Source organism: Chaetodon trifascialis, chromosome 22 (genome assembly GCF_039877785.1).
Source record: "Chaetodon trifascialis isolate fChaTrf1 chromosome 22, fChaTrf1.hap1, whole genome shotgun sequence".
NCBI classification, from domain to species: Eukaryota; Metazoa; Chordata; class Actinopteri; order Chaetodontiformes; family Chaetodontidae; genus Chaetodon; species Chaetodon trifascialis.
In genome coordinates, this window is record NC_092077.1 from 7,962,434 (window position 1) to 8,105,452 (window position 143,019).

At 43.1% G+C, this 143,019-nt stretch overlaps 7 protein-coding genes across 15 annotated transcripts in view; 5 read left to right on the forward strand and 2 right to left on the reverse strand.

Annotated features, from left to right (window-relative positions):
• Positions 1 to 2,521: 2,521 nt before the first annotated feature.
• LOC139350444 (kinesin-like protein KIF21A) lies at positions 2,522 to 32,912 on the forward strand. 6 transcript variants are annotated; one of them, XM_070991861.1, is made up of 37 exons: positions 2,522 to 2,960; positions 15,382 to 15,604; positions 17,067 to 17,249; positions 17,692 to 17,841; positions 18,336 to 18,470; positions 18,598 to 18,762; positions 19,167 to 19,282; positions 19,510 to 19,705; positions 19,807 to 19,996; positions 20,391 to 20,454; positions 20,711 to 20,914; positions 21,518 to 21,568; positions 22,236 to 22,296; positions 22,384 to 22,495; positions 22,591 to 22,779; positions 22,874 to 23,073; positions 23,172 to 23,279; positions 23,891 to 23,959; positions 24,094 to 24,239; positions 24,323 to 24,461; positions 24,704 to 24,898; positions 25,388 to 25,483; positions 27,154 to 27,319; positions 27,577 to 27,597; positions 28,412 to 28,469; positions 29,021 to 29,075; positions 29,296 to 29,510; positions 29,718 to 29,891; positions 30,076 to 30,108; positions 30,231 to 30,367; positions 30,447 to 30,531; positions 30,634 to 30,723; positions 30,810 to 30,968; positions 31,058 to 31,175; positions 31,257 to 31,427; positions 31,573 to 31,772; positions 31,889 to 32,538. In XM_070991861.1, the coding sequence occupies exons 1-37, from the start codon at positions 2,917 to 2,919 to the stop codon at positions 31,944 to 31,946; spliced, it is 4,776 nt and encodes a 1,591-aa protein (XP_070847962.1). In that variant the 5' UTR covers positions 2,522 to 2,916; the 3' UTR covers positions 31,947 to 32,538. The 6 variants fall into 6 exon arrangements, with proteins under 6 accessions (XP_070847962.1, XP_070847963.1, XP_070847964.1 ...); XM_070991862.1 differs by lacking the exon at positions 27,577 to 27,597; XM_070991863.1 differs by lacking the exon at positions 21,518 to 21,568.
• Positions 32,913 to 41,943: 9,031 nt separating this feature from the next.
• Positions 41,944 to 105,707, forward strand: LOC139350625 (copine-8). Its single transcript, XM_070992120.1, has 20 exons — positions 41,944 to 42,305; positions 59,576 to 59,616; positions 61,408 to 61,454; positions 62,964 to 63,067; positions 66,526 to 66,565; positions 71,686 to 71,762; positions 82,594 to 82,657; positions 83,055 to 83,158; positions 84,291 to 84,395; positions 86,549 to 86,590; positions 87,875 to 87,950; positions 90,048 to 90,101; positions 90,306 to 90,367; positions 97,733 to 97,779; positions 98,553 to 98,734; positions 99,554 to 99,681; positions 101,271 to 101,373; positions 102,480 to 102,537; positions 102,730 to 102,803; positions 105,190 to 105,707. The coding sequence occupies exons 1-20, from the start codon at positions 42,208 to 42,210 to the stop codon at positions 105,376 to 105,378; spliced, it is 1,695 nt and encodes a 564-aa protein (XP_070848221.1). The 5' UTR covers positions 41,944 to 42,207; the 3' UTR covers positions 105,379 to 105,707.
• Positions 105,708 to 121,104: 15,397 nt separating this feature from the next.
• alg10 (ALG10 alpha-1,2-mannosyltransferase) lies at positions 121,105 to 124,639 on the reverse strand. The gene is made up of 3 exons (XM_070992588.1): positions 124,294 to 124,639; positions 123,429 to 123,626; positions 121,105 to 123,344 (listed from the first exon to the last, which is right to left on the reverse strand). Exons 1-3 carry the CDS (start codon positions 124,456 to 124,458, stop codon positions 122,283 to 122,285), a joined length of 1,425 nt encoding a protein of 474 aa, XP_070848689.1. The 5' UTR covers positions 124,459 to 124,639; the 3' UTR covers positions 121,105 to 122,282.
• Positions 124,640 to 124,850: 211 nt separating this feature from the next.
• tprkb (Tp53rk binding protein) lies at positions 124,851 to 127,539 on the forward strand. The gene is made up of 4 exons (XM_070992105.1): positions 124,851 to 125,082; positions 125,231 to 125,353; positions 125,496 to 125,672; positions 125,902 to 127,539. The coding sequence occupies exons 1-4, from the start codon at positions 124,942 to 124,944 to the stop codon at positions 125,986 to 125,988; spliced, it is 528 nt and encodes a 175-aa protein (XP_070848206.1). The 5' UTR covers positions 124,851 to 124,941; the 3' UTR covers positions 125,989 to 127,539.
• Positions 126,244 to 128,709, reverse strand: srr (serine racemase). Its single transcript, XM_070992104.1, has 7 exons — positions 128,624 to 128,709; positions 128,074 to 128,251; positions 127,807 to 127,988; positions 127,596 to 127,726; positions 127,299 to 127,447; positions 127,130 to 127,219; positions 126,244 to 126,965 (listed from the first exon to the last, which is right to left on the reverse strand). The coding sequence occupies exons 2-7, from the start codon at positions 128,249 to 128,251 to the stop codon at positions 126,700 to 126,702; spliced, it is 996 nt and encodes a 331-aa protein (XP_070848205.1). The 5' UTR covers positions 128,624 to 128,709; the 3' UTR covers positions 126,244 to 126,699.
• A 46-nt stretch (positions 128,710 to 128,755) lies between these two features.
• On the forward strand, positions 128,756 to 133,324 carry trmu (tRNA 5-methylaminomethyl-2-thiouridylate methyltransferase). The gene is made up of 11 exons (XM_070992101.1): positions 128,756 to 128,960; positions 129,142 to 129,307; positions 129,605 to 129,711; positions 129,852 to 129,974; positions 130,072 to 130,244; positions 130,361 to 130,414; positions 130,527 to 130,593; positions 130,736 to 130,836; positions 131,008 to 131,152; positions 131,239 to 131,321; positions 131,431 to 133,324. The coding sequence occupies exons 1-11, from the start codon at positions 128,879 to 128,881 to the stop codon at positions 131,578 to 131,580; spliced, it is 1,251 nt and encodes a 416-aa protein (XP_070848202.1). The 5' UTR covers positions 128,756 to 128,878; the 3' UTR covers positions 131,581 to 133,324.
• A 1,113-nt stretch (positions 133,325 to 134,437) lies between these two features.
• The window catches only part of celsr1a (cadherin EGF LAG seven-pass G-type receptor 1a), an 83,998-nt gene continuing 75,416 nt past the window's right edge, over positions 134,438 to 143,019 (forward strand). For all 4 annotated transcript variants that reach the window (XM_070992275.1, XM_070992274.1, XM_070992277.1 and 1 more), the window contains exon 1: positions 134,438 to 138,081. In XM_070992275.1, coding sequence (XP_070848376.1) covers positions 134,526 to 138,081 — 3,556 coding nt within the window. In that variant the 5' untranslated portion in view covers positions 134,438 to 134,525. The remainder of the gene's footprint in view (positions 138,082 to 143,019) is intronic.

Sequence of the window (143,019 nt, forward strand, 5' to 3'; positions counted from 1 at the left end):
AACTTCTCACAGCACTGAGACAAACAACAGACAAAGTGTATAAAACTGGATCAAAACTCATTTGGATCTGAGAATTTCTGAATAAAAATCACCACTTGAGGTATTTCTGAGTATATAATGACGTTTAAAATGAGATCAAATGCTGAAAACGCCTCTCATGAGGCCGTGAGCCGTGAGTTCAAATGATGTAATAAACAAGGTGAGGCTGTGCACATCCAGAGTTCTACAGATCTGCTGAAAACAACACGAAACGTAACAATAATCGCTACGCGCCGCGCGCTTTTACGCACGGCTCTTTCCACTTTGCTTTGGACCGAATGCAAACAACAGCAAAACTGGACAACAGAGAACAAAATAGGTAGACGAGATTAAGCCAAACTTCAGCAATCAAAACAAACGAATTGAAAACCTCACACAGAACAACGTGCCCAGGTTTAGTTACACCTGTGCGTCATGACGCCCTGACGCAGCTGAGAGTTCCATCGTCTCCACGCTGCAGGAAAACATCTTTTTAGCATTTTTTGTAATTTGGCCCAATCGACATTTTGTTGCAAATTTTGGAAATTTTGATTCCCTCAAACCAAAATAACAATGTTTTCAAACTACAGCACCAACTTTTGTCCCGGAATATTTAAGACATTCTGTCGAATAATTAATCCATGTTTCACTTTTTAGTTCAAAGTCTGTACTGACGAAGTTTTTAAGGCTTTTAAATAAACAAGTCAAATGATCAAATAAATGGAATAGTTATCCTACCGGGACGGATGTCCAGCTCGGGGTCCCAGCACCCCTGCAGCAGGTGTCCCTCGACGATCCGTGGTCTCCTCCAGGCCATGTCCAAGCTCTTCGGTTTTCCACAATAATCCAACGGTTTTCTTCAGTCTCTTCTTTTCAGCTTCAATTCTCCAGCGAAAGTCTCTTTTCACAGCTTGAGTTTGCAACAAGTCTCCTCGTGTCAAAAGTCAAGTGAAAAGGGGGCAGATTGGTCTGCGGCACCGCTGAAGTAACCTCGGTTTGGGTCAACATTCTGTTTCCATGCCGTTAAATGATGCGCGTTCGAGCGAGACATTTAAATGTTTCTCAGTGATTTATTTGCTATTTGTTTGTATGTCACGATAGTAGAGCTGCTTTGTAAAAAGTAATGGAGTATTTCGTCCATTAGCTCAGCTCTCAGTGATTTTCCTGTGGACAGACTGAACCCACAGACGTCCATTTCTCAGGTTCCAATGTTTTTCAGGTGCAGCCATGTCCTCCGTTTCCACATGTCACCCTCCAATCAGGACTCACATTCTCACAGCTTGAACTCAGTATCTGGACTTAAAATGAACCTGTTCCATGCGTCCTCAAATGCATTCAGCTGCATTTGTTATTAAAGAGGTGTGACAGATGAACGTCTTCACCCACATGCTTATTGATTGTTTTGCCATCCAATCACCCACCCAAATAAAACACTGAACTATATACCTGAGCAGCGACCCCCCCTACCTGCTTCTGGTGGTCAACACCAACGGGCCACATTACTTCTCACTCCATATCTGCAATAATACGAGCTGACCACAAGATGGCAGCACGACCGAGGAGCCCTGTTCATGTTTAATGCAGTACTAGAAATATCAGAAGTCCATTAAAAATTGCACTCAAATACAACACAGCTGGGTTCTTGGTGAAGCTCATGATTTTTGAAATGATTGCTGCAAACATCCAAAGACATGACAGACTTCATATGTTGTCCATCAACCCTCTGATGTTGACGAATGGAGTCTGACTGAGCCTTTCACAAGACATTTTACAAATAACTTTATTGAACAATGCAAAACAAAAGGGAGTGTCAGACAAAAACCCACATACACACAATATAATAAGATAAGATATGATAAGATAAGATATGATGCGCTTTTATTAATCTCCAGAGGGAACATTCATTTGTGGCAGCAGCACAAGGACAGAAATAAGTACAGATAAATAGACACAGTAAAAAATGAATAATAAGAAGTGTGGAAACTAAATATAAATAGAAGTAAAATACAAACTAGCGTTCGTCTGCATCCATATAGAAATATAGCCAATAACATATTAACATAATATAATGAAATAAAGTTTAATCTGGTGTGGGATAGAAGATTTACTATCAGGTGAGATGTACTAATACAGTTTAATATAATATACAGAACAATACAGATAAATGAAATAGAGTTTCAAATATAGTTTCAGCCCATCAGCACACAATGAGAGATGCTATAACAAATAAACCAAAGTGATATGTTCACAGGCAAAAAAACAACAGAAAAAAATATGAAATTAAAAACATTATTTGTTGATTTATGATTATGATCCTTAATTATAATTTGTCAGGACATAGTGGAGAGGATTATTTTGTTGTTGTTATTATTATTATTATTATTATTATTATTATTATTATTATTATTATTATTATTATTATTGGCCATTTTTTCTCTGCGTGTGTTCTCGTGAGTTGTGGCTCGAGCTGTCCCTTGTCTGGATTGGTCCAGCTCAGGAGGCGGAGTTTGGTTACGTCCTCAGTCTTGAGGATCCACTGAGTGGATCATCGCTCGTCCACACACACACACACACACACACACACCTCGCTCTTCCTGGGACGGAGGCTGAGACGATGCCTCTGGAGAGGTGACCACCGCCGGATCCCGAAGCGCGTTTCCCCCACGATGGACAGCAAACGACTCAGCTCACCAGCCGCTGCTCCTTCTCATTCAACATGGCTCCATTGAGGAGGAGGAGGAGGAGGTGAAAGCGGCGGCGGTGGGAGCTCAAGATAGAAGCGCTTCTCTGGTAGGGTGGGGGCCAGGCGGCTCTCCCTTGTCTTGTAAGAGGATCAAGAAAAAGGGAAATTAAGCTATTTTTAAGCGGACGCTCTGGACTGAAGCCTTCGGTGACACCATGAGCAGCGCGCCGGATGAGAGCTCGGTGCGCGTCGCCCTGAGGTAAGGATGCTGCCGGGGACCCTCCTCTCCAAAGATGCGCCTGTGTCACACCTGCCACAAGCATGCGCATGTTATTCCTGCTTTTATTCTTGCTTTACAACCACTCCAATCTGCCAGCGCGTCTCTCGTGCATTCATCCTTCTTCTTGTATCCCCAAATCCCTTCAAAACAATACCCCTCCTTCTCTAGAGGCTTTTATTTTGAAGCCATTCTGCAACATGCATGCTCTTATGTCCATCCTCATGCCAGCGGCTGCAGCGGCCCATGATTACATGAGCTTCTTTTGTTAATACCTGCTGTACTGCATGGACATGCTGTGCAGTGGATTTATGAATGGAGATCTCAGCTCTGAGGGATTAGGCCAAGGAAAAGCCTGGAACTCGTCCCTTTAGTGTGTCTCCTGATAGCTTTTGTACAGGGGATGCAATGCACAAGTGTTGACTTCACTGCACGTGTGTGTGTGTTCATTTCACATTTTGCAGTTGTTGTGTGTTGAGTTTAAGGCAGTTCACTGTCGCTGTGCTTTGATCTGACCCTTGTCCCCTGTCCATGCTTACAGGCAGGCTGAGACAGTCACCATGTAGTCACCGGTTATATCAGTTTATCTGAAGTGTTTCCTCTGTGTGTGTGTGTGTGTGTGTGTGTGTGTGTGTGTGTGTGTGTGTGGAGCAATAAGACGGGACAAAGCAGATGCCCAGACAGCAAGACACAAAGCAAATCAATAAAGGTATCAATGGAGTGAGATGACGGTGGCAGTTAAAGTCAGGGACAGGTGCTTTCTGTGTGTGTGTGTGTGTGTGTGTGTGTGTGTGTGTGTGTGTGTGTGTGTGTGTGTGTGTGTGTCTGTAAGACAATCTGAAGCGTCATGTGAACTGGATCAGTGGAGGACAAAAGCTCGTTCCTCTCATGTTTCTCTCTCTGCCTCGCTTGTTATTGTGCGTTCAGACTTTGACCCAGAACTGTGTTTACTGAGCCAACTCAGTTTACTAGCCCGTCTCCCTCCTTCACAGATAATAAATAATCCGTCAGTATATCCCATCATGCACTTCCTCTGTCTCGCGCTGTGCGGCGTCATTAAAGAGATGTCATTCATATTGCGAGTTTACATTTGGCTGCCTGAATAATGCAGTGAGGGCAGAGAGTTGCTGTCTTGCTTCACTTTAGTCAGGTTTTTAATGTGTTTTAAGCTTTGCAACAGTCAAAAGAACTCACACACAAACACACAAGCTGTTGATAACAGAACAAATCAGGCCTCAGAAAGGTGTGTGTGTCGCTTTAAGTGGAAACTAACTGCTATTGTATCTTCCTGAAAGAAGGCCGCATTAATTATTTGGAGGGTGCTGTTTGCTTGTTGGGTTTCAATCTTCAGTCTTAGTGATGGTCGTTTGACAACTGGTTCTTTCTTTCTTTCTTTCTTTCTTTCTTTCTTTCTTTCTTTCTTTCTTTCTTTCTTTCTAGTCCCTCATTCATTTAATATGAGCTTTTGAACTGTTGTTGTGCATGAACCAATATGCTATGGCCACAAAAACCATCCTCCTCCACCATGAGAGGATTTTATGTCGCATAAATTAGGGAATGATTTGCTTTTCAGCTGTTAATCTAAGTTAAAGGTAAAATGACTTTGGTCCACGTGATGCTACAAAACTAGAATACATGGATAAATAATGAACCAGGAGTCAGTGTCTGTAGAAGAGCCAGCAGCCTCCTCTGAGTCATCGTTGGCTGTGGTACTTGAAAATGCTTTGTCACTGATCTGGAAGCAGATCAATTTCTGACCTTAACTGCCAACTCACAGAGCTCCTTAATGTTCCTCTGTCACACATCAGGCAACCTCTCTGTCTCAAATACTAGTGTGCATGAATTCAAATGAATTTTCCACCAGACATTTGGACTTTTGCACATTTGTGAAATAAGAAAAGCCCAGGTGGAGCCAGTAACATTAACGATGGCTCATTTCCATTCTAGTGTCTCATGTGGGCCAGCGTGCGTATGCAATACCAGCACCCTGGAAATGGCAAAACCATGACAAGCAAAATATCTGCTGTGAAAAAGGCCGAACAGCTTCTGTAAAAACATGAAGATGGGGTAGAAAACTCACTGGAACACATTCACCAGCTTTGAGTTTCCAGAAACAACAAAGTTAAAAGAAATCCAATGTGTATGAGCAAACGTCTATATCGTGGTCTTCAGCTGTGAACATCTCCTTAACATGGCGGTGGACACATCCTCCCACACTAATTAACACTTTTTATAAAACACGTCCCAGTAAATCACATGAAGATGATGAAGATGTATCCTTCAGGACAGTAAATTTCCATTAAGTTTAATTGATTTTCACTGTGAGTCAAACCTTTTCACCTGCTCTTAAATCACTGACTTCATCCCTTTGAACCTCAAACCGCTGCGTCATGTTGATGTTTTTCGGCTCCATTAATCACCGTGGTAACATTCTAATTAGTTCGCCGCATTAACGTCACGGTGAACCTGAACTTTGCGACATCTGAAAGGCTTTGACTGACAGACTCTCTCCACTCTGTAATAGTTTAGGTGGCTGTCTGTGTGTGTCTGCAGTAATCAGCTAGAGGGTTGCCAGCCGGTACCTGCCTCTGCCTGCCAGGCTAATGCTGTCTGTTAGCAAGTTCCTAATCCCCCATCCCAACAGGTCCAGAGTGATGAAACGCTGCTTTATCATCTCTTTTTCTGAGGAAACATGCAGAAAGAAAGAAAGGGAGTCTGGAGCCTGAACAGAGGGAAGCTGTTTCAGGGAGGGTTTTTTTTGTCATTTTGATTTATTATTGGAAAGATGACGTAACTTAAATGTTTGCTCTTCACAAGTGTACTTTCCCCTTAATGGATCTTCGCTAAGATACAGTCAACATTAGATGTGTGCACTCTGCTGCCATCTCTGGTTTTGAGGCATTTTTCCACTCCTGACAGCACACAGATGGGTCCCTTCAGCAGCACATTGTTGGACGATTCAGCAAACACACACACGCTTAGTGTTTGCGGGGTTATCCCCTGTGTGAATGTGCTTGTGTGCTTCAGATCTCTTTCCTTATGTAACAACCCATCTGTGTGTGTATGTGTGGCGTCCCATATTCCATGAAAAAACAATATGAGAAGTTAACGATTTATCCAGGAAGGAAGTGATGGTACAGACGCTGCATGAAGGAGCCTCTCAAATGACTTATTTGTATGCCAATAACCTTGAAGTGGCTTTAATAATTCAGTGCGTGCAGCCAAAATTAGCCAGGAGTGACGAATCAGGTTCCACACTCTTGAATTCAGAGCAGATAGCACTTCCTCCTTTGATTACATGAATTTGAGTGCATGCTTGTGCAAATGGAAAGCTCAGTGGTCATTTTTAATCCTCATTTTAGTGCTTAAACTGGTTGAAAATGAGTTGAGAAACTGTTTGTGGATAAAAAGACCCTCACCAACCTCACTCCCTCACAGAAAATCAGATTGTCTCACTCCCATTGGCTCCTCTCAAGTGCCTGTCAGGCACATGTCCCGCCCTGTTGACCTTTGTGGATTATGTTTGAGGGCAAAGGCTGTGCACCTGCTGCCAAATGCTACAAAAGCATGTGTGTGTGTGTGTGTGTGTGTGTGTGTGTGTGTGTGTGTGTGTGTGTATGTGTGTGTGTCTGTGTATGAACCCATTGTCCATCCAGCCATATTCATGAATAATATTCATGAACCAACTCAAGTGAACTGAGACACAAAGCAAAGCATGCTGCAAGCCATCTGCCAGCTGCTGTCATGTGATATCGCGGCCACTGACACATTCAGTAACTTTTGTCTAACTGGCGCAGGCGAAGCTTCATTTAGTATTGATGCTTTGCATTAATGAAAGCGAATCATCAGTGCAGCTGTAGTTTAAAACAATGCTTTTTCCACTTCCGTCCATAGATTTGGACAAAACATGTTTTTTTGCGGTGCTGTGCTTGTTTTTCCCTCGTTTCTCACTGCTTTCATCTCATGTCCCATGTGTGCCATGATTGGACCAAACAGTCCTTGTCCAAATGGAACATTTCCATTAGGCTGATGCCAGTGTTAGAGGCCAGTGATGTGTGTGTGTGTGTGTGTGTGTGTGTGTGTGTGTGTGTGTGTGTGTGTGTGTGTGTGTGTGTGTGTGTGTGTGTGTGTGTGTGTGTGTGTGTGTGTGTGTGTCATCCTTAAACGCCCTGGCTCTGGCTGCCAGTCAGGGTGACAGCCAGCATCCTGTGCCACTGTCAAACTCTCCCTCCTTCCTGCTCGGCCACCTTTGACCCAGGAAGCAGTCAGAGCTGTGATCAGTGACCCAGTCAGAATATCCCCATGGCAGCTTGTTTTAGCTGTCACCACGGTTACTGGTTTCCTTTCAAGGCTCGTGGGGTGAGCGGCGATGGCCCTGTGAAAGGACGCGGGTCAGTCAGCCATCTAAACAACAACAGAGAAAGAGAGGAGGGGGAAGCTGAAACACTGAGTCATCAGGACACTCAGCCTTTTTCCTCTTTCCCGCTCCGTCTCTGCCTCCCTCTCCCTCTCGACCCTTTTCTATTTTATCTGGCGACATTCCCCAATGCCCCCTGTGACATCACTGCCTCGCTGCTTTCACACCAGACACTGAGAGAAAAGACAGATTCAAGGTCTTTGTCATATGCATGTGAAATGAAAAGAATCAACTTTAAGTGCAGTTAATTCAAAGCAGGCTAATTCTGAAGAGGATGATTTGTACATTTTGCAATCTCAAATGATATTTAACAGAAGAGCAAGAAAGTCCTCAAATGTAAGATGCCAAATGTTTGGGCTTATAACTCGAGAAACGATTAAATGATGAATTCAGTACCAGAACAACTGATGATACGTCCTTCATAGTGATTCTAAACCCTGCACATCAGTGCTTCTGTGCCCAAGTACTGCAGAGCGTGGCTCCACCTGTTCGAGCTTGCTGCTCACAGAAGTACATTTAAGAGAGTGATGCTATGAATTGGCTCTTGATGTCAAGAGCAGCTGCGAGACAATGGAAAGACTGTCAGTGAAAACACAGTCCTGCTGGGTGCATTGAGTTAAAACAGTAGCCACTCAACATGGCGGGGTCATTTTTCTCTGTCTTATTTATGTCCTTCCGCCATTTCTGTGTCTCCTTGTTCATCCCCTTGCTTTGGGCGGCCATTAGACCGTGGTCACATACAAACTGGGACACACACACACACACACACGCACACACACACACAAATATAAAGTGCACCTGCAGCATCTCTTTTGTGGATTATGAAAGAACGTGTGCATATTGTCTTATAATAAGTCATGACGGTGTGCATGAAGGCGTTCTTGAAGCACACACACACACGCACGCACACACACTTAAAAGGATGTGAATGAATGCAGTGGTACGATCATGTTTCCTACAGTTCTGAAGAATAGAGTGAAGGTTTTTAGTATTTACATGTCAACAAAGGCCTTTGACTAGAAGAAGGATTAGGACTGTAATGGCTGTCTGTGTGTGTGTGTGTGCGTATGTTTGCTTGCATGTGTGTGTGGTGGTGATGGTGGGGAGTGGGGGGGCGGGTCGCTGAAATCCAATTGTTTGCACTTCTCTTGTCTCAGTAACATGAGTAACACAGGCTCTGTAGAACATTTGTTTGTTGGTTCTCACAAGGGACCCAAAAAATGGTGACACCTGCATGTGCGCGCATACGTGCATTCATGCATGTATGCGTGTGCGTGGTGCAGCGCGGCCCCTCATTAACCTCTGCTGGATCGCGTCACTGTCATCAGTAACAGCATTTCGGCTGCTCAGAGGACTACAGTCCACTCATATCTCCATCAAAACACTCAGAGACATTCTTCAGCTGCTTAGCCTCACTTGCTATCGAAGCTGCGCGTTATGAGCACAGGGAGCGCTGCCTGCTGTCCTCTCACTTTTGTCATCTCACAAACAGGACGCGGATCAACGGGTGTGTTGGAGATTCAGTTTTGGGACAAACGCTGATTGTGTAAAGGTGTGCTCAGATAGAAAATAAAGCAGATTTTTGCATTAGCTGTAAAGCAGCTAGCAGCATACGGTGTGTATAGAAGTGTGCCTGCGTGTGCGTTCGTGTTCAGCTCAGCCTCTGACTCATGATTTTCCCCCAGTTTCGCTCCTTTTCCTCTTGTCTGTCTAGAGTAACATCATACTAGAAATGACACTGACAATTATGTCATATTTGTGCAGTTATGCAGAGCTGAAAGTTAATTTTAAAAGTAGAAAATCTCAGCTTCAGATGCTTGTTTAGTCTCAGTCAGCAACCTGTCAGACATATTACAGTCATTTGCTGCTGCAGACCTAATGCCTCTAAGTATCGCAAGATCCAAAAATGTGAGTGTACATGATGAGGTCAGGTGATGATTCAGTGTGCTGGTAGCAGTGTGAGACGTGAAGAAAAGAGTCTTGTTGTCTCTTGCCTTGTGGGCTTGGATGTTCCTTTATGTTTGTGCTGAATCACTCTGGGCTGCCTGTGCCAGCTGTGCGGCGTTTGAAGTAAACACTAAATCAAAAATTAGGTTACTGAGGATTAGATTAGGAGGATATTATTGTTGTTGCTATCGTCAGTGATGATGCAGCGTGATCGACTTCATCTCTGAGGGGTGATTTGATTGGCTGATTGAAGGAGTGATGTCAGCATGTGATTTGATTCAGGAAGGATGAGATCAGCAGGATGGTGCCGATGGACTGACTCATCTGCTTGTTTTTACCAGCATCTCATTATTTCTTGTCTCCTGTCGTCCTCTTTCATTGATTGTGAGGTCAGCAGAGGGGTGAGGTTTCCAAATGTGACTGAAACTGTCAAAGTCAAGGTGAAGGTGTGGGATGTCTGGGTGTCCTCTGGGCCTGCACGTGTGCCGGCATGAGGAGCCCGCTGTTTCTCAGGCCGTCGCTGTAATCGCAGTAATGAGACTGAGAGCAGGAGCCTAACAGGACTTGTCACATGGGGAGAGGCTGACAAAGCCCCTCTGTGTGTGTACGTAATATAATGTGTGTGAGTGTGTGTATCTGAATAGGTATATGTGTATGGACTATACTTTATGTGTGTGTGTGTTTGCGTCCCTTTCATCTCTCAGAGGACTTCAGTGATCTGTATTTCATCACTCTAAACTGCTCACATCAGTCCATGCCAGAGGCTTCTCTCACTGAGAGTTTGTTTCTGTGCTCATTCATACTAAAGCCAAATGTCTGAAGTGTCTTTCAGCCAAACGCTGAACCCCCACATGCTCAGACATTGACACTTTGGATAAAAAAGTCAGCCAAAGCAGCTAAAACATATCTTAAGTTAGTCTCCTCATAAGGCACTACTTCTTTAACAAGAGAGGATTACATGTCCTCAAATTGCTTTTTTACATTTTGAATATTAGCCAAGTTTCCAGTGCTTTAGCAAAAACAGCAAGCTAGCGCAGTTAGCATTTTAGTTAGCACTAGTGCCTCTGGCCATAAGCTAACAAGCTATCTGAGCACCACAGCTAACTTTTCAACATGACATTGAATAGAGTTTATGGCAGCTTTTATCAGTACTAGTTTAAGACTTTTATTTCCCCTTGTTTCCTGTGATAATGCTAAGCTCGGCTAACTGGCTGCCGGCCCCAACCGTCAGCCATGACATTATCAGTCCTGTCATGTAACTCTTGGTAAGCCAGTGAATAGATGTTTTTTCCAAGACGTCAAATTCAAATGAGTGAACTGCCAAACTACCCTCATGTGTTCTTAATTATCATGTAGATTTATTTTACTGATAAACCAGCACAGAGCTGTGCTAAAAACTCCAAAACTCACTATGTAAATGTGTCCCTCTAATCCTCTCCTCTATGGAACCTCTTAGTATTTTTCTTCTTCGTGTTCTCTCAACAGGCTGAAGCTGTCATAGCAGATTAATGTGTGGAGCAGTTACTCTGCAAAGGTTTTCACTTGGCCTTGGGGGCCCCCTGTGTGTGTGTGTGTGTGTGTGTGTGTGTGTGTGTGTGTGTGTGTGTGTGTGTGTGTGTGTGTGTGTGTGTGTGTGTGTAAATTTTGAATTTACCTGACAAATCATGCTGCTGCACAATGGGCCTTGAGTAAGAGCTCCCCAGAACTCCCCAGAACAGTGATGTTATATGCACAAGAGTCTGAAAGTGTTAACTCATGCTTCACTGTGCACGTGTGTGTAAATGAGTGTGTCATAGTGCACTTTTGGAAAATGGTGGAGTTTAATTTCCTGGGGAAAGAGCCTGTGAGGAGCCTGTGTGTGTCACTCTAGAAGGTGGATTAGCTCTGTAAGTCTGCACAGCGCTGAAGGGCAGCCCTTATTCATCCAGGAGAAGAGAGTGTTTTGGGTTGAACCATAGAGTGAAGGCTGCCAGATCATAAACACAGCTAAAGCCAGTCACGCTAATAACACAGCAGCAGGACGCGCTTCACAACCTATCCCTCACCTGTTTACAGTTACCCGAGATGTGCGACGCAAGACCTTCATTAGTTGTGAATACATACAGTACACATCCATAAAATGGTCAAAATAGAAGTCAGTTGGCGGTTGTTTTTAAGGTTTTACCCCATTAAATACAAATCACATGTTTATCATTTTACAATGTGGACAATGTGTTTTTAGAATGACTTTCTATCTTGAAGGCAGCCATTGGCTTTTATTCATTTTAGTGCACTACAAAAATCAATCTGGATTACAGTTCTGCAGTGCAAAATCTGTGTCTTGTGCCAATGTAGTGTAAAATGAGCATGTGCTTTATGCATCAAAGCAAATAGGAGGCAGTAAAAGAAAAGAGTGGAGGTGAAGGTCGAGAGCAGCCATAGCAGGTCTGAGTTTCTTGACTGTTTTTGTTCTATAACCAACGATTAATCAGCATTTTGTAACCGTGACTGCACACTTTTTATCACCTAGAGTGTGTGTATTAGTTGTCTAAACTTGGGAAATACTCTCAATACTCAATATAAAATACAACACCCATAAGTGGTCTTAACCTGTGAGGCGTTTTCAGCATGTTAGCATTTAGCTCAGAACATTGTACAGCTGCAGGAATAACTAATGGAAATTGAATTATCAAGACTTCTAAGTTGATTGGCAAGAGGTAGAAGATTTAAATATTCTTCAAGGTCTCATTTCTTTGGAGTAACAGAGTTGAATTCAGATTCAGAATTCAGATTTGAGTTCAGATCGATGGTCTTGTCACGTGAAAAAGGATCCTCACACAGACAGATAATAGGTCTGTTTGACTGGATGGACTGTGGCGGCCTCCAAATGCTCATTGTCATCAGTGTTTTGTCTGGTCTGTAACCATTACGACCAGTCTCTTTCTCTTTTGATCCTTTCTGTCTCATTATCTCTCTCCACTTTTTCTCAGATTTTCATTTAACCCACCCTTCCCCAGGGGCTTCTATGTATGGCGGACCCGGGATGTCGTAGATCTACACAGAACAGACATGGCATTGCACTGTGGAGATGAACAGTTAGAGGAGTGGGCATTTATTCTAAATGGGACTGCAGAAAATGAGGCTCTTCTTCTATAGACTGAGCAAACATTGACTTATTTCATTTTCTATCAATGAATATGACGTTTTTCTAAATCTGACATCTCACATTGAAGTTCAGGTTTTGTTACACTTATAAGTTGCTGAAGTGAACAATAACCCAGTGACTTAATGCCGTTGCTGTAAGCAGCAGTGAGTGCCTCTATTGTTACACTGGATTACAGTAATGGCTCTCTGTCAAGTTTTGGGAAGGTGGCCAAAGGGATTAATGCAGATTCAGTCTTGTAATGCTCTCAACTATCCTACCATTAAATCACAGTTTCCTCAGATGACCTAAACACTGTGACTGTGACAGTTACGTCACATTCACCTAGAACAACATCTATTATGTGGTTTAATAAGCACCGTTATAAAACTTAAAGCCACACTAAATATTTTTCTCTCTCGTGATGATGAACCCACAATAAGTTATCATGAGCCCTCTGAGCTTTTCAGCGACTTTCAGCTCATTGTTTTGGTTATATGTCCCATAGCTTTACTGTTTGGCTCATCAGCATTGTTTCCAGGTGCAGCTGTTTTAGCAAACAAAAAGGTGTAATAAGTTCACTTAATGGCATCTATCGAGCGCCAAACAACAGAAAAAACTAAATTAGGAACTAGCCCGAGAACTCGTGCAGCATTTAGCAGCTGAAGAGCTAGATATTTTCTTCATGAGTGGGGTGAAAAAGATCAAATATTTTATCGGATGCGCCTTTGGTTTAGACGGCAACAGCGTTTTTGGGGCTTAAAAACGCAAACAAGTGAAACCCCCCTCCAGAGTGGTAATCTTAAAAACACTCCACTGTCGCGTTCCCGTCTAAAGGGTAAAAACGCAAAAGTGTGCTTCGATCTGCCAGCGCCCGTCCCTTACATTCTCTGATTCCACACACTTTTGCGTCACCGCATGCGTGCAGATTTCCCCCCCAAAAAACACTCATCTAAACGCCACTTTTGCGTTTTCTGTTCAGATCGTTTCCATGTAGCCTAAATACTGGTGGTCATAAACTCAACTTCAATTGAACGCTAAGGCTAACTCTGCTGTGTCTGCTGGGAATATTTAGCCAGATGTTGGTGGAGACCTAAACATGCTGCAGGTGTCTGTGGACAGGTGAATGCTAGCATGTTTATGACAGAAGTTATGCTGTACTTTAGCATGACTTACAAGAATTACAAAATCCTGATGTCGAAGTAGACGTTTTCATCACAAAGCTAGATGATCTCACTCACCAACGTAGCATCATTGTATTAATCGGGCAATTGTGCTGTTGAGAGCACAAAGCTGACAGTAGTTATGCTGTACAGGTGTACAGTTACTGCAGGTAAGACTGGGTTTCTCCTCAGGCCTGGATCCAGTGGTCCCTCCCTGGCTCTGTCCTCCTTTCTCATCAGGGCTGTGATTCCAGATAGTGTCTACGAAATAGCTGGGATCTGATGTCACACACACACACACACACACACACACACACACACACACACACACACACACACACACACACACACACACACACACACTGTCCTTTCAGGCCATTCAGAAGCTCTTTAGACTCTTTCTGTGATGGATGTGAGGGTCTTTTCTTAATGCAGACACACACACACAAAGTGTACACACAAGTGTTACACAGAATACAAACTGCGTGCAAAGTGCTACATCCTTACACAAACACACTCTCTCACGCACACATACACACTCATTTAATGCCTGCCAGCAGAGAGCAGCAATAGCAGCTATTACTGCTCTGTGTACTACTGCTCAGGTGTCTTGGTTGTTATTTCTTCTGTGTATTTCTCATTTGTCTGGGTTCATTTTGGCTGTAGACTTGGAGGAATGCATTTAAAACCTGTGAAAGGTATCCCAGCAGGAAATTTCCTTTTTTTTATCAAATGTTATTTCTGAGTATTTCAGTATTATTTTTTGCTGTGTATCATTTTCAATATTTTTCTATTAAAGCTGCAAGTATTAATGCTATTCTAACGCTCCCAGTATGTCCAAGTATTTCCTTGGGCTGGCACCAATATATCCACTTCCTCTTCAGGTGGACAGAGTGTTCAGTGATGAGAGGCAGAGGTGCATCATGGCAGGAAATGGTGTAATAACAGTCTGTTTATTTGCGCTAAAGCAAACAGAGCAATTCCTTAATGAAATCCAGGGTTGTGTTTACCCAGAGCTCTCTCTCTCTGCCGTGAACAGTGAGGGCACTGTACTGTGTGTGATGCCTGCTAGAGAGTGCGCTGGCACCGCGTGGCCCTTTGCACACACACACACACACACACACACACACACACACACACACACACACACACAGTAGCAGCACTCATCTGCTTGCAGCTCAGTGAAACTATAACCCGCCTTCAGCTCAGCTACAAATCAAATCAATCATGGCTTTCAAACAACACCGAACTAATTCTTGATCGGGCTGTGGATGCATGCACAGACAGCTCCACTCTGCATCCTCCTGAGACACACATGGACAAACCTCCACAGACCAGCTTTGCCAAGGGCCTTCAAAACTCTGGAGTGTGTGAATTTAACCGAGACTGTAACTGAGGCTTTAAAAGTTTTTGGAATTGATCTTTGAAATGTCCTAAACAGCCAGGTTTTTTTTTTTTTTTGCCATTTTTAGTAGTCATCAAGCAGACATTGATGTCCCCCTCAGGATGAACTACTGTTATAACTTTAGTGACCCCTTAACCTTTCATCTAGCATGATTATCACTTTGGTTAAATGCCTACAAAACTAATGCAATTTAGTCCAGCTAACATTAGCATGCTAACAGACTAAACTAAGGGTTTCTAAGGCAGGATCTTTTGCTTTAGGGTTTTGAATGCCCTTATTTTATTTTAAATGAGACATTTAAATCAAGGTGGGCAGTTAAAAATCTTACTGTCTTTGACTCTTCCCACCAGGATCCGTCCTCAGCTGGCCAAAGAGAAGATCGAGGGCTGTCACATCTGTACATTTGTGATGCCCGGGGAGCCACAGGTGGTGCTGGGCAAGGACAAGGCCTTCACCTACGACCACGTCTTCGACATGGACACCCAGCAGGAAACCATCTACAACCAATGCACCGAGAGACTTATCGAAGGCTGCTTTGAGGGCTACAATGCCACTATCTTTGCATACGGGCAGGTTGGTCAGCAGGCTTCTCTCTGGCACGTCAGCAGATCTGCACAGTGGCATGGTGCAAACACAACATTTGCTTATGTTTCAACTTTGCATCGCTCGAGGGGATGGAGCTGCTTTCAGCATCCCAAGATTTATAGCATCATGTCATTTGAAGCTGATTTTATTTTATATCATCAAGTAATAAGGGAGTGAACAGGCTTAGCAGCTGCACCAGCTCAGTCAATACACTATCAGCTGACAGGTTCCAACCTGCTCTCACCACCACAGCTTTATATTGGCTCGGATAGATTAGCCTAGAGAGGGAGAGACAGAAAGAGAGTTTATTACCCAAACAAAGCAGAGTGTGAAGTGGTTGCTTCACCTCATAGCAGAACTAAACTGCAAAGATAAGAACCTTGATTGAGAGACATTAAACAGATGGAACACTAAGCTGCCCATCAACAGCTTTGCACTTTAAGGGAATAGTTAGACATTTTGGGAAATATGACTTCATTAGTAAGGTATGTTAGTAAGGAGTGTGTTACCACTGGACATAACCAGTCTAGCTGTTTCCCCCTGTCTCCAGTCTTTATGCTAAGCTAAGCTAACCAGCTGTTGGCTGCAGCTTCATATTGAATAGACATCAATCAGAGGCATCAATCTCTTCATCTAACTCTCAGCAAGAATGCAAATTAGAATGTTTCCCAAAACATTGAATATTTCTTTCATAATCTGTTATTAATATAGTTCAACAAATTTCACATTAAATTGCATTCTGGTCAGACTAGATGTGATTCAGGATATGTCAGTTTTTCTGTTGCCTTAGTTTCAAAAAGTTCTTTTTATTTCTTTTTTAAAGTCTTGGTCTTCCCACTGAGGGTTTTTTGGCTTCTTGTTTCTCCGGCTGCAGCTGACGCTCTTGCTGAACAACAACTTTTCCCTCTTTTTAATCTTTCCTTTCTCACATTGTCCCTGCAGCCCTTGTATTCCTGTCAAAGAGCCTTTCACAGGGCGCAGTGGAAGCCACACACACACACACACACACACACACACACACACACAAAACCACACACACATTGTATGTGAATGTGCACATCGGAACCACAGGTGTGGTCTTATAGAATAAAGCAGACAAACACACACATCTATCCTTTCTCATGTAAGCACATTTGCTCATCTATCACCACACACACACAGATGCACACACTCCTGTCAAGGTCTCTTTCAGGGGCTTCAACGGGGAAGAGAAGGGCAACGCGTGAATTTGGGCTCTATGTTGCATTCCTCTTTTTGTCACCATGGTGACCATCCCGTCCCCTCTGACCCCCCCCACCCCCCACGTTAGAGAAACCTCTCAGAGCTGCACCCCTACCCCTGAGGCCCACAGACTGTTGAATTGTTGGATGACTCAGTTAGAAAACCTCACATATATGATCAAATACACAGAAAATGTTTCTGATGGCTCTGTGTTCTCTCCCATGTCCAGACGGGTTCAGGGAAGACCTACACCATGGGAACCGGCTTTGACGTGCACATCGGAGAGGAAGAGCTGGGTATCATTCCCCGGGCCGTCAACCACCTGTTCAGAGGGATCGAGGAGCGCCGACAGGCTGCCACCGAGCAGGGCAAGCCTGTTCCTGAGTTCAAGATCAACGCACAGTTCCTTGAGGTGCAGAAACACACACACACACATGCTCGCACACACACACGCAGTATATGTGTGTATATATATATACCCAGAAATGAGTGTTTGTGTCTCAAATTAAGGTGCATTTATCAACTCTTGGTGTAAACTCAAAGCATCCAGTCCACTTAAGGTCCATTAGTTGGATGTAGCATGCAGACAGCAAAGGGTCAAAGGTCAGTGGAGGGTGCAGTGATTTTAAGATGTGAAAGCGTCCGTATGACCCCGCAGCCATTAAACTGTCATTTGTCTGTCTCTGCTGTCAGCTCCTTGATCTATTTTTAATCGCCAAAAAGTGGCTGCTAACAGCTGGTGAGGAAGCAGCTGAGAGGGAAGAGACGAGGCTGGGAAGTCATAATTACGTCGACCGCTCAGGTGCTGATATGTGTCTCTTCTGTCACCTTGATTTATCCAACACACTGTCCAGTTGTACAACGAGGAGGTGTTGGACTTGTTCGACTCGACGCGAGACATCGAGGCCAGGAAGCAGCGATCCAACATCAAAATCCACGAGGACGCCAATGGAGGCATCTACACCGTCGGGGTCACCACGCGCACCGTCACCTCTGCAGCTGAGGTCAGCTTTAACTGAACAAACACATCCTGGAAGCAGATTTCTTACGCACCAGCACCATCTTTGTCCAGCCTTTAGCTGTATTTACTTAATAGTGGTACCTGTTACATGAAAGCATCAATGCTGCTTTGGAAAAAGAAAACAATTTTCTCTCCAATTTCTGATGGTTTCTGTTGATGTAAATACACATTTTTTCACGTTTTGAGACATCCACCAGTGGGATTTATGCCTCCATCCCACTACTGTGGAAGTGAATTCAAAATTTATTTTCAGCACTGAAAAGCTACATTTCTAAGTTTCATCAGCGACGTGTCAATTCCAAAAACAGTATCCCTGTTACTCTAAAGAATCAAGTACTGCAGTACTTTGTACTGAATAAGTAGTCCCTGTGAAAGCTGGTTGTAGCAAGGTTGTGTCCTTAGAGAGATGTCGAGAAGCTGGCAAGTTCTGAAGTTCTTCTCTCCTGCCATCCTTCCCCTTCCTCTCTCCTCGACCAGATGATACAGTGTCTGAAGCTGGGCGCCCTGTCTCGCACCACCGCCAGCACCCAGATGAACGTCCAGAGTTCGCGCTCCCACGCCATCTTCACCATCCACCTGTGCCAAGTTCGAGTCTGCTCTCCAGATAACGACGTACGTGCTCTAACACACAGCGCTGCGCCTCTGCTGCCATTTAACGCATTACAATGAAATGTTTCAACTGTAGCACTCGGTGAAAAGTGTCTCCCCCTGTGTTTATTTTGCCTTCTGTCTCTGCCAGGATAATGCGACAGACAACCGTCTCGCCAACGACTCGGAGATTAATGAGTTTGAGACGCTGACGGCCAAGTTCCACTTTGTTGATCTGGCTGGTTCTGAGAGACTGAAGAGAACTGGAGCTACAGGAGACAGAGCTAAAGAGGGCATCTCCATCAACTGTGGGCTGGTGAGGACGTTGACAGCATGTCTCATTCTGCAGTGGACATTTCATATGACATAATTCTGTCACAGGTCATAGTCATGGATAGTATTTATGCATTTGATCCATCATGTTTTAGTGTTGTTTTGCTGCATAAACTACTTGGAAAATTTGTTTTTCTTTGTTAGAGTGTGGATGGAAAGCACTGAATCTGTCATTTTTCATTAGCATTCGCCAGTGTCTGGTGATTTTGTGGAGGAAGAGAGCCCCCAGGTGGCCAAAACATTAATTGATCATTTACGTTCTTTCACTTACACAAGGGCCATTATCTAGACCTCCATTTATAGTTTTTTTTGTTGTTGTTGTTGAGTGTTATTTAGTCCCAATTTCAGCAAGTCCTGGGCTTGTTTTCACCCTCAAATATCCCTCAGCTCGCTTTGGGAAACGTCATCAGTGCTCTGGGAGACCGGAGTAAGCGCTCGACTCATGTGCCTTACAGGGATTCCAAACTGACCCGGCTGCTGCAGGACTCACTGGGTGGCAACAGGTTTGTGGGCTGAGTCTTGTTAAAATATATTAAACAAATTTGATAATGAATCACCAAAAACCCGACAGCTTTTTTGGTGCAGCGAAAGGAGGATGAAAGCATTAGTCGTGGTTCAAATGTTGAATGTCAGCCATTGCTAAGCCCAGTTATGGTTTCAGTACATTTGTATATAGACTAGCACAAAGTTTAAAATGTTTTAAGAAGCCTAGAAAATTATCTCCCTCCAGTCAAACGATGATGATCGCCTGTATCAGCCCGTCAGACCGGGACTTCATGGAGACCCTGAACACACTGAAGTATGCCAACAGAGCCCGGAACATTAAGAACAAGGTGGTGGTGAACCAGGACAGAGCCAGCCAGCAGATCAGCGCTCTCAGGACGGAAATAGCTCGACTGCAGATGGAGCTGATGGAGTACAAGACGGTAAGAAGGCAGAAGGAGAGGCTGGTGGGTGAAATGAGAGAAAAGAAAATCTGCGCAGATGAAAATAGTTCCTGATGTTAACTGGCCTGCCTGATGCTCAGGGGAAGCGGATGGTGGGTGAAGACGGCATGGAGGGTATCAACGACTTGGTGCATGAGAACTCCATGCTGCAGACGGAGAACAACAACTTGAGGGTGAGGGTGAAGGCCATGCAGGAGACCATCGACGCCCAGAGAGCCAGACTCACACAGGTTCTCAGTGACCAGGCCAACCAGGCCCTGGCTAGAGCAGGTGGGCACTGTGACGAGACTGCCCCGTTAAAAACACCAAAATCACAGCAGTTTACTCACATACGCCTTTTTTTTATTGTTGTTGTTGCAGCTACAGCAACGTCCAAGCTGCTCAGATCACATGTTTTGGCACAGACACACTGTTTTAGCTATTTTAGTTTAGCGTGTTAGCATGCTAACATTTGCTAATAAGCACTAAGGTCAAAGTACAACTGAGCCTGATGGGAATATCATTTGTTCCGCAGGTTTTTAGTCTTAAATGTATTGGATGCATTAAAATTTTGACGTAATGAAGCACTGCAAGACTAAAGAGTTGTTTTGTTTGTAGTAGTTTTACAGTGTGTCACATATTGTATATATTGTACTGTATGTTAAAACTGTGCCTCTGCTTACAGGTGAGGGTAATGAAGAGATCGGGAATATGATTCAGAATTACATCAAAGAAATCGAGGAGCTTAGGTACGTAGTGAACACATTGTTCATTTGATTTTATATTATTCTAGTCGGCCTATTATTATTTAATCAGCAGCCATTCCTGCTCTGCACAAGCATTGCCTAAAGTAATTATACCCAGAAAACAAGTAAAGACAGCAGGAATAATTAACTCATTATATTACAAAGTCTCATTCAGATCAAGTTATGTTGAAAGTGTCATAGCAATTAAAAACACTTATTCATGTGTTCATGTGCTCTGACGCTTCTCCTCCTCTCTCAGAGCTAAACTTCTTGAAAGCGAGGCTGTGAGCGAGAACCTCAGGAAGACGTTGTCTCGCGCCTCCACGCGCTCCTCGCTGTACGGCGGGCCCGGCTCCTTCTCCACCGCCCCCTTCCTTCCTGAGAAGGAGACCAGCGACGTCATCCAGATGGCCAAGAAAGACCTAGAGAAGCTGAAGAAGAAGGAGAAGAAGAAGAAGAAGAGGTATAGTGCGGGATTCGCGTTGTGCATTTCATGCTGTCAGTTGTTATCTGAGCCTTCCTCAGAGGCGTAGTCCAATGATACAAGCGTTGTGAAGACGCTGAAAATAGAGAGTCTTTGTGTTTGTCTGTTGCCATGGCGAGGTTGTGTTTCCTGGTGTGTTGTGGGTAATTATTTCCTGGTTCCCTGCATCAGCAGTTTACACCCTGATGTTTCTCTAATGGAATGGCGGCTGGATTGAGACAAGATGATAGTGAAAGCCATTAATGATGATGGGCACTCTGGCACGCTGAAGCACAATGATCATTTATCCTTAAGTTTGGAGTGTTTTTATAACGTGTCTGTGCACTTTCTACACTTGCAAGGGCCAGCTCGAGCTCATTTCACATGTGATCCGGTCTCCATGATCATTGTTCATCGCTGTTTGAGCACACTGTGTTTGTGAGTGTCTCTGCACTCACCTGGTCTTTCTTGCTGCTCTCTCACTTTCTGTCTTTCTCCCGTCTCGTAACATTCCCTCACTTGCCCCAACCTCTGCGGCTCCTCTACCTCCTCCTCACCTCCACGCCTCACCCCCCATCCTCCCACCCCGCTCTCTCTCCAAAGACTTAGGCAATATGAAGAGAATCACCACCACACACCGGTCGAACATGCCAGGTTTGCCACACCCCATCCAGATCTTTCAGATCTGAAACTGGTTCAATTACCAGCCGTGCAAATCATATCGCTTTGTGCTTGGATTGAAATGCACAAAGTAATTGACGGGATTTCAGTTGATTGTTGACCCAGGTCAAACCCAAAATATCCCCTTTTAAGTGACTAATCTCTAACTTCTTCTGCACCTACAGGTGGTTTACACTCCTGGAGGGAAATCTTTTAACCACCTCTTCCTCTTAACCCTTTGTTTAGTCTCTCTTTTCCTCTTCACTGCACACGGAAAGACGTTGATCAGATCTCACCATCAATAGCGACTCATATAGAGCGCAAAAACATCAAGTTTGATTTAAGTTTTTAAGATGATGGTCAACAAATCTTCAAAGTCTTAAAATGAAATCAGCTTGTAATGTGAATGGAAGTAACTTTTAATCATTATCGGTTAATCATTGTCTTTCCCAGTGTATCATTAATGTCGCTCCCCCCATGCAGTCACAGTGAAATCATCCATTAATCAACACTGATTCCGCATCTGCTCCTGATCATTTGCATGGTCGTGTTACCCATCCTTGTTGTATATTGAACTGCAGTTAATGCCAAATCTAACCTACAGTATCTACAAGCACTCTGCCTGGGTTGGTCGCTGGCAAACAGTCTTTTCCTCTTTCAGCGTGATCAAAGAGGGAGTGCCAGACAACGAGCAGGAGCGAGGCAACGATGAGGTGGAGGTGGTAGGTGGACAATCACAAAATCAAGCTTTTAGGTTTCATTTCTTAGTGTGTATCGTCTTCTTCATGTGTGTGCTTCCGTGTTGCCAGGAGGGCAGCGACCACGAAGAGGGCGAGGATGCGGATGGAGAGGAGGAGGACGAGGACATGGTGGGAGATGAGACGTCTGACGAGTCTGACTCCGAAGAGCTTGAGGAGAAAGGTACAGTTAGCTGTCGTTATGTGCTGCTGCTGCTGCTTCTTCTTGGTCGTCACGTGATAGAGGCATCGGGATCTGACGATGCGTTTGTGTGGCAGAGAACGTCCAGGCCGACCTGGCCAACATCACCTGTGAGATCGCCATCAAGCAGAAGCTGATAGACGAGCTGGAGAACAGCCAGCGGCGTTTGCACACTCTCAAGCAGCAGTACGAGCAGAAGCTGATGATGCTGCAGAACAAGATCAAAGACACACAGCTGGAGAGGGACAAAGTGCTGCATAATATGGGTAAGAGACACAGGCAAACGTCCGAAACGGATAGGATAAAGAAACTGAAACGAATGAAAAGCTGCACTCTCATCGTTTTCTTGTTCATCTCCAGGCTCAGTGGAGTCAGGCACGGAGGAGAAGGCCAAGCGGATCAAAGCGGAGTACGAGAGGAAGCTGAGCTCCATGAACAAAGAGCTGCAGAAGCTCCAGTCAGCTCAGAAGGAGCACGCCCGCCTGCTGAGGAACCAATCACAGTACGAGAAGCAGCTCAAGAAGCTCCAGCTGGATGTGACAGAAATGAAGAAGACCAAGGTAAAGGGATAGGTCTTATTTTGGTTTTCCCTTTTCTCTGTCACATTTGTCTCATTGCATTGCTGACTTTCTCCTGTTGCGGCGTATTTATCCACCAGGTGGTGCTGATGCGTCAGATGAAGGAGCAGCAGGAGAGGAACAGAGCCACGGAGTGCAGGAGGAACAGGGAGATTGCCTCTCTGAAGAAAGAGCAGCGCAGAGCTGAGGTGACGAAGATGGAAACATTCACACAGAGCTTTTCATTTATTTTCTGACATATTCATTCACATCTCACTTTTATTTGGTTTATTTTGCATATAAGGTAAATCCACCTATGTTGATACATGTCAAAAGAAATAGTTGCACTTTATTTTAAGGTACACACATTATTGGTCATCACAAAGCACTTTTTAATACCTTATTCTGGGGGTTGGGGTTCTTTCTGGTTATATGTTATTAAGATCAGAACTCATGTACAAGCATGAGCATCATTAAGCAGTAATTCGAGGGTTATTGAGGAAAAAACTTTAATGGTAAGGTAGTTGTATAATTTGTCATGCAGAATAAAGCATTAATACCTGCTTTATAATGACTAATAAAGAGCTAATATGCTACTAATATGGATGCTAATAAGCAGCTAGTTAATGGTGAATGTGTACTTTAATGCAAGGTAAAATATTTTGTACATCTTAGTTAGTACCCTCAAATTGATGTAAGTTCAGTGGTAACAATGTAATAATTATTTATTTGTTGATATGCTTGGATGATGACTCACTCACTCTCTCACCAACCCTTCACTTTCTCACGTCAGATGACATAATATCATTTCCCCTTCCAGCACCAACTGAAGCAGATGGAGGCCCAGAAAAGACAACAGGAGCTGATTCTTCGCAGGAAGAATGAAGAGGTTTGACACACACACACACACACACACACACACACACACACACACACACACACACACACACTCAGAGAGTATGGATGGTATCACAAGGTTTGCATTCACTTTAATGTGCAAAATCACTCTCTGAACTGTGTCAGGTGACAGCTCTGCGGCGGCAGGTGAGGCCTGTGTCTGGGAAGGCGAGCAGGAAGGTGAGCTTACCTGAACCTCTCCAGGAGCCCTCACATAGAGCCACCTCAGGGAGGATGCATACCTCTGGAGTGTCCCCGTCCAATGGAGCCAGGTACGGCGTCTCAGCATGTTTATCTGAATTAAGGTGTGTTTACTCAGTTAACAATTCTACAAGAGCCATGTCTCGCTCCTCAGGAGTTCCCCAGTGCGGATGGGAAGCATCAGCAGGACAGCCAGGGCCAAGTGGCAGTCACTGGAGAGACGTGTCACTGACATCATCATGCAGAGGATGACCATCTCGAACATGGAGACAGATATGAACAGAATGCTGAAGGTAACACCCATCCCATCAGAGTCAAGATGGTCGGGCAAAAATAAAACAAGAAGGGAAAAAATTGTGTTTTCACTTCCCATCCCATTTAAAATAAATGGAAAATAATATTTGCCTGTGAACCTTTGCAGGATAAAAATCATTGCTGACAATTTTTTTTTAAATGTGTATGAACTAGCTTCTTTGTCCCTTATTGTTCCCGTCTCATCTCGATTCCCTCCGCCTAAATTCTGCTTGCACTCCAGCAACGGGAGGAGCTGACCAGGCGGAGGGAGCGAGTGTCCAGAAAGAAAGAAAAGATGGCGGTGGATGGTGCAGACGCTGACCGCTCCCTGGCCTCCCTGAACGAGGAGCTGGAGTCTCTGACTGCCAACATCGACTATATCAATGACAGCATCGCCGACTGTCAGGCCAACATCATGCAGATGGAGGAGGCCAAGGTGAGGTGGTGGAGAATGCCAAGAGTCTTATTCCTTTGTAGTGTTTACAGTTAGAATGCTAAATAAATTAAAATGTCAGGTAGAGGAAGGATTCTTACCATTCTTACGCCATACTTTGATTTTTTGATTTTTCCTGGACAATCACAGTTGCTCACAGCACATAATGATGTGTCTCACCACCTCATTAGCTAGTATGTGTCTGTACTGGACTGTAGCCCCTAGCAAACAACAGGGAAATAATTGCACAGTTCATCACCACTGACAGCCTTTTCGACCTCATTTAGAAAAATAAACATCAGGCGCTTATTTGTCAGAATAACAAAGACTCCATAAAACAACAACCACTGGCAGTGCGGCCCTTAAATACAGCACAAAATGCAGGTCCAGCATGTTATTATTACTGAACTCAAGAATTGGTCCAGAGAGTACTCTATGACTGTGTTTCTTCCATTGCCACTTTGTTGAATGTGTTCTTCTTGTTGGTTACAGGAGGACACAGTTGATGTGACCGCAGTGATCAGCTCCTGTAATTTATCAGAGGCCCGCTTCCTTCTGGACCATTTCATGACTCTGACCATCAATAAGGTACCTCCTGCCCTTGTTGACTTAATGGAATTTCAGTCATAATGTTATCAGTGTGTCTTTGTTTGCTCTGTACAATACATCTAGAAATTACAATATATCGTTAGCCTAATAGCATAATTGCCTAAGTCATGTTTTAAGGTTTTCGGGCGATAAGGCAGGATGAAGCAGCAGTGTCAGGAGAGTAGAGTTAGGCAGATATCTCAATTTGGACAAAAAATGACTTAGGCAATTATGCTATGAGGCTAACGATATGTAAAACAAAAGAGGTGCATGAACAATACTTCAACAGGTTTTACAACAAACAGGCCAACACCTACATTCACGCCGCTCTCTGTCAATCAGAAGAATTAAATTGATTAAAAGACTTCAGCTTGTCTAGTTTTAAGAGTTTCTGCTGGTTGTTCCATTTGTGTGGTGCATAGTTTATTTTTAATGCCAGTTTCCCAATCTCAGTATTGACATGTTGATGTTTGAGGACCAAATAGTCTTGGGATCTAGTGCAGTGCTGACTTTCATTTCTAGTTAAGAAAACATTAGAAATACTCAGGTAATTTGCCAAAAAGTGCTTTATTGATAAATAGAACACAGTGCTGTTCTCTTCTGACTGCTAACGTCTACCGTCCCACTTACTCATATAGTAAACATCGATGTCTTCTGAAACCATCCCCAGTTATGAACCTAAGAGGCGAATGATAGCCTGCATCCAGAGGTTTAAGAGTGGAGGACTGTGGAGTTTTCTACAGAACAACATATATTTTGTTTTATCTGGGCTTAACAGTAATTTAAGATCAATCAAAGTTTGCTGCACAGTACAGATGTCAAAATGCAAATTTTGAACCTTCTGGACAACAGGGGGTGTTGTTGTGTATAGGATAGCATCATCCTCATACACATGAATTGACCTGTTTCTAACTTTTTCATCTAATTTACTTGTGAACTTGTGACTAAAACTTGTGAATAAAAGTTGTCTCAGAGTAGAACCCTGTGGCACACCTTTGTTAATGCTCATAAAACTGGGCTGATAAAAGGGCAACACACTCCTGCTTAAGAACTAACGCACTAGCAGCGTTGTTCAAGACTTTCCCCGCCACTGTCGCAGTGCTATGCTCCGGTCAAAACCTGATAGATAAGATTTTAAAAATGGAGTGTGGAGATAAAAATGTTCTCAGTTTGGAAAGCTCATCTGACTGACCTCCTTTATTGCCAAGGTATGACGTAGGCTGCCTTCCGCAGGTCAGGGATGCATCAACGGATACCCATATCAATCTAAATACATGGACTGTATGAATTTGATTGCATTATGATTTGATCTGTTGGTTGTTGTGGAAACTACAATTTGTCTGCTTGTTGTGCTCCTCGTAGCTCCTTTATAAGATTGAATCTGATGACTTTTAATGGACCAAGTTGATTAAATTAAGTTTCAATTAGATGAGATGAGATTAGATTTGATGAAACCTAATTGGTCCTGTGAGGAAAATGTGTTCAACCCGGCAGCAAAGAACAAATGAAGAAGAAGTGGAAGTAATTATAACAACATGGACTGCTCAAGGTGAAGACACAGAGCATTCATTAGATTTGCCTGTTTGTGAGACACACAAACGATTAAAGAAAAAGAATTTATTGCCGTGCCTGCAGTGATAACCCATCTGCTGCGTCGGGGGTCTTGTCAGGGTCTGCAGGCGTCTCAGAAGGATTCCCAGCTGAAGGTGATGGAGGGCAGGTTGAAGCAAACAGAGATCAACAGTGCCACCCAGAACCAGCTGCTGTTCCACATGCTAAAGGAGAAAGCAGAGATAAACCCGGAGCTGGATGCCCTGCTGGGCAGTGCTCTGCAAGGTGGGGAAACTCCAGTGAATCAGTGCCGTCCGAGCATGTCAGTCACCTGTTTTAATCAACATTCCTTTCACCATATGGCTACGTTTTATTCTGAAGGCCTGGCAAAGACATTTGATACTCAGTCATGAAAAGATTCAAACAAGTTTTTCACTGAAACAAAAAGCAGGCCTGTCAAATAAAAAGTAGCCCTTTTCTCATCTTTGGGTTTGATTTTGATTTGATTGTTTTCTTTGTTTGTTGTGTCGGTGTGAACTCAGAGTTAGGTTACCTGTCGCCGGGTGAGTATGAGATGCATAGCAATGTGGTTGTGTTTGAGAGAGCGTGGCAAATGCACACTGCAAGATTTCCTTTAAATGTTCCCCCCAATGAAGGCAAATGTGGAATTTCAGTGAAAGATCAAGAAAAACATTCCACTTTTTCAAAGATTAGGGGTGTTTTACAGAGAAACTCCTGTTTCCTTTGTTTTTTCACCTAAAAAATGACTCAATAGAAGTTCTGGTTGTATAGGAATTGATATACCCAACCTTTATTCTATTTTTGATGCATTTAATGTGCTATTGGTAACTATGTTTCTGAACTAGATTCAGAAATCTTGTAGTGTGCATCAACCCTCAGTCTTTTAAAAACTAACCAGTGAAAGTAACTCTGCCATGTTGTGCATGATGTGTTCAGTTGCCCCACCTGCTAACAAGTCCCACATACTCAAGTTTTCTTCACTAAAACTAAACTGCAATAAAAATCCACACTGGAGCTGGACTCAAAGCCAAAGTCTCATGTTCACAGCAGTTTGTGTGTCTGCATTTGTGTGTTTTTATCTTCCCAACACTGTAGCCTCCAGTCGCTTTACACTAATGACACCCGATTGTCCCCCTTGATCTAAAGCTGAACCTGGTGACCTTTGTTGTGAATTGCTGAAGCTGTAGTCATTGTTGTGCTGTAATATTAAGCTTTCTGAATGGACCTGAAAATCCAGTTTAATGACAGATGTATTGCACCATTAAGGAAAAACACTTCTATTCTTTGCAAATTAGGTGAGAAGTCCTATTTTTTTTCACTATGTGTGTTAATGTGTATATATTTTATATAATACAGAGAATGGAGATGACAGCAGCAGTGACGAGTCCACCCCTAGTCCGGCCACTGAGGGCAGGTAAATGCAAGACCACCTTTTAAGCTTTGTTAAAAACAGTTAGCTTGTGTTTTTCTGTGTGTTCACAGTGAATAGGCATTTCTTATGTCCCAATGTGCAAAGCACAGGTGTAATTGATTACATTAATTATCCATTTAGATGTGTCACTTAGGGTCTCTTCATACTGCACATGGTGGCTCACTGGGACACTTAAATGGAACAAGCCATCACTGGTGTTAAATTTAATTACACTTATGCTGTAGACAAGGGCTTTAATGCTCAGCAGTCTTTTGTTTCTACACATCCACAGCACACAGGTGGGTTTAACTCTGGCTGTACAAGCCTACTACACATCAAAAGTGAAAACAGCTGTGTGGGTGGACCATGGGGGCGGAGGGCCTTTAGAGAACTCATATACTTGTTGTTAGCAGTGTTAATGGATGGCAGCATAGCCAAGTCATCATCTGTGTTCTGAAGTGCTTGTTCTGTTCGTCATGCAAACATTACACCTGCTTGACGTTAGTATGTTAGCGTGCGCTGGGTGTGACTGGAAATCTCTGACTTTCTTTCAGCACACTGGCATCAGATCTAATGAAGTTATGTGGTGAATCCAGACCGAGAGGCAAGGTACTGTGCTGTGCACGTGATACACTGTGAAATGGTTTCTTAGCAGAGCCGTGTACTCTGTGTCCCGTCAAAAGCAAATATTCTACGTCCTATTTTAGTTCTTACAACTACAACTTTTTCAACTCCACAGTAGCTATTTATAGGACTTGGGGTGATCACACTGCTCCATTGACTCATGACTCAGCTGAATATTGAGCCAAAAACTATTCTGCTCCCTCAGGCTCGCAGGCGGACCACCACCCAGATGGAGCTGCTGTATGCCAGCAGTGGGGATCTGTCCTGTGAATCCCCCACTGCAGACTTCTCGACCCCTCTGCTGCCCCTCGCAGAGCGTCTGGAAGGGCCGGCAGACATGCAGGCTAACGCGCTTGGTCAAACCCCTGACCGCGAGCAAACTGTTTCCCCATCTGCGCTGTCTGCCAGGCCAGCTGGCATGTAAGTGTTTAAGGCAGCATTTTTCAGTTTTAGATAAACAGGACAAGATGTTTTTCTCTGTTTGAAATGTTAAATATTTATTTTGTGGATGGATTATTATCACAAGTTCATTATTCAGCACCGAGTCGCTCCAAAATATTGATTGCAAGGCAGTTTGGGAAGATTCAGTCCACTCGCCCACGCTTCTGACTCTTTTACTGTCTGTAGTTCTGGATCCAGGTCACCTACAGGGACTGAGAGGAGGCAACTGGAGCGCTCGCCCCTCAGCCGAAGGAAGGCGCAAGAGAAAGGACCCACGCCGACACACATCCCAGCACCTGCACAAACACTTCCACTTAGTGCAGCAGAGGCTAAAGCTAAAGGCAGTGACTACAAATCACTGTAAGTGAACAATACCATCAGTAATAATCTGTCTGTAATTTTCTTTGAACTGAAAATGTCCTAATTATAACAGCATTCAAAGCAAACCAACACATCAATAAACCCAATGGATCTTAATGACAAACATAATTAAAAATGTAGTATGTATTACACATACTAACTCTTTTCTTTTCTTTTTATTCAGGTTGGAGGAGTCACCTGTGTTTGAAGGCCACAGGTGATGATCTTCTATTAATCGATATTCTGTCTGCTTTTTAAATCGAAATCAACTGGGCGTCTTCTTTTAATATACAAACTTTAAGATATCTTGCTTTTGTCATCATGTCATGTGTGTTACAGAGGAGTGATCAACCCTGTGACGGCCCCCAAGAACAGCCGCGGGGCCAAACTTCAGTGTGTCTATGTTGCAGAGGGGCACACCAAACCTGTTCTCTGCGTGGATGCCACAGATGATCTGCTCTTCACAGGATCCAAAGGTTAGAAGCTAAATTGCCTGCAGCTCAGAAAACACATCGCAGTGTTTTTGTCCACTCTCTAACATGTGCACGTTTTCAGATCGTACGTGTAAAGTCTGGAACTTGGTGACGGGTCAGGAGATTATGTCTCTGGCAGATCATCCCAGCAGTGTCGTCTCAGTCAGGTACTAGCATGCAACCATAGCACAAGTTAAATAGCAGTAATAGTAGTAATTAGTAGAAGTTTTTGGGGGAATAACTTCCTGGTATTTATTGTTATTTTTCAGGTATACTTCTAGTCTGGTCTTCACTGTTTCTACTGCTTACATCAAAGTCTGGGACATACGAGACTCTGCCAAGTGTATCCGCACGCTCACGTAAGTAATTCATCTTCTTCGTCCTACATCTTTGCAGCTTGACAAAGTATAATGCCACAAATGCTGAGTATTTCTGTGGGTGTCAGGTCGTCAGGCCAGGTGGGTTCAGGGGACACCTGCTCCTCTGTCAGGAGTTTATCCATCCCACCAGGAGAGAGTCAGATCAACCAGATCGCCCTCAACCCGTCCGGCTCATTCCTCTATGCTGCAGCTGGCAACGCTGTACGCATGTGGGACCTCCGCAAGTGAGTTCATATGCAGATTAGAGTCGTAGTGGTTCAAACCATTCAGATAAAGCAGAATTAATCTCCTCTTCTTCCCTTTCTTTCACTAGGTTTGTGTCCACGGGGAAGCTGACTGGCCATTTGGGGCCTGTCATGTGCCTGACCGTTGACAAATTAGGCAACGGACAGGATGTTGTCCTCACTGGCTCCAAAGACCACCATGTTAAAGTAAGAGACAGACGTGCGCACACATAGCTGGAAATAAAATCAAATGTCTGTGTGTATGTAATAAACAGTTTGTTTTTCCAGATGTTTGAAGTGGCAGAAGGAGCTCAGGGGAGCATCAGCTCCAGCCACACGTTCGATCCCGCTCATCAGGATGGCGTGGAGTCTCTGGCCGTGCACGGAGATGTTTTCTACAGTGGCTCCAGAGACTACTACATCAAGAAGTGGGATTTAGCCAGTAAACAGCTGATACAGGTACGTTAATACCATGGCGCCATGGCATTCATTCAGGAGCCAGAAGCTTTTTTCTCTCCAGATTTCAGTTAAATCAGCTGAAACTTCTTAAAAGCTGCAATCTGATCTGAGATACAGAATAAACTCTGGCTGTTGTTTCGTCCAGCAGTCTGTCAGTGCTCAGACAGACTGGGTTAGCGCTCTGGGTGTGGTGCCAGGCTCCCCGGTGCTGCTCAGCGGATGCAGAGGAGGGCTGCTGCGCCTCTGGCACGTCGACTCACTTGCGCCCCTCGGCGAGGTTCGGGGGCACGACAGTCCCATCAACGGCCTGGCCACCAACAGCAGCCAGCTGTTCACTGCCTCAGAGTGAGCCACAAAACTTACGCTTTGTTGATTAAAGCCTATGGTGATAGTTAATCTGCAGTAGAGCTGTTTTTGTTGAACTTTTTCCTGTGTGTGTGTGTGTGTGTATTTTTTGTCAGTGATCGCACAGTGAAGATTTGGGAAGCCAGAGGATCTCTGGAGGAGGGAGTCCACTGACGCCTGCTTCCTCATAATCACCAAACAAACTTGAAATCGAGGATCGCCTTTGTCCAATCATAGTGGATCATTTGTGGTGCAACTCTGTCACCCGTGACTTGTGTCTGATGGGAGCCCAAAGTGGGTCTGGAGACTGCAAGTGTGTTCAAGATTGAAAAATAATCTTTACACACTGATCCTTCACTGATGGCGCACAGGGATCAGTTTCAGGGAAGTCTAATTAGATGGGACTGCTTTCAGTCCATTGAGCTGAGTGTACTTTACTTGATATTTTAGGTCTAGATGCATCACGGTGGAGCCACTCGAGCTTCCAGTAGAGCTCCAAGGATGACACAACAGCTGCAACGGACAGCATCTTTCAGAACAGCGGCAGAAAACAATAGAATGAAAGTAAAAATATGGATTTGTGGATCTGTGTCGGTCGATCCAGTCGTCTCTCCTGTGCTTTCTACATTCCTCAGTTCAGTACTGAACAACATGGATACCTTCTTTGCATATTGTGACTTTTGCCGGAGATGCTGAGGAAAAAACTTTTGGTTAAAGGCTTTGTTTTCTTGCACAATGTTGCTGTCCACTAAAATTAAGATCACTGAAAAAGACAAGACTTGGAGATCTCCTGCCCACCAGCAATAACTGTGAGTCTATCCTGTGTGTTCAAGCAGTGTGTATTGTCTTTGCTCATTTTGCGTATGCGTGTGTGTTCTCTGTAACAAAGGACCAAATAACTACTGAAACTGCAATGGTCTTATTCTTCAGCTGTTACTGCCAAACCTAGCGGAACATCAGAGGCCTCTAAATAATACATCTGTGCTCCTTCGACAGGGTCCTTTTTCCTCTTCACATTTCTGCATTTCTTCCAGTGTTTTTGTCAGCGTTAAGTCAGTGTTCATTAAATTAACTGCTGACTGATATTATATCTCTCTGAAACTGTGTCATCATGGCTGAACAACAATAGTCCCGCAGACTGAAATTTGAAAGCTACTTAGTCAAGCAGTGGAACAGATTAACTACAAACAAAATATTTCCTTTAGCCTTTAGTAATCTGTAATTAAATACCTTTAAATATATGATGTAAAGGTAAAGCTCTCATTCCAAGAAGTTGGGACATCTAGAGCAGAATGTGATCACTTGCTGGTCTTTTCCTTCGTAAAAATTGTCAGTAAATGCAGTTCAATTTATTTTACATCTTGCTCAGTGTCACAACTTTGTGGAATCGGAGCTTAACTCATGCTATCGTGTAAATAATTTCAGTTTCTGAGGCTGAGACAGCAGTTATTTCTACTCTGCTTTGCTAGGCTAGTTAGCCTTTAGCGGCATTAGTTCAACTGGTGTTACCTTTTCTCTGTTATTATCCAAATTAGCTACTGCCTTATTTATATGGTCTAACAAACTCAAATATTAAGACTTTAAATGCAGGGAAGAGGTAGGAAAACATTAAATTAGCTTTCACCAGCTAGCCTTAACTCGCTAGCTTGTAGTAACTGACTACAGTTTGTTTTTTACCGCTGTTTTTCAAATTTGATATGTTGGGTTTTTTTGTACACTCTGTGGTATAATGATTTTGTAGATGGTAAAAACAGATGTCAAAAGGTAAGATTGTGGTCTCAGCTTTGTCCGAGCTTTTCAAGAAAAACAGCCAACCCTGCTTTTATCTGTGAATCGACTTTTTAACACCAGGCAAGATGGCTGCTGCATTCAGGTTAAAACGTTTAGGTGTCTCAATGTTTCCCAAACAATTTCAGTCAATGATGTGCTGTCAGCAGTCACAAATAGCAGCTGGGCATCTGGTTTCAGTATTCTCGGGTTGATACGCTGACAGTTTCCAAGCATTTGTAGCCATAAGTGTTTTTCATTCCCTCTGCTGAATGGTTTTACTTTCCTTTCGGCTCCCCTCTGGCTTCTCCGACCTGCATCTCTGAGATCTCCAACAAACGTTCTCTGACTTCCACGATTTTGATTCTTCCCATGAAAAGGTTGCCCACCGAGTATTAGCTCTGTCTTGGCTGTGCAACAGCTGCAAAAGCTGAAGTACGACCCTGGCAGCAAGTGATTTTAGGAAACAAAACAAACTATGCAGAAGTTGAAGATGTCAGTCCTTCATTTGATGGAATCAAGCACCTTGTAATTCCTAAGTTATGAGATATGACAAGTTTTGTGCAAACATCTGTTCCTGGAAGGTGTGTGTGTGTGTGTGTGTGTGTGTGTGTGTGTGTGTGTGTGTGTGTGTGTGTGTGTGTGTGTGTGTGTGTGTGTGTGTGTGTGTGTGTGTGTGTGTGTGTGTGTGTGTGTGTGTGTGTGTGTGTTCAATTAATGTGATAAGTTCTTCAGTTCTCCATGTATTGTTCATCTCTGCTGTCTTCGTGTCTGTGAACTGCACACATGCAGCAGTTAATCATATCAAACATTGTGCAGTCTTTGGAATATGAATTTGAAATGCTGTTATTTATTTATTTCTTTTCCTGATTTTTGACTTTGCTGTCTTCCTTATCAATGAGATGTCAAACTCATTTCCATCTAATGCCTCTTAGCATCACAGACAAGGACTGCACAGAATAAATGGGATGGATTTCTCCATAATCGGAGATGTGTAATCAGTGCCTGTAATAAATCCTGAACTGTGGGTAGTGACTGTTGAATCAATGTCTGATCAATGCGGGCGATCCCCTAGGATAGTTCATTATCATGAACTACTTTATCATGAGTGTCCTTTAAATTCGTTGAAAAAACACTTGCTGCTCTGGTTTGAATTTTGGACTTAGACATTGTTAGCAATGCTAAATATCAATGGGATTCAAATAATTGCACTGAAGTATCGAACTTTTTACAACTTTAAATCGCTTTTTTTCCCCATGTATAATAGATATGTAGTATAAGAGCAGGATTGAAATTGTTACAAATTGACTTATGCTTGAATTTCAAGATAAATAATCCCCCGAAAGAAACAATATCAGCTGTAAGTATTCATTTTTGATAATAAATCAGATGCTGCTTAAGGTCTTAATTATCCCTATAATTGTAGTTGTATCTTATTTTGAAATTTGACTGTAAATTTGCTCCTGTGTAAATACGACTGTTGTTTTCTTCCTGCTGATTCTCTCGTGATTGAAATGTCAGGTACAATGTGAAGATACATTTTAAAATAAAACATGGTTTTACAAGTGTTCATTCCGCATTTTTTTGCTGGTAATGTATTAAAGCATTATGACCACATGGTGGTAGTACTGTATAATGTCAAGTTATCATATTGGATATGATACTGTGGTAACTTTGGTATTTGTGAGCTTTGTGTTTCCCCAGTAAAAACTTCAATGACGCAGTCTGATCGTAGGAGATGTTTAAAGAAGACAGCTGCAGGCAGCCTGTTTAACATTTCCTGTTTTAATTTGTATTCTTCATTGTGACTCAGTGGTTACCTCCAACCATCCCCCAAATACTTCTGTAAAGTGGAGGATAGGGGAGCACTGCTTCTCAAGAAAAATCCACAGACAGCCTCACTAGACACCTTATTCCAGTATATGGGACTCTTGTATATAACCTGACAGCAAATTACACAGTCTCTGGATCCTCTCTGGCCTCACTAAATCATCATTTATCTGCAGCTGGTTTCAGTCCTCCTTTAATTATAACTTCAGGCAGTAATATCGTATCCTATGATTTAGTCCAGCGCAGTAGACACCGACAGAAATGGAGAGAGGTGGAAAAGGGTAAGAAACTCCCCCTGAAGACACAAATTAATGTGAACAGTGACGGAAGGATCAATATTTAATGTTCAGCTGTACTGAGAGCAGCAGAGTGTTAATTGGCCTCGCAGGAGCAGAGCATTGACTCGTGGTTGCCTCACGCTACCTTGAGCGCGCTTCTTTTCTCCTGTACTTTAAACTAATGAGTGCTTTCGGATGACACAACACACACCCACAATATACTGTTCAACCTAATTAACATAAGTTATTTCCTTATTTTCTCTGCTGTTTTTGACAGCATTTTGCTAAGTGATTTTGCATCATGTCATAACATTGTCAGCATGGAAATCAGCTTGCGATCTTGTCCGTGTATGTATGCTCACATACAAACACATATAAGAGAGGATCACATTGGTTGCATATAGTATTCAGTAGTTAACTAACAAACTTTCTTGGTTTATTGTATAAGTAGTATTTTCTTTAGCAGCTTAGTAATATTGATGCTCAACCAAGTTTGGTTGCTAAAGCCTAGCAGCTAGCTGTCACTGCATAACCTTAAGCCTTAAAGTAAATTCATTGAGTGAGTTATATAATAATTCCTCCCAGTACAGTTGTCATAAACAGGGAAATTAGAGATATAAAACAAACCCTCTTTTTGCACCATGCCGTAAAATGCTGTTTATTTCTGTTTTAAAGCTGGCCATTTTAATATGGAGGTCTATGGGGATTGACTCACATTTGGAGCCAGCCTCAGGTGGCCATTTGAGGAACTGCCATCTTTCGCACTTATCAGCCCCAGTGGTTGCCTCTTGCTCAGCCACCAATCAGCACTTCTAAAGTTCACTACACAGCAAAACAAGATGTTTTTCTATATCTATTCTTTACACATTAAACAGAGGATTCATGTAGCTTAGCTAGCATATTCTAGCATCCTTGACTGTAGCTTCATATAACAAACAATCATGATAGTCGTCACAATCTATTGCTTTATTATGGCTATTTTTCTCATCAGCTCTAAAAAAAAAAAAAAAAAAAAAACCTAAATAGTATCTAGTAACCCTTCCTCAGATACTATCTAGATTTTCGCATGATTATGAATATTACCAGAAATTCCACTCCATTGTTGTGACATTTGAAAGAAGTACAGTCAACAGTACATTGTGACCCTGTGTACGCCCATGAATCTGACTTCTGTGAAACTATCTCAGCTCACAGTCATCTAATTGTTCAATTTTACAATCCAGGCCAATGACCGGTCAGGTGATTGAGTCACAGAAATCTATAGAGATCAATAGGGAAACAAGTTCTTTCATACTTGACTACCTCGTCTCTGTCCTTCCAGCTGTTCCGGATGTTTACCGCCTGTGGGAATGAAACGATACTCATATTCCTGGCACACCAGTGCACAAGCCAGATGATCAAGTTCCACCAGAAATCAATAATGACTCCTCACACAGCGGGCGTGGGCTGAGAGTTCCACTTTCAGTTTAATTGTGGCATAATCTATGATGAGTTCGGATAATGTATCCACCACTAATCTGCTCAGTGAGCACATTGATTGGTGATGGCTCCACCGGATGCTCTTGTTTCCAAGTTAAGTCCATCCGAATAATGTGATTTGTACAGCTGCAGGTGCTTTGTATTTACTGAGGGATTAAAATCAATACAGGTTCATTTCTATGTGAAATGGCCTGGGATGAGAATTAGCCCTGTTTGTGTGCAGGCTCCAGTATTTGTTTGAAGAAAGTACATAAAAACAAACATAAAAATGCATTTGTTGAAAATATAATGATGTACTTTGGATGATCTTTCCAGCATTGTTTGGCCATTAGTTGGTGCATTAGAGAATTTTACTGTGCATGTCATTGTTGTCTGGGTGAAATCATGAAATAAATATGGACATCATTAGCAGCAAGAATCTTTTGTTTTCAGACATTCAGCGAGCTATGCGCTTCAACCTGCGGTATGACAAAAACACACCTAATTTGCATTTTATTTGTCTGACAGCCATATGGAAACAAAAGCGGAATAGATGGGAGAAGATGTGGCTGAGACAGAAGCAGAAAGCAGAAAAAGGGAAGAAGGAAGAGATAAGGTGTGGGGAAAACAGGCAGAGACAGCCAAGTGGTAGTTAAGGACGTTTATCTAAGCGGCAATGAGGCTCAGGAGGACAGGGTCAATATTCACCACCCCGGCTCCTATCTCTGAATGTCCACAGAGTGAATCCTTCGGCTAAAAATACCAGCACTGCTGCTTTATGACCAGAACTGATGAGCCGTGATACTGCTGCTCGCTCTCTTAATGTGGCTACAGAAATCAACCTTGTCCCCTCCTGGCGGATCTCAGTTATCAAGCAAAACAGACTGGAAAGAGCAACATTTTTAATACGCCGGCAAAAGCGTTTTAGCATGAAATTAGAGGGCAGTGCCTTTGGAAGATATGACATCTGTGTTTCATTTACTGAATCAGCTTGAGTTTTTAACTCTCAACCAAAAGACCAGCATGAGGAGGAGGAGGAGGACTAAGGGAGATGAACACCATGGAGGAGATCTTGAACATGTATGTGAACAGGAGGAAATGGAGAGAGAGAGATGTAGCTGATAGCAGCAGCCATAGTGAGCATGTGAAGTGTGTGCTCTGTGTATACATTAGAGAGAAGGAAGCTCTCTCCATGTAAGAGCAGGTCAGTCTCAAGTGTGTGGAAAGAGTCAGTAACTATTAAATGTAGGGAGCCCTCCAGTTGAACCCTGTGTAGTGGAGAGTTATGAGCACATTACAAATTAGAACTAGCTGGGACTTTTTACACCAGGTAATGCAGGCTTGGTTGTAACTGACCAAATGTCCATGCTAATGGTGCAGATCTACAGATGGCAATGTTGACCATCACACAATATCTCTATTGGATGGGTTGCCATGAAACATCCATTCATGCTCCTATCTGCCACGAATACCTGCAAAATTTATGATATTCCCATCAGCCTTAGCTGTACTTTCTGTCTGGTTCTAATTAGCAATATTAGCATGCTGACATGCTAAGATGGTGAACGCATTACCTGCTGAACATCATAGTACAGCATTCTGCAAGTATACAGCCTCACAGAGCAACACACGTCACACCATGTTTGTCATGCCATGTGTCCAAATCCAGCATACGCCCAGTATGCATCAGCATCTCTTCTAAATAATACCAAACCTGACTTTTAATACTAACAGTTTGGCTCAAATGCAAATAAGACAGCTATATTTTGACTTCCCCCCAACTCGCTTCATCAGTTACCACAAAAAGTTCAAATTAAAGCATACTGATGACCAAAAGCTCCAGAACAGCTACGAAATGGACCTTGTAGTGAGATTGCTTTCTCTTTCTGCTGTCTCCAAGGTCCAGAATGAACTTTGACCTTCAGGTGAAAATGAAAGTCTGCACATTTACAATTTTATGACGAAGATCATGTCATATGATCAAAAGCTCCAGAATAGCTAAAAAAAAAAAAAATTTTTTTAAAAATGGACATTTTCTTAACTAAAACACATTTGAAATGCAGAATGTAGTCAAGTGCATGGAGTGCCTGGATCTACTTATCTGTGTCCTGGATGCATCATTTTGTTTCTGAAAACATTAGATGTAAAGAAGTAAATGCAGTGGCCTGAGATGAAAGACATCATACCACAAATTTCAGGTAAAATGTATGGACGAAAAGCTCAACAAACATTTCTATCATATCTATCTATTCATATTATATTCTATTATTTCCATCATTACAAACACATTTGTGGTGAATGTACTGTGCTCTTTTTATATAGATGCATGAGATTGTCATTATGCCTGTGTCTGGTCATTATGAAGAAATGCATTTGTGAAAAATGGCTTCATGTTGTTTGCATGTTCAGGGATTCAGTAGCTAAATTATGATAAATGGACGGTCTTCCAGCATGGACTGAAACATTTTTTTCAATATATAATCTCTTGGAACACATGACAACACAAAACCATGAAACAAGGGATGCACATGGGTATATATGCATCCAAAAACCTGTCCAGACAGAAATATGAAGCAGTATTGTCTATTTATAGCAAATTACCTTGTTTGTGTCAGTTATTTTACACCTATTTACAGTTATTTACATCATCTCCCTGGCATGGCTGCAATGCATTTCTTCAGTCCTCTGCTTCTCTGCAAGTCCTGATCTTCTGTGAAGCAGAGATCTGGGAATGCACACAGAGCGACAAGACCTGCAGCTAAAGCTTGATCAGTGTTTATTTTGTTTGTTTATTTGTTTGTTTTCAGGGGATGACAAGGAACACAGTACTTCCTGCCTGCTGTTGCCTTGTCCCGACAGTCTGAGTCGCTCACATCAGTAAAAGGCGCAGGGAAACATCCATCAGGGCCGCTCTCAGCAGCCTCCACCTGTGGCACTGAACGACACAGCACATTCAGTCACAACATAAGATTTCACAATGGCCAACACCGAGTGATACGAAGCAAAATGTGACAAACAAGCAGTTGTTTTGACAGTTGAAAAGAGTTATCTTTATTATTCTAGATGCAACAAAGCTACAAAGTTGTGTTTGCCATCCATCACTGTGACGCTGATTCAATCAGCAAAAGGGGAACTACACAGAGCGTGGGTGTATTTTTCCAGCTTGCTTGGGAGGGAGGATGGATTACACATCCTGATCGCATTCAAGGAAGAAAGCTACTAATGTTATATTAAGTAAGAGACAAAGTTTTGCTGCGACCACTTGTAAATTCACATTAACTCGGCTGTGAAGGGATAGAATTTAACTGTCTTTAACTAAAAAGAAATTATACCTCTAAAAGTAGCTACATACGCAAGAAAACAATGCACATTAAAAAGTACTCATCAGGCACTGAGTTCAATCTAAGGTCCTGTCTCTCACTAGGCAGATCTGATAATGGGGTGGCATTTGGAGTAGCCAGTCAGATTTCAGGGGTGGTCAGTGCCACCCCATGCCCCCTTCCGCACATGCCCCCGCTGTGTGGCGTTACATGTGACGATGATGATGTGACGCTCTCTCACACAAGCGTCTTCTGTCTTTCTGCCTGTACCCACCGTATGTGGGTACCATCCACCCCGCCCACCCATGTGGTCACGGAGCAGTGGCATAATGTTTGCCCAAAGGTGCCCTGATGGTTTTTCCCCACCGTGCCATACATCTGTCCCAGGGCGTGTCAGTGCATGTGTGTCTGTAAGCCAGCTATATTTAGAGACATGGTTTGCCAGTAAACACACTGAGTAATACTGAGATGCGTCATTTTCAATTCCTATGACTCCTATCATCTAAACATGATGCTTGCACACACACATAGACATTCGCACTTATGGCAACACACTGCGCGCAGCAAAAGTAAGCAGGCACTTTCTCTTTCACCAGCAGGGCGGTTTGGGATACTTGTGAGGAAGAGACACATATACACGCACATACAGGGCTACTATATCAGATATTTCTTTCACGTTTTCTAACAGAGTCTCCACAAACACACACGGAGAGCGAAACAGTTCAATGTACTCTAGGTTTTTTATGGAAACACACACACATAATGTCCTCATTATGTGACTCTCCTCCTGATTCGCTCACATTCATCATGCTGTCATTGTCTTCTCTACCAGCGGAGGGTCTCCCTTTCAGTTAATTATATCAGATGCTTATCCTCATAGTGTGGAGAGAGAGAGCGAGGGAGAGGAGAGGAAACAGAGAGAGACTTCTTAGTGTTTCTACACACACACAGATAATGTTAATACTATAATAATAATCTCCTCACAGACATCTGAGACCAGAGGAGTGTGTGGAAGACGGACTGAATGCACTGCACCAATGGTGCAAATCAATAATGTCTTCCATTTGACACTTCTTGCCAGGTAACATATTTCAAACTCCACACCTGCTATTTGCAACACGGACAAGGCCCAGCTGAAATAAGCCTGATGACATCATCAGGGGCATTTTTTTGCCCCAGGCTTCCTAAAGGGGTAATCTGGCCATGCAAGAAGGAGTTTTTCATGCCAGAAACCCACACTGAACTGAAGTAAACTGGTGTGAATGAGAGCATTGAGGGCAGGGGAAACGTCCACACACACACACACACACACACACACACACACACACACACACACACACACACACACACACACACACACACACACACAGGAAAGAATTTTCATGGCAAATTTCTCCTATTTTCTTGATGATTGTATCATTGTTATTACTTCCATGCCAGTAAATCCGAAGCACTGAATTTTAAATGTACTGAAGTCAACTGAAGTGAAGTGAATTGAGAGAGTGAGAGGCAGACAGCGAGAGGGGAAGGAGGTGGCAGAGAGGCATAAAGACAGAGGGAAGGGAGCAGGAGAGGAGAGAAACACACACACACAGAGGAGGAGAGAGGGAGGAGTGACATCACATCTCGCAGCCTCTCCCTCCCTCTCTCTGGCACCTTTGCTCCACTTCTCGCCGAGGAGGCGCACTCACAGTTTTTCCCCGTCCTCTTTCGTCGCTCATTAAAAGGGGCTGGACCACAGCAAACGGGAAAAGGCAAAGCAAAACCCCTTTTTTTGACAGGATGAACAACAGTTTTTTAAACATGGCGTCGATAGGCGACTTCGACCCGCTCAACGCGTCTATTCCGGCCACCAAAGTTGAAATCACAGTGTCCTGCAGGTAGGGGAATGTGTCTGTCTAACCTAGTTTTAGTCGAACAGGGTTACGGAAAAACACCGAGCTGTGAAGCGCAGCTGGAAGTCACCTGCACTTTAACTCTGTCCAAGTTTCTGTTTAGTTTCACTGTAACGTGTTTTCAAAGGCTATGGCGCTGAAAACTGCGTGAAAAATGTCACATTTACGCCATTTCTGGCGATTGAACGTAAAATTGTCGTAGCATTATTGCTGTAAGATTACCTTAAAGACTAGCAACGCTAGCTAACTTAGAGAGATGTGATGCCAGTTTGCCACTTTTACTCCACTTCAGCCCTATTAAATCCAGCTATAATAGCTATTTAATAATTATAACACCTACACAGGACTAATACAGCAAACTTACATGTAACATGTGACTGCTAAGTTAATACTGTAACGTTTCAGCCCCATATCAGGTCCGCTCAAACTCACTTTTAAGTACCAGAGACGCATAGCCTCACGCTACTGTATGACATTAACATTACAGCCATTAGCTTGTTTACAGTAATAATCAGAGAAAAACGTGTTTCACAAACACAAAGTCGGATATATAGTCACAATTAAAGACATTATACAAGTATACAGCAATATAGTGATGCCATAGGAGATAGAAATATGATGTGCAATGTGTAAACTGATGATTTGATGTTAAAGACACTGTATAGTTTGTGTGGGAATCCCGCCATTGTGTCAGCAAAGCGCACGAGGATGCGAATGAGTGAGTTAATTCCTAATTATGTGGACATTTCATACTGTGTGTGTGTGTGTGTGTGTGTGTGTGTGTGTGTGTGTGTGTGTGTGTGTGTGTGTGTGTGTTGCGCCTCTTTATAGTTGTTGCTGTCATTTGCCGTGTTTGACTGCTGACACTGGTCGTTCCTGGTCGGTCGCCTGTCAAGACTAAGGCATCATTTTGCCGTATCAAAACAAATAAAATGCATTAAAAGCATTGCTTGCTGTTAGTGTGTGAACGCGCGAGTGCGTGTTTGTTATGTGACGTGATGGGAACAGACAGAGAAAGCAGGGGGTGAGCAGGCTGCTGCGTATTTAACCCTCTTTGAAAGGGTCTTTCTTTCTCATTCAGGGATTGATTTCCCTCTGTACACAAGCAGGGTGAGGAATGCAGAAAATGTGTTGTTTGAGCCGGACTGGTGAGCCACAGTCGGCTACAGGCTGGATGCTTCACAGGTCAGCCACATGTTCTCAGGAGCCCCCTGTATGGGAATCCAATTAAATGTGTCACCACCATCAGAGCAAATAGGTCATGTCAGTGATGCTTTTTTAACCACGAAGAGGTTGCTGAATACACATTTAAAGGCTTAGAATAGGGAAAATAAATCATACAAAGAAAAAAAAAGCTTGAAGATGAATGCTTTCCCGTCACACGCCTGAAGCTGCACTATCATCGTAAAATAGGTTACAGTTTTTCTTTTCAACAGCGATACCATCAAGTCTTATCTGCGCAGATCCAGCCTGGTATTATTTCCAGAGGTGTGTGCAGATGTCTACATAAGATATTCTGTTAAAATACTCAAACACTCAGTAGGATTCTGTGTGTTGGACTTCGTCTGTATTGATGTGAGTGTTAATAGTAGACCGTGCAGTGTGCCTGTTTGTCTGATGATATCTAAATCTGTCTCAGCTGCAGTTCTTCAAATGTTGAATAGAAATCTTCTCGGAAACTTTTCATGGGAACTAGAAAGTCACTTTCCTTCGCAGGGCTTGGACGGATAGAACTGAAAATTTGCATGTTTACGTTGTTGCTGTGTTCATTTTGGCAGTATTCCTCTTACTGGTGCATAGTTGTGGTTTTGATTGCTTTTTCCCCTCAAACATGATGTCTCAATGGTCAGATTGGGATGAAATTTGAAGAGTTGAGATGTTTGTGTTGTCTTTAAACTGAAGGCAGTTCTGACAGCTGTGTTGCAAATTGTAGAATTTGATTTTAAAAGTGGATTTAGCTTTAAACACGCTGCATAAAGTCATGAATCATTTCAGTTTCCAGGAGCTGCTTTAATAAGAGTGTTGCACATTTGGGCCCTAAATAAAATGTTCTAAATTTGATTGAACTTAAATGCACGACTCAGTGTGTTTTGGGACTGTTTTCACATGTGTGGAAATGGCATCGATTGCCCTGGTGCTGTAGGTTTTCTTCGCCTTATAGGAGTGGACAGAAACAGCTTCCTGAGCTCCTCAGATACAGCACCTCCAGGAGGTGTTATCTCCTTAGTAACAGAGAGATCATGTCATCTTTTGCGAAAAAGAATATATGAAGATGTTTGGCAGAGTTTGCTAATGCCTGAGTCACCCAGCTCCTCAACCACCCCCGGGGGGGCGAGGGGGGGTTATATGTTTTGGTGGCTGTCCTCCCACCCCCAACCTGAGGCAGAGCGGGAATGCCATGGTTACGGCCAGGTGTGTGCCTGCGTGCACACTTTCATTGTTTTTGTAAGCGGACACAACGGGCAGTGTACAATATCACCATGGTTACTACTTTTATTAAAGTTCCCCCCTGTGTGTGTGTGTGTGGGGGGGGGGGTTAGAGTGAGAAATCTCACTGAGGAGACAATGACTTAGGAGAGAGCAATCTGAATGAGTGGTGGCTTTGGACGATGTCGATTCTTATATGTGTAATGTGGCTGCAGTGATAGTCACTGTCATTCACAGCTGATCGAGGATGAGAGAGAAAAAGGTTTCAATCCACACTTAAGTCCTACGTCTTAAGTGTGAGTGCAACAATCTGCAAAGAGGAGATGTTGTTTTGGCTTATGTCCAAGGCAAATCAGCATTCCTGGAATACTTTGAGTGTACTTTCTGGTTTTAAGATGTCGTCACCTGTTTGAAATTTGCCAGCAAGTGACAGTTATCTCTCATTTTCACTTTCAGTTTCATATGCATACTTATTAAGCTTTTTTAAGACTGAATGGCTCGTTAAAATGGAGATTTTCCAAATGAGGGAAAGAGAGAGAAGAAAGCCAAAGAGAAGGAAAAGAGGCTGACACACTTGGAGCAGATTTGAAGTAGCTCTCCTCATGTTGGATAGTCAGTGGTGGCATAACTGTTGCAGAAATATTGACTTCTCTTAGCCTGTATCTCCAGCTAATTCAGATAATGCTCTGATGCTATGGGGCTATGAAGCAGGAGCATTGCTAAGACTCAGCAGTGAGCTGGAGACATTTTGCTGATCGATGGGAGAACTCAAGGTATCAGCTTGGATCAATATGCTACCAACTCTGCCCTACTGCGTCGCACAAAAGCACACACACATAAAAGTATGTTCACACATACTGTGTAGGTGTACATATGTGAATGACCGTACGCAGAAACCATTCCTCACCCACACTCCCAACAGTCACAGAAGAATAAATTACTCCCTGATGCACTTTAGTGTTACCAGGGGACTCTGCTGTGAATGGCCTTAAGCCCAAATATTCCATTATGGTCATCGATCAGGCCAACACACGGGCTGTTAGCTGTTTTTAACACACGCACGCAGACACACGCACACAAAAATATTTCCCATATTTCCAGTGAGCGACATGCTTAGAGCAAAGTTGAAGAAAGCGTGTGTTTGCAGAGAATGTCTCAAGTTAATATTGCAAAAATATATATAGCGTGTTTTGGGAGTCAGCACACTTTGCAAACTGTGCAGTTCCTCAAATGGCCACTTGAGGCTTGATTCCAAAAGTGAGTCAATCCCCATAGGCCCCCATTTTAAAATGTCCAGCTTTACATCAGGAATAGACATGCTTACAGCCTGGTACAAAAAAGATTTTGATCTCTATTGCAAATTTTCCCAATCATGGCAACTGTATGGGGGTGAATTTTTATGTATCTCAGTTGTTCAATTATGTTAAGCCATAAAGTTATGCATAATTATGGGCATGGCTGCTTTGACTGCTAGGTTTCAGCAACCAGGCTTCATTCAGCTCTAACCATGCTCCATCTCTTTGCCCACAATGGCTCTTCAGAAACCTATGGGTGACATCACAGAGACGACATCCATATTTAATATAATAATAATAATAATATAATTGCTTCGTTTCTCATTATTTATGTAGTCTGTAGTCTCCAGGAAGTCCTTTTCCTTCAAGAGTGATCCCAAAGTAAGAAATAACACACACAAACAAGCCCCAGAGCCCCAGAATGACTGAGAGATAAAAAGGTTCAGGCTTTTAAGAAGAATCAAAACTGTTTGTCCCTCCCAATGTCTTTCAGACAGCTTGACACATCTTTCTCCATCTCTCTCTCTCTCTCTCTCTCTCTCTCTCTCTCTCTCTCTCTCACTCTCTCTCTCTCTCTCTCTCTCTCTCTCTCTCTCTCTCTCTCTCTCCCAGTCCTTCTCTCTGTCTTGCCATGCATCCCAGCACTGTCAGCCAACATCGTAGCTGTTGACAGTAATAATGCTCAGATTCCTCCTTCCCCTGTCTACCTTCTCTCTGCTGTCAGGCAATGGTAAGGATTAATAGAGGCATCTCTTTCCAGCATCCACTGTTGCCACTACAAATTGATTGTGACATATATGAAAAAAATGGGAGACAGGTGTTTTTTTGCATGGTTAGGCCTGGCTTTGTCCTGCATGTAGGCGTTCGTACAAACTGCAGACAAATGAGAACACATGGTTCTGGGTATGACCATTGAGTCTGAGTGAAAGTTAAGTCATATTGTCTCCTCATATTAGGCAGCTTTGGCAGTCCGTGTGTACACAAATTGTTCTTGCTAAGTTCAGTAAAGGCTGGTTTGGGAAAAAAGAGGCCAAATTTGAAAACGAGGTCATATTTGTGCAGGCCTGAAGGCTGGGACACGCGACTGCTGTGATCCTAATGGATTCACTCAAAAAATGTGTCATCGTATTAGCTTCAAGCAAGTAGTTCTGCAGCTTTAGGTGTTTCTTGTCATGCCAATTATGAGTTAAAATACCCATTACGTAATGGTGGTTTAGGCTTATCTCTTGGGACAGCTCAGTGTTTCCTCTTATTGATTGTGTACAGTTGTTTGATGCAGATTTTCTTTAACATTTGCATTTGATCTCTCACTACCAGCTGCATACTCCCATACCCATATTATTCCTTGCTCGCCCTTCTGTCACTTTTCTGGCATGACTTACTAATTTCTACCCAGAGAATAGCTTGTCTGTCTGTCTGTCTACCGGTCCTGTTGCCTACACAGGCGGTCTTTTATTGTAAGAACTTTGTTTGTGTTTGTGTGTCCGTGGCTTTGGCCGTGTGTGTATTTGTTTGATGTAAACACACTGTGACCCTGCCAGCTGTCTTTTGCTTCTTAGTGAGTTCTTTTTGTGGTAAGTCTGTATAGCTTTGCTCGCTAAAGGAATTTGTTCATATGGCAGTTTTCTTTGTTTTATCAACACAAACAAGTCTGCATAAGCCAGTGCTCGATGTAGGTTGTAAAGACAATGGATTGTTTTTTTTTTTAAGGATGATATTGTGCGAAAAGATTTGGAGTGAAGCTGCCAAAAGCCAGCATTTGTATTTCAATCAAGAGCATTATAGGAGGTCAGAACAGTTCGGCTGCAGGCTGGTGCACGTATATAAGACAAAGGACAAAATCTTCAGGATGCAATGTGATCAGTGTGTCATTGTAATGTTGATATTGAAAGGAATATTACACCACCATGAGCGCTGAGATGTGGCTGCCGGATACAAATAGATGTAATCTACAACCCACTGAGACCTGAGATATGAAGGGATGGACTGTTTAATCAGGCCGAAGCCGAGACCTAGAGATACATCTTGTGACTGCTGTGCATTTCAGTCTCTGTATTGACTTTAGAGCAAAGTTCAGGCCTCCATTGTTCAAGACAGTTAGAGAGAGAGCACAAGTAACCACAGATAGAGAGATGGACTTAAGCAATGTGAAAACAGAGATGTGGTTGAATCTCACCTTGGGAAGCAGAGAGGGGGAAAACACTTCACGTTATTGGGCCACAGCCAAGGAAAAGATGAAAAGTAGGTTGGGTAAATGTAGGTTGTGTAAGGCTCGATCTGACAAAAACAGATACAGACTTTGAACATTTCAGTTAAAAGTAAAGGAAAAGCTTGACATTTCTAATTTTTTTTTCTGGATTCCAGGATGCAGATGCACCAGTCGATCAGTCGGTGACCGGAATCGTCTGGTTTTCAGCATGATTGCCCATGGCCAGTGACGGCCTGATCAGTGTCAGATATTTCCTATTCTGCGCTAAGTTACACATTGATGCATGAGGCATTGCTAGTGGAGAAGTATTTAGTGTCAAGGTATTTTTTAATGAGATAAAGTAAAGCTAATGTTGTTCTTCCATTCACGATATGACTCTTAGATTGTATCTAGTGCCAATTGTGGACGTCATTGATGTGGATTGCACTGATTCACATTTTAAAATTTCTCTTGTACAGCAACTACAGAGGATCTCCCCCACACAGCCTTTCATTTTACTCCAAGCATCAGGGGTGAACCATTTACCATGCAACCCTGCCCTTAAACACTGCGAGTCATTCTCAACCCGCTATCTATTTTCAGGTCACTCACTCCCACTCTGTCTATGGGAAGTGATTGCATTGACCTTTTTGGCCCCTTAGAGCTCACATTATGGTTCTCTTATTGAAGACGCCGCTGACAACCATTGCTTTGAAGGAAAGACAGGGTCGCCTGCTGCGCGCTGGTTCAATGCCAGCCAAAAGCACAAAAGGATGTGTGCATGAATGTGCGCGATGACGACAGCCGCTAACTCTTTCTGTCTGTTTACATGTGGTTCTGAACAGCAGGGAGCACAAATGATTTTGGATGAGAGCACAGGGGTGATGGCAATCAGTGAGACAAAGCTATATTGAAGAAACTCTTTCTGAGATGCCATGCATTGATGCCATTGTCTTGGGTGTCTTGCACATTTTTGTGTGTTGGAGGCCGTACTCCTATTCTGTAATCAGGTTTGGGCTTTTTCTAGTCAGGTCAGTAAAGATTCATGCACTCGGTGGAAGTTACTGCAGTCGGAGGGAATTACTATCGACCCCCTTCCTACTGTTACTGTTTCGCTGTGGGTGGTTTTCTACATAACTCACCAGTCGCTATGTGCACTGTGTTACAACATGTGTGTTTAATTGCACCCCATGCCGCACACATTTTGAGAACACACGCACGCAAACCACACCGTGATATAATGCCTTTACCCCATACATCAAGATGTATAGCGGCGGTGAGAAAAAGGATTGATAAAGATCTGACGGACAGGGAGAGCGAGTCATTGGCAAAGGTCAAGGGCTGCGCAAACACACACACACACACACATACACAAACCAGCTGTGTATCACTCCACTACATGCAGAAGTAATAAGTGGAGCAGTGATAGGTGTTACACGTTGACCTTACTCTCAAGGTTAGACAGCTGTAGTGTTATTTTAAAATGCAGGTGATAAAGCGTGGACTCAAGGACACACTCACAGGCAAACACTCCTTTCACATCAGTACACAAAGGCAAGCTGACCTGAGTCAAAGACGGGTGGTTGTGAGTTAGGGACTTACTATTGCTTTTTCAGTGCTTAATTCCTGAAAAGTTGGTTTTGACAAATGATATGCAGAAGATGGCGAATATTTGCAGAATTCTATCACAGCTATGTACTCATATGGGTTTTCTGTTGGATTTGCAGTGTGAGAGATGAAGTGTATATAAGACATCCTTCTAGGATGTTTTTAGAATATTCATGGAGACTAAATGAGCAGTGAGACCTGTTGACCTCTGGGTCAAGCAGGTGTTAAAAGCTCTGTTCAGTGGGCCATCTGAGAAAGTCCTAATAGCAACTCGATTCATCAATAGCCACCAAGATGTACAGCAGAGAGCCTTAGGGAGCAGTTCAGATGAAGGATTGCACATAGGCTGACACACACATAGCACGCACAGAATGTGCACACATGCATTTAAACACTCACGCACGCACACCCATTCTCAGATATGTGTATTGCTGTGCCGACCATCAGTCAGACAGCTGATGACATTTTCAGTGCAAGTGACACACACACACATAAAATAAGATCACATTTGACGCTGACATTTTATTTTTACTCAGATGTAGATTGCCTCCCGTGGGACATAATAAAACAAAACAAAAAAAAATCTCCACTAAACTCTGCCAGCTCAATTAGATTTATTTTTTTGACATTTTGGGTGGGACACTGAGGTAGAATTTGGCTTTATCTGATTTTTCCTCACAAAAGAAATGCGCAATGCTGCACACCAAGATCTCACATTGTCATTGCAACGCAGATTTAGATTATTTGACAAGTGAGATTACTTGACATACAGTAAATCACCCTCACAGCCAGAGAGAGACCGAGACAGAGGGGCGAGAGAGAGAAACTGGCTGGCCTAATGAAGTCATCTCCATCCCGGTCACATAGCACAGAGGCTGTTTGAATTCCTCCAGGGATGCTGCCTCCCGCTCTGTCTGTCTCCCCCTCTCTCTCATGTAGAAGCCCCTGGCCTCAGCCTGCATGTCCAAGCATGTCTCTCTATTTTCCCCCACATGCACAAACACACACACTTGGCATCCTGTTGATAACGTTGCACGAAGGCCACAGCACATGGAGAAAAAGGAGAGGTCCAGAGTTTAAAACTGTGTGAGGGGAGTAACAAGGGGAATACCTCTCATCTTCCTTCTTTGTTCATATATTAGCTCTGAGTAGCCTGATCAAAACATTAACACAAACACATGCATACACACTCACACTGTCCAATATTCTGTATTCTTGGCTGCTTGACAAACACAATCTGAGCATGTCCCATTTATTGACACTGACATTGCAGTAAAAGAATAAAGTATATGCCTAAGCGTAAATAGTAAAAAACGTATAATGAGACAAATAACATCTTTTTGTCTTTATATCACCCTCCCACCCACCTGCTCTGTCTGTAAAGCAGCTGAGACCTTTATCATATTGACAGTTATGGGTATTCGGAGTCCAGTGACATGTGTTTATGGGAGAAACTATGGGCGAGTTGGACTAGACTGCACTGAAATCAGTGACAAAGGCAATTAAGGTAAAACGCCACTAACACAGATGTGTGCCTCTGTGTTGTCCATGACTGATTTGTTTTTTGCTGCACATGTCTGTGTGTAAATGGATAGTGGTGTGTGTGTGCGTGTGTGTGTGTGCGATGTTCTCTTGGCTCTCCCAGCCCTTGTCAAGAAGAATTAGGGCAGCCCTCTTAGAGAAGCACAGAGAGAATACAAGCTGCTGATGCTCCCCTTCAGTGTGTAAGCATGTGTGTGTGTGTGTGTGTGTGTGTGTGTGTGTGTGTGTGTGTGAGAGAGAGAGAGAGATTGGGGAATTGTGCAAGCATGTGCTTTTCTTCACGCTCTGTAACAAATCGTCATCACAAGTAAATTGGATGGATCAGTAATAATGCAGAGGGAAAGACGTGATGGAGAAAAGATGAGAGAAAGGACACAAAGAAAGAGAGACGCAGGTACCTGTAGCACTGTGCTCAGCGACCTGTTGAGAACATCTGAGCATGCCCAGTTGTCTCCTCTCGCTCCTCATGTTTCCAAGAATATTCCTGGTCTGTTGCTAAGCACGGCTACACACACACACTCACACACACAGCGAAGAGTCCAGCGGTGCTTGATGTGATAACGAGAAGTGCATGAAAGGCCTAGAGAATAGGATGTTTATTTGAATGTAAAAGCAATAGTATAGATCTAAACAGCTTGTTTAACATCCCAACGGTGAACAAAGTGACATGAAGAGGATACGACGACAGTTTTACTTTCAAACTATCATCTTGACATTAAAGTCATGTTTCTCTTTAAATCTATGACTCGTCCTGGAGTAGTCTGTGATTTGGCCCTTCCAGTCTGCATAATGAATGAGGTGTGTTCTACCTGTGTAACAAGCCCTTAAAGCTCCATTAGCACAGTATTTTTGTCATTAACATTTAATGAGAGGAGTCCCAGTGAGGTGAAAGGGTTGCTTGCGCTGCCCCAGCATTCACACTCCAGCTCATTGTGGTTTCATGGATTGGAGTGAAATGAGTTTCCCCAGAACTGCCTCTTCTTTGTCTCCTGAGAAATGATTGACCCTTAGGAGAAAATAAGGGCAGAGGCGGAGATCGTTGATCTCTGACCGCTAGTACCTGAATAGTGAAGCGGAGAAGTGGAGTCTCGTTTAGTAATGAGCAAGTTTTTGTCCTGCTCTCTCCCTGTGCTGCTAGACTCACACTGGATATACGTCTATTTGTAATAGAGCTCACCTTATTTTACACAATTTAATGCACTTCTCAGCCCCTCATGAGTGTATGGGCACTGCAGTGGGATAATGCATCAGGAGGAATATTCATGCCAGTGCCGTTTTCTGTCAGGAATGTAACATCATTTTGGTTATCACAAAAGTGTATTGCATCTCTCTCGGGGCGTCATTCTTTCTTCTTTCTTTTGCTGGTGTTTACAGTCACACATGGACTCTAATTTCAGATTAGTCACCACAGCAAAAATAGCCTCTTTGTTTTCCAGCCAGCGGTATCTTTAGCATTGCTAGTGTGTGTGAGTTCTTTATCTTGTTTATTGAGTAGGTGTATCCAAGGTTTATTAGATCTGGAATACTGGACCTACACATATCGTGAAGCAATATTGCTCTGTTTTCATTTGTTTTTGTCTGCATCTGTGATGCGGTGGACGTCCGGGGTATTTGAACTGCAAAGACATTAAACCATATAAAGGTTCCTGTGTTTCTCTATGAGTATTTACATGTGTAACTGTATCTAGTTCAGTGAGGTGGTGTAGTCTGCACAGAGCCTATTCAGGTCACGGTCAAACTAAGAGAGAGGCAGACACATTGAAAGAGAGAAAGGCAGAGTAAGGTGGGAAAGAAGAAGACAGACAGAAGCCACAACAGGAATAAACACTCTGGGCTCTCTCTGAGAAACCCCCATTTCCAGAGGATGACAGAACAGGAGACAGGAGAGATGGAGGGATGTTGGAATAAAGGATAATGTCATAATAAAGAAGACTAATGATCTAAAAGGAGTGTAGAATAAGAGGAAGTGTATGAAATGCTCACATAGGGCCAGAGGAAGTTTGAGGAAGCAGAACTGAAGCAGAAGATATGTGATGAAAAGACAGCACAGCATGTATGGAGCTTGAGAGCAGCAGGTTCGGGGTATGAAGCAGCTGTAGGAGGAGCGGCCGAATCGGTGGGAAATTACCAGAAATACCACTTCATTAAAAATAAACGATCAGAAGAAAACCAGCCAGTAGAATAAGTGTCTGGTGATGGCACACATCAGGAGTGACACCTCATGTTAAAACAAGTGAGGTTACCTGAATCTGAATGACAGGAAGGATAATTCCATCCTCACGTAGGAGCTGGTTCTGTTGTAGTGATTAAGTTGCCTGTAGAGGGTTTTACTTCATTAGAAGAGCTACATTAGCCTAAGCAACATGAATGAATGATGGAATCAGTAATAGACTGCTTTAATGGGATTATTATGCATTCAAAAACATACTTAAACTTCAGGTCATTTCAGGTAACTGAGGCTGCTGCTGCTTCTCTCTGTCAGTGGGATTTATATGCACTTCAGATGCAGCTTGAACTTTGCTATAGCTGCAAGGACTATGAAATGCCAAGTTCGTTGCTTGTGATCTGTGTCTGCTGAGAGAAACAGCCCTGTGGAAGTGATATCTGGCAGGTCTTCATTGTATAAAAAAGAGAAATTTGTTGAAGCAATTAACTTGCTTTTCCAAAGTCATTATAATAAGATGAGATGGAATCCATATTCTGATAGCGTTCAGAGACCGCTGCCAGGCTGCGAGCCCTCTGGAGCGGACAAGCAGTGCTAGATATAGTAATAAAGTCAATTATCACTCCAAATAAACAGAACATTTCTTTATCTTTACTTCAGCGTTTTAAACATTGTGCAGTGCGCATCTAAGCCAGTACAGTGGGCTAAATATAGAACGATATGTAGAACATTTTAACATCTTTTACAACTCACTTCACTTTACTCCCATCTTCACTGGTTTCAGGCAAGAGGTGAGCTGTTTTGTAAGGCTGAGCTGACCAACACTGATGATGAGTCCAGGCTTGATGCCGACAAGTGTCTTGGTCTCTGGTCTGCTGAGTTTAATGTCTTGCAACATATCTGCTAGACTGTTCTAGTGGGTTTGGCAATCCAGGACCAGGGACAGCTCTCGACCAAGATTACGTCTTATGCATTCTTGCAGCTTTTCATTGCTGACCACAGCCTGACTATTTTTTGGACCTACGACGCTGCTGTACATTTCTTTCCTCTCCCTGACCAGCTGATACCCATCTTTGTCCTCGTCGGCAGGCCGGGTGGTGTCATTGCCATCCTCCTCATCTTTGCACTCAAATTGGCTGGCCCAGGCAGCGAGCAGCTCCTCTTGGCAGCGGTAAAGCACATCTGTGACAGCCAGGTGCACAGCATGTGTGGAACATAGCTGCTGCTCGGGCAGCACCCGTTTCCTGAACTTTACCATCAGCAGTGCTCCATCTGTAGTGCTGCAGACAGTGTGGTCATTTGTGTTCAAGGTGAACCAAGCTGTAGCTGAGTCGGCCAACTCTTTCACTTGGCTGGCACCGTTCCTTGAATCCTGATCATGCGTTCCAACATGTCTCCAAACAGTGCAGATCCCACAAGGGCAGAACATATAGGCGTATGTACTTGGACTCCATGGTGCCTTGTGTTTATTATATACAATAAGCTTTCAGCTTGTGTTCCACTGGTGTATACACGTAGCTGCTGCATGTATTTTAAGTACGGTAACTGTAGGCCTACGTATTTTCACAATATATTCTCACATGTTCTAAGTGTTTTTGTTTCTGTCTTGGTTTTTCCCATTTTCCCATTATTTTATTTCATGGGAAATGGGCTAACAGCACAGAGCAATGTGGCAAGGGGCCCAAACTTTTCTAGGGGGTCACAAACCAAAGAGGTTGGGAACCACTGGCTTAATCTTAAATAATAATAATCAGAAGAGGAACTGTTGCTGTAAAATAAATAGTAGTCAGTCTCTGAGGTTTTGTGGACATTAATCATAAAGTTGCATAAAATGGAAATACTCAAAATACAAGTGCCTCAAAATTGTACTTAAGCACTGGAATTGAGTTAATGTACTTTCCACCACTAACTCTAAGCTAATTAAGTCATTAGAAGTGACTGAGAGTGAATGAAAACCCGCTAAGACAGAAGAGGCAAAATGGGGAAAGGAGAGAGGGGTAAACAGGAGATGAAAGAGAAGGAAATGAGGAAGGATGAAGGGAAAAGAGGAAAATAAATCAAAAGAAAAGCAGAAGTTGCATTAGAGAGGAGAGGAGCACTGGGGGAAAGAGGTGGAAAGGTGAATGCCACAAACACCACAACACTGATGGCCTCCCTTGCTTGTCGAGTCTGGTGAAAAAAACAACACACAGCTGTCAGTCAGTTCAGTCAAGTGGCCCCAATTGGCTGTCAGTAGTTGCCATGGTTACCATCCCCATACTGCCGTTATCGTGCGGCTCTCCCCCAACAAGCAAATGCACAGAGGTGTGTCTTCAGCTCGTGCGTGTGTTTGTGTGGAAGAGCAGGAGAGATAACCCCCCTCTCTGACTCCACATTGAAGCTCCACCAGGCGTTCCACGTAATTACAGAGTTGTCATATCAGTGGAAGATGCTGCCTCACCATCTCTCTGTCTCATTAAGTCCCTCTTCTTCTCTGTCTTCTGTCCCACTGTGTCATTTTTTAAATTAAATCTCTCAGAAGGAGATTGAGACTGCAAATTAGCATGGAGTGTGTGTGTGTGTGTGTGTGTGTGTGTTTCCTGCCCATCTGGTGTCAGATTTCCCTTCCCGTTGCTGTGATTGACAGCTGTCGGAGGTGATGCATCAGAGGCATGGCCAGGATGGCAGCGAACTGTTCTAGTATAGGTTACCCCCAGGGAGGAGAAAGCATGGTTTGACAGCAACACGCTTTGATCAGATCTGAGATCAGCGCTGCCATATCCGGCGAGTACGTCGAGGCTAATCCAGCGTGGGCACATTTTGTGAGACAGAAAAAATAAACTACGCCTATGCTTTGCTTCACTAATCTGGATCTTTTCAATGCATGTATGTGCATATAGAGTGTCATATTTTGAAATTCTTACAAAAATGTCAGAGTTTAACCAAAACTGCGGTGACCTAAACCCAACTGTAGTTGCATCTATCCAAAGTGAACCACTGGCTAATCATTTCACATCACAAACGTATGACGTCTCTTTCCATCACAAGCTCGTGTGAGCACTGAATGTGCTAACTGCTTCTTGGTAAAAGGTTGGCGACCATGTCTCCAGCCTCGTAATCATCTAATGGGGGTGCTTTGCATCATGTGTGGTCTCTAATCTCTAATTGCCTTAAAAGCTGCATAGGTGAATGTTTAAAAATGGTGCTGCTATATGATGTGTGCTTTGGCAGAGAGATGGCATTTCACACCTGAAGATCACCAGAGGCAGCATGTGCATTTATTTGTGCAACGTTCACTTTTTATAGTATTTTTTAGTTTATGTGAAATGTAGGGTTTTACGTAAGTTCATTCTTTTTTTGGAGTGGCCTTCAGTTTGAAGCGGTAACATACTGGAAGAGAGAAAGAGGAAAATCTATCCAATGAAGTGATTTCGAGGCAAGAGGGAGGAGATGCACTGAGAAGTGTTTTTAGTCTGAATGAACATGCACGCACCAGACAGGCACCAGAAAGAGTGAGAGCCAGCAGAAATGCGAAAGGCTCTGTTTTTGTGAAGAAGGATGAGAGCGAGAGAGAGAAAGAGAGAAAGGCTGCATCTTGGCGTCCCAAAGCTGAAAGCGTCAGAGAAATCTATTGAAGAAATCAATATTTTTAGAGATGAATGAGCCCTTCACTTTGCCATTAACAGTAGGATTCCATTAGTTAATTGATATTTTCATTATTTTCCATTAAGAGATCTTTTGTACTGTCATTCATTTGAACAATTAAAGGCATAAAATCCCCCAAAATACCAACACTATTTTAGTGTGGTACCTTTTATTCCCGCAGACCTCTGTGTGACTTGGATGGCAGCTTTTAGCTTTCCGCTGCCTGCCTCTGGATGAAAAGAGGGAAGGAGTGAGAGAAAGGAGCGAGAGCCATGACTCATTCACATTATCCTCTGAAGTGGAAATCCTGAAAACGTGTCTTACTCACACACACAAAAACACACACTCGCGCACACACAACACACGCGCAGGGGGGAGCCCAGGAGCCCATTTGGAGTGCCACCATGTGTGATGTGCTTTGAGCAGCAGCCAGTCATAGACTGTGGAGCCTCAAATTCTCTCTCAAAGGGAGAAAAGTGTATTTTAACTCGCGTCTTAAACTGTACCCCCAACTCAGAGCGAGAAATGAGTGTTTGTATTTTCTAGCATGCAGGTGTGCATTCATCTTTTGACGTCCAGGTCTATTAATAGATGGTGAAAGTGGTTTATCAGTTTAATTCACCGCCACCTGCTCCGTGCTGACAACAGATGGATCAAAAAGATTCTTTTTGTAGTCTTAATGCTAGTTAAAGGGACAGGTCAGCATTGAAGGAGCTCGTGTAAATAGCATGCATCATGGGAATTCTCACAATTGTGCAATTGTGTGGCTCAGTCATGTGTTTTTAACAGTGGAGGTACATGACAGTGGCTCATTCGTTAGGCTTATGCTTTAATGCATGTAAACAAAAGTATGAATGAGGAGGTTTTTGTACACCATGTCAGCATCTTAGCTGGATTTCTGTGTCCATCATTGCTTTTGTTACTGTGGACAGACAACACAGTTGGCAAACACACACACATACACCTTTGGCCATGTGAAACCTGAGCCAAATTCTACAAATAACTGCTTCAGGTTCCCCCAATGTCTTGTAAAAGTGATGACAAATCAGTATGCAGGGTGCCTCGATGCAGCACATTTGATTTAAGCGATTCGATATGTGAGTGACAAGTCTGTGAACAAGCAGGAAGGACCGAGTGGATATCAGAGGTGTTTCTTTGTTTTGAGAACAAGCACAACAGAGTGAGATAGAGAGAAAATGCCATAGATGGTGTTGATGAGTTCACACAGGGAAAAGAGAGCAAAGTACAGACAGGAACAGAGAGATGGAGACAACTGAAAGTGAGCTGACAGAAAGAACAGCTACCGTTCGAGAGACTGTGACTGAAAAGCAGCTTGTAGCTTCGTGACTCTTTCAGAGTTTCAGACCTTTCAAAGCCTCATACTGTCCCAGGGTATGAAAGGATGACTGAGAGCATTTTGATTGGCCTTTTCTACAACCAGGAAAGACTTAAACACATACAATACATAACATAGATGAACGAAAGAGGATTAGAGAGGGAGAGATTTCAACTCATCGAGTGATCCCGCTGTCTCCTCTCCTCTTTAAACAATTAGGTGCCATCGTCATCACAGTCATTCATCTCATTATTCACAATCAGAATTAATGACAAGGTCTCATTTAATTTTTCCACAGCCCTCCTCCTTCCTCAATTTTATTATTGCCCGTCTTGGCTGAAATCCAGACTGCACAATATTCCCCTGGTCGCAGAGAGTGTGCTGTTAGACCTTGTGGTTTTCAAGCATGAAAACCTGTCAGCCATAGTTAAAGAGTCTGAATTGAAGTTGAAACCGCTCAGCGCTTCATTGCATGACCTGAAGATAGTGTGGTTTGTGGTGGAAGGGCTTAGGAGCTGTTTGCAAAAGTGCTTGTTAGGGCTCCTACTGTTTATATGTGGCAAAGGAGGAATTTTGGTGATCCTCAGTGCTGTGGAGCCCATGTTGAACGCTCAGTTTGTCTTCTGATGTCAGGTGTGGATAGAAGCTCATGTTCTTTCATGAAAGACCATTGACAGATCTGTGTTTTCCAAAATGCCGACCTGTCAGTAAACTCCATGTGTCATGGGATTTGTTGTTAAAAAGAAATATAGGACATTACCAGGGTCAGTAGACTTTAATCGGATGTTGTTTGTTCACTTGCTGCAACGTTGCCATCTAAATTATTAACTCCAGTAGTGCAAAAGCCTCAGTATTGTGTCTAATGCCGTGGTAAATCAAGTATTTATGATATTTTTTTGTGTTTTCACAGCTCAGATCAGAGTTTTGCAGGCATAGTGTAGATGGAGCGTGATGGTAACATGCCCACTCATGGCCAGCATAGTACATAAAAAGGCTGTGTGTTAAAAAGCATTCACTGCCACATTTAGATGAGCTGCGTTTCTGACTGCTTTCCTCTTTGTGTCTCCACAGAAACCTGCTGGACAGGGACACCTTCTCCAAATCAGACCCAAGTAAGATCCACCACATCTCTGTTTGTCTATCCCCCCACGGTTTGTGTTTCTGTCAGTGCATGATTGCGCATAGAGAGACCTTGGATAATTTCTGAGCTTCAAAATGGGGAGAACAGGAAAGAAAGAAGCAGAAGGAGGACTGTGCAACGGCAATAAGTAATGGATGGAAATCTGAAAAGTCAAGTCAGTTTTATTTATATAACTCCAAATAATAAGGAGAAAGCAGGGATGGAAAAGAGAGAAATTAAAGTACAAATGAAAAAAAAAAAAGAACATAAGGAGACCAAGTGGTGCGTAAGGGAGTGAGAAATCAATTATGCGCCGAATGAAGGTCTTGTCTTTTGCCGTATGTAGTCGTGAGTCACTCCTTATGTCTGTGTGTTTTTTTTTTCACTAAATGTGTGAGCTCGGCTCAGCTCAGGGCAGGTCTGACTAATGCATGAGGCCAACTGAGAACCTTCTCCCTATAGATTCACACAGTGGGTGGCAATTCTCCTCTCCTCTCCTCTCCTCTCCAACTGTTAAAATCATTATAACAATACTGCTAGTGCCAAGGCAGGAAGTTATTAGACAGAAACTTCACTTATTTTGAGACCTGAAAACTCCTCTTCATCCAACATATTGAGAGTTATGGGAGTGGCATCAGGACTGGTGTCATGGGTTTGTCATGGATTCATGCCATAATGAAATGAAATAATATCATTACTGCGAACAAAGATGATAATTGTCATCTTGAGGTGTGTGTGAATTTGATATTATGATATCAAGATGAGTTTTGGTGCTTTGTAGTGACTGCCCAACACACACACACACACACACACACACACACACACACACACACACACACACACACACACACACACACACACACACACACACACACACACACACGTACTGTCTTTGCCAAACATGTATGTCAGCACATTTACAGTAGCATGGGATAGAAATGACTCAAGGTGATGATGATGGCAGTGATGAACACGATGATGAGGATGACAGTGATTAACATGAAGAGGAGGAGGTGGAGGAGAAAGGAGCTCAGGCTTCACCCACACTTTTCAGCGTGCTCTTATGCTGAGTAGCACTTGAGATTATGCTGAGCACGGTGTCTTCGGCCTCCTGATCTGAAACAGCCTGACAGGGCTGAAGAACGAGCAAGAAGGTGAAGGGAAGAGGAAAGAAAAGCTGGAAATACAGAGATACCTTGGATTTGTCACTTGCTGTTAAGAAATACCTTTAAAAGGTAAAGAGCAGTGATCCAAAAAGAAAAACAAGGCTCTCTGGTACAAGTGGAAAAAAGACAGGAAGCTGTTCAGCTCATAAGCCGCAAGAGTTGTCCCTTCTAGTATTGGTTTAAATCTGTCTGTCTGCTTCTGTCAGACCCCAAAGAAACATATTTTCTGTCTGTGTGGGTGTGTATACGTGCACGTTATATCCTTGCACTACTACAGCTGTCTGTCACTTATGTGAAAAGAATATCAAAGGCCTCCAGAAATGAAGTGTGTGATGGATGAGCTCTGTAATTTGCCTTTTAGTGAATTGTCTTGTTTCGGGAAATTGCATAATGGCCTGAGATGATGTCTTTCGCCATCTGAAGATGGTAGCGTAATTTATATGCCGGGGCTTCATGAATAGAACGATCAGGTGCTTTGATGTAGTTTCCTAATTTATGCATTTATGGTCATATTCAGATGAATCCAATCCTGCAAATACTCTGATATTTGAGTTTTGTTTTTTGTTTATTTGCTTGTTGCTCTGCTTTTGTGAGTGACGTGTCTCTGTTCTTCACAGTCTGTGTTCTCTACACACAAGGCATGGGCAACAAGGAGTGGAGAGAGGTGAGTGTGTGTGTCACTGAGCGTGCTGTGGCCACTTTACGGCCTGTTACCAATCCATCCAAAACCAAATATGCGAATGTCTCGTTGTTATATGTATTATGTTCTCCACAAATTTGTATGTTTAGAATAAAAGCGGTAATTATACACATTTAAATGTACTTAGTGCTAGTTGTAGCAGTAGTAGTAGTAGTAATAGTCTTTGATAGGTCGGCTAGCAAGCTAACATTAGCTTTAGCTAGCTGGATATCTGTGGAATTAACATGAACAGTTGATTTTTACCTCTGAATGTTTATTTAAGTTGGATGTCCGGTCCTTGGATGACCGCACTTTTACAGCTGGAAAGCATTGTCCTGTGATGTTGTCCCCTTTTTGGTTTTAAAGACAAAATAATGGTGACATGTCCATCCACTGAAAGCATTTTTTTCAGAGGCAGTGACAATAAATGAGCAACTGTAAGATGAGGTTTCATGCGAGACCAGAGTGCTGTTGTGAGACTCGTGAGGTGTTGTGTGCTCATGTGCACGGCAGTACATTGTTTATAGCTATGTTAGCAGGCTGCACTCAGCATAGTGGTGCTTTGGCCTAAGTGCTAATATCACCATGCTATCATGTTGACAGTAGCAATGCTAACATGCTGATGTTTCGCAGGCAAAATGGTAACAAAGTCCACCATTATGAGTGTGTTGGCTTGCTAACACTTGCCAGTTTGGGTTAAAATACAGCTGAAACTAATTAGTTTATTAGGTATTTGTTCATAAATCAGCTCCAGTATACATTCATTAAGCTGACAGTCAACCTATTTTAGGAACCTGGAATAATTTCTTATGTATTAACTTCCACTATGTTAAGTAATGGCATTATTGAAGGTTGAGTCAACTTTATGAATTAATCCGAACTAATGATTAAGTAATTTTGATTAAAAAAAACCCCACTTTGTTTGTGCTTGGAGAAACAACCAGCACTTACAACCTGTTTATGAGCATGTGTGCTCTCAGGTGTGACGGTGCTGCAATCACCTGTGTGTTTCACAATCATGAATATTCATGAATGGAAATGAGGGGGCAAGTCTCTCACCCCCAATCACTCACAGTTATTCATAGTTCTGAGTAGCCCGTCATCTGCATGCATTATTAATAGGCTAAGTTAAATGCCAGACCGGGGGCCTGCTTGACCCCCATTGACTTGATACTTCAGCTGCTCTGCATTAATTACTCAAACGCTGTACATAATCTTCTGTAACCAGTCTCTGCTCAGATGCATCTCCTGGGGATAAAACACAACTACACAAAGTGCTTTTAAAAAACGATTTCAGTACAATCGACTTGTTTTAAGGTTTTATGAGCTGCAGACATATTATTTCATGCCAGCTTGGACATCTTTGTAGATTATGTCGATGTGGGTCATCAAACACTTCTGTGGTCCAACATTTAGATAATTATGGAAGAAAACCTGCTACAAGTTTTCCAAGAGCTGTTCTTGTTTACCTTTTATCTTCCTTTCTTTGTCTAGTTCGGGAGGACAGAGGTGATTGACAACACGCTAAACCCAGACTTTGTGCGGAAATTCATTTTGGACTACTTCTTTGAAGAGCGACAGAACATCCGATTTGACTTGTAAGTAATACCCACACCTTCAAACTCAATTTACGTGCACAATGCACAATGCTCATCCACATAATATTGGCTGATTATACAACAATCACAGGCCTTAATTTGATACAAAAATCCATTGGAAACTGCATGAAAATGAGTTGTTTTCTGACAATGTACTGCATGTTCATACAAATATCACCACGTTTTTCTTTCCAAAAGTATAACAGGGAGAAATCTTCCTCTTTTACCTTGACAGTGATTTATTGCACAGAAGAGCATTTAAGTGGGACAGCTTCTTTTGTCTACATGCATTGCTGCTGCTCTTTGTATTTTCTGATGATATTGGGCAGATTGTGGAATTTGCATGCTTATCACTAAATACATCCTCCATATGAGCCACATAATTGAAGTAAAAAAACACTTAATTGCCTAAATTGTAGATTTTATTGAATTGCCAAGCCACAGTGCTGAGCTGGAAGGACAGGAAGGAAGGAAGTTTAACCTGCTCTGCCTCTGCTTGTATTAAGGCGTTAAGAGAAAAGTTGAATATGCACAATAGTGATTACTGTACCACATAATTGTGTGTCACAAGCTTTGTGAGTGTGTCTCACACCTGATACCTTTGCACACAGGCATGATATGCTATCTGTAGGAGACAGTTTGTCTTTAGATTTATTAAGCTGCCAGGCTGGCTGTAGGTGAGGGGATTTTCTTTCTCAATTTGATCCCTGATTGAATTATAGAGGGGATTTCAGTGGCTTTATTTTATTAGATGGAGACTAATTATATTCTAATCTATGAACCAGGGAGCCACGCCGACAATCCAACTGGGATCTGAAAAGTTACACTTTATAGAGGAGTTAGTGTTTCTGCATTTGTGTGTGTGTGTGTGTGTGTGTGTGTGTGTGCGTGTGTGTGTGTGTGTGTGTGTGTGTGTGTGTGTGTGTGTTTGTGTGTGTGTGTGTGTGTGTGTGTGTGTGTGTGTGTGTGTGTGTGTGTGTGTGTGTGTGTGTGTGTGTGTGTGTGTGTGTTTTGCCTGTGAGAGATGGAGAAGGAGACAGAGGGAGCGAGGCAAGCAGAACATGGCTTGTGTGCGTTTTTGTGTGGGTGGAGTTATATCTATATTTGTACGTAGGGATTATATGTATCCCTTTTTTCACAGCTGTATTAGCCTTGGCTCTGGTCTAATTAGAGTAATATTTTCTGTAAAGTACCACCACAGTCCATATTTACTCTAAAATGAACGCATTAACGCACAAACTTTCTTGTTCTACGCTCTGATGACAGTTAGAGTCAATGATCTGAAAAGTGGCACAGGACACTTCGAGACAAAAGCTAAACCGATGTGTGGGCATTCCCACTTACTGAGTGTGGCCTTGGTAACTGCGTTGTGTGTTTGTGCATGCACACATTTGTGGCTATGTGTGCAGTTTAGCACCAGTAACCATAACAACTGAGGTTCCAGGGGATGGTGGGTTTGATATAGCAGTGGACAGATTTCCTTCAGGGGGAGAGAAGCATTTAACCTTTCATATCTCCTCTACTTGCTCCACTTGTGTGCTGTGGCCAGCTATGGCCCAGTATACATGATCTGTTAATATAACATTACAACAACAAGCAAGTATCAACCTCATATTTTTTTCCCTGAAATATACAAATACAAAACAAGCAAGACTTTCAATGTGTGTTTTGTTGTTGCCTTTTTATTTGCCGGGGTAGAAATATATGAGTGCATGCCTCTGCGCTTTCTGCCTCTTGAGTGGTTTTTTTGAATAGAACCGAACATCTGAGGGACAAAACAGGGCACTGGCTTTTTCGTGGTCCGTTTGTGTGTGTGTTTGTGTTGTTGCTAGTATCATTCAGTGTGTGCATCACTGTTTGACAAAGTGGCATGTGCTTTTGTCTGTGAACGTGTTTGCACGTGCGCGTGTTTTGGACATAGTTCGCTGCTCCTCTCATGTCTAACAGCCGTAGATAGCTGGCGCTGCCGACCTGCAGATGGTAACACAGTCTGAAATGATAGCAGATGAAAGAGTGTTTCCTCCCTCAGGCCCACAAAGATGGGATCTGTGAGAAAAACAGAAACAGAGCAGAGGTTATGAAATACTGCCATGTCTTTGGTGATCCCCTTATTATCCCTTTAGTTCCACCACTGGGTCCCATGCCCCATAAATTTCGATGATTTGAGTCGACTCGCATTTTGTCAGTCGAATCAATGCACTTATTTTTTAGCACAGCACACAGAGCAATGCAGGAGCACAAGCATGGCAGGCTGTAAACTTTACAAACACAGTCTCAAAACTACAAACAAACCACAAAACTATGATGGAGGCGGAGAAGAGTGACAGAAAAGGAGGGCGGCATGATGCTGGACAGCGTGAGGCAGTGCAGAACAAGTCCAGTCTGCTGGCTGTACTGACACTATCTGCTCCGGTGATGGCTGTCAGGGCAGTCAACTAAACCACCTTTGATCCAGATGGCGGTTGAACCTCCTCCTCTCCTGCCGTCCACTGTGATGAACTCTTTGGCTGTGAGCGCTGGCAGCAGCCTGGCAGGAAAGACACTCCGTGGTGTGCTGGGAATTGTGTTACTGAACTATGAGCAGGATGCACACCATTACCTCCTCTGACTGTGTGGACAGTCAGACATTGATGACTGTCTGTATGCTTCATCCAGTGAGATTGTGGAGATGCTGAGAAAGTCATAAACACTGATGAGATATCATGTGATTGTCTTTAATCATTGTGAATACTCAGTCATGGTTCAGATTCAGACACACATGCACACACAGGATGTACATTATCCTCAACAGTCCTGTAAAGTCACTAAATTGCTCCTCATTTCTTCTCCCAAAATATATCCTGGCAAAGGGCAATCCATTTTTAGTGGTGGGTGAAATGACCTGAGCTGTGAAATGACCTCAAATTGCTAACTGAATGGCTTGTCTGATTGCTTCCCACTCTTTGGAGTGGCCTCTGGACTGGAGGGGCCACTTCTGGACAAATTTGTCTCTCTGCAAGTATGGTGCATATGGGAGACCTGCAGGTGGAACGGAGGAATAAAAAGTGTATAATAACACTCAAACGCACATAAAGAAAAGCCCACTGAAACTTGCACTGATCGGCAGAGATGCATACAAAATGGGGAACAGGCACTTTTATTTATTTACTTCCTGGCGCAGTATGTCTTGCTTACTCCTTGTCTCTTTCTCACACACACAAACACACATACTCTCACAGTCATACATATGCCGGCCACTTAGTCCATTTAGTGTCAGTTTAATGGAGGATGCCTGTGAGCCTGTGATGCTGGGAAGTGAAATACCCGGAGCCTCTGGTGAGATCGTCGGTGACAAGCTGCTTGGCCCCATTACTGATTTACTCTGTCTGTAATCCCTGTCGCGTTAACTGAGCTCCTGTCATCCTCCACTGCTACCTAATGTACTGACCCTCGCTCTCTTTTTCTATTTTTTTCAATAGGTATGATGTTGACTCGAAGAGTGCCAACCTGTCAAAACACGTGAGTACCAAAACTTGCCTTGGCTACGTGTGTATTTGTTTGAGGCATGTATACTTGCATTTGTGCCTCTTCATATTTAGATTTCAGTCTGTTGATGTGAGAGAGTGCAGAAGCATGATTGCTGTCCTTGGTATTATTAGCCTCATTTCAGCCACATAACAGTAATCTGACCATTGCAATGAGTGTGTTTATCATCTACTGTAATAGCACATTCCCCGAGCAGCCTGTTGTTAATTTAGAAATTAAATAAACATTAATTTCCCCAGTCTACCCTGCTTTTTTTGCATCGATAACAGTGATTAGCACAACAGTAATCAGGAACAACAAATTGATCACTTGGTCTTTGCCTGAAAATTATTATACTACCATATATATTAATAGCTTAGCTGTCTCACAGGGGTTATATGTAACAACTAGTAAATGCTCCAGGAAGTAACTGGTCCCAGTCAGGGACATAACCCTGTGTCCTTTTTACACTTTTCTATGGATTCAGTCCACAAGACACAACATGTTAATTAGTGAGCTTTAGAGGTGCTGGTAGGCAGTTTGTTACCTTCAGACAGAGTTACGTAAGCTAGCTGTTCACCCTGGTTTCCAGTCTCTGTGCTAAGATAGGTAAGCTGGCTGCTGGCAGTCGCTTCAAATTCAGCATCTGGACGTGAGAGGTATCAGTTTTCTTGTCTGACTGTATCGAAAAAGTTTATTTCCCAAAATGCCTTACTTTTCTTTTAAGGGGTGAGACTGTTATCGTGCAATAATAGGTGAAATAGGCAAGGGTTTTGCTCGAACTTATCATTATCAAGTAAATGTTAAATGCACATTGGATTGGCTATAGGACAGTGTGCAATCTGCATTTGGAAAGTTGTATGTTTCCATTGTAAATTCACAACTTTAATACATCCACTAAGCTGCACAGGCTGTGTGTATCCTGACGATCTGTGTCAGTTATCTTATGTACATGCCTGTTTTCAGGAAATCGGCTTTTCTGTGATATCTGAGACATGTTTGGCCAGGTGTTTGCTGTAGTAACGGTCAATAGTGCCCTGGACTGTCACCGTCCAATGCAAGGAAATCATAACAACAGTAAAATCCACACCGAAAGCAGATTGAGTATCAGTCTCATGTTCCACTCATTAACTTCTTCATAAACTTTAAATTCATAGCTTCAGTGTCTGTAATAGCCAGTGTGCAGTCGTGCATTGCTTACTCCCCTGCCAGTATTTGACCACCACCTGTATGAGATCTGGCCCAGCTTACGATATGTCTTTACGTGAGTATCTGTGAAAAAACTCATTTGAAGTTACACTCACTTGACTATTGTGTCCCAGTCTGCCCCAAGGGAAAATTCTCCGGCTTTTAGTTGTTATCAGTGTTTGCTCTTCGATGTCCGGTCCAACCAGTCTGCCCACATATCCCACGACGCAGACACGCAGTCACATGACACCCTGGAGTGTGTCATTTGTGTTCTAAACAAATGGTGGTGGGGATTATTGGAAAAAGCAGGAGGAGATGGAAAATTTGGACTTGAGGCTTTAAAGGGTGTGTTATATCTAAACATGTTTCAATCCACGTTTGTCTTTAATGGCCTACAGTGCTAATAAAGTCCATTCAGGAAATGGAAGACTCTACTGTTTTTTTGCAAGTGCTTTCTTTATTGTTTATAGAATTGAACGTAATTGGCAATGATAGAACAGCACTCAGACATGCTCTGTCTCCTCGGGTGATAATAATGCTATGATGCTAATGTTCTGCTGTCCACGGGGGATAAATGACGGCTACTTTAGACTTACACAGCAATATATAAGCTGAGTAAGTGAATGATCTTGAGATACAAGATTGTGGAATATAGAAAAAAGGGAAATTAAAATGAAATTTGGCTTGTCCTGTTAAGGGGCTTCTGGTTAGGACCATTAAAGGCCTTTTTTTTCATAGAGCTATTTCATGACCTCTTCGGAATAAACGGAATAATTGTTAGTGAGGTCCTCTGTCAAGGCACAGGACACGAAGCTTGTATTTTCTGCACTTTCATAAATGTCCCATGTACCTGTCGAAAGGGACAGAGAGCCACAGGGAGGTGATTTTATTTAGCTGTTGTGCTCAATGAATGCACACTGCTGTGCAATGCATAAGTGAACATTACAGTATGTCCAGTCATATTGATTTCAGTGCAGGATTAAGTGGTCATTTTTCATCTTTAAACATTTAACTACAAACATGTATTTTACATTCCTGCTTCAAGTGTATTGATATGTAACCCTCAGGCTTTTTTTTTTTTTTTGCATCTGAAATGTTGGTAGTGTGTTTGGTTGCTTGGTGGAAGCTCTAGTTTCAGAATAATTCGACATTTCCAGTCAGAAAATCAAATGTGGAGGCATTAAAGCCGTTGCTGTTCAGCAGCAAGCCCTGGAGCTCCGAACAATCAAAGATTGAAATCATGGGCTCTATAGAGTTCATTTACCTCCAGCATAAAATGTGACATTTACATACAGAATACATTTTGCTTCCCCATGATGTGACAGGTGACAGCAGTATTATTGCATCTGTAGCTCATAAATCATTACGACTGCTCCCAGTGTAGCCGCAAGGCTGTATCATGATTACTATCTGCCATCTATGTCCAACAGGAATTCATAGCGAGCTTTATTCTTACATCACATTTAGAGTTGCTGTTTAAAGATGGATGTATTAAAGCTGTCAAATTGCAGTGCTGGCATTTATTTGTCAGCGATTGGTTGAAGCTAAGTCTAGATAAATTGAATACTACAGTCAGAAACACCTCCAGTCTAGTCAAGTTTGGTCCCTCACACTTTTCCCTCTGGATTTTCTCTCATTTTACTTTGCATTGTCTCTGTACATGCAGCCCATTCCTCTTCTGCTTCTTGCCTTTTCCTCTCACTATGGCAGTCATTTCCAAACCCACGCTCTCTCACTTTCCCTTGATCACAGTCTTTCCAATTCCCATTTTTCTCTCTCACCCTGTCTTTCCTCCCCCTCACCTACGATCAATAATCTCATACAAGAAGAGGCAGACATGACCAGCCTCGGTCCTGGTCTCGAGGGGGAAGCCGGAGAGCCAATCCATTAGATGGTGTTTTAACAAGGGAGCTGTAGGCTGCAGGTACACCTGGGAACAGGGTGAGAACGAGTGTGGAATATAGAGGGACAAGTGCTGAGAATGGGGGAGAGATAAGACCCATGCTGTCCTATTTATGAGACCACACTAACTTCTGTCTCTATATGCAGGTAGACAGAAAGCCCGGCTGATCTAGATTCTGAACACATTTCAGAAATGCATTGCAAATCAAAGGCATTTATTTGAAATGATGAATTCTGCTCAGGGCTCCCAAATGTGGTATTCGTCTGACAGTATAAAATTATCAAAACTGTAAAAACACTGGGAACTACCTTCTAATGAGTCACTTTTTGTAAAGGCTTGAATTGATCAGCCAGACCCTATAATTACCCACTTACCTTCTTGAAAAACTTACAGAGAATCTGGACTAAAATCCATTGACCTTTGACATTTTGCGACAGCCGGTAGAATGTATACTTTGTTTAACATACAGGCAGAAAGCAGGTGGAAACACTGAGCCTGGTTGTGTTTGAAAGCAACAAAATGTCCCTGCCACCCACGCCTGTAAAGCTCACTAATGACCTACTCACTTATTAATATATCTAGTTTGTTTGAGCTGTACACACTCCAAAGTCGTGAAAAGGAACAGACTCCAGGAAGTCACTGCACCTTGTAAAACTGCAGCTTGATGGTTTTACACTTCAGCTTTTGTGTGGAAAAAAACAAGCAAAATATATTGTGTTAATTAGTGAGCTTTAGAGGTATAGGTAAACTGGCCCAGATTAGCCCTTTCCCCTGTCTTGCTATGCTGCTAACTAGCTGCTGTTGGTTGCTTCATATTTAACATACGGATGTAAGAGTGGTATCAATCGTCTCATCTAAATACGTCTCATCTGTGAGAAGCATTAGGATTTAGCTTTCTGTATATTCTCCTTAAAACTGGTCTCAATGTTTTTTAACCATCTGTGTGAGCTCACACTCCCTGAGCTCCTCCTCCACTGTGGCTCTCAGCCTTATCGACCAAACTGCTGATTTCTCTGCAACAATACTGAACGGAGCTATACCCACACAACTATCTTCTTTCATTTTAATCTTTTTTTGCCCGTGCTGTTATATATTTAGCCATTATCTACACACTGCCAGTTCTCTTGCACCTCATTCTGGCTACAGCGAGGTGATTTGTGACTTTACTGCATAGCGTCTCCATAACAGAAAATGGAAAATATCATAAAAGTCATGAACAAATATTGTTTTAGCGCTCACTGCGGCCCAAAAAAGAAATCTTTATGGCAAGCTGAAGCCATGTATCTACATGTATGAGGAGATAAATGAGGTAGACGGGGCGACATAAAGCCAGAAAAAGACAGAATAACAGAAGAGGCTAATCAATGGAGCAAAGAGAAGCCATTATGCTAGTGCTGCTTGGTGCTGCTCCAGTCAGATATTAGAGACGGTGTCCAATAATGACAAACAGTCTCACCAGCGTGCCCCCTGGTGAAAGAGGCATGTTTCTGTAATAGCTTCCATACAATTAGAGAAGAGGGATCTGTCGTAGTTTGTGTTAAAGTAGTTGTGTTTCATACTTGAAGCCTTATTTTTTACACTGAGCAAAACATTGAAAATTGCCAACAGACAGCATTTCTAAATTCCACATTGTCAAAGAAAAAAATTAGTTTCCAGGTCTAGTAAACAGATTCTTCTTTGTGTATATACTATTTTCTACATCTGTCTGCCTTTCTGACAGTATCAGCTGCAAACTGTCATAATGTGGTGGCGATTTAATTTAACAGGAAAGTGACAAGGGAGCAGTCTGGGGCAGGTGTGAGGGCTGCTGGGAGGAAGGCTTAGTGTATTTGCCAGTGTTATCTGTCAATGCGGGAACATGGAGGTATCTGAAATGGTTTGGCCCTCTAGGATTGCGCTCTATAGAGATCAGGGACAAGGCTCATTTTCGTTTCTTTCTTTCTGGTTATGAGTCATTTCATGTCATTGATTGAATTTTATGTGTGTTTGTTTTTTGTCTCTCCCTCTCCCTTTAACTCTGCAGGATTTTCTGGGTCAGGCCTACTGTACTCTCGGAGAGGTGGTTGGATCATTGGGCAGTCGCTTGGAAAAAGCTCTTGGGTGAGTAGGTGTGCCCATAGCTGGGAGTGTGTCAGTATTTAAGTAATTATCTGAGCAACGTTGATTGATTGTCCCAGCAAATGAACTCAAGTTACTGTCAGAGCTGTTTGGGATGTTTTCCCTACAGGGTGTACAGTAGGACCCAGGTATTTCCTTTGGGACTTTGGATGTGACTCACTATTTTTCTACACAAGCAGAATGCAGATAATACATATACAGTATTTGATGGTTGATAATAACCCAACACAGGAGAGTTTGGTGAGAAGGTTGGTACCGTGTCTGTTGCACTCAATGTGAGGAATCAGCCAGCAAGCAACTAGCTTAGCTTAGCATAAAGACTTGAAGCAGCTAGCCTATTAGCACCTCATGTGTAGATTTAATTCTGTCTAGATGAAAACCTGCTGTTTGATAATTGGACTGACTCCTGCATTGTCGAGGTTGCATCCCTTACATCTACTTCTGAGGAAACAGAGCGTACCTGCAGTTTTTTAATGAACATACATGAACAAACACTCCCACACACTCGAGGGCATTCACACACTTACGAACACAGACTCGCTAACATTGCTTGTTAGTCCTCTGCAGCAGCACATATAGATTTCAATATCTCCATCTGTTGTGTGTGCACATGTGTTTCCGTGCATATGTCCATCAAAGTGTAAGCCTGATTATACTTCAGTATGTCCTTGTTGTTGTAGTTGTTGTTGTTCAAGTTATTTGAAGTTATAAGTGAATGAAAATATCAATTTGGAGGCATATGGCATCTAGTTAGTCTCAACACCAGCGAGCGGGAAACCCTCTTTTTTGGCAGCAGAATTATCTACAACGCCTTTAACATGAGCAAATTGGACATAACCAAAATGTAACAGAGGCTGTGTGTGTCAACAGCAGTGGTATCGTGACCAATCAAAGGAGGGGAGACATCCGTCATTTATGTATTATCTATTTGTTCTTCATTCACAGTAAATACATTAACATAAACCAGATAACCATGAGTAAGGCTTTTCACCTTTAATTTGTCATGGCTGATGACAGCTGATGAAAGCTCAGATTAATGACAGATGCATCAGATCGTTTGTCACCACGCCTAAAATCAACACATAAATCAAAATCCTCCAGTTTTGCAAACAGACTGTGACATTCGCAGTTTGAAATGTTCTATATAAAGTGATACGAAGGATGTAAGATTGATATTTTTAGACTCACGTCAGCATTTCAGACATTGTTTTTGCATTCAAATTAGCTCAAGCTAATCTGACTGACAATGTTAGAACACTGAGCACTGAGCAGAGCATTTTTATTTGACCAGTATGTAAGTTAGTGTTTAAGTAAGTGATCCACAGAGCGGCACAAACAGCCCCCCATTCTGATAAAGATATCCACTCTGACAGGGAGCTGTTTTCAGTTTTTTACAAACATATCGCTTTGCCTCAATTTTAGCCACATTTTGCAGCCACGCCGCATCTCTGAAGTGCTGCTGTTGGCCCAAATCTTCTTGCCACAACAGTTCCGCATTGACACTGTCGCCACAGATATTTTACAAGACGCCGCATTAGAGGAAAGCTGGGATGCAGGGCACGTAGCTGTTCTGTGTGAGACACGACAAAAATGAATGTAGGTATACTGACGTTTGAGCTAAATTATTAAAATCTCATTATTATTAACAGATATTAAGATACCGTGATCGAGCTGCAAAGTCATTCATGAGGAGCCCTGATTAGGGTGCGTCATTATCAGCTTTTCTCCATGATGCCTCTCTTTCAGCCTCCTCACTTTCACTTGTTTTCTCTCTGTCATGACTGAAGCCCACGTGGCTTCCTTTCAGCTGTGTCTTTTTAATCCAATTTGCTCGTTCATTTGAAACCTTGATGAGCCTTGAGTTCTAAAAAAGGGAGAGTGTAGGGGGCAAATATCCCCGAGCGGGGGGGGGGGTTACCTGGCATCCCTTTGCTGAACATTGTCAACAGCCCGGCAACATCGGTGTGTGTTTCTGTTTTTTTGATGTGTGCACACTCCACTGTTCCTCTTCGTTTCAAAGCAGCACCCAACGCACTTGAGCAGTAATCGCCATGGTGATTGGAGGGAGGGAAAGAGGGAGAGAGAGCATCTGTCTGTCTGTCCATGTACAGTATGTGTGTGTGTGTGCGCGCGTGCATGCTGATACACATATCAAGACCCCTCCAAAGTGCAAAATGATGTTGTCTGCTCTGAAGTGCTACTCAAGAAACCCCTCCACTCCACTCTTCAGCTCTCTCTCTCTCTCACACACACACACACACACACACACACACACACACACACACACACACACACACACACACACACACACACGGACGGCGTACTTGTGGTCATTTGGTAAAGGTGACACTAACTGACACTAAATGCATCTACCCGCATCACTGCTCCTCCATGGCACTATTGTCCTATTCTGAGGAGGTTTTATTAACAATGTACCGTAATCCAATGAATTTGAATTAAAATTTAAGGCCATAAATGATCCAAAAAAGCTTTCATTTCAATCATGCCAGGTGAGAAATCGCATAGACCCACGTGACAGAACAAGATTCATCATGCCTTTTTTAAGCATCAATGTTGTTTTAGTTTTTTTTCCAGTTTTATTGTACAGTATGTTTGGCTTGGGCTCTCCTTGAGCTGTCACCTGTGCACTGTGGGTTGGGCAATAATATTATTTGAGCAACTTGAACCCTGATCTCCTCAGTATTTCACCTTAATTTTCCCCTTAAGTGACTGTTGACATCATCACATGCTGTGTATACTGTAGTCTGTGTTTGCTTGTTTTAGCGCGGCAGAGACGCTCTGTTCCACATGGGCAGTACGGTGACTAACTGTGAAACACCACTGGGCAGGAAGGTCCTGGGGCTTTTCTCTGTGGAATATGCTTTTCTTGGTACATCAAATGTGGAGGATAGTCTTCCTGAAGATGATGGACAAAGTTCAACTTTTATTGCACAATCAGATTTAGGCTGCTGTTTTTATGGCTCCAAAATTACATAAAATTACATTACATTACGTTTACATTACATTAAATTAAAAAGCTGTAGTTGATATTAGTACAGTTACTGGGAAAAAATGTTGTGTGAGTATTTCAGGAAAACAGAAGCTCACTTTCATAATTAAGGAAAGTACAGGTTATGTAAGTAGAGTTGAGTGCTGTCAGGCGCTGAAGACATTCATGCTTCATACTGTATATTGCGCCATGTAACTATGCAGCTAGAAAAAAAATCAAGACTGATTAAAATGCATTTAGAATCATATCCTCCATGAGTGTCACATTGACCATTTATAGATCCTGTTTTCAATGAAGACTTCAGTGATTTGCTGCAGAAATAGACCGACTGTCAACTCTTATTAAGAGCAAAGGCACAGAGGCCACAGCTGTTGCAGTCATTGTCCTGCTGAGGTTGTGTGTGTGTGTGTGTGTGTGTGTGTGTGTGTGTGTGTGTGTGTGTGTGTGTGTGTGTGTGTGTGTGTGTGTGTGTGCATGTGCGCATTGTTGACTCGTCTATCTCATGGGTACAAAACATATTGTAAAATTTTAGGGTGAAGACTTGGGTTAAAGGTTAGGGTACAACAGGTAGTGGTAGTCATGTCGTATCTCATATATCAATGTCCTCAAAAGTGATGGAAACATGACTCTGTGTGTGTGTGTGTGTGTGTGTGTGTGTGTGTGTGTGTGTGTGTGTGTGTGTGTGTGTGTGTGTGTGTGTGTGTGTGAGAGAGAGAGAAAGAGAGAGTCTTCGTCAGACACACACCTGCAGCCTGACACGACGGGGGGGATCTTTAACAGTTTTAATGAGTGCTAATTACACCTAATTGCATTGTTCAATCAAACTCCAGTGGGCATTCAGGAGTGTGTGTGTGTGTGTGTGTGTGTGTGTGTGTGTGTGTGTGTGTGTGTGTGTGTGTGCGTGCGTGCGTGTGAGAGAGAGAGAGAGAGAGAGAGAAAAAGACTGAGAACGACAGGAAGCAAAACAATGACAAGTACAGTATCCTGTGATGCATGGCTCCTGGCTGACCAGCAGTGTGTGTGTGTGTGTGTGTGTGTGTGTGTGTGTGTGTGTGTGTGTGTGTGTGTGTGTGTGTGTGTGTGTGTGCGCGCGCGCACGCGTGCGGGCGCATGTGTGTGAGTGCTCTGTGTATTACATCTGTTTCTCTCTGTTGTGCGATTGCTCTCAGTCCTGCTGCTCTGTTATTCCTCTTTTCTGTTCATTTACATTAAACCTCTGCCTTCCTGCAGTTGTTCGATGCAGCCAGCACAGAATCTGTATTTGATGTTATTTTAGATCCATCTCTTACAAAACAAAACAAAAGCTTTAACTAAGCTCTAGCTTTATTCCCATACATGACTGTAAGACTGCAATATCACAATCTTAAACAGCACACACATCAGTAAGACACCAGATGCTTGTTCTGTACCATCAAACATCATTTGCATGTGAAAATTGTGTTTTCTAGTTGGAAAAAGAGAAACATTGCACCACTGAGAGTTCTGAACACAAATAACACACATTTTTGCTGTAATCTTCCTTTCATCACCAGGAAACTGAAAACAAGAGACTTGGAAATTGATGTGTACTTTGGTAAAGTAGTCTTAACGTTATTGCTTTATATTACACAAGTCATTTACAATTACTACGACTAATAAATTCAATATGACAAAAATATGGCCACAATTTCAAAAGAAAAAAACTTTTTTTTAAAGAAATAGTTTGATATTTGGAAAATATGCTAATTCATCTTCTTGCCAAGAGTCAGTTGATACCACTCAGCCGGCAGATCGTTATCTTAGCATAAGACTGAAGATAGTGGGACACATCGGACCTGGGTTACTGGAGTCTTTGCAGGTCACCTTGCAGACCTCACATTGACGATAAGAACTTACTGTGTCTGGCCAAGAAATGATCTGGCACATAATCCCTTAAAAAACTCTGTGTTGTTTCATTGTTTTAAGGATTAAGCAAACAAGATATAAAGTGCTAATCAGTGAGCTTTAGAGGTGCTAGTAGGCAGCAGGCAGAGTTTGCGTTGACTTTGGACAGAACCAGCGTAGCTTTTTTTTCCTGTTTCCAGTCTTTACACCAAAATAAAATAAGCTCAGAGAGGTTAAACTAACAAGTTGCTGGCTCATATCTAACTCTAAGCAAATATGTTTAGTTACCAAAATGTCTACAGTACTATGCTAACTGTTCCTTAACTTCCAAGGACAGCGTAGATCTTGAGCGTACTGCTTGTTGAAGCTAATAAATCCCTGGAGGGCTCTGTTAAAAGTGCATCGTGTTGCCCCGACTCATTGTTTGCTTAGCACTCAGTTTTAATGAACACCCAAAATTCATTACTGATAAGATTTCCACTTGAAATACTGATGTTGGTGTTGATTTCGAGGCGCTGTTGAGTATTCACCGAGGCAGTCTGTGATAGGGCCCTCTTTCACTTTTTACCACTCCCTCTTCTTTCTCTGTTCTCCCTAAATTTCCTCTCTCCCACTCCCTCGCTGTATCCCTCTCACCCTGGCCACCATCTTTTTTAGACTGTGCCTCTTGTGTTCCAGCAAACAAGATCTTTCAGTGCTGTTCTGAATGTGAACAGTGTCAGAGAGAAGTCCTGGCGAACCACGGAGGAGCCAAGTGGGCTCCAATTTTAGATACAAGTGAGCCAAGAAGGCAGACACACACACACAAACACACGCATACAAAGGCTGCAAGCTGTGAATGAAAGCTTGATTGTAAGGATTTCTAAAGGGAGGACAAAGAAACTCTCTATCTGCCTCTGTTGCGACAAGGATTTGAGGCCAGTGTTCTTTTTGTGAGAGAATTATGATCAGGGGTTTCTTTTTAGGGGGGGAAATGTGCAATCGTGTCTGTGTGTGTGTCGCGGCGCGACCAAGAATAGATCGAATCTCATGCTTTTATAATTATCATTGATATCGTCTTCAGGTATTCTCCATTTCAGGAATAATGTGTGAGATGTGTGCGTGTAATGTTTGTGCGTGCATGTGTGTTCCACTGCAGCCCAGAAGTGGCCCAGACTTAATTACCTGTCTCTCACCAGACGCTGATTGCAGATCCATGCGTCTTGATTAGAGGATTCACAGTGTTTCCTCACACATGCGCAGACACACACGCAGAAACAAAGCCAGCGATACTCTTGAAGCACTTCTCGACTTCGGAGTGCTTTTCTGTGTCATGAATAAACTACAAAGAGGAAGGCAATTTACCTGAGAGCGAACATGAACGCATATAAAACTTTCAGATCTTAAGCGTTTTCAGAAGACACATTAAGCTCATTTACCTCAGGGTCATTTCCAAAGATAGAAATCTGAGATCCAGTTTTCTTTCACATCTACAGTTCTGTTTTGTCTCTCTGTTGTGGAGCAATAAATAGCATTTCAATAAATATCTAAAACACTTAACAATGTTTCCATTTGTCGAAACTGATTTTCCCAGTTAAAACACGCACATAAATTGCGGTGTACAGTTTAGAAAGCAGCTGTGTGGCGTGAATTTCTGTGAGGATCTGGGCTTTGAGCTCTTCCTTTACCTCATATCTGTATGCATGTGTGTGTAAGGCAAAACTGTGAGATACATTATTCATCTAGTAACTACGCAATCCTGTCGGTTTCCACCCACGTATCATTTTAAGGCTGATCTCTCAGCCGGAATAATGACCCCTGAAAAAATCGAGGCGCGAGAACAGGCATTTGAGGAAATAACGAGCGGAGGAATCCCAACCAATATACCACTCGGGGGGCCCCATCTCGGTAGAGTTGTCATAGCGACACGGATTGTGAGAGCTCGTCTGGGGTTTGTGCGTGCGTTAGTGTGTCTTCATCATATTTCTCCCTGCACGTTGTTGCAGGGAGATGACATGATCGAGGCTGAGAGGATGAGAGACACTAGGAAAAAGACATTGAGAGAGTTTTCTGAAGTCTTACCTGTGCTCCTAAAAACTTTCACTTGTCTGTCTCCTGCTCTGCCAGCATGGCAGTCAAGTCAACTGCGTCCCTTCACTGTTAGTTAAGTGTTTGAGGAGTCTCCCTGTGGTGTTGTATGTTATCGCCATGTTGGGTGTGCCATCCTCATGTTAAACCGTTATTCCACAAATGTGTTCAACTGAGTTGGACAGCAGACAAATGTTTATTTATAAGTGTGTCCTATTTATAGTGTACCCACATTGAAAGAGTTTACTGTTTTACTGTCTTTTAAACTATTGATATAATTAATAATCACATGCATATTGTGCGACAAATTTATTAATGTTTAAGTTGCATTTCACTGATGTAATTGGTGGAGGTGTAATGCTTAAACTGTATGTATGGACTTTATATTTTACAAGCTTATAAAAACCTAATCTGTCAAGTGGTTCACTGTCCAATGACTGTTGTGGAGTCTTAATGGGTCTTAATCATGAACTGGAACTAGCATTATGTTGCGCTGTTGATGATATCTGTGGCTGATATCGCTGGTACACTCACAACCCACACAGCTTGTTATTTTTAACCGTCCCTTCCTTTTTGTGGCCGCTTTGTACTCGCTGGCACTGTTTGCACTGCTCATAATGTTTAATGCCACCACTGTTGCATCATAGACCACAAAGAAAAAGCATGGAAATCAGGTCCTCGCTGAAAGGTGAACAGCAGAAATGTGACAGCTGTTCAATAATATTTGGAAGTTGTTGGAAATGAGATGAAAAGGCTGCAGAGCCAAGTGCAAAAAATCAAAATGTATTTCTTTGAGGAAAAAAGGACTTTTTTTTTGTGGTGTTCAAACCCTCTTTATCACAGTGTAGACACCTGAATAAAACGGGTAAAGTGATTGGATGTTACAGGTATTTCATATCAGATGAAACACCCGGGGAGCTATGGAACGTTCAATGACATAAATACTTAGCGGCAGTGTATCAATATCTCCAAGAGGAGGATAATCAGTATTGCCATATTGATTTTGTGTTCTGTGCCTCTCATATCATCTCTCGCCATGCTAGTGCTACTTGCAAAGGGGTTTCTGTAATTTTTCTGGAAAGCAGTGATGTCTCATGGGAATTTTGGTGGTCAGGTTTTGATGGCAGACTTTGATTGTAATGTATTAACTGTTTTAGGCAGGTGAGTGCGCTCTGCCTTCCTTTCTGTCCCTCTTATTGGCTCTTTCTCACAGTCTCAGTCTTAATTAGTCTCAATCGGCCTTCTTCCGAATACTTTTTACTCACTTACAAACCTCATGCATAGTAATGACCCCCACCTCGCTGTGCTGTGTGGCAATAAAAGGAAATAGAGAAAAGAGAAAAAGTCTGTTTTCTCCCTGAGGTGCTATTTTAGCTATTATTCCCATCGTCAGCCTTCAGAGAAAAGGGTATTGCTTTTGCAAGTTAAAAAGAAATGGAAGAAAAGGCTCTCAGCTCCTCAATGCAAAGCTTTGGTTCCAGGATGTATTTCATCTTGATAAGTCATTTTGAAAGCACCCCCCCTCCACTTTTGTGCGCTGTTGTAAAAGGAGGCTTGAATTACATTCCACACGGAGGTCCTTGACCCCAATTCTGGGCTGTCTCAATGACTGCCTGAGTCGATTTCTGCCGGATGGGTCTCTCAGAGCTCATCTCATCAGGCGACAGGCCCCTTTGTCAGATTGCAAGACCTCTCAAAAATTATGTCAAATTATGTTGTCCTGCTCTTCCTCCCACACATGGATGCAGGAGCTTCCTTTAACGGCTGACTGTGGTCTGAGGATTGTAATGGCAGTAGATACATCACAGTCACTGTCCGCAGTTTCAAGTTTCATGATATGTATCAGTGTAAATTTCATTATCAACGATGCAGAACAAAATGAACAAGTCAGAACTTGTTCTGAACCTTGAACCAGACAAGACAAGTGCATAAAGTCATCAAAATGAATTTTTCAAATCTGAAGTTTTAAAATATTTACAGCTAATGAATATTTTTATATTTACAATGGATGAAATTACTATGTACAACATGTCGTTCACAATGTATGCACTGCTACCCTGCTGCACAGGAGTGGGCGTGTTGACGACATTTTATGGAGTGTTGCTGCTTTGTACTCTTTTCTGCTTTCCTCTATATTGCTTTACACTCTTTCATTGATATTGTGGATACATCCAAATACATGTAGTATTGATATCAAAGCAAAAACAGTCATCATTACAGATGATTCCTCCTCTTCCAGCATGTTCTACCCAAGTGCCACCCCTAGTCTTAACTGAGTATTTCCAGTAAGCGAGAAGGCATTAGCACTAAGGTGCAACATGTGTTAATTTAAACCACTTTTTAATTGATTTCTCATAACAATTACTATACCGTTACATACTGTTACCATGATATATAGTAACATCGATCGTGATTGAAGATTTTCTTCCACCCCATCAATGGTCTGTTTATACACAAAACAGTAGAATTTACTTAACAAACTTATTCGTATGAAAACAGATCTTACTGAAATATTTAGATCAGTTCCTTAAAAAATGATAAATCCTTAAATCCGCATTCTGAATCTGTGATTTTGCAGATGTGTCACTTCACGACTTCAGAGGACGATGAAGTCTTCTGCTTCACAAAACTCTATTCTGTGGACGCTTCAAGTTTCCACATCACACTTAACACTAGCAGATGATGCTCAGAGATCGCCTCTTTAAAACTGGATTTTCAGAAGGCACGGAGAAACTTTCCACTTCCAGCAGCAATAGCCTTCTGTTGTCAAACTCTGCACATGCATCATTCTGCACACTGAAGCTCAAACATTTAACTGCAGGAACAAGAAGAAAAACACACTTTTGACTGGAAGAGGACTTTAAAGAGGAGAGGAAGAACGTCAGGAGCTAAACACTCTGGCCTTGGCTGCTTCCTAATGGAATAAAAGGAGTTTTAGACAGTGAAATTAGTCAGGTCTGAGTGAGTGAGTGTGAGTGTGAGTGTGTGTGTGTGTGTGTGTGTGTGTGTGTGTGTGTGTGTGTGTGTGTGTGTGGAGGAGGTGTTGCAAATGATGTCACTGGGTTCACCTATAAGACTGTGATGTTCGTTCAGAGAGCGCTGAGAGAGGCACGCACACACACATGCATCGCCCATACCCACCTCCTTCACCACAGCTAACACAAACATAAACACCTCATGCTCAGCAGTGTCCCATTTGTATGTTGGAAATGTTTGCAGGCAGTGTGAAGTAGCAAAACTTTCCATGAGGTTTGCTCCTGACCAGAGTCTAAACACGGGCGTGGCGTTTCCAGTAGGTTTTACTCCAGAATGTGCGTCCATGTTTAGGGATGTGTTGGGACTTGATGCTGAGCTGCCTGTAAGGATCAGCAGAGATTTACAGAGAGGCTACTGACTAAGATGTTTGGTCATCTTGGGCGCGCTTATGCTTGGCTTTTCTCACTGACCTTCAAAAACATCAAACATGGATGGCAGTCATGCTTCCCATCAGTATTATAGCCAGCATTCCTTCTCCTTTATATTGTTGGCACTAGTTTCAGATGAATTTTCAGATCTCCCATCCTGCTGTGGGGAGGTCACCGTCGAACCTGGCGCTTCCTCAGAGACGTGTATTGAAGTAGTCCCGTTGTTCTCATACAGGCTTAATGTTTCCATCGAGTCCTCTTGAAGGATACACAGTGTGCTGATATCGACACAGTAATTCCAGTTAAGAAATGTGAGAGGTCTTTGGATTATTTTACAACTTGACCCACAGAGAACAGCAGAGATGTAGGAGGAAGGCTACATGTAAAGTAAACACCGTGTTCGTGCCAAATACACTGTCTGTGTGATTGTGACCTCTTAACCCATTGCTGTGTTGTGTCGTGTGTACAGAGGCATCCAAGGGAAGAAATGCGGGACCATTATTGTGAAAGCCGAGGAGCTGAACAACTGCAGGGTGAGATGGATGTACTTTCTGAAAAGTGTCTGTTTTCTCTGCCTTTTCTGCATCTGTTTTCTGCTCTGTCTGTCTGTCTGTCTGGGGGTTTTCGAGGTGCAAAGACTGTGCAAACTTAGCTATTCCAGTAAATTTTTAACCCCTAACCCTAACAGCAGAATCCTCATTAAAATACATAAATGTATAAAGAGTGCTTAAAAGTAGCTGTTAGCATTTCATGTTGCATTTCTGGTCCCATATTGTGTTGATGGTGTGTTTTGTAGTTATGGGGATGACAAATCCACTCCTCAGCTTTTATCATGTGTATATCCAAGAATCCAAATGTGGATTTGTACCCTCAGTTGACATTTCTCTGAGAACGTTCCCTCATTAGCCTCTTTCTGTCTCTGCTCTTAAGGAATCCGTGATGATGCAGTTCTGCGGGAACAAGTTGGACAAAAAGGACTTCTTTGGCAAATCCGACCCCTTCCTGGTCTTCTACAGGAGCAATGAGGATGGCACGTGAGTTCCCCCTCCCCTCCCCTTCCTCCCCTTCACTCACCCTCCATCTTTCCTTCTCCCCTTTCATGTTCGATTTAATCCTCTCCTGCATCCAGAGGAAATTGGTTTCATTGATTTGCCTCAGATCAAAAGGCACGCTTAAGCATGTGTGTGAATTACATGTGGAAGTGTTGTGCACATGCATGAATGTGACTGTGTGCGCGTGTGTGTGGAAGCAGGAGACATTGTGTGTGTGTGTGTGTGTGTGTGTGTGTGTGTGTGTGTGTGTGTGTGTGTGTGTGTGTGTGTGTGTGTGTGTGTGTGTGTGTGTGTGTGTGTGTGTGTGTGTGTGTGTGAGAGACACCTGGTATTTGTCATGTTGTGGGGAATCTGTTTAGACAGTCACATTGTGGGGACTCACCTGCCTTATGGGGACAAAATGCAGGTCCCCTTAATGTAAATCATTAAATTTTAGGGTGCAGACTGAAGATAGGGTTACGAGTTAGGTAAGGTTGTGTGTGTGTGGGCATCTATTACTCCCACTGTGGGGATATACATTTTCATTGTGGGGTCTCACCTTCCCTATGTGGACAAAACGCCCCCTATCAGAGTTTACGTTCATCAAGTAGAGAATATGGCTCCCGGAGATGAATGTAAGTCTATGTAATGTCCCCAAAAGTGATGGAAACATGACTGTGTGTGTGTGTGTGTGTGTGTGTGTGTGTGTGTGTGTGTGTGTGTGTGTGTGTGTGTGTGAGTGAGTGTTCGATCCAGCTCCATGGACTCTTTTTTTTTTTTTTTTTGCCACCCTGCAGTGTGTGACAAGTCAGATAAGACCTTGTGCTCTGAGGGTGGAAGATACCAAGTCCACCTGCTCGCCAAGGGACTAATGAAATTACCTCTTTTCAGTTTGTGTTTAAGTGTGTAGTTTTGTGCATGTGTGTGTCGGGGCAGTAGTCTCGCTTCCACAACCCTCGACTGTTACTCTCAGTTCATGGAGGTTCATGGTTCAAAGTTAGTGGAAATTCAAATCTTTCATCGTATTTCCTGTTTTATCCCCACTCATTTGTACATTTCTCAACTGCGCACATTAAACGTCACTCTTTTTCTCCCCTCTATTGTTTTTTTTTTTTTCTGATCTCTCTCTTTGCAGGTTTACCATCTGCCACAAGACAGAGGTGGTGAAGAACACATTGAACCCAGTGTGGCAGGCCTTTAAGATCCCTGTTCGAGCTCTTTGCAATGGTGACTATGACAGGTACGTCAGATCCCTTTTGTAGATACACATTATGACATTTTAAGTTAAACACAACAGCCCAGGCAGGAGTTTTTCTGTATCAGACATACTAAAAATGTCATGCAAAGCAATGAGTGAGTGAGAGAATGTATATCAGGGTTATACTTCACGCTACACTGAATGATGCAAAACATGAACATAGCATATATGTATCAGCATCCTCCCTCTAGCTGAGGGTCTGCATTAAAGAGGGTCACAGTCACAGTCCAATGTGCTGATCCTACGACTGCCAGGGATGCAGGAGATGTCAGTAGAACTTGCTGTTATTGATTCAGTGATGGAAAAGAATCGTGTTGCTTATTCTTAGGGAATAAGTCTGCCCCTTTGAATTATTTCGCATTGGTTTAAAGCCTGGGTCTGCTTTACATCTCATGAGAAGTCCGAGTGAGAAAACAAATTGGTAGGTAAAAATGTGTCTCTCTCATTTCAGTCGTGCATTTGTGTTTATCTCCTGTGTCGATAGCAGCTGCGTTGTGAAAGCGGCACAAAGAAGCAGACAATAGGGTTTAGTTTAGTGTACCTGGCAGACAGCAGCATTGATCTGAAGCGTGGTCCAATAAGCTCATTAGGGGAGTTGAGTCACGCCATGCCTTATCAATGCATGGCTCAGGAAGCTTACAGTGGACTGCACATACAGTACACACACACACACACACACACACAAATACAAACACCCACACTCACACATTGAGTTGGTCTCTCTGCAGCCTGGGAGAAGAGATAAGGAGGAGCTCAAGCCGGCAAACAATAGAGAACTGTGTCTGTCTGCTCATAGGTGCTCTGATGTGCTCGCTCACACACACACATGCACGCACGCAGTGAGGCCATAAGATTAACAAGTGAAATCACTGGCAATTTCCTGTCACATCATGAAAGCTCAGAGCGAAGGGATGTTTCCTACTGAGATGTGTCATAACACTGACTTAATAAGACACACGCCCATAAACAGACGTACAGTATGTACACACAGATTTATGCTGACAGCTCTGCACACAGCGGTTTCTCTGGAGGAGGAAGCATTACGCCAACCAGGAGACACGTTCCTCCCCAGAGTGTCCCATCAGCCAGCTTACCACTCCTCACATTTATTGCCTCCTTTCCTCTAATGTGTATCTGGCTGTCGAAGGCCCATTAATGATGGTTTGTGTTTCCAACTCTTCTCATATTGAAAGATGAGGAGGACGGCAAAGTGCAGTTCTGGCTGAGGGTTTGAATTAGATACCACTTGGTTTGGAAAGCTGTGTAAACTCTAAAGCAATTACAGTAAGTTCAGAGGAAAGGCATTCAAAATACATGGAATATTACAGTCTGGTTACAAACTGCACATGAGATTTTTCCAAATTTGATCTGTCTCTGTTTCCTACTGTCAAAAATAATCGATTAAGACAGGACAGGACTACATAATTTTTCACTCTGACTGTGTTATTTTCTCAGTCGCTTTCACACCATCTTCTTTTCTCCTTGCTCGCACCAGCCCTCTCTCTCTCTCCAGCAGAGTGCCTTTTTTGCTCTATCTGTTTTAATTTGGTCTCAGCTCTATTATCCTTGTGCCTCACCCCTCTTGTTGTCTACATATCGCTCTCCTGCTTTTGTCAGACAGAAATGACCCTTCTGTAGAAGACGCTGGTAGATGGAGTGATAGCGCAGCGTATCTGCCTCCTGCAGACTATTCTGTGTGTGTGTTTTTTCCATTTCCTTGTGAGCTATAATGGGATGCAGAAATAGATGCATTTGGAGATGAGGAGAGGACATTACCAGAGGCAAATACAGTGACAGGCAGACAGTGTGTTGGAATAAAGATAAGCTGCTGAATGGATTTGCTTCTCCTAATGGTTCCATGTCAACAATGACAAAAGAAGTGTGAGACACAACATCTTTGTATATTTTATAATTTCACAAGCATAGACGGTAGCCTTTTAGCACTTTTAGTATTATTATAGTCAGTCAGTTTAGTTGTCCTCGGGGGGGGGGGGATGTAAATGTCCATCTTTCACCTTTTGGGTATGTTGCATGTTGCCACTGAGCATTGCAGTGCCTTCAGAAAATAAAAAAAATGATCCTCATCCTCAATGATCCTCAAAAATCTGATCCTCATCTTGTTCCTCCCCCAACAGAACAATCAAGGTGGAGGTGTACGACTGGGACAGAGATGGCAGGTAATTCTATTTACCCTCTTAAATTGTTATTTTTGTGATTTAACTATGATTCAACCCTTTAAATTTCAGCCTGAAAACTGCTCTACAACTGATCTGGCACATTCTGGTGATCCAGGTCCAACTTTGTTTGAATTGATTTAGATGCTTGGACGCTTAGCTTTAGGCTGTCTTCAGATGGACAACAGTGCTGACTTTTTAGAAACACAGCCACCTCATTCATTTGAGTGAGGTCACTGCATTTTAGCTGTGAGCACGATCATAAAATTTGTTTCTATCCGATGCCAAGTAACACCAGGGCCAGAACTGCAGACGTAAATACAGATTCAAACATGCTGTCATGGGGTGAAAACTTTTTCCAGAATGTGATGCAACATCATCTCTATTGGCCAAATATGTGCACATACATGGTAAATTACATCGTGCATCTGATCAGACTTGTGGATCTCCATCTGGACTTCCTGGATGAGGTTTTCGTTGTCTTGAGACCTTGGCATGCCTTTTCGGTCTGAACGGCCTCTTAGTTTGACAAAAATAGCAATTATCAAAACATAACAACACAAGCCAGATGACAGATGGATTTTTAGGCAGACTCTTTCCAGCTCTCACCACCTGTTCTGATGAGGCCATTTTTAAACTGTTGCTGAGTTGGGTTACAAGATAGCTGGTCGTTAATATGCACCTGATATGAAATGACTTGTCACTTCTTGTAAACTTATAAATATGCACTAATATTAATTTTCTTGATTACATTAAAATTCAGCACTCGTTAGATTCCTGCGTATGACTAATCTAACCCAAGTCACACATCATTACATCTGGTCTACTACTTTTCCAGCAGGTAAAGAAGCTGCATGCAGGATCATCACAGACTGACTGAGTCCGTGTTCTGGCTGCTGACAGTCAGACAGAAAGACATTTGTCAAGCTGTAGTTGAACAGGGTGTTACTTCTGGATTCTTTATGTTTTGCAATCTATTCAGTGTCGCTCTCAATCTGATAGAGGGAACACGGTGACATTTTGGTGTATTGTTTTTCAATGGGACTGAGAAATTGTTAGTTTTTTAACAAGCTGTTTGGGTGAATTGAACTTTAGTGATGTGCATGTACCATTGTTCATGCACCTCACTGTTTGGTGTCAAGTTGTCTTGTCTCGGGCATGAAGCACTTGCTATAAAAACACACATGGCAAGACTCCGATCATTAAATTGAATGCAGCATCAAACTGTACTTTTTTTAATATGTTCCATTTGTTCTTGTTCTGCATCGTCCTTACGACTTCCTCTAGTCACGACTTCATCGGAGAGTTCAGCACCAGCTACAGAGAACTGTCCAGAGGTCAGAGCCAGTTCAACGTCTATGAGGTGAGTTTGTGCGTCGCTGTGTGTGAGCTTTCATGCACGTGTTGTGTTCAATTCAACAATGATTCTCACAATCACGCACAGTAATTGAACTGCCAATACAGGTTTTCATCTGGAATTCTCCCTGAATTACAGTAAAACTGAACTGTCGCTTGACGATCTGCATGTCCCATTTGGTGGGGAAATGAAAACCAATATTGAAAATTCTAATACTGTTCTTCAGCTAAAGACAGGTTTAGAGGACGTGAACAGGAATATGAGCTTTATTATGAGCCCTCAAAAGCAGAAATATGCTGCTTTAGCAAGAGGCCGTAGGCGCTAGCGTCGATAAAAACTTCAAAATACAACATTGCAGTTTATTGTATTGGTGGTGGGAGACATCTCAGCTAAACAACAAAACATAAAGCAGTATGTGGTATGATTTAAATATGCACACAGATCCACTGAAGAAGATAAGGTTCATCCCTCTGTGCATCTCGTCTCTCCCTCACTTCTTTCTCATGCACACAAACAAAGACAGTTACGATGGACCTGGCTTATCTTTTCCCAGGAAGAGTCAACACTTCGTGATTAACGGGGAATCACGCAGAGAGGAGAACACCGTTTTTAAACAGCTGCTGTTTGCATAATAGCGCTCAGATGTGCACACTCACAAAGGTGTACACAGAGACACATGGACAGGTATATGAGGAACAGCAAACAGAAACATGCTAAGTAGTGTTTTCTGGCCTGTTTGTTGCTCTTTTTCTTCAACCTAGCAGTTGGAGAGGGGATGGCTTTGCATTGCTAAAAGCCCTGTGTGTGTGTGTGTTTGTTAAAAACCACATTTCAATCACTGCCCCTCACCTCCAGAGGCAAGTGTGTCCTTGTGTGCACCGATTGCAATGTGAACCACGGAGAAATGCATAAATCCACACATTTGTATGTTGTTTCCCCGAGGTGCTCTCTCTTTCTGTTTAACCTTGGCCCAGTTTAATTAGACCATAAAGCTCTGATGAAAAAGCTCTGAAGCAGTGTTTGGGATTCAGAAGGAGTTTCTGGTCTGTTTCTGACAGGTCCCGACAGGAGCAACTGTATGTTTCAGTGAGCTCAGGTCAGAACATGAGAGACGAAATGAATTGAGGCCCATGGGTATCTTTTCGAATCTGTTCACAAAAACAACTCACACACTCTCTAAATCTCACTGTATCCAAGTAAAGTTGACCTTCACTCACTTCAAGTCCTGTTACATAGTCACACCACTAGGTTAGAGCCACAATCCACCTCTGGATTCAGCTGCTCCTCTGTGTACATCGGTCTTTAAATTATGTTTAGTTGTTTATGGTGGTTGCTGGTTGAGGGAGGGGACTATTTGAGGATGGAATTGAGAGGGAAGAGTACAAACGATACTGTGTACGGATTTACTTACCCCAGTATTTCAGTTCATTTCACTGTAGTACCAGTGAATTTCATGGCAGTGGGGGTCCAAACATTGCTTTCAGGAATTGATAAGGGGATCAAAAAGCATGCTTCTTAAAGTGCATATCATATTTTCATTAATTTTTGATAATTACAATGGATCTCATATCTACTTGTATGTGAAAGTTGTGGCTTGGAGTGACAAACCCACATAGATTTACCACCTGCCTCTACAGTTCCCCTCAGCTGGTTGGAGGGGCTCATTATTTTGGTTTCCAGCCCACAACTGGTTCACTCTCATCAGCGGTGTTTTGAAAAGAGCAGTTGGCATTTTTTTTCAGTGAAAAAGTGCTGAACACCCACTCTCACCAGCTAGCTGGTGAATATAATGGAGCATTGGAGTTGGTGGAGACCAAAACAGAGCTAAAAGGAGAGCAAATACTGGACTTGCATTCATCAGGTGACCAGGATCAAAGTTCCAAATGAATGATTATGTTGCTGCATATATGAGTGGTGTGTTTTCAGCTTGTTCCACTGCGCCCAAATGCCCAGAAACTGAGTTCCTGCAGGTTTAATAACACTCCAGTACTTCTAAAATTGGAGCGGTCTCAATTCTGAACTGACTACAAATGAAAGACTGAATTCAACAATGAGTGAATGAATACATGTTGAAATCATGAGAGTGAATCCTGTCCTTTTTAGGTGGTAAATCCAAAGAAGAAAGGGAAGAAGAAAAAATACCTCAACTCTGGAACGGTGAGGAAATGTCCCTCTGATGTGAATGTGCATCATTATTTTCCATGATACGCAGACTTGCATGGGCTAGATTTGAAATGTAATACAATACCACAGTATATCCAGATGGGTACCTGGAAACTGTATTTGTCTCATCAAAGGTGACACTTGAAAGTCATTGTCAGTGACACGAAGTTGATTCTGGCTCTATTACTTACTGTTTAGGTAACGCTGTTGTCATTCCTGGTGGACATTGAAGTCACCTTCCTGGACTACATCAAAGGAGGGTAAGTCAAAGACCACCGGCCCATTTAACACACACTGAGAGATGGGGGTTGTAGTCCTTTAATGAGGAGTGACACGCTGAGTGCGCCAGGCCCTCTCTCGATAACAACCTCATCATGACTGCAATATGCCAAAGATAACGATCCCTCAGTGTGAGTGAATCAAATGGAAAAGTGTACATTTGCATGCAAGAGGGGCGCAGTGAAAGGTGGAGAGAGAGACTGACAGATGGGCTGACCTGAAGTCAAGCACACGGGGCTCAGACTCAGAAGTGTGTGTATGTGTGTGTGCCCTTGTGTGTAATTTTGTATTGTGTTCCTGCACGCGCGCACGCCATGTGTCACCATGTGTGCTTGTATCTGTGTCTATGTACGCGTTGCTTGCGCACACATGTTGCTCAGGAGGGTTGACCGTGCTCAACCAGGCATGGCGTAAATCCTCGCCTACACACTCTGCCTTCATTAGACTCACAGAGGGGGAGACTGTCAAGGGAGAGAAAGAGTGTGTGTGTGTGTGTGTGTGTGTGTGTGTGTGTATGTTTGTGTATGTGCATGTGCGTGTGTGCATGCAACTTTGGGGGGAAAAAAATCTCCATTTTAGCCCTTGTGTTGCTCTGTTCCTGCTGCCCTTGTGGCTGTGTTTTTCAGGCGTTGCAGAAAGTCACTGGATATTAAAAAAGTAAAGTTTTTGCCTAATTTGAGAGAGAAAAAAAACTCTATATAAACACGGAAAGTATGAGCTTGTTCCCTCAGTGACAAACTCCTAAGAAAACAGCGCAATCCGTTTTCCTCGCAGCTTTTTTTTTTTTTTTTTTTTTTTTTCATTGCCGTTGCTCGTTTCAGGAGGATTTCAAAAGACGTAGCATGCAGCTCAGAGCAGAGGGGTGAAAATCCGGCCAAAAATTGCTTGGGCCAATGAGGGGATTATCCAGGAAGCCAATACTTGCTGTGCCAGACTGTCTTTTTTGTCTGCCTTAAAATGCGATGCATTGATTAGATCAATGTAAATCTTTATTTTTAGTCTTACTGCTAATTGATATGTTTTAACGATCAAACGCTGCCTGCAACTACTTTAAAACAGCCATAATCAGCAGTTATTGGACTGGATGTAAAAACCCTGAACCGACAGAGATACAGTTGTAACAAGAAGGTAATCACTGACAGGAATTATTAGAAATGCACTTTGTTTATGTATGTGTTGAAATATTATATGCCGCTACTGTTTATATTTAAGAAGATGGAAACGAAGCAGAGCGCAGCATGGCAGGAAGCTTTTGTGTTTGTACACTGATACATGTTATAGTCATGTGCTCAATCTGATCAATTAGCAGCTGAGCTTGTTAGAATGACAGCATGCGTGAGGGCTGGCTTTGAAATGCAATGTATATGTTATCACCACGTGTCCTCCCGTATGTCTCCTCGCTCTGTCGCTGACTGCTGATGGAGAATTCCCATCTTCCCGTCTCCCCGCACACAGAGCACGTTTGCAGCAGTGCTGTCACTCAGGGAGCACTTTGAAACCCTCAGCAAGAGGCTGTGTTTGCTTTTTTTGATTAACTTTTTTTTTTTTTTTTTTTTGGGAAGTGCTTTGGGAGTGCAAGCCGGGTGCTGTAACACGCTTGTGTGGCTAAATGAAGTGCCAAGTGCTGTCTCACTGTTTGAAACCTAAATGGACTGTAAAGGTCCAGTTGCACTTAATCCAATTGCATAATGGCCAGACTGTGTACTTGTGCGCACACACACTAATGCACGCACTCACACACAAAAACATACACACACCCATTCGTGCACATGCAAACACACACTTTCCTCGGCTCTCTCTCGTTTGTGCATTTCCCTGACATCCCTTGTGTCTCTGAGTCTTGTTGGACTGTCTACACAGGTATTTTGTCAGTTTGCCAGACATCTCCTTCCATTTCCTGGTATTTCTTCTCAGCTGTCCTCCCTTCTTCTCTCCTCCCCACTGTTCTCTTATCTTCTGATTGACAGCTCTTTTTGGAGCTTCAACCCAATCAGCTAATTGTTCATTTGGACCTAATTAGGAACATGATCCACTGGCAGCATTTGCATAAATGAATGGTTAGAGAAGCCTCTATCTCAATCCAGAGCATTGCTGCTCTTAATCTTTTCACCCCCTGTGATAAAGCATTAGTACCACCCATGGATTTCAACAAAGAGGCCTCTATTCATGAGCATGAGGATAAAAATGAAAAATTGTTGGCTATATCTTTCATTTTGACTTGTGCCTTTGAAGGCAGCCCTGTCACTCACAGTGACAGATATTGTTTCCCCTTGTTTTGGTTGGTGAATTGAGCATTGCAACCAGAATAGAAGCAGGAGGGGAGCTGTGCTTGTATTGAAATCATTCTGAGAGGTTATCATTTGATGGGGGAGCAAATGCTCACAATCAAGACAAAGATTTGTAAAAAAAAAAAAAAAAAAAATTAGATCTTTAAAGGGAACATAGACATTTTATTTGATGCAGGTATGAGCTGTTTATCTCTCCTCTTCTTCCCTTTTTCCCCTCTCTTCTGGCCAGATGGATACTGTCCAACCAGCAACATCTGTTTGCATATCATCAGGAGAGGTCACATCCCACAACCCCTGATACCATTTTTAGGCCGCTCAGTGCACTCATGCATTCGTTTCCCCCTGGCACTTAAATATAAGCGGAAAGGAGATTTCTTATGAACATTTTGAAGTGCTTTTTTGTCCCAAATAGAGTGTTTTCACATCTAAGATGAACATTTCCCTTACAGGGTGCATAACCCGCTGAGACTGGTTGTCAGGACTACTGTATAATGTAGGTTTTCACTTGATAAGATGGATTTTATTGTCCCAAAGGAAATTTGTCTTCGACAAATGCAGTACCTGCTGTTAAAAGAAACAAATTAACATAGTGTGTACAAACAGTATGTACACAGACTGTCACTAGTCCACACGCACTTACACAGATAAATGGTAAATAATCTGTATTTGTATAGCGCTTTTCTAGTCCAACGACCACTCAAAGTACTTTTACAACACGGGTCTGCATTCACCCAGTTTGGGGTTCAGTATCTTGCCCTAGAAGAGCCCGACATGTAGACTGCTGAGGCCAGGGATCGAACAACCAACCAACCCTCTGATAAGTGGTCGACCGCTCTACCTTCTGAGCCAGAACCGGCCCGAAGTGCCACTCACTAACTGTCGTACAGCACCCCTGTATTCACCATAGTGATGTGCTTAATTTGTGCAGTGGGAGTGGAGCAGCCTCATTAACATTATGGCACCATAAAATGTACATGCATCACAGAGGTTAGGCTCTGGCTGGCTTGTCATTTAGGGCTTTGATGGACGGGGAGACAAAGGAGTTCTTAAAGCAGGTGAGCTTGCACTGGGGGACTCTGATGGAAGACGTTGGTACTGGTGTGATATAAGGTTTCTGGGGATATAAGAGTAACTTAAACCCCTTTGAAGGTCTTGTTTTTGGTGACCTCAAGTAGATTAATTTCTCACTTTGCTACTGTGATGAACAGGTGCACCACAGGACACTGTGACATCGCTGTTGAGTGTGGTTACAAGTACATGGTATTTAGCCTGTTTCCTCTTCCAGTAAAGTAAGTGGCCTGCCTCGATCACGTCACTCACTACGTGGAAGAGATGATCTTTTTATAGTTTGGAAATGAGATACTTTGAAGATTTAGGAGAGACATTAGCATCCAGTCTGCTCGGCCTGCAGGAGAGCTTATTTGAATGTAGTGTGCAACCTGCTCATCAGTCCTGCCCTGCTGCGTGGTATTTTGTCATATTGGTTCCTAGCTGAGTCACTGTGGGCTTTAACAGCAGGGGAAGATCAGTGACTGACAGAAACCCAGCTGGTAAAGTGGTATTCTTCCCTCACCCCAAACACATTATTATGTTTTGTACATACTACACACAGAGGCTCACACACCCTGTTCAAAGAGGGTCACCATGTTCTTTTAACCCAGTCCTGCAACATACAGATCAAAATGCCAGATTTAAGGAATAATAAGGTTTATTTATCAATTAGACTATTTATTACTAATTCTATTCTCTGCCCTATAATTTCCAGGCCGAATAAAGTGTATTTGAGTGTAGTGAGTAAGCAGACTTGAAGGTACATTTGACTGTACATCCACCAAATGAAATATTTCTGCTGAAGCCAAAAGTGTAGGTGAACTCACAAAGAGATGGATTGAAGATTTAAGACGGTTGCAGAAGTTTCCCTCTGCCTTCAGGACCCACAGCGATAAGGTTTGGTTTTCATGGGAGGCGAACCTCACATCTCACCTCCCTCCACTGAAGTCCAGCCATATGATGTTGAGGTTTAGACCACTGCCTCTGAAATTTCCTTATCATAGCTGTCAGAACATTTTGCTTTGCCTTTCTGGTTTGAATCTGTTCTGCAGTGATGCTCTCCTTTTGCTGCTCAGGGGATTTTTGTGTTCATTTGTGTGTGTTCAGTTCAGGAATGTGCAAGGTAAATAAAAAAAAAAACACACAAAAAACAAACTTCAAACACTTACCCCAGAGACAAAGCATCATTTTCTGTAATTCATCATGTGAGCTCCACAATGTGCGGCAGGGACTTGCTTCCTGTCTCCACCCTAGGAGACAGGAAGCCAGCGATGCCAGTTTGTGAAACACATGATTGTGTAAAGGATATTACTCTATTGCCCCTGGAACAACAAATGATTGCTTCCAAAGTCCAGAATGGTGGCTGAGCCTTCCTCTTAGAAGAGGCATATATCAGTCATATTGAAAGTTGATGAACAAATCACTAATTAACATCCTTCCATGGCTAATGGGTCTGTCCAGATGGGAAGTTTAACAAAGTTAGAACGGTGTCCTCACCACCTTTGGCTGACTGATGAGCAAATGTATGCAGTTCCATACTTGCATTGGGAAAGTTTCAAATTTGGCCCCCCCAAAAAAGTTAAAATCATCAGCCAGTGTAACTATGAAATTGTCCAATTTGTTAAGGACATCAAGTGATTGTACAGGCATATATAAAGAAATATTAAACACAAAAAAAAGGATGACACACATCACCAGCGAAATCCCAAGAGCCAATAAACTGTCAAATTCTTGTGTGATTAATGCAGAGGACAGCGTTGACCTTTTGGAGAATGTCTTGTTCTGATCTGGATAATTAATATTCTCTCCATTTGGAGTCACAAATGACGGCGTCAAACATTAGGGCTGATGTATCACTCTGTAAAGGAAGACGCTCGTGACGGCGAATCTTCCAGCCTCATACAGTAGCACAAAGTATTACAGTGAAACTGTAAGAGAGGTTTGACGATCAATAGCAGTGACTCAACGATTGAGACCAACGTTTCTGTTTTGGAACCGCTTAGCATCCAGTCTGCTCGGCCTAATCATGCTTTTGTCATGATTTACGATTGTGAGTCACACCGCTGATGTAATGTGTCCCCTCTCACACACACACACGATTGGAGTTCCTCTCTCAAACTTTGCGTGTGTGTCCGTGACAGAGAGAAAGAGGGAATGCATAATTTAGGCTGCTAGGCTGGAGTTTGTCTGTGCCAGCGTGGGGACAGGAGCAGAATTCACGCAGGTCTCCTCTCCCTGCTTTCTTGTCCTTGCAGCAGTCTCCTAGACAAGCTCATATACTGAAATGTAATGTTTGTATTAACAGCAACACTTCAAGTCAACACTTTGAGTACATACATGAGGTCAAGCAGGGTGCTGCCTAGAGATACTACCTCAGCTATAACACAGCCACCCATGCAGTGAATCTGTCAAAGAGACCTGAATGGACCTCTAGTGATGGTCAAAGCTGTCTCTCCACCAGAGACTAACAGTTGCATCTCATAGCTATCGCTGGCTAGCAGCTCTACTGTCTGAACTACTGAGTGGTCAGTCAGTGTCCCCACATCACACACCGCACAGCCACAGGGACACACCTCCCGCAGTGGTTGCTCCCTGGCATTTTGCTTTTAGAAAGCATTAGCCAAATTTGAGGGTGTGCTTACCCTTTAAGTGCAATGTGTCTGCCTAATGTGCCTCATTTTTAAAGCTGCAGCTCTGCTAATATCTGCATGCTAACGTGAGAGGGCAGCTCCACACCCCAGGCCTTCTGGGTTTCCTGTATTTTGAAAACCCCCAACATGTGGGCTTATTATAAAACTTTTTCCTCCCTCTCATTCCGTCCCCTCTGGATGACACAGTGCCTGCACTTCACATGGCCTGCCGAGGTGACAAAGACGATGAGCTGCCGGCTGTTTGACTGTCTGAATACAGGAGATGTGTGTTAGGTAGTCAGGGAGGCTTCTGTGCGTGTTTGTGTCTGTGTTTATGTGTGGCAACGGGTGAGGACTGGTGTGAAAAAGCTGTGACAGGCTGACGGAGAGCTTAACCCCATCCTGTTCCTGCAGGTTAACAAGTCTGGAAATGTTTTGATAGACAGAGACGTGCCACTCTCTCATGCTGGGTGCTGTGCTGTGTTGTTTGTCTCTCTCTTGTTTCATCTTTTTTTTTTGATGATGCTTCTTTTTCAACATCTCCATCTGTGTGAATGATGTGTTTTTAAGTTTTATCATGATCCAGAACAGCTTGATATTTGCTGCAGGCTGCTACCTTCATTGGAGATAATCAAACTGTGGAATAAAGAGTGAGAAAGGTGAAAAAAGAAACACCGCTGGCTTATCCAGTTGAAGATTACACAGATTTTAGACGAGTCGGCTCGTGAATCCTCAGCACTGGTGATTCATCTAACGTTTCCTTTGCTGCCGCCGTGAGGTGGACATTTTTGGTTCAACGCCTCAGCAACTGCTGGATGAATTGCAATGCAGTTTGATACACACATTCGTGTTCCCCTCAGGATGAATTATAAGACCTTTGTAGAGCCCCACACTTTTCATCTAGCGTCGTCATGAGGTGAAAACATTTTGAAATTTTGGAAAATTTCACCTCCTGTCTATCAGAATGCCACTGGACGCACCTTGTAAAATTGAATATAGTTGAACTTTGGGAGCAAAGTCGGGGCACAGGCATATGTGCATGTTGTTAAGAAGACTGTAACTGTGTTCTCCATTTAAAAACAACCTTCCTCTGAGCGACTCCATGCCTGCGTGTTTGGTGTGAAAGTCCAGTAACTGGCTGTCTCCTCATCACTGCCCCAGCTAAGAGGCAGGAGGAATTCTGTTTGTACTCGCAAACATTGATCACTTTAACCTGATTATGTCTGCAGTCCATTTCTTCTGATTGATTCTCATTGGTGTGTGTGTGTGTGTGTGTGTGTGTGTGTGTGTGTGTGTGTGTGTGAGAGAGAAGGAGAGAAACAGAGAGTCAGAAATGGTTGTTGATTAATGAATCATCTTTCTTCTTTTCTCTTCTCAGGACACAGATTAACTTCACCGTGGCCATCGATTTCACAGCTTCCAATGGTGAGCCTAAACACACACACACACACACACACACACACACACACACACACACACACACACACACACACACACACAGAATGCACACACACATCCTCAGAGACACACAAAGCATGCCGAATGCCTGGAGAGCATTTATTCAAATATATGCAGATGGGGAATCAAGTGTTTCCTAATAGCCCTCTCCATCACACCTGGCAGCCAAAGATGAGTGCAGTAACATGCTATGCTGGCTGTGATTAAGGACTGTGTTATCCATCTACCCTTGAGCTCGGTCCTGGTAGGACAGGCAGCAGCAGCAATAAACCAAATCCTGTGTGTTGATGTCCGACGTTGAGATGCACTCGATCTTGTCTGGCTCTCACTGTAATCTAATCTGAGACTGATGGCTATTGGAGTTCAGCAGTTTATTAAAATGCAGCTTGAGTAGAGATATGGTAAGTCATGTACAGGGAGATGAAAAAAAAAGTTCCACATTAATATTACATTAACGCAGTTAGCAGCTGGTGTTCGTTCTATCCCTGCACAAAATCACAAACTGAACCACTAGAGAGCTATTTGTTAGTTTTTTATGGGATTGTTGGCTGCTGCGTTGAACTGCTGAAGAACAAGGATTAGAAAACATTATTTTGAAGCTCAAGTGGCTTTTCAAATAGTGATCATGTTTCCCATGATTGATCATTAAGCCCACACAATTTATGCTATTGACAGCGCAGTAAAGTTTTTCACCTTGATTCTGTGATCACATCACTCCTCTGACTGTGTGTCCCAAACAGGTAACCCAGCCCAGCCCACCTCCCTCCACTACATGAGTCCCTACCAGCTGAATGCCTACGCCATGGCCCTGAAGGCAGTTGGAGAAATCATCCAGGACTACGACAGCGATAAGATGTTTCCTGCGCTGGGGTTCGGAGCCAAGCTGCCACCTGACGGACGGGTCTCCCACGAGTTTGCCTTGGTAGGAAAAAGAGGGGTTGGGATCAGGATAGAGGGTTAGAGTTAGAGTTCAGTTTAATTCAAACTTAACCTGAAGCACTAACTAATGAAAAACATTTTTGACTTAATCTCATGTTATTCATGAAAAGTCATTTTAGATGTTTGTTGGACTGTACATGTTCTTTGCAGCTAAGGTGGACATTTGTACCCAAAATGCCAGACACTTGATGTTGTTTGCAAGGCTGTTTGCAAAAATACACACGTTGGATTTACAGTTTAGCTTTGGCTTTTTGATAGTTTTGTATTTAAGTGTATGTCCCTGCTGAATTTCCTAAACCTGGGCCACTGAAGACCTGGTATAATCCATGTGACCCAAGAATGCATGAGCAAAACTATATCCTTTACTGTCCATATGATATGTATGTCTATATAAATCCTGTGCTTTTAGATTAATCTTAATTCATGTCTTTGGGTTGTTTTTTTAAGACAAAACACTGGAATATGAAAATCATCCTGAAGGATGTTCCACCTGTTTCTCCTCACGGTATCTGAAATTCATCATGCAGGTTTAAGCTGTGAAACGAATGGACGGGCTAAAAAGTGGCCTGCACCAGTCACAAATACTGAATTTTTAAAATTTGTTTATTTTTGTCAGAGCATTTGATTTATTGATTGCCGTCAGGATGTAAAGAGGATTTCCACAAATATAAAAAAACATGCCTCTAAAATACATACCTATCCTCACTTTAATGGTGGTCCTCTCCTCTCCTCTCCTCTCCTCTCCTCTCCTCTCCTCTCCTCTCCTCTCCTCTCCTCTCCTCTCCTCTCCTCTCCTCTGTAGAATGGGAACCCTCAGAACCCGTACTGTGCAGGTATTGAAGGTGTGATGGAAGCCTACTACCAGAGTCTGAAGTCAGTTCAACTCTACGGACCCACCAACTTCTCCCCTGTCATCAATCATGTGGCCAGGTAACACACATACACATGTCATTTAGAGGCATTAATATCAAAGTTGTTACCAGTTTTTCCTCTTTTCCTCATTTCCATCTGCTCCCCTTACTCCACCAGTTCGTGGTTTCTTATATTTACCTTTCTACATTCTTGTTTTTTATTTTTCAATTTTCATTATACTTCATGCACACTGTTTTACACTTGCATATTTGCCAACGCTGCTTATATAATGAACGTCAAACCATTTGAGTATGCGTGAAAGAACACTGAGTACATTTCACTCTGGGACTGACACTCAGCGTGTGTTCTCAGGTTTTCTGTAATAAGCTCCGTGCAGTGCGAGTGTTGCCAGGTAGCTAACAAGAGTTCGAGGGAGAGAGAAAAACTAGGGGCGCAAGCAGAGAAAGAAACTGACAGCTGATTGCATGTTTGGGTTTTTTTGTGAGAACATAATTTATGCTGCAGGAAAGCCACACGGACACTTGGAAAAAAAACATTAAGGGACTATTCATGCAAGTGTGAAATTAAACGTACCCAAGTGAAGCTTCTCATCAGGTTACTTCACGTATTTATTGCAAGATGATTTGCTGAAACTTAATTCTGCAGTTACACATGAAGAGGCCCTCAGAGGGGAAACAAGCAGTAAGATAGAGGCAGCAGTTTACTGTCATGTCATCTGTAATACTACCTTAAAACCCTTCACTCCTCTTTCCATCAACCCCTGTTAATGAGCTTCCCTCTTTGCCTTTGTCCACTCTTCTCTAAGATGTTTTTTTTTTTTTTTCCACAAATGAATCTAATGTATTTTACTGTAATTACGTCAAAATCTTGGTAGGAGTGGTTAACATTTTGGGAAACATGCTTACTCACTTTATTGCCACAAGTTAAATGAGATAATCAGCTGTCATGCCTTTACATTAAGGATGCAGCTGAAGGTGGGAGGCAATTAGCTTAGCTTAGTTCTGCATAAAGAGCAGGAAAAAACAGCTAACCTGGCACTCTGTCTCGTTTGCCTCTAACATGCACCTTAGTAACCATTCACTTAACTTCTCCTCCCTTCCTCCTCCTCCTTCCACCTCTCTTTAGTTGCCTCCACCCCTCTCTCCCTGCTATGTTGTGATCATCTACAGTGGACGGCACTTAAATATCAACTGCCTCCAGTGGGGAGGAGGCAGACGAACATATAGATCTAACCTCCCGGTGCAGAAAGGTGAAGCGTAGCAGAAGCCGAAGCAACTGAAATAATCTCAGTGTGCAAATATCAGTAACAGTCAGTTCACGACTCACGCAGGAGTGAAAGGTCACACTCGACATCGCAGGAGAAATTGAAAGCCGTATTGAGCTGAGGATCTATAGAACTGATACAAAGATAGATGTACAGAGAGAAGGACATGACAGATTCAGACGGTGGGAGTTAAGTGACATTTATTCAATGAGAAAACTAATTTTCAAAGAACTCTTTTCATGTACTGTAGTTCATTTGAGAAGGGCCGAAGTATTTCAATTAAAACCGCACAGAACAATGCTTATTGTTCATGTAATGAATAATCAGCAAAAGAGGACGTCAGCACAGACATAACTATAACGTTGTGTCTTTTTGTGTGTAGGTATGCGGCTTCGGTGAAGGACGGCTCCCAGTACTTTGTGCTCCTCATCATCACAGATGGCGTCATCTCAGACATGGCCCAGACCAAGGAGTCGATCGTCAACGTAAGGGCAACTGCTGTCGCTGTTAACACCTCACAGTATCCCAGGGTTCATGTTCATTTGCTCAAATCCTCGTCTTCATTATTCTTTTTGCTCCTGGAGGTAGTTGTGCCTGTGTCTCCTGATTAGGCCAATCACTGCCAGCTTGTGATGTGTTGACGATGGAATCACTGCATGGAGAAAAGGCACAGAGTGTTCAGGATACACAGACATGAGGGGTGTTTTGTAGATATAGTACAAATGTTTGGTATTGATGTGTCTTTTTACCTTTTTTTTTTTGGGTGTTTGCTTTGCCAGCCTCACTTTTGACAGCTTGTAATTCACACTCCATCCGTCCTCTCCATCACTGTCATGTCGTAGCATGCTCCAGAGGGAAGCTGGAGTGCAATGGAAAATGCAAACAAAATGAACAGAGAACGTAGCCATTTTTGTGAGGGCAGTGATCCATCTCAGGCCTTTGAAAGCAGAGATAGAGAGGAGCGAAATGTTAGGGAGAAAAGGAGGCTGAGGGAGGAAAAGGAGACGAAGGGGTAGAAGGAGGAGAGACGATGGAGCGGGAAAAGAAAAGAGCAAAGCGCGGTGGAGACGTAAAGAAGACCTATACAGATGGGAGCAAGAAAATAAATGAGATGTTTTGATAAGATCATCTATTGCTCTGCTGCCCGAGGTCAATCCATTACTCAACCACACTGAGCACGCACGCACGCACGCACGCACGCACGCACGCACGCACGCACGCACGCACGCACACACACACATACACACACTGCTGGCCCTCTCTTTCTAATACGTCCTCTGTGACACTTACACACATACCCGCAGACACAAACACATGTTTTCTGTAAGCTGGCAGTGAGCTCAGGCTGCGTTGTTGATTCTCTCCTCTCTCATATTATTCGCTGTTATGTCTTGACCCACACAACCTTCCAGCAGGTGCTGAGGAAAACACACGATTCACGCAAATTTTTACACTTACCGCACGTACGACTGTATGCATGTTGGTGAGACATGAGCATGACCCTTGCTGGTTGTTTGTGTAGCGCTGAAGAAGACTGTATACGTCAAATCGTAGCTCTTTTTTTTTTTTTTTTTTCTCTCCTCTACTGCAGGCCTCCTGTCTGCCGATGTCAATCATCATCGTGGGGGTGGGACCTGCAGAATTTGATGGTAAGTCGACACAAATTTCTGTTTCTGGGAAAATGAGCTCTGTTTCAGAGTTGCTGGTCCTGCTTCAGCGCTATCTTGTTATTTAGTATTTTGTGTTTTGCAGGCTTTCATTGGCACAATGTAGGTTTTTTACAATTGTACAACAGAAATAATGCATATGCGTGTATTTTATTTTTTTTGTGTTCTTCTCAGCCATGATTGAGTTGGACGGCGATGAAATCAGAATCTCTTCCAGAGGAAGATACGCCGAGAGGGACATTGTTCAGGTACACACTTTCTTTCTCTCAAACCATCCTACATGAAACCACATCCAAGATCACAGACAAAGCTGAATTATCTTAAAAATAATGGATTTTGGAGAGAAATTTTCAGGAAGATATTCTCCCCGAAAATCACAACTTTCCAAAGGATTTATTTGTGTGCAAGCCTCATCTCTGTATCCTTAAAGGCAAGTGACTAAAAAACATCCATCCAGGCCTCTCACATGTGTCCTTGCAAACAGACACCTGGTCACCTCAACCTCATCGTGCAGCAGTCCACAGATGCCAACATGGGCACACAAATGCACAACACATGTAGACACAGAGAGAAAATGGCACGCACCCCGGTATCTGAAGAGCGTGCCAAATCTATTTCTCTGCATCTTGCTCATGAAAGTGGATGAACAGAGACCCTCAGCTCAAACCCCCGCCTAATGTACGAGTTAAAAAGCCTGTCGGGCAGCTTGGGGTGTGCAGTCAGTCTCACAGCCAAGCTGCTCCAGCTGCAAGCAGAGGCCATCTTTTTTCTTTGCCCCTTTGGCAGTTCTTCCTTTCAGTCCTCCCATGCAGAGTTTGGGATATGACTGAAAAACAACCCAAAATCTAAGCCATGATTAGTCATTCCATCAGCCTATCAATCATCCCTTCCATGTATTCATCTTTTTTGTTCATGTCTTTTATGTGTACCCTTATTATTATTTTTTTTTTTTTTGACAAGCCTTACTTTTCACATTTATGTCACTGCCTGGCACCAAGACAAAAAGAAGAAATGCAAACATTCACAGTGAGCGGTTTTGTTTTTTTCTCCTCTGTGACCTTTATGCTGCCGCTGTCATATCTTGCTCCCTCACACCCTCAGCCCACGTGGGCGAGGAAGGCACGCTCGTTAGCTGGCTTTTTAACAAGCTGAAGCACACACACACACACACACACACACACACACACACACACACACTCACACATGTAGAGATGGTGCACAGCTAAGTTTCAGTACTAGAACATTACACCAGTTCTGCCTACAGGCTCTCATTATCAGCAAGCTAATGACCCCGAGTGACATGGCGAGGTTTACTTTTCGTAGAGAGGGCTTCCAGCACAAATTGGCCCCTCACATGATCTTTTGACTGTAGGTGACAACAGCTCATTAAGTAAATGAAACAGAGACATCCTCACATCTGTCCTTGTTTACCTTAGTAATGGTGAGCTTTCTTCAGATCTAAATAACGAGTCACAGCAAGGTGGTCTGATGGTTAAAGAAGTCAACAACATGTGTCCAATGGTTCTTTAGAGAAACATTGAAAAACTTTAGTCTGGATAAAGATGTGACTGCAGTGCCTGTTTTGAGGTGAAGTGGAGGCACTGTGTGGCTCTTATTTATTATACCTTATTTTACTTACCGTTTTGGCCATTATTTCTGTTGGTTATAATAACATTGCACTCACCAAGTTAATGAGATCCAGGTACTCAGCTGACGCTGACCGGGCAAGAAACACAAGCTGTCAGAATATCAGCTTGGAGAGAAGGAAACAGTTTACATAAGTTATCTGCACCACTGCAATTGAAAGTAAAAGCCTAAGTGAGTATACCTACAACAGGTGTTTTTGGAGCATTCACAGCACCGATGGAATCCCTGACCTCCTTTTATCTGCATAAAAATGATCACAATGAGCTCCACCCAGTGTGGAATACAAACTTTGTGCCAGATCTGTCATCATCTTCCTCCCCGTCCTCATCTATTTGATTGGGGATCAGTGCCAGCAGGCCCTTAGCTGAGGTATTTGAGCTGGAATCAGGAGAGAAAACGTCAGATTGGTCCGTCTCTCTTCATAATGCTTTCAATATATGTGTGACAAATTGCAGATTTCTGATTGTTATCAACCAGTTTTTGGAGTTGCCGTTCTGAGCATTAGCAGTGCCGATCCCCTGCTTGAACCTGCATACTTTCATCCCAATGTTGGATCACAGTGATCCCAGACATTCGTTAGGTCCTAGGTCTTGGTATGTAGCTGCTGGCTCTGTGCGCCACGTGGCACCAGCAAGCTTGAATGCCTGAGTAGTTTCTGTAAGAGCATAATGTCACTATTTGCACATTCCTTACCTCCACATTTTTGCCCAATTTTAGTCACCTTAGTAATCAGATTTTTCTCCCAAGTGCTGTTTAGGAGAAATTTTTGACATTGAGCACATCCAGACAACCAGACACCAGAGCTCCATCTGAGAAAATAGGGCAAATCTGCAGCATCTTAATTAGGGTAGACTCTCTTCTCTGTGCTGGTGCCAACTTATGATCTAGGCTGCAGAGATGATGTATATTGAGCTTCTACTGAACAAAGCATCTTGAAGCAAAGAGGATGAATTATGTCATCCATGTGCATGTTTTCTTGCCTCTCAGTTTGTCCCGTTCAGGGACTACATCGACCGGACGGGGAACCACATCCTGAGCATGGCCCGGCTCGCCAAAGACGTCTTGGCCGAGATACCCGACCAGTTCCTCTCCTACATGAGGACCCGTGGGATCAAGCCGTCACCAGCGCCGCCTCCCTACACGCCGCCAGGGCAGCCGCTCCAAACCCAGATATGAGGAGCCAGAAGGAGAAAGGTTTTGGAGTCAGGGGTTAGCTGAACTTAATGCGCAAAATACTTCCATTTCCCTAAAGCCGCTCTCCATGCCTCAGTGTCATGGGTCACGGTGGTCTTTCTCGAATTCAGGAAGCTGCATGTCGGCCAGGAGAGTGTTGCTTTTGAGGACAGGAAAAGCCAATGAGAGTCTGTTTACTTCCACTGTCAAGCATTCCTGTTACTGTCTGGAATTTTTATTTAATTTTTTTCCCCGCCTGGGAAACCTGGACAGGCTTTTGGACAGAGTTTGAACAAGAGTCTGAATTCAAATTGGGAAGAAAAGAAGCAGCGAAGAAAAGAAAAGGAAGAAGAAATGAAGGACACCTCTTGGGACACACAGTAAAGAGAATGTCTCCAGACAAAACAAAGGAATCACTTGATCTTAAAAGGACCTTTTCTGTAAATAACTGGACTCATGTAACTTCTTCTTTCTCTGTCTCTTTCTCTCGATCTCTCTCCAACTCTCACTCATTGTTTACAGTTAACGCTAACAAGGATTTGATACTTTTATATACACAGTTTCAGTATGAAGCTTGTAATATTCTCTCTCTCTCTCTCTCTCTCTCTCTCTCTCTCTCTCTCTCTCTCTCTCTCTCTCTCTCTCGCTCTCTCTCTCTCTCTCCTGACGTGTGTCAGGTAACAGCAGTGCAGGTCCTGGTAGCCCTTCTGTACCGTACCGTACCGTGCTGTACCGTACCGTACTGTATTCTGGTGTTTGTATTTACCTTTTGCATGAGTGTAGCCTCAGTCAAGTGCATGCATATAGTGGCCCTGCACTACCTCTTCTACCCGCCTGTCTGTCTGTCTGTCTGTCTGTCTGTCTGTCTGTCTGTCTGTCTGTCTGTCTGTCTGTCTGTGGGGGGGTGAGTGTCTGTCTGCCCGCATCTCCATTTGTCACCACATCCTGTCTGTCTGTCTGTCTGTCTGTCTATCTGTCTGCACTGCTCTCAGGCCTGAGAAGTCTGTCTTTCACCCTTCTGCAGCTTTTCTTCCTCTCTCTCTCTCTCTCTCTCTCTCTCTCTCTCTCTCTCTCTCTCTCTCTCTCTCTCTCTCTCTCTCTCTCTTCCTCTCTCTTCTCTGCCTTTTACTCTCTTTTACTAGCTGTGATTCCATTCAACATTTTTCTTTTTTTGGGCAAGTTTTAATAGACAAGCTGAACATAAAATGCATCATTTTTATGCTCATCATCATAGGGATGGCTTTTATTACAGAGCGTAATCAGCTTCATGAATGGTTGATAGATTAAATTCATTTTTGAAATAGGAAATATCATTTCCTTTTCTCATCTGCTTCTCATCTAGCGCCCTCATTAGGTCAAATTTTTAGTCTGCCCTATACCAGAACCTAATGACACCACAGTCTTTAGTGCTAATTAGCGAATGTTAGCATGCTTACACACTGGTGAACATAATAAACATAACTGCTTAACATAAGCACGCTGATATTGTTATTGTGAGAATGTTAGCTCGCTGATATTAGCATTTAGCTTAGTGCGGCCTCACACAGCAGGTGTAACAAATGTACTTTCTTACATTTCAAGTGCACGTTTGTTCAGGCCAAGCTGACGAAGATTCAGATGATGCATTTGTGTTTCCAGCATTTCGTATTTTTGCGTTGCTGAATGGAAGCGTAGCTACTCTGTCTCTCTCTGTCTCTGTTGTCCTCCAAACTGCCTTGGCAATAGGATGCCCACATGCCCAGGGGTTTCATCTCATTGTGTTGTCTAACACCACATCCCTTCCCCGTGTTTAAACGACAGCAGCTGCTCTCAAACAAAGTACTGTTTGAGCACAAAGAGCCCAGTGGTCAAAAATGCAGAAAAAACACACCTTCCCTATGTTGGCTTTTTGTTCCATTTGATTGATTTGGTGTGTATTTTATGACACCTTTAGCTTTGATATAGCTTTTTATATGTTTGTTTTTAACGATGTGTATTTATATGTGCCGATCATGTGGAAAAGAATGATTTGTGCGATTCCTGTCTGATGAGTTTCCAGTGTAACAGTGGTAAATGAATGAGAGTTGTTTCTGAATGTGTGTAGTATGTAACAACTACATCTCGAGATGAAATGTTTAGAAAGTCTTTAAAAAAAAAAAGAGTGAAGAGTGAGTGAATTCCATTGTTGCACCAAAATGTGAAATACTATCCTCACATGATTCTGTGGTGTTAATGCTTACGTTGTTTGTGTTGTATCAGCGCTCCGAAGTCATGGTGAGATGAAGGAGCCATAATTTTGACAAGCGTTTGTTCAGAAATGGACCTGATGTTTCCAGATGCTGCAGTCCATTTTTACACATCTGATAATCAAGTCAACTATCTGTTTAATGCGCAGACAATTTAAGCATTAGAAATCCAATTTTGAAGATACAAATGAATACATAATCATTTATGGCAAATACAAACACAAACATTCTATTTAATGTCTTATTTATTATGAATTACTGTGCACCACATCCTCCACTGACTTACTCTGATGTCTTAGAAAGCCGAGACTTTTTCATGAAATCACCACGTATTCAGATATTAACCTGGCGCAACTGACACACACTGAGTGTCAATGTCAGAAACAAATATGCCTTTGATACACGCTCATTGTGCCAATGCTTACGCTGACTTGCTGCTGTTGGTGTAGTACAGGCCCAGTCCAGAGTGAGTGAGTGGGTTTTTTTCCTCCTTCGTTCTCAAAAAAAAAAAAAAAAATCTCCTTTCATTTCTTTTTTGAAAAGATTTTAAAGGGGGTGAATTTGCAGATCATATTTGAATCCATGTTCCAGGTGAATATAGTCTCTTTCAGACTGATCTTTTCTTAACTCTTTGAGCATTTCCAGCAGCAAAAAGTTTGCATCACTGACATGACCATGTTTATTTGTGACATTTTTTACACTTTGTTTTGAATATCTTGCATCGCTGCCTTGTCTTGTTGCTTGACATTCCCAACTTCATCATTCTTTTCTCACAGTCCCCTCCTGTACTGCGACTGTAGCACAGTGCCAGTAAGGTTGGACTAACTGTGTGTGTGTGTGTGTGTGTGTGTGTGTGTGTGTGTGTGTGTGTGTGTGTGTGTGTGTGTGGTGTGTGTGTGTGTGTGTGTGTGTGTGTGTGTGTGTGTGTGTGTGTGTGTGTGTGTGTGTTTGCTTAGCTGGTGCAGTCACACTGGTGTAGCCACCCACTGTGTTCAAAGCATAGCTGGACACATCATTAGGACTGCAGGTCAGAATAAGGAGTTCAGATATACTGTTAAACACATCCTCCAAACTGTTCCAGGGCAAACACTGCAGGGGCCAGAGCTGGGTTTATTCTAGCTTTTGCTGACTGGAAAGGCAGAAAAAGATCTTTTTGGGAGTGGGGCTACCTGGGTGAAGTCCACTAAGTGTTAGGCGTCAGTCCTCGCTGACGGTTTAGCTGGAATCCCCTCCGGCAGAGACAAATCTCTGTTTATACAGATAGAAGCAAGTCTGCTGTGGACACAAGTGACAACTCCTGGATGATGCTTCAGGAAAAGGATGGTTTATGACAACTTGAGTTTTGTTACTCATGAAAGTAATTACTAAGTTCCAACAATTGCTAAAATAATGCTAAAATGTAGTTTAACAGTAGTGCGAGTAGAGAAGAATCGAACTGACTCCGTTATGTCAGTTACAAATCAATATGTCTAACGTTTGCTAGCATCTGCTAACATTAGCCACTGTAAGCTAGCGGTCATATCAGACCGAGTGAAGGGGTGGTAAAGGTGTAGACCCCTGCACGTATTCAGTAGAGAATTTTTCATGTACTTGTTACCTTTTCATTTTACTCACACATTTTATGTACACAACCCACCAGAAACCAGAAAAGACGACAGAGTGAAAGAGGTGAAGGTAAATGTAGTCACCGTCCACATTTTGTGACAATATCTGATAATTGGCTGAACAGATTCAAACCCAGGACATTGTTGCACTGTGTACATGGTGTATATGGTGCACTATACAAACAGCCTACAGGATGCCCATGTCATGCCCTTTGAGTGGCTAACTACCTCCTGTTTCCAGTCACATGTTCTTCAGCAAAATACTTTCAGGGTCTCTTACTTCACACTCATTTCACCAAATTGAATGACAACCAGGTTTAATGTCAACCAGGACAGGACACATTTTGGAGGCAAAAAAAAAAAAAAGCAGCTTACAGTGTATAAGCAACCTGACACCTAACTGTGAAATGTAATCACTGCAGAATATTTAATGTTGTCATTGAAATACCACAGAATTTTTTTTCTGTGAAGACGGACTGAATGTGGTTTGAAATCCCCTCTTTGAAATTTTTCATAGCTCATTTCAAGTTGTACGACAAGGGCTCACAAATTCAGGAAGTGTCCAAATGACGACGTTGAAGATGCACAAAGTTAGTCTGTAAATTCGGATCTAAAAATCCAAATCTGGAAAGTTAAAAGAAGCCTGCATTCACTCAAATGGATCGGTTCAAATGAAAATATAACAGTAACATGAGTTCAGTGATGTCACGTTTTGATTGTTTTGGCCTTTCTTTTCTGCCATACACACACACAAACACTCATCAAAGCCATCGTCATCGGTGCCAGTTATTTTCTGTTGCTGTGCTTCGGATGTTTTTATTCTTCTTCTTATAATTCTTACATTATTTGAACTTTCCATCATATCGCAACAGCTCACTGACTTTGCCAAGCCCCATGAAAGTGCGAGTAGAGTGTGTGTATGTGTGCGTCTGTGTGTGTGTGTGCATGCTTGTTTGATATAAATATATTTTGGGCGTGCGCGAGCGTGTGTGCGTGCCCTGCGTGGCACCTTTCTAAGTGTGTTTTAATAGACCATGTGAGGTGTTAAGACACATAAGATCTTTGTTTACTAAAGCTATCCAAATAATATATTGTATGCTCATCATATCTTCTTAACAACGTGCACTATGTTTGCATGTACAGTTTTACAAAGGATGCACCAGTTCCTTTTGTTAAAAACTGAGTGTTTTGAAATATAAAGCTCTATATGAAAATTAACTGTACAAAATGGCCTTAAATCTTTCACTGACTTTCTTGGGAATTGTGCGATGCCTTCTTCAGAAAAATGAATCGTTTCAAGGAATTTATCGTGATCTATTTTGTGTCAGTGTTTTTATTGCTTTCTAGTGTATTTTCTTTGCACAAGTTCAATGATGGGGAAACAAAAAAATATCTTGTACTTTTTTGAAACCGTGATTAATCAGAGAAAGCATGGCTGAAGTACTGATTGTCTGATAATACATATAATAGATGACTATTTCTGTATCGGACTATGGATTTTTAAATAAATATTCATATTAAACACGTTTGCTGGAGCTCGTGGCGCTTTTCCTGTTTCCCTTTCCTTTGTGATTGTCCTTACTCTCCTCTCTCTTTTCCTAGCTTCAAGACTAATATGTGGTTTTCTCCCTCTAACAGGATAATTATACGACATGAAAGTCTCTGCGCACCAGAAACACACAAAGCACCACTCGCCTTCAGCAAGGCACTAAAAGCTGCTGCAAAACATCAGAAACGCTCGATTTCAAAGGCATTTCACTGGGGCATCCTTTTGTTTCTCTGAATCACTTTGAGTCCTGGCGTAAATCCGTCATCTTCCTGCTGAGGTGGCAACTATTTCCTGGATTAATTGGCACATGCTTGAAGAGGCAATTAGTGAGACTGTCACAAAAATTGCCAAATTTCTACCGTCTATCTGCCGGGGGTTGATAGAGTTCATCAACACTCAATATCTCAGCAAGTACTTTGACAGGTGCTGAGATCCCTGATTTTCAAAAGTCACGATCCAGCTTGTTTTTGTCAGCGTTTAAAGAGATTCTCGGTCTCACTCCTGCCGCTCAGAGCGATGTTGCAGTGGTGAATGTTTTCCCCCGCTACTGTGAGAGAGGTTAATAAAGGTCATTACAACTTAAAGGTTTTAGATTTAGGGGTTGCGGTCGGTAATAGGTTGACATTTTGGGAAGTACGCTTTCATGCCGAGGGTTAAAATAGAGGATTGACACCACACTCACGAGCTGGAGCCGGAGGGGCATTAGCTTAGCTTAGCTTTGCTCTGCATTAAAAGCAGTGGAAACAGCTAGCTTAGCTCTTGCTAAAGTTGACAAAAACACCTAGCAGCACCTCTAAAGCTCACCAATCAAACCATCGTACCCTGATACAAACAGGGCTTTACAGGTGCTGCAAACAGGCTAGCTGTTCCAAACACAACCAATCAAGTCTGGGGCTTTTTTAAAAAAATAAAGAGATGTTAAATATTACAATCACTGACCATCAGCCGCCTGTCACATGCGCTATCAGTGCAGCTTTAACTCACATTCACACACCTCTAGCTCTCTATATTAAGACTACAATCACTTTCACTCTCTCATCACCTGTATATACAGTACACAGTACACAGTGTCCATATGGGCTGCTGTTGTTGTATCTGTTGTAACTTCACTCGTCTAACTAGCAATTAGCGCCATTCCTTCAAACTCCCGCTCACTGTCATCTGTTTCTGCCTGTAACACAGATGTGATGATTTGTCTCATACCGTTGACAAGCTGTCAGCATCAGGTTTGTCAGGTTGGTTAACACCACAGAGGATGATGGAGAGTCAACAACATGTGATTTTGTTGCCAATTATCTCCTTGATTGGAGGACGTCAACAACAAAATATCAAATCAGACTTACCAACAAACAATACAACGAATTAACAAGTGGACAAATGGAATTTTCCAGATAGTGTGTGTTGCGTTTAAAGAGGTAAGAAATCCGCAGTAAATATGTCAACATTATGTTGATATTAAAGATGGCTGACAGAGGCAATGACAGATGCAATCAAGTATGCACACAGAGGCCCCAGTCAATCACCATCAGCCCTCTTGTGTTTATCAGATAGATGTCAGCTGTTGGCTCATCCATTTTTCCCCAGAATAAACGCACTCATAAATTTAGAGAGCGGGCAAAGTTGGCTGATGAATTTGCCTCATCACGAATCAGCATTTGCATGTCTGCGAAACAAATTCACTCAGTCAGCCCGCTAAAAATCAAGCCTGAAATCATGGATCGTTTGTTCACAGCAGTGAGTGAAGAATTCCGCATCAGCAAAAATTAAATCTGCTTTTTCCCCACATCTGCATATTCATCATTTTTATGAGCCACCATGTTTTAAGATCTAATATTCAGTCCGTATTTTATGGAAAAATTGAGATATTTAACATCTCAAAAGATGGATATTTATGGAGCAATTGAACAGGATATGTATGACACGCTTTCATTTCCTGCTGAGTATTTCCTGCGTGTGCCTGTGGAGGCAGACAGGTCGTCAAGGAAATTCAGCTCACCTGGCCTGATTGCATGCTACTCTACTTAAGTTAGTGGCATTCACCAAGACTGGTTTGATTTTCTGTGCTATACAACAACCCCACGACACATATTCCACTCAGCCAAGCGTCTCATTTTTAGGAGAGGAGGTCAGTGTTCGTTGACACTAATGGTTGTGTGGCAGCTTTGAAAAACCACATTTTGGTCCCAACAACTTGTCCACTCTGACTGTGATGAAAACAGCAGGTCAGCAGCACCACAGCGGGTCCAGCCACAGTTCTGCTGCGTGCTCACAGCCCAGAATACACAATCATGCAGTTGCAGAAGAACAGATACACTCCAAGTTTCAAAAGATGCTTCCAGCTGCAGAAACATGTGTGAAGCGTGAAAAGCGTGAGCTGTTTCATGTGCTGTCTTATGTTTTTTTGAGTATTGAGTACCTGAAACACCACCTTGATGTTCTTGAAAGAGCCATAAACCACAGGCAAAATGAATATTTCACTTGAAAGTTCATGCTCTGGAATCATCTTTCATTTGTTGCGTTAAATATTTAGGACTAATTAAGCAGCAGCTGAAGTTAAAAATACACATTCAGGGAGAATTTATAAATAGTTTTACCCTGAAAAAAAAGAAAACAACCTCAAAAATCCATCAGCTGCCAAGTGGAGCTTAATCCTGCTTGGTGCACAGAAGCAAGTGAAGGCGCCTTTTTTCCAGCTGAGCCCCACTTCAAACCAGTTAGAGCAGCACAGAAGAAAAAACCAACAAAGGTGGCTTGTGTATCGTCGGTTCCATATACTGGTGGTCCAGCTGAACACCTGAGGCGAAATTTACCAGAAACTAAAGCAGATGGTTAACTAAGAAAAGCCAAATCCAGTCAATTTGCAAAAATAATAATTAAAAAAAAAAAAAAATCAAGTTAACAGCTTTTTAAAATATATTTTGTGTTCATCTCCTTCTCTCATTGCTTTTTGGCATTTGGGATTATTTGCTCTTCATTGTGGCCACCAGTTTGACCTTTACAGCTCTTTGCTGGCCACGTCAGAATATTAAAACACACACTAGCCGGCCAGTTTTAGGGGGAAAGATGCGTGCATTGACATGTCACTGACAAACTTGAATTCAAGGTTTAATTTATCCATACTTTGTCAAAACAGCACCTTAAGCTACAGCTCTCTGCCACAATCGTCGGCTACATTTAGAATTTGTACGATTTACACGGGAGAGCTGTATGATGATTTTATCTCACTGTATGCTTTGGGTGTTTGTCATGCATGAGGCGATTTGTGACTTTCTGCCTTGTGCATGCCTCAGGTTGCTTTAAATAGCTTTATTTTCCCAGCGTCCCTCAAGGGAAAGGGAGGAGATGGATGGATTGATTGAAGGGCAAAGAGAGAGGCAGAGAGGGGAAAGGTGCTAATATCACTGTCAATCAAGATCCAATGCGACGGCAGCAGAGGGAGAGAGAGTGTTTCCTGACACTGTGAGGACAAACACAGCTACATGCTCCGTGCACAAAAACACACATACGACACAGAGGGATGACGCTGAAATGAGCAGCATCGAAGACATATTCAATCAATCAATTTATTTATTTTTAGGAATTTATTCATGTGTCTGATTTAACTGTATAATGTAATTGAATGTGATTTCATGTCCAAAAATGCTAATGAGTAAATGCAATAAATAGATAAATAACAACTCAACCAGACAGAAAACAATTCTCAGCCTTTAGATAATAAAATCCATACTGTAAGGAAACAAGAAATAATTCCTTTGCTCCCTAATTGTTTAAATCCTTATTCATCTGAATAATCATGTGGTAATTAGCTGATACAAAAGGTCGTGTGAGGGCTTTTTCCCTTTAAAAAGACTTGATGTCTTAATGCTCGAGTAAGCCTAATGAACACTGTGGTCGGTGTCTGTCAACCAGGGTCGTAATTATGTTCGCTTGTCACTTCCTGACACAGGCTGTAGCTTAGCAACCTGCAACGGAGACGGAGCTAAAGTTGGATCTCATTTGAATATTCCCCAGGAATTAAAAAAAACAGAAAGAAACTCAGGTGATTGGTGCAACAGTTAGTGCAGAGGTGCATTTTCTGGACCTGAGGGTGGCATCAGGACACCTCAAAGTGTCTCACTCACGTTGCCCATCAAGCTTTTACAGACAGCATGCTAGTGAGCTGAATGTGGGCAGGTTGCATAATTACTGTGTGCCATTAATAAAGCAAAACACATGTTTTGGCCACTCCGCCCACTGAACTCCCACCGTTCTTATATAAATAGAACACTTTCTTCATGTGCTGTAATTGTTTTCTTTACAGGTGCCAGGAGTTGGCACATGGCCGGTGTGTTCAGGATCACGTCTCCTGAGCCCACTGTGTAACATGCAAAGGTGGTTTTACAGCATGCAGTATGTAATGTTCCAATGAGATTTCTATTTTTATGAAAAGCAGAGGTGAGAGTTACATCTTGTTCAGCTTTTTTATTTTCCTTTTCTTCGTGTTACATTTTTTTTATTCTACTTTAACTTTCATCTTCATGGCAGAATGCTCAAACAGACGCTCAGATATCCTGACTTTTAGTCCCTGGTTTGGGCCAATCTTCACTCTGGACCCTACATTTCCCACAACGCAACCCAGCAGTGTCTTTGATTTGACCCTCCCTGCTGCGCAAAATCCCATTTGATTGTAAGGAAGACTTCTGTTAAAAAAATTCCAGTCTCTAAGCCCAAACCGAGGTAACCCTGATGACATAATCAGAGAAGACCCTGATGACATCATGCAAAAACATTCCCATCAGCTTCACCTTTACTTAGTGTTTAGGGCTAATCAGCAAATGATAGCTAGCTGCTAAACTATAACGATGAACATGCAAAACATTAGCATGCTGTTGTTAGCATTTAGCTCAAAGTGCCATGTTTCCACCACATGTGGTACGGTTCTGCTTGACTTCGTCCTACTGTTTGATTGATTCATACTTCACACAGATAACTTGACAAACACTATCATGTCACTCCAACATATCCCACGCCTGTTGCTACTGCGAGACTTGTAGAATAAAGTTATTTTGACGCGCCTCCACAGCAGCTCCAGTGTCATGGTAACATACAGCGCCGTCTGCTTCGCCATCTGTTTCCTCGCCTCCCTGCTCTGTGTTTACTTCGCTGAGGGTGTGATACCGGCAGAAGACAGCCTCATTAAGTCGCAAACTGGAGAAAACAATTCACTGTGAAAATACATTTAAAAAAAAAAAACGTCCTGTGAATCATGATTACACAATGAGATAATGAAGCAGTGATCTCGAGAAGCCAAAATTTGATACCTCAAGATTGTGGGATCATTAAGTTGTGATCTCAATATAGTGGGACCAAAAGGGCTCTCTGGAAGGCGGAGGGAGCTCTGTGATGTGATGAGACGAGCCAAATTAAACACCCAGACAGAGCTCCAACCACGTGCTTCTTCATTATAGTCCACAAACACCAACAAGGCTGAGTGAGACAAAACACCAGCTTGGCCACTCAGCTGATGAATGGTTTTTATTGTGCTCGCTGTGTTTAATCAGTAGACACACACTTGCACACACAGCAGCCTCGCCTTTGTCTCAATTAGCAGTACATATGAGGCCACTCGTCCCCGCTAACCTGGCTTGATGTATTATGCATCACAGCTGAGGGTTTCCGTGTGGCTCTAACTGTTCGTAAGTGCGCGTGTGTGACAGTGTGTTTCCACCTCAGCAGCCGATGCATTATGCAGGGGGACAGGAGGCAGATGTGCGGGGTGTGAGGAGCATCTGTAAGCTTCTGTGTGTGCGAGAAAAAGGCTCACTGTAATGGCTCATTGGGGAAACTGGTGAATTTCTGTTGCGTTGTGTTCCTGCTCTCTGGTCTGACAGTGTGAACGCCTACCCGTACATGTGAATACATGTATGTGTGCTGACATGTGGACGTGTGTGTGTAGGAAGCTGACTGATGCACAGTGACGGGTGGAGTTCGAGTCATCTGACAGCGATGACACCACTGCTGACTCCACACGTTCATGCACTCTTTGTTGGGTTTCTGTCGCTCCTCTCGGACTCACAGAGAGAAGTAAGTAATGATTTGTAAATTCAAAGTTAAAGTTATAACTGGCGTGAGGAAAAATCCAACAAGTGCTTACAGGAAGTAGTCCCAATAGTTAGTCCCATCTGCCACCGAGGTCACCTGCCAACATGACACTAAAACATTCACAAAGGTCATAAAACCTTTTGGATGGTTCCTCCAAGAAGAGTTTCAACTCAACTATCAAACTGGTAATGATTTAACTTATGATTTACCAGTTAGAAATGCTAATAAACAAACTTAAAAACAGGCAAGATATAAGCAAATATTGTTTTATTCTTTAACTTAAAGACACTGACAATACACTCATGAGTCAGCAGACATGACATTTTGTTGGATTTCAGGCAGATCATCGCACTCATATCAAGAAAAATGACACTTGATTATAGAAAGTTCTTGAAACAAGACGAAGATTTTTATATGAACAATGGAAAAGAAGTGATCAAAGTGATGAACCCACAGGGAATTATCACCCCACTGTAGTTCCCCTCAGCTCTGTGGAACATTTTAGCATTTACAGCTCATTGTTTTGATTTTGTGGCCCACATCCCACTGCACACGATCTGACGGGACTGCACATCTGACAGAAACGCTGCCAACGAGTTGGTGAACATTGTGGAGCATTTAGCACCTAACGGGCCAGACATTAGCCAGGAGGAGGTGGAGACCAAAACATGTGCCAGGCGGCCAGAAAGACGACTCCAAATGAATGGTGATGTTGCTCCATGTCTGCTGGGGGTGCAAATATGCAAATGTTTACTAATGCATTTATAAGGTGATATACCGCCATACTAAGACCCTCCCAATGAGGTCTTAAGATGCAGAATTCCTGCTTTGCATGTAGTTACACAGATTTTTTTACACAAGCATCGAGTGTCAAGTCATGATTGCTAACTCCAATTAGCAAATTAATTTGTTTATTGCGAGCAAATTTCTATTTATCTTATTTGTAGAAGCCAATTTTTGCATCGCAGCAAATGAATTTAAAGAGCTTTTTTGAAAACTTGACTGACTGCTCTCACTGGAGAAATAATACTGCGAAGAGGTCTTGAGATGATCACGACTTCTTATTAAAGAGAGACATTTATTCTGAGCTCTAACAAGCAGGACCCCTGTACTCTCAGCTGAGGAGACAGAATGGAGGATGAAAAGGTCTCTGTTGTAGCCACCCACTGTAGGGGTGATGATAATTAGCAGGAATGGCATGTGCCTTGCCTTTGAATAATGTCACTGACAGTTAAAGGCAACCTATTGCTTCTCCCACTCGAATAAACTGAGAGAAAATGAAGGAGACGGTTCAGTTCGACTCAGATTTGTCCCAAAGAGCTGCAGTCAGTAGCTGCTTATGCTAATGTGCTTTTGCTTTAATGTGCAATTGTGTCCCATATTGCCTGTACGTCTCCATTATCCAGCACACATCTCATTGACATTTAACAGCAGGCCTGCACACACTTGGTGTCAGTTTTGCTGAAAAGAGCTCAGAGAAGCTTCTCGCAGTGAATCATCAAGTTGCTGCATCTGTTTATTTAAGTGCTTCCAGTCTGAAGGAGCAAAGACTTCCCATTTTCTGTTGTTTAAGTTTGACCGGGTCAAATACTTGATTTGATTTTGATGTATATTGCACAGAATCTGGTGCACTGTTTAAGCAAAAGAAGACAGTTACCAAATAACCTTTATGGAATGAAATCACGAACTTCTGACTTGGATCTTCACGAATTGTTGCACAGCAAACATCTCGGAGTCTTTCAGTATCATAGTGTCTTTATGCATAATTAACTTTTCATCTTTTGGTGAGCAAGAAAGTTATTTGTAGGCGTGGGCACGAAAAAACAATGCAGTCTGTTATACAAGTGCCACGATGGCACAAACACTTCTGAGTCTGTTTTTTCATTTGAAACTGAACTGCAGCAGCAGTAATTAAAGTCAGTCACCTCTTCTGTTGTGGAATTCTTACCGCGCTGTCATATCGTACCTGTTTCCTCCTCCTCCTCCTCCTCCTCATCGCCTCCCCCTCTGTCCTCTCTCATCCAAATGATTTCTGCTCCTGCAACTTTTATGTAACCTCAGAGAATGATTAAGTAACCATGAAAACATTTTAAAAACAGATCCATCTCAGTGACTTTCATCATTGTCCTCTCCTCACCTTTGGCTCCAGAAAACTCATTTCTTGAAGCCTCTTTTCAGATGAATTGCTCAGAGCCTCTGATGTTTACACAAATTCAAGTCTGTGAGGAAAGTTTTTAATGTGCATGATGTGTGTTTATGTGCACATATGCACAGAGGCTGCGTAAAGGAGAGAAAGGGGAAAGAAACATATCTTTTATAGGAGCAGTAATTAGCATAGCACCTCTTATGTGAAAGTTTATTACTGACAAGTTATGTGCACAACAAATCAAAGCTAAAATCTGCAAATCTGAAAGTGAAAGTCCACCACTGAGTTATGCATATGTTAAACTTCATACACATTTTCCATGCAGCCCAGAATTAATGACCACACAAACTGGAGGCCTACATGTGGACCACATAAACCTGTTTGAAAAGACATCCAGTGTAGCTAAAACAGAAGTGTGTGCACAAGCTAATTTTTTGCTCTACCCCTTTAAACTTTCCTGCTAATGTCTCCTTCTTATCTAACGCACAAAAACACATCTTGCCCTGCACAACCTACCAAATATCCACTGGTGACATCATTTTGCATGCTAGCTGGCTCATAAGCTGGTCAGCTGCAGAATGCTAAATAAACAAAAAAAAAAAAAAAAGGAAAGCCTGCAAATCTCAATTTGGTCTGCTTAGATGCTGCTTTGGTCTTTTTTCTTCAGTAACACCGCTGATGCATGTCTTGTTAGCTCCAGCAAAACAGTGAATAGATGTTGGAAGCTCGTGACTACGATAACTTGAACTAATGCTGATGAATGCAGCATTAGTGATAAGAGATTTAAAACTTATTTTGGCATCATTTTTGAGTGATAATTGTGTTTCCACTTTGAGTTGAGTGTGAAATTGTTTACTCCTCAAATATGTTTTCTGATTCCTCAAAAGTTCTGTCATTAAAAAACTTCCTTACACTGAGGCCCAATCAGTTTAACTCTCTAACTGGGGTACCAGTGGGAGGGCAACCAGTTTTACCAGTTTTCCTCAAACTGCAATGAGTGCAGTAATCACATATTCTGCATTATCCAAGGACAAAGTACAACTGCATCGTGAAATAAAACAAATTTACAAGTGACAGCAGCGCCTCTCACTCAGGCTGTAATTTTCCAAATGGCAGAACACAGTAATGATAGAAGTCTAATCTGTCCTTTCATCAGCCCCAAAGTGAAAATCAATGAGACAGTGAAAAGGGAAAGAGAGAGCCAGGGGCGTTTAGTCAGAGCCAGAATACAACAAATGACATACCGTGTATGAACACACTCCTGCAAAGCCGCCAACACCGCATCTCCTTCACACCAGTGTATGAATAGTGTAATCAACATTTGAATAATGATCCCAGTTTGACTTTATTAAAGTCTCTCCTGCGAGCTGGCCCCACACTGCTCGGTGTAATTAGAGGGTAGTGGTGAAATGAGATGGAGAGCAATCATTGTTTTCTTTTTTCTGTCTTTTGCTTTCACTCAAAGTAAAGAAGACTACTCTGAATTACTATCAGCAGCAGAGCGATCAATAGGTTTTATGATCATCATTATGTACAGTAGAATCCTGCTACAGATCCTGCTAATCAAATCCGGCTGCCTGGGTTCATTCTTTGTTTGTCTTTGTCGAGCTGTGACTTCATTTCGTCTGAAAGCGCTGGCGTTCGTTAAGAGCTGAAAGTGGCTGGTAATTTGAACAGTATGAAAGCAGAAGTGTCTCCAGGGCCGGTGCCACACTCAACATTTAGTTTGGTTTTAAACAGGCGTGAAGGGCTTCTGTGTTACAGCGGTGAAAGCATCACTTAGAGGTACACTGTTGAACTTAGAAGCAGTTTGACTGATTCATTTCATGCTGAAGCGCTTGCCCAGTTCATAGGAAGGTGCAGCTTTGTCTTACAGCGCCTCCTAGTGACTGATTCTGGCCGTGCTCCACCTCCACCAGCATTAATAATATTTCAGTAAAACTTTACTCTGCAAAGGACGGTTCAGTCCTGCAGGTACTTTTACTTTAAGTACATTTTTGCTGTTCGTACTTGTGTTTTAATCAGTGAAATCTTGAATTTCAGAGTATTTTTAGAGGAGTATTGCTAGTTTTAGTCAAACAAACCAGTACTTCATACGCTCTAGAAATAAACCTGAGATGTGATATCGCAAGAGTCATTTTATTCAAAGGTATACACAAGCAGAGGAGCAGAAAAGAGCTGACTGGACATTAAATGTGGAACATAAGCACCAGACGAAGGAGTAAACACAGACGCAGAGGCAGACTGATACAGAAAAGGGCCTTTGTGATGAAAGACATCTGGAATCAGAAATGATTTGTTTGTCATACAAAGTCAGCTTTGTTACTAAATCTTATCAAAGTATGTATCTACATAGAAAAATAACTGAAATAAACACACATCAGGCACAGCGAAAACGGCTGACAGAAAGGGGGAAAAACGCAGCAGGAAAGACGACATCATCCATTACAGTGAAACCACAGAGTGCGAAAACATAAAGACAAACGAAAAAACATTTAAATTAACAATGAGCGAACACATTTCTGAATCACCTCCAGGGGATCTTTATGGCTTGGTCAAAGTGAAAAAAAATCTTCAATTTAGCCCCATAATTCTAAAGTTGCGTGCGGGTCAAACGAGTCCATCAAAAAGCAAAAATCTCAGTCGTTACAAAAACATCCCAGACGATAAAAATCCTCAAGTTTACAATATGGCTGTCATTTTTTTGGTCTCTTTAAATCACATTTACAGCTCGCACTGTCACCAGCAGTCCGTTCACTGAACTGCACACACTATTTACACTTAAAGTACAAAGCAGTTCGTCGCAAGCGGCTCGTCCACCTGCAGAAAATGTCAAAAGTAAAAGATTATTTTTCCACCCTGGAGACGAATCAGCAAACAGCTTTTATATACAGTAAACGCTCATCGAAACGGACCGTTAGAATTCAGACCGGTACCACTGATTTTACAACACTGATACTGCATTGTCTACGCCAAAAGCTGTAAGAATTTTTACATTTTCACAACTGATTCACAGTAAATCTACAGCCCTGTTGCAGCGTTTGAAGCCAGAACGCAGCAAAACTTGATCCTGAAAAATTTCAACATCAAACTGAAGATCAAAAGGTTTTGGATTTTCAGTCAATCCCGACAGACGACACCGAACACCGTTTGGTTACACTGTACAAAAATGTTGAAAATATGTCTGTTTCTGGGAGGCTTTTCTTTGCTTTCTGAGATGCCGTGGTCCTCTGGGCAAATCTTTCGATGCTGACGTGCTGTTTTCAGTCTGGGAACTCCTGAACTTCCCTTCTGTCTTCTGTTCACCACATGAACCTCTGTGTGGCTGTGCTGTCTGGCCAGCGGAAGGTCTTACTGATGAAGATGTAAAGCGTGGCAGCATTGACCGCTGTGTACAGAAGAAACTCCACAATGAGTCTGGGAAGAGAGGGGAGAGGCATGTGCAGGCGGTACATCAGGTAGGGAACGATGAAGTACCTGAACTCCAGCAGCTTCTGGGGCACCGTGGCAGCCAGGAGGCACACCAGGAACGCCAAAGTCCAGAACAGTGAGCGCGACTTGAAGGAGTCCAGAAAATTCCACCCCGCGAACACGTACGCTGGGACGAGGAGGAAGCGCACCAGCTCGTGCTGCTGGAAGAGCCTCTTCCAGACGTAGAAGGGAAAGTGGCGGTTATCTGCCAGGAGGTACCTGTGGACGAAGGTGAACTTCCACACCAGCAGCAAGGAGACGCCAGTGACGAAGAGGAAGAACAACGGCTGTCTTTTCAGAGCCTGCAGGAAGCGAAGGACGCGGTAGTAACACAGCGAGACGGGGAGGGAGAAGAAGAGGGCGAAGGAAAAGAAATAGAAGAGCTGGGGGAAGTTGAGGCAGGCCTCGTGGCTCGTCCTGTCACCCACCACTATCCCATCATTCAGCACCACGAACACCAGGAAACCGACACCGACCACCGCGTACGGCCAGGCCACCAGCAGCACTGCCTTCACGTGACTGGGCGAGGTGAGGAACTCGAGCGTGAAAAGCATCACCTTCTTAGCTCCGCTGAACGACAGAGGGACCTGGGACGGAGGAGACTTCTCATCCCTCTTTTTCGTGTGCTCCACCCTCCAGGCCTCGTCCATTTTGGCGGCCACCAACGTGCCCACGCAGAAGGCCACCCAGATGATGTTGGTCTGGCGGAAGAACACGGAGCAGACACCGAGGAACGCCGACGCCTTGTGGCAGCCATACAGCATCATGAGGTAGGTGAAGAGGATGAAGAAAGTAGACCCGGCGTCGGTGTAGTAGAGGAAGTTGAAGAAGTAGAGCACGGGGAAGGTGGACAGAGACAGCGCTGAGAGGACTCGGCGTGAGGTTGTTCGTGTCTGGAAAGACAGGAAACGTGATATCAGAAAAGACGGAAATGACAAGTTCACTCACGTGCAATTGTAATCATTGTTTGGGAATACCTTCTCCCTAAGGTGCAGTTTACAGATGAGCAGGTACAGCAGGTAAAGGTTGCCACAGTTGAACAGAAGGTTGACGAAGCGCAGCATGGCGGTGGAACACACCACCGCACCGGTCAGGTCAGCGAGCCACACCACGGGCTTGATGACCCCCACAGAGACGAGGTAAAGGCCTGGGAGGGTGGTGATCATTGGGTCCCACTGCACAAGGATCGAAAAATTAAATCAACCCTGATGATGTCATAGCGATGTCATCCGAGTTATACTGTTCTGGGCTTGGAGACAAGTTTGCAACAGAAAGTCTGCATCACAAACTGGGGACATGGAGTTGGAAAGACATCGGTGTTCACCAGACGGGGGTCAAACAGAAGACACTATCAAGTTGCATCATGGGAAATGGAGGATCTACTTGGTTCCATTCTGCACTAAACACTCCCAACTTAATTAAAATACTAAAACACTGGAGGGGCCCTTTAAATTTTGTTATTAAAGTCTGTGATGCTGAATTTCGTGCTATACACGAAAGGTAGGACAACTTACATGGTGCATTATGTGAAAATAAAAGTAAGTAAAGAGTAACTGACTTGGAATTTGAAAAATAAATGAAATGAAATAACCGATGAAGATCCTTTAATCTCCTCTTTCCTACAGTCTGCACTGTGCTTGATAAAGCTGGCCGGCGTGTACGTTACAGTACTTGTTGGCAGATAAACCTCCATTAATGCCTTTCTGTATGTTTGACACGGAGATTAAAAGGTCTCCACGCTGCAGCATCACTTTCAACAACAGGAGCTCCGCTGTTAGCTAACCTTAATCCCCTAAACAATGAGACATTTCATGGCTAGCGCGACTTTCAGAAAGCACCCACCTCGTTGAATTTTCCATGGCAGTATTTCTGAGCTTGTGGTATATGAAAAATCTCGTCCATGTACGGCTCCCTTTGCTCCCGAGTGACTCTGGAGAACAGCAAGCAGGATATCAAAAAGTTGGTGCTGCAGAGAGCAGTGAAGATGTAGCCTTCAAATTTCTCCATGTTTGATGACGAAATCCGGTGTAAACGTAAGTGCGGTTCAAAGCTAGCTGTAATAGTGTTGTGTGAACCGCATAACGATTAGATTCGTGTGTGAAAACCACTGAAAGATCTCAGTGTTGATAGAAACTGGCTGCACTCGGTGCTGTTTCGATAAACGGAAGAGTTTTTATTTTTGACAGCTGGCGGTCCGTTTCAGAAACATGCTCGTGTCGGTACAGAAACAATTTTTATTCATTCCTAGGTTGCGTTATGTAGTTTACCATCATATTTCTAGCAAGTAATAATCACCATAATTACACGTATTATATCTTTTAAATGCTAAAGCTTTAAGGTTCCGTTTTCTTGCTTCTGGGGAACTGTTTCCTTAAAGAGGAACGTTGCTCCTAAGCGGTGTCACCGTGTTATGGTTCCCCCATGTGCAGGCGTTCACGTTAGGCGCGGTTAATCGTGATTTCTTAATAGTTCGTCAAACAATTGTTCAGCATGCATTTAACTCACAAATTAGAGCTTTTTCCCGACCAAAGAGTGACTCAAATGCTTTTCAAGGAGGTTAAAAATGCCGCAGAGTTGAGACAGAGTGCCATGGCGGGTAAAATACAAGGTGCCTTGATCAACCCAACGATGGTGAGATACTTTCAGTGAGCTTTAGCAATGTTTAATCAAAGTTTTGTGCACTTTAGTTCATTAGTTCTTATGTGTATCCATTAGCTAACAATAGTATGACTTTCCACACAGAACAAATGTCTCGACAATTGCTTTCTTTTTCATTTAGTTGGTGAATTCTTTCCAAGTGCTGGTCGCTGCCAACAAGGCTGTTAACTTACAGAAAATTGGGAAAATGAAGACAAGAAGTTTATACTCAGAAATAATCTTCAACCTATCACCTACTAATAATGTAAGCAACCAAAACCTAACTTCCTTTTCTTTATATCACTGTTCATTTCTTGATGTATGTTGCTTTCAGCCTTTGCTCTCTTCTCTATCAGATATCTAAAAAATGGAAATGTCCTATTTCATGTATGTCCTCCCTATGACAGATCTCAGAGGCTTTTAAAAGGTTTGGGATCTCTGATGGTGATGACTCTGTAATGGTGGTCCTGGTTCACAACGAAGATGAGTCTCAGCTTCTGTCAGACATCACAGCCAGGGTGAACGGACGGCAGGTCCCGGTGGACGACGTGTCCTCGCTGTCAGACCAGGCACAAATCAGAAAGGTTCTCCATCTCTGCTTTCCTTTATAATCACAACTTGCATGGGCATCTGTTGACAAATAATTTAGTCAAATCTAGGACATGTGCACACACTGTATATACTCCTCATTAACTGAGTGGAAGTGCTATTAGTGAAAGAGGACATTTTTAGATACTGGACATCTTTGCTTCTACTCGATAAGATTTCATGAGCATTCCTGTTCGTCTGAGCCCTTTTTCTCCTTTTTTTCAGCTGTATAAAGTCACTCCCCAGGAGGAGAAGTGTGGGTCTCTGCTGGACGCAGTTGTATGCAGGATGGCCACCAAAGATGTCATGTAGCTGCGACAGGAAGGACCAAAACGGGACTTTTTTTTTTCAAGAAAAAAAAAAAAAGACAGCTGCCTTTCTTCACATGAGGTGTTTTTCCACCCCCTCAAAACTGCAAACATTGTGCACTCCATGCAAACTGAAACTGTTATATATAAGTCATATTATGAACCTCAAGCTAAAGGACTTCACCTGTCTTTTCCCCTGCTTGCATTTTCTTTGGAAGTGTTAGACTCTGACAGATGTGGAAAAAGTCTGAGAGGCAGTGGAGGAATCATTTCACTTTATTTAATATCATCTTGCATTCCCGCAGCAACTTTTCATGCTTCTCCTTCTTTCCTCTGAACCTTTTTCAGTTGTTTTTCTTCCTGAAAGTTGAAGGTGAGCTCTGAGGTTTTTGACAGCAGGGGACAGTGATGTAAAGCTGGTCCCCTGCCAGAAATCTGTGAATAATGAATCCAAAGCGCTCTGGGCCAAAAAAGCAGAAGACTATATCTGCAGCCACAACAGTGACATGAAAGAGTCATTGTTGCTGTCAGCCCAAGAAGACGAGAATATTAAATGTGCTGGTTGTCTGAAACGTTTCCGCTTTGTTCTTTTAAGTCACCTTGAAAGAGGCACTGAAATTGTTTTGTTTGTCCAACTGGTTTTCATCTTCACAGCATGTTACACGATCAGGAGACAACAAGTAAAACCAAATTGCATATTGGCAGAGAAGAAAAGTCACATTTTAGTCGTGTTTGTTTGGCAGTCAGGGAAGTTGGCGAGCTCATCTTTGCCGACGTTGCCTCCGCTGAGGATGCACACCACGTTCTTCCCCTCCAGCTCGGGTATCTTGTCGTTAATGATGGCAGCGAACGCGGCGGAGCCCGACGGCTCCACCACGAGTCCGGACCCGTAGAGGGTGGACACGGCAGCCTTGATCTCCTCGTCGTTTATAAGGACGATCCCCTCCACATAACGCTGACACAACTCGAAGGGCAGGGTGCCTGTGGCGCAAAGAGAAAGAGAGATCCAGATTACAGCAGGAACAGCAGTGATGTTTGACCTGAAAAACAACAATACTTTTGTCGAATAGGTGATGAACAGACCAACAAAAGTCTTAATTTACAGCCACAAAGAGAAAGATGGACAGAAACAGCTTTAATAATACCTGCAAAAGGTGGAGCAAGTCCTGAGGCGATGCTTTTGGTGTCCATGCCCACTGGCTTCTTCTCAATGAAGCTCTTGTACATGGTGCAGGCTGAGCTCAAACAGAAGGACAAGTTCGAGTTCACTGAGCTGCTCGTCTGTGTGTGCAGCAGCTGCTCTGCTCCTCTTACCTCCTTCTGGTTCCACACCGTAGATTCTGGTCTTATGGCAGCCCGACAGTTTGATGGCAGCAGCCACACCAGCCAGCAGCCCCCCTCCACCACAGCACACCACCACCACATCCGGCTTGGGCATCACCTCCAGCACCTCCATACCAAGACTGCAGGCACACACATGTTCGGCTTAAATACTGGTACTTTTCAAATGCATTGTAATAAACCTCTAAAGAACAATAAATGACTACAGTGTATCAAAACAGTTGTTGGAATGATGGATTTTGAGTCATCCACCATCAGCCCTCAGTGTACCTGGCGTGTCCTGCTATCAGATCCAGGTCATCATAGGAGTGCAGGAAGGTCATGCTGTCCTCCTGAACGCAGCGATTCACCACATTCATCAGACAGGAGGTGGGAACTCGCTCCACCTCCACCCCGAAACTCTTGAGGATCAGAGTGACACTTTTATTACCACATATAACCACATACTGTAACATCAGTCACACAGCAGATGACCTCTGACCTGTATGAGGATGGATCTGGACGCTGGGGCAGTTTCTGGCATCACCACCTTCCCCTTTGAACCATAGTGTTTGGAGGCGTACGCGAAAGACTTCCCATAGTTCCCAGCAGACATGGTGACAAAATGACCCCCCTTCTGCCTCCTGGCAAACTGATTGGCCACTCCTCTGATCTTAAACGACCCTGTCAGTTAAATGTAAGACAGCTCTTCAGTGATGAGCCATCACAGGTGTGGCTGTGTGCAGTGAATCAAAGTGTTTCCTCGTACCGGTCCTCTGCATGTTCTCCAGTTTGATGTGGATGTTGCAGCGGATGTTGAGGGGCAGCGTTGTCTGGCACCAGGGGATCATGGGAGTGTTGATGACACCCAATGGGCTGTTTCTCACTGTCTCCCTGGCGTCTCTCAGCAGATCCAGGGTGACGGCATCTGCAGACACCTCACCCATCTGTGACAGAAACACAGAGTTTAATGTCAGGAATACATTCAACACAGCAACAATAACAAAAATGTGTGTAAGTCATATTTTTTCAATTACTAGTGCAGTTTTAGATATTATTATTCTTATAGGATTTCACATCTGGCCTGGACACATCTTCTGTACAAATATCGAATAATATTAGTGAGCTATTATTTAAAAATCACTGGTAAAGATATTTCTAGCTGGTCTGCTGATGCTGGACATGTGAGCAGTCCTCGTACGCTTACAGATTTATTAAGAACAGCTCATGAACGTCGACTTTCAGATCCTACTTTTAACAAGAGTCGTTCAGTTAACCATAAAGACATGTTATACGTATTAGGCTTATTTCCCACTAACCTTATAATCTGTTTGTTTATTTTTTCAGTCACTTTAAAGTGTGACGGCCCCGTGATGTTTACTGTGTTACAGTCTTTGCGGCTCTCGCCAGCACCGTCGTTCCAAAATGCAACGCGTTTCGAGTCGGACGCTATTATTCAACGGACCGCAAACATGGCAGCGCCCGCAAACGGCAGGGAAGAACGGTTAGCTAACGTCTGTCAATTAGCTATGTAAGAAAAATAACATTAGTAGAAAGGAGTGTCCTTTGAAAACATGGGTTTCATGAGACACGTCGTGTGCGCCATGTCTGGCGGCGTGGACAGCTCTGTGGCGGCGCTGTTACTGAAGAGAAGAGGTGAGAAAAACCTGTAAAGTCTGACAAATACACAGAAACACACCTGAGCTGACTTCATTATGCTCCACCTGAACAAGGAAGCACCTAATTTTTAATTATAAATGACAACAAATACCCTGCTTCTGCTGTCAAATGTGCTAGCCTAATGACACAGGCTTGTTTTTGTGTCCTCCGTGTGAAGGCTACAGTGTCACAGGAGTTTTTATGAAGAACTGGGACTCGCTGGATGAGAGCGGAGTGTGCAGCACAGAGAAAGACTGTGAGGACGCCTACAGAGTGTGTCAGATCCTGGACATCCCCTTCCATCAAGTGTCCTATGTCAAAGAGTACTGGCACGAAGTTTTCAGGTATTTGTGGCTGCCTAACACATTGATTTCCAACTATGTTGATAACTGGTCAATATTCTCTGATTTCAGCTTCTTAAATGTGAATATTCTTCTTTACTCCTCTATGACTCTCTGATCTCTACGTTTCACCATTTTCTGACATTTTATAGACCAAACAGCTAATCAATTCATTGAGAGAATAATCTACGGATTCAATCAACAATGAAAGTAATCGTCAGTTGCAGCCCCGATCATAATTGTCTTTTGGTTCAATAACTCTTTAAAGTGCATGCATTGTTTGTCTTTTGCTCCTTTTAGTAATCTGTTGAAGGAATATGAGAAGGGCAGGACACCGAATCCGGACATACTTTGCAACAAGCACATCAAATTCAACCATTTCTACAAGTATGCCATCAACACTCTGGGTATGTGATCATAATGTGGTCGTACACATACGCTAAGCCGCTTAATATCTGTTTAACCTGTTTCCTTTTTGAACTGGAACACGACACAAGTGTCCCGTTCAATAACACTTTTAATTTGCGTTTTGCTGTTGTTGATGAAGGTGCTGATGCCATGGCAACAGGCCACTACGCCAGGACCTCGCTGGAAGACGAAGAGGTTTTCCAGCAGCCGCACACGCCGCAGCGCACCACCCTCTTCAGAAACCGATTTGAGATTCGAAATCGTAAGAGCTTGACTCACTGGCAGTGAAGTTGCACCGCAGCGCGAGCTCTGAGGTCAGACGCTCAGACTGTCTTAACGCTCTGTTTCCTCCTCCTCAGCGGTGAGGTTGCACAAAGCAGCGGATCTCCTCAAAGACCAAACCTTCTTCCTCAGTCAGATTTCCCAGGATGCCCTGCGACAATCCCTGTTCCCACTGGCCGGACTCACCAAAGACTTTGTTAAAAAGATTGCTGCTGAGGCAGGGTTTCACCATGTGCTGCAGAGGAAGGAGGTAGCCACACACACACACACACACACATGAATTCATAAAGAAAAACATTTCAGTCATGTTGATACTCCATCAGGAGAGCATAAATATTGAGTTGTTTGTGTTTGTATGCCTTTCAGAGCATGGGCATCTGCTTCATTGGAGAGAGAAACTTTGAAAACTTTATATTGGAGGTTAGAATTGAGCATTTGTTCCACATCATTTGGCTCATTTGACTTGTTTTCTTTCTTTATTTGGTGTATGAAAATATACATGTAACCCATTTCTGCTTTCTTCTGTTTCCAGTATCTGGAACCTAAACCAGGGAACTTTGTCTCTATTGAGGACGGGTCTGTGGTGGGAACACACAAAGGTGTGTTTGTAACTGGCTCTCTGGCAAAATGAAGAACTGGTGTGTCACTACGACATTATCACACACACAGAATCTAATGGTATGCGTCCTCTGAATGACTTCCTGTCCCTTTTCTTTTCATTTTGTGTCCCCGTCTGTCCAGGCTGGTTCACTCTGACGCTGGGCCAGCGGGCGAGGATTGGGGGCCAGAGAGAGGCCTTGTTTGTGGTGGACAAAGACATCACTACTGGAGATGTGTTTGTGGTGAGAAAGTCTGTTTTTGTCTTCTATCTCCTCCTCTCACATCTCATGATTAATGTTTTTGCTAAGAGCAATTTGCATTTACATTGATTTAGCTTTTTTAAGGTGTAGCCTTAGTTTGAAACATCACCAATATTTGCTTCTCCTTTATCCTTTACATTCCTCGTGAGTCAGGCTCCAGCTACCAATCACCCGGCTCTTTTCCGCGACACGGTGCGGACCGACCGCTTCCACTGGATAACGGTTGACCCACCTCCTGAACTCGCCAGGACCCAGATGATGGAGTGTCATTTCCGCTTCATCCACCAGATGCCGCTCAGTGAGTGATGTCATCGGCGTCTGCACACTGATGAATAATGTATTATTTACTAAGGAGGAAAATATAGCTTTCTTTGTGCTTTCCAGTTCCCTGCACAGTGACGCTGAACATGAACGGCTCTGTGTGGATCTCACTCTCTCGGCCAGTCAGAGCTCTGACACCTGGACAGGTGACTGCTCACACACCTGTGTTACAGAATCAGTGTAACTGCATACTTAAACCTACACAGCTCTTCCTGTAAGAGTGTAACTGTGTCTTTTCTTCCATTCCTCTCCCAGTTTGCGGTGCTCTACAAAGGAGACGAGTGTCTGGGTAGCGGGAAGATCGTCCAGCTGGGGCCCAGTGAACACACGCTCCAGCAGGGCAGGGATCGGATGCAGGCGGCCTTGCAGCACAAGGAGCAGCAGACCCCTGAACCAGGCAGCTGAGAGGAGCTCACAGCCCGGCTGCTGGAAATGGCGGAGCATCCTGTTAGTGAAATAAGCTGTCTGTTAGACAGGGCTTCGTGGCGTAGTGCCTGTTCAAAGGGCCACGTGTGAGGCTGTTAGAAGCTGATTGTTTTTAACGTATCAACAGCATTGGTCCCACAAGGAGAAAAGGGTTGATTTCTGTACTGTTTTTAGTATTTGTGTGTCGATACTACTGTATGAGGTTATCTGCCAGCTGCTCAGATAAACCATCTGCATTCAGGCCAAAGTGTTTTAATTGGACATTAGATGGTAAGACGCTGATTTACTAAGTAGCAGAAACCTTATTTTGAAAAGCTTTTCTGACTATTCACTTTTTCTAACATCACTAAACAGATCTACAGCGATCCACATCAGGCACAGTGTGTCTGTTTCTGCTGTTACTGTTCGCTATGCATCGCTAAGACGACCTGCACCTCGACTTCAGATTATTTAAGGCAAAAGCCTGTTGGATATCACATACTTTAAGAAACAGCGGATGTTTTTATCACACCAGAGAAGAAAATCAAAGTTTGTCTTTTTTACAAAGTATTCAGCTCTGAAACGTCTCAGTAGATTGGAAACAATCCAAACTTTTGTTTGGAGTGTTTTCATTTTCTCAGTGGAAGAAGGGCTGTTTTTCAAGGACGCTGGTAGTCTGAGCCCTTTCATGCTGTTTTTCTGTATTCTGTATAAGTGAGAAACCTTTTACTGACCCGAGGAACTGGAGGCATAGAGCTGCAAAATTCAGCGAAATATCAAAATATTATTGAAGTTGTAATAATGTTCAAGCGCAGCGTGCATGTTTGCAGGAGCTGCAGCTTACAGCTTCTTCATGACATATGAGGCATTGTGGTGCTACAGCGATGCCCCAGCCTACAAATCATGTTCTCCGCTCGTGAGGGAACATGATTGTTTACGGACTCCAGCTAAAATCACATCTTCATTTTTATATATTTTGCAGGGAAATTGAAAAATGACCACTCACGCTAAAACTGTGACTCGTATGGCATTCGCTGTAGCTGTGGAAATAATTATGACTGTGAAATAAAGCCATGCTTGGAGGGTCTGGTGGGATTTGACTCTAAGCCAGCAGGGTTATCTTCTCACGTCCACCACAGAGACCACCAGTGAAAGAGACTCTGATTTTGTCATGTTTATTCAATATAATGGGATTCTAAGTTGTCATTTCCTGCCGTCTCTAAGGCCGCTCATGTTTTCCATGAATCTCCCTCCTGTCCTTACTGTCAGCCATGTTCATGCCGCGTCTGTGCCAACTGCAAACCTACACTGGTGATCAGTGTTAATGTGTGACTGTTTGTTTCTACTTAAGTACCAAGGTATTCATTTCATTTCTCAAAGCACGACGTCCAGAGGAGTCACATGTTTTCTCCTCGAAGGAAAAATGATGTTCAAAAGCCTGTTTACGTTAAACAAAGGAGACATTATTTCCTAAAAACGTACCCAGACAAACAATCGCAATGTGCCAGTTGGTTCTATTGTTGTAAATAATTGAAAAGACAGTTTAACTGTTAAACCTTTTATTACTCAGCTGTTATATACTGTTATTCTGTTTTTTGGGGAAAAAATGTTTTAAAAAACCCTGTAAGAACATTTGAAGTGCCTTTTCTCTTTATTGTCGTAGGTCATGAAACGTGAATCCTTCCATAACTACAAACTGTAAATACTTTGACGAATGAGTAAATAAACCTAATAAGTGATGTTTTGTCTTGGTTTTCGTTGGCCTGTAGGCCCTAATTATCTGTCCAGAGTCAAGATATACTTAAGAAAAATGCGGCATTGAGTCGTGCTGTGTTTGTCCTACAGCCATTGGTCCACACGGGGGCGCTACGATACAACATTAACCTCCAAGGTGAACCTGTTATTCTGCAGACAGCATTGTTTGGCACAAACATCAGAGTGGATATCCCAAGGAATCCCAATGACAGTCACGACAGAGCTTAATTATGCCAATTTAAGTTCATCAGCTTGTCCAGAACACATTTTAGTTTTTGGTTTCCTTGTTAGTCATCATGTCAGCTCAAAATTGGGCTTTTTTTTTAGAGGGAAGAAGACAAATGTTACAAGAATCCAGAGAACATAAAGGCTCAAACAACACCTAAAGCAAAAAATAAAGAGCGTTTGTGGCTTTTTTTAAAGTGAAAATAAAAGTTCCAAAAACGAAAAGAGAGAAAAATAGATGCATTTTAAAGGCTTAGCTCATATTTTCCACTATTAGTTTTCCAAGCGTATCCAGAAGGAGCCATGCTTATATTCTGAGATGTTATCCTGAAACTATTGCAGTGCAGCGACTCACTGATCATTTGGTCTATAAAGCTCTAACATTGGTAAGGTTTGCTGAAAACTTATTAGAATAAGAATCTAACTACTTACAGATGAGTGGCAGCTGATGGGAGTTTTGTGACTTAAAGGTCAAAAACTGTACTGTATTCAGTTAATTGTTATGTTTTTCAACGCACCATCACTGCTCACAGCCACTTCAACAAACCCAAGCTGTAAGGGAGCGACGCTCAGACACTCATTAGGAATTTTACCCGACTCTCACTCTATTGTAATAACAATGCACTTGCGCGCATTGGTCACCCGGTCAGGACCACTTCCTCAATCTCCATGAGAAAAAAAAGCCCCCCTGTGAAAGCGTCCCAAAGGGAGAACACAGCAGGTTTATGGAAATAAGCCTCTGAGGAGGAGAGGAGGAGGAGGAGGAGGAGGAGGCGGAGGAGAGCCACGGAGCCATTTTGTACTCATTTTTAAACTCAGAGGAACGCAGCCGCTGCGCGCCGTGGATACTATGGAAACCGAGCGTCTTTTTCCGCGTTAAAACTCCACTATGAGGGATAAAAGCAAAACGCGGTGTTGGGAGAGGGAGAGTTAATGCTTTTGCGGAGGAGTTTCGGTGAAGTTGGATGGGATTTGGCAGGTTTAAAAGCATGGAGCTCTCGATGTGTTGGATTTGGGTTTGTGCCCTGTTCAGCGTGCCGCTTGCGGGATGTTTGGAGATGCACCTTTCGGAGACTTTACAGCCCGGGACCCTTTTGGCAAACCTGTCGCTCGGCCCTGGATGGACTTATAAAACTGACAGGACTTTATCCACTAAATCCATTCAAGGCTTTTTCCAAGTTGAGAGGCACGATGGAGTTATCCGCCTGTCCCGCAAAGTTCAGTGTGCGCACACGGCGAACCCGGCGCCTGTTTATTTCAGAACAGGTTCCACAACATCTGGAGACGTTATTCTGACACAGTTTAATGTGTTTGTCCACGGCCAGGACTGTTTTATTAAATACAAGAGAAAGAAAGCGCCAGGTAAGCCAGACATTCACATTAAACACCTTTCAAAACTGGAGGCGACTTCCTGCTTCCCCGCAGGTAAATTGCTCTTGAATGTAACACAACTTTTGCCTACCTTTACGCGCAACACCGCCTTTTTGGACAGCGTGTGCGTTGGAGAAGAGTTGAGCGCAGTGTTCAGCCATGGGCATTTGTTTCTGGCCACTGACCTATGTTTTGAGCACAGAGGAGAGCCCGAGGTGAGTTTACACTGTGCGTTACACAGCTCTCCAGGCGGCAGGCTCTCCGTGCAGCTGAGCCTGACGTTTGTTAAAGTGCCTAAACAACACGGATCCCTCTCAGAAACCACCCAGGGAAAGTCTGGCAAATTGATCCACAGGGGCAAGCGACAGGTAAACGCGTCTCCCCAGTTCCAGCTCCCCAACTATCAAGTGTCCGTGCCCGAGAATGAGCCTGCAGGCACGCGAGTTATCACCCTGAAAGCCACTGACCCGGATGATGGAGAGGCAGGGAGGCTGGAGTACACCATGGAAGCTTTGTTTGACAGCAGGTCCAATGACTTTTTCAGCATTGACTCTCAGACAGGAAGCATAAAAACCGTCCAGTCACTAGACAGAGAAGTCAAAGACACCCATGTTTTCAAAGTCACTGTAACTGACAACGGCTCCCCTAGAAGGTCTGCCACTTCTTACCTCACTGTCACTGTGAGTGACACTAATGACCACAGTCCAGTGTTTGAGCAAACTGAATACCGTGTCAACATCCGGGAGAACGTAGAAGTGGGGTTTGAAGTGATGACAATCCGAGCCACAGACGGGGACGCTCCTTCCAACGCCAACATGATTTATAAAATTGTGAACAGCGATGGAGTCAACTCTGTGTTTGAAATTGACCCCCGGAATGGCCTGGTGAGGATCAGGGAGAGGCCTGACCGGGAGACTCAGGCCCAGTATCAGCTGATTGTTGAGGCCAATGACCAGGGTAAAGACCCAAGTCCCCACAGTGCCACCGCCACTGTCCATATATTTGTAGAGGATGAGAATGACAACTACCCACAGTTCAGTGAAAAGAGGTATGTTGTACAGGTTCCAGAGAATGTGGCAGTCAACACTAAAGTCATCCAGGTGGAAGCTACAGACAAAGATCAGGGCAACAACGCCAAAGTTCATTACAGCATCATCAGTGGAAATGTTAAGGGACAGTTTTACATTCACTCCCCCACCGGTGTGATTGACGTCATCAATCCTCTGGACTATGAGATGATTCGGGAATATAATTTGCGGATTAAGGCTCAGGACGGTGGCAGGCCTCCTCTGATAAATGGCACAGGGATGGTGGTGGTGCAAGTAGTGGACGTGAATGACAATGCTCCCATGTTTGTCAGCACACCTTTCCAGGCGACTGTGTTGGAAAACGTGGCCATTGGTTACTCTGTGATCCACATTCAAGCAATTGATGGTGATTCAGGAGAAAATGCCCGTTTGGAATACCGGTTAACAGACACCACGCCTGGTTTTCCGTTCACCATCAACAACAGCACAGGCTGGATTACGGTGAGTGATGAGCTTGACAGGGAGACCACTGACTTCTACACCTTCGGCGTGGAGGCGAGAGATCATGGTGTACCTGTGATGTCTTCCTCAGCCAGCGTCAGCATCACGGTGCTTGATGTGAATGACAACGTACCCACATTTACAGAGAAGATCTACTCACTGAAGATTAATGAGGACGCAGTCGTGGGGACCAGCGTTCTGACAGTGACAGCCGTGGACAGGGACGTCAACAGTGTGGTGACCTATCAGATCTCCAGTGGCAACACCAGGAACCGCTTTGCAATCACTAGCCAGAGCGGCGGCGGTCTCATCACTTTAGCCCTCCCTTTGGACTACAAACAGGAACGCCAGTATGTCCTGACAGTCACTGCCAGCGATGGAACACGCTACGACACCGCTCAGGTGTTCATCAATGTGACGGATGCCAACACACACCGGCCCGTCTTCCAAAGTGCCAACTACCAGGTGATGCTCAGTGAAGAAAAACCGGTGGGCTCCACTGTGGTGGTGATCAGCGCGACGGATGAAGACACGGGGGAAAATGCTCGCATCACGTATGTGATGGAGGACAATGTTCCTCAGTTTAAAATTGACCCGGATTCAGGTGCCATCACAACACAGATGGAGATTGATTATGAAGACCAGGCCTCCTACACATTAGCCATCATTGCCAGAGATAATGGCATCCCTCAGAAATCTGACACCACCTATGTGGAGATTATCATCCTTGATGCCAATGATAATACGCCTCAGTTTCTTCGGGATATGTACCAGGGGAGTGTATTTGAAGATGCACCTGTCTACACCAGCGTTCTGCAGATCTCTGCTTCAGATAGAGATTCTGGCTCAAATGGCAGGGTGAGCTATACGTTTCAGGGTGGTGATGATGGAGAGGGGGATTTCATCATAGAGACTTACTCTGGTATCATCAGAACTGCTCGTAAACTGGACCGCGAGAATGTTCCTGTTTATAATCTGAAAGCCTTTGCTGTGGATAGGGGGGTTCCGCCTCTGAAAGCAGCAGTTCCCATTCATGTGGTTGTCCAGGACATAAATGACAATGCTCCAGTGTTTGAGAAGGATGAGCTGTTCATTGACGTGGAGGAGAACAGCCCGGTGGGGTCCGTCGTGGCCCGGATCTCTGCCACCGACCCCGATGAGGGCACCAATGCTCAGATCATGTACCAGATTGTGGAAGGGAATATTCCAGAGGTTTTCCAACTGGACATCTTTAATGGTGACCTCACTGCACTCACAGACCTGGATTATGAGACCAAAACAGAGTATGTCATTGTAGTCCAGGCCACTTCAGCACCACTAGTGAGTCGGGCCACTGTGCACATCCGCCTTGTAGACATGAATGACAATAAGCCGGTGCTGCAGAACTTTGAGATTATTTTCAACAACTATGTCACCAATAAGTCTAATAGTTTTCCATCAGGAATAATAGGAAAGGTACCAGCTCATGACCCAGATGTGTCGGATAAGCTGCGGTACAAGTTTGAATCTGGGAATGAGCTCAGTCTGCTGCTGCTGAACGAGGATACTGGGGATCTGAGGTTGAGCAGGGATCTGGACAACGACAGGCCCCTGGAAGCACCCATGACCATTTCTGTCTCAGGTAAGAAATAAATTTTATATATATTTACATTTCAAGCTGTTTTTTTAAGTGGAACTTTTCATGTTTCATGTTACATGTGTTAGTACATGCAAGCAAGGTGATAAGAAGTGTTGAGACGGGTCACCAAGTGTGATGTATCATCACACTGCTGAGTCAGTGCAGATTTTCTGTGGAATAGAGACTGGGGGCAGGTTGCGGCTGCAGTGTTGACTGTATGTTCAGTAAGTGTTTGCTGCAGGCTCTATGCAAGATCCGGTTGTGCTGCTTTTGTGCCATTTGGGTGATAAATGTATTGTGCAAGTGGTTGGTTGAGGTAATAAAAAGGTGCTAATAGAAGCACACCCTCATAGCCGAGCCGCTTTGTTGTTGCAGATATGTGGGTTTCTGTCAAAAGAAGGAGCACACACGTGCATGTAGTGCAGACATTTGCAGACACACAATTTCCCTCTGTTAGAGCTTGCAGTGTGTAGGCTTCACTCTTTGAAGTGCAGAGGCTGAAGGGTTTTGCCTCATGTTGGTGCGCTGCACTGAGCTTTATGAACATCTTGTGGCAAGATGTCTCCCAGGATTTCACCTGGTACCTTTCCTTGCTTTGAATAGTTTGTACAAGTCAATACTTGAAACTACCTCGATTTTGAATCATAGAGCGAGTTTTAGATCCAGAGTTTTGTTTTTACGGATAAACTGAGCTTTCTGTAATACAGGCTTGGGTCTCAAGGCTTGTGCGTTCATACGACAAGGTCATGCCGAAAGAATTTGTGTTAAGTTGCTTTTTTTCCACTACAGAAGGAGACTTTGTTCTTTCAAGTTAAAGATTAGACAAATGCAAACACTTGGACATTCACATCTAAACAGGCCGGGTACCAGCTACAGTAGAGGCACGCACACACACACTTGGGAAGAAAGCAGTGTGACATTACTCAGGCAGTTGGACGGGCGGGATAAATCTAATACCCTGACAGAATAACTACCCTGTCACCTATTGACAGCCGGTTGCTCAACCTTCTCTCTCTCCTTTTTCTTATTCTTTTCTCTCTCTCTCTCTGTTGGTTGGTCTCCTAAACCAAATTAAGCCCTGAAATGGGCAAATGGCCCAACGCAGTGAGATCTCTTCAGCTCACCATCTCTTAGTTTCACCTCTCTAAGCTAAGGAAGGCCAGCATATCACACGTACTGAAGGAGTATAAATGAGCTGCTCTGGACCATGCTGCACTAGGGCAAGCCCCCATTCCCAGTCATCAATCTCATCATGTTTGTGGTTATTTTAATTGCAGGCTGTGGATCATTCTGATGACTAGAAATAAAGCTCCACACAAGGAAGTCCTTTTTTTGTCCTCTTGATTGTCTTACTTTGATCATTTCCCCTCTTCTGCTCAGTGATGGATACACAGGATAATATAGTAGTTCTGTAGTTGGACTTAAACTTGCAATGTCACAAGTTGTTGCACATCGTGGTTCATTAGGTGACAGAAAACTTTAGCCAGATGTCTCTCCCTTTTTTCTCTGACAGTCTTTTTGCTTAAGAACTTGTGCCTTGTGTTTGTCTTGGACAAAAGACAGGCTGTTCTTTTTTAAGTGCTTTATTGCGGTTATAGACGACCTGCAGAGCATCTGAGGAGGCAGCAACTGGCCACAGTAGTTGCGAGGCCTTACAGCCCTCATTGATTGCCTCTGCATTCATGTTTGTCATTAACAGATGACAGCGCTATCCCTGACAACAGTGACCTCATGATGGTCCCAAAGGGGAATGGACCTCAATTAATTAGTTGTAGCCTTGCACACACACACACACACACACACACACACACACACACACACACACACACACACACACACACACACACACACACACACACACACACATATTTGTCAGCTCATTTCATTCACAATTAAACAGATGCACATACTTCTCCACAGCCCCCCTTTTTTGGTGGCTCACACTGATGTCAAGTCTTTGGTAACATTACCGCCGATGCCTTGACCTTTCAACCCCGGGCTCTTGGGAGGGGAAGGCCTGAGGGGTTTGGTGAGCTAAAAGCACCTTAACAAGACCCTGACTGTGTCTCTTTCTCTTTCGAATTCAGGCTCTCTCCCGTACTGGTCCCACATTTTGGAGTATTTTAGTTTTGTTGTGTGGTTATTGTTTTTCACCTTTCCTCTGCCACCGTCTGATTGTTGATGCATCACAGTGAGCATTGATTTGTCTTGGCTGTAGAGGACCCGCGGAGAAAAAGAGACGAGAAGGTTGCCATCTGCCATAGAGATTGACACCTTGTTCTCCTTAAATCCTCCAATGAAGGCGCTTGTTTAAACCTGTGAAAGAAGTGCTCAGGTGCTTTCACAGCGGTGAACCGAAGGCCTGAGAATGTTTCTTTAGCCCTCTGCTGGCACACAGGCATTCCCTGATAACTCTCCAGAGATACACTCGCTTAACACACTCAGCAAGCCACAACACTGATCTATCTGTCCTCAGTCTCTCTTTCCCTGTACTTGTGTGTGTGTGTGTGTGTGTGTGTGTGTGTGTGTGTGTGTGTGTGTGTGTGTGTGTGAGAGAGAGAGAGAGAGAGAGCGAGAGAGAGAGAGAGAATGATGGTGGCTCTGTGGTTCGATAGCAAAGGGCTGGGTGTTCTCATTGTAACAGCTCTTATCATAGCTTGTCAAATTTCACTTAAAACCTTTGGGGTTTTCACTGTTTTCTAAAAGATGATTATCTGTCAATTTCTGACCACCACAAAGGCAGAGTCGTACAGAATTTCATTGTCGTGCACCTTTATCCTTGCTTTCTTCACGAAGCCTCAGTGTGTGTCTCAGTGGCTTACAAATTAAAGCCAGCAGAGGTACACAGGAAACACTTCAATCACACTTTCACCACTTTGTTACCGTAGTTGCTACATAATCAGTCTCTCAAGCCAACTGGTTGACTGCCAGAACTGCCAGTCAGAGCCACCATATAAAGCCAAGATTTACCAGCGTTTGGCTGGCTTGGTTGTGAAAGTGCCTCAGCTGTCAGCAGTCTAGATAATTGGTGGTTTCCTACAGTGGTGGTAAAAAGGAAGGCTTGATTTTAATCATACCTGATTGGACTTTCGACCTTAGGGGAAAGAAATATAAATTGATCCCAAGGAACTAATCTGAGCTGATGCATTTCATGGCTGCTGCACAAGCATTCATTGTCAAAGTGATGATTTGGCAGTAAGCGTTAGACACACAGGGATGGATGCAAACATGTGCATAGTGTTGACGCCTGATGCATCCCGGGGAGGAAGTGTATTAATCAGTGGTGTTAATGTCATCGGTGCTCATTTGTCCATGTAGCCACCACATTCTTCTATTTGCTTCCTGATGTGCAAAAGGAATCCGCTGCACTGGAGGTTTTTTTTTTCTTCAGGAAAGGTCTACCCGATAAGTGGGCCATATAACAGAAAAGGTTAAAGCTTGCACAGACTGGCTATAGGTGGAGTTGTGCTACATCATTCAATGAGACAGCACAGCAGATTTTTACTTAAACGATTAGGAATGATTGATGCTAAATCGTCTTTTTCCACCTTGGCTCTGATCTTTTTCCTTACCCTCAGTGAGCGGGACGGCATGCTGCTACAAGCACCCGTACACACACCCGCCTCCCCCCAGTCCACCCTCTCTTTTGCCCCATGGGGCTTTTGCTGAGTTTCCATGCCTTTGGTTTGGCTCCTAATCCCGTTGGAGGAGTTACATAGCTCAGCTTTTTAACATTTCTGTTCTCGTCCGTCCACCCCCTCTAACACACACTTTCTCTGCTCTCTCTCCCTCATCCCTCTCTCAGTACACATAAGATTTCTACTATGGCACAAAAGCTTTGGCTTTGTGCTTATTTTGAAAACCAGCCCGAGATACAATACAATCCGCTGGTGCACTCGCTGATCTTCCATAGACATGCTACTTAAAAGCATTCCTGTGAAAACCACAACTTCATCATTTATAAAGAAAGAGAAGTCTAATTGTCCCTTCATTAATGTCATAATTAGAGTTGTGCAACACACTGTATGGGGCATTGGGTGTGATGTGTTGCCTTGTCCTTCCTTCTTGTTCTTTTGGGTTCAAATCATCATTTGGTCATGAAATATTGAGTCACACACGTCACGAAGGACACCGGAACTCATATTGGGAAAGACAAATTATTCCCTGTGTGAGTCAAGGGACAAGCATCTTCCTTTCAGTCTTCTGTTGCCGTCTTTTTCCAGGTAACTGTCGTGCGTCTGCTGCTCTGACAGCAGAAATGTGACTCCTCACTTGAGCGCAGGTGTGTCAGTGATGCACAGACAGTGATGACATGTGACCTCTCACCTCGGAGATCAAAGCAAGACATCGGGTTTTAAACGCACGCTCAGTGGTGAGAAATGACCCTGTACTGTTCTACGCGTGACTTTTGACCTCAACCTGATGGATGGGGCAGAAAGAGGGAGTGCATGTGTAGAGTAGAGATGTTATCTATGTGGCTGTGAGTGGATGATTCGCAAGATTCACTGCCTGAGATTTCTTTCAATAAAAAGTAACCACGTTGCACAGCCTGCAGATGTTGGAAGTGCTTGTATCGCTCAGCTAGCTGAAGGAGCCGAAGCCTGCATGGATGGAGCCTGTGCGCTTCAGTCCTGTCGGCAGCAGCTCATACATTTTCCTGCAGTATGTGTGCGTGAGATATGCTGCCATTCCCATGCTTGGCACTGGCAGTAACTGATATTAGAAGATCCCATTCATTCCTAAGATATCACACACTCCCGGCTTTAAAGTTTGACCCTCACCACATTCCTTCCTCCTCCTTCTATCTCACCGTGCTTTCATCTCACCTTCAGTCTTATTGTCTTCCCTCATGTCTTCCTCTGTACTTTTCTTAAGAATGCACACATTGCTTGACCATGTGCCTGGAGAGTGTTACCTCTCCTGCCAGGCGGTTGTTGAAGC

Excerpts from the sequence above, each read along its gene's own strand:
- LOC139350625 (XM_070992120.1), top strand. The coding sequence starts at position 42,208 with ATGAACAACAGTTTTTTAAACATGGCGTCGATAGGCGACTTCGACCCG. Across the intron at positions 61,455-62,963 it reads GCAACAAGGAGTGGAGAGAG|TTCGGGAGGACAGAGGTGAT; the intron begins GTGAGTGTGTGT and ends TTCTTTGTCTAG. Across the intron at positions 90,102-90,305 it reads AATACCTCAACTCTGGAACG|GTAACGCTGTTGTCATTCCT; the intron begins GTGAGGAAATGT and ends CTTACTGTTTAG.
- tprkb (XM_070992105.1), top strand. The coding sequence starts at position 124,942 with ATGCATTTAACTCACAAATTAGAGCTTTTTCCCGACCAAAGAGTGACT. Across the intron at positions 125,083-125,230 it reads CCTTGATCAACCCAACGATG|TTGGTGAATTCTTTCCAAGT; the intron begins GTGAGATACTTT and ends TTTTTCATTTAG. Across the intron at positions 125,673-125,901 it reads ACCAGGCACAAATCAGAAAG|CTGTATAAAGTCACTCCCCA; the intron begins GTTCTCCATCTC and ends CCTTTTTTTCAG.
- srr (XM_070992104.1), bottom strand. The coding sequence starts at position 128,251 with ATGGGTGAGGTGTCTGCAGATGCCGTCACCCTGGATCTGCTGAGAGAC. Across the intron at positions 127,727-127,806 it reads CCAGATCCATCCTCATACAG|AGTTTCGGGGTGGAGGTGGA; the intron begins GTCAGAGGTCAT and ends CTGATCCTCAAG. Across the intron at positions 127,220-127,298 it reads CGGTGTGGAACCAGAAGGAG|CCTGCACCATGTACAAGAGC; the intron begins GTAAGAGGAGCA and ends GTTTGAGCTCAG.
- trmu (XM_070992101.1), top strand. The coding sequence starts at position 128,879 with ATGGGTTTCATGAGACACGTCGTGTGCGCCATGTCTGGCGGCGTGGAC. Across the intron at positions 129,712-129,851 it reads GTATGCCATCAACACTCTGG|GTGCTGATGCCATGGCAACA; the intron begins GTATGTGATCAT and ends TTGTTGATGAAG. Across the intron at positions 129,975-130,071 it reads CCGATTTGAGATTCGAAATC|CGGTGAGGTTGCACAAAGCA; the intron begins GTAAGAGCTTGA and ends CCTCCTCCTCAG.
- LOC139350444 (XM_070991859.1), top strand. The coding sequence starts at position 2,917 with ATGAGCAGCGCGCCGGATGAGAGCTCGGTGCGCGTCGCCCTGAG. Across the intron at positions 17,842-18,335 it reads CCGTCACCTCTGCAGCTGAG|ATGATACAGTGTCTGAAGCT; the intron begins GTCAGCTTTAAC and ends CTCCTCGACCAG. Across the intron at positions 22,496-22,590 it reads CGAAGAGCTTGAGGAGAAAG|AGAACGTCCAGGCCGACCTG; the intron begins GTACAGTTAGCT and ends TTTGTGTGGCAG.
- alg10 (XM_070992588.1), bottom strand. The coding sequence starts at position 124,458 with ATGGAGAAATTTGAAGGCTACATCTTCACTGCTCTCTGCAGCACCAAC. Across the intron at positions 123,627-124,293 it reads GCCATGGAAAATTCAACGAG|TGGGACCCAATGATCACCAC; the intron begins GTGGGTGCTTTC and ends ATCCTTGTGCAG. Across the intron at positions 123,345-123,428 it reads AACTGCACCTTAGGGAGAAG|ACACGAACAACCTCACGCCG; the intron begins GTATTCCCAAAC and ends CTGTCTTTCCAG.